At 46.1% G+C, this 144,179-nt stretch overlaps 3 protein-coding genes and 1 long non-coding RNA gene across 14 annotated transcripts in view; 2 read left to right on the top strand and 2 right to left on the bottom strand.

Annotated features, from left to right (window-relative positions):
* Window positions 1–1,012, bottom strand: part of LOC111845755 (uncharacterized) — a 1,440-nt gene extending 428 nt beyond the window's left edge. Inside the window, exons 1-2 of the mRNA XM_023815392.2 lie at window positions 977–1,012; window positions 1–571 (exon numbers count right to left, since the gene is read on the bottom strand). The exon at window positions 1–571 is cut by the window's left edge and continues 428 nt beyond it. Of these exons, the coding sequence (XP_023671160.2) occupies window positions 1–571; window positions 977–982 (577 nt within the window). The 5' untranslated portion in view covers window positions 983–1,012. The remainder of the gene's footprint in view (window positions 572–976) is intronic.
* A 4,593-nt stretch (window positions 1,013–5,605) lies between these two features.
* LOC111845742 (synaptic vesicle glycoprotein 2B-like) lies at window positions 5,606–47,823 on the bottom strand. 3 transcript variants are annotated; one of them, XM_023815373.2, is made up of 13 exons: window positions 47,744–47,823; window positions 18,519–19,264; window positions 13,099–13,279; window positions 11,546–11,697; window positions 11,310–11,443; window positions 10,532–10,621; window positions 10,314–10,424; window positions 10,140–10,228; window positions 9,438–9,602; window positions 8,388–8,521; window positions 7,920–8,120; window positions 7,537–7,696; window positions 5,606–7,140 (listed from the first exon to the last, which is right to left on the bottom strand). In XM_023815373.2, exons 2-13 carry the CDS (start codon window positions 18,982–18,984, stop codon window positions 6,957–6,959), a joined length of 2,067 nt encoding a protein of 688 aa, XP_023671141.2. In that variant the 5' UTR covers window positions 18,985–19,264; window positions 47,744–47,823; the 3' UTR covers window positions 5,606–6,956. The 3 variants fall into 3 exon arrangements, with proteins under 3 accessions (XP_023671141.2, XP_023671140.2, XP_072554504.1); XM_023815372.2 differs by lacking the exon at window positions 47,744–47,823 and adding an exon at window positions 35,247–35,488; XM_072698403.1 differs by lacking the exon at window positions 47,744–47,823 and adding an exon at window positions 21,548–21,567.
* LOC111845743 (uncharacterized) lies at window positions 43,139–49,324 on the top strand. 4 transcript variants are annotated; one of them, XR_002838709.2, is made up of 4 exons: window positions 44,508–44,542; window positions 46,903–46,971; window positions 47,235–47,409; window positions 48,861–49,324. It is a non-coding gene; the product is annotated as an uncharacterized lncRNA (long non-coding RNA). The 4 variants fall into 4 exon arrangements; XR_002838708.2 differs by lacking the exon at window positions 44,508–44,542 and adding an exon at window positions 44,568–45,667; XR_002838711.2 differs by lacking the exons at window positions 44,508–44,542; window positions 46,903–46,971 and adding an exon at window positions 43,139–43,222.
* Window positions 49,325–55,867: 6,543 nt separating this feature from the next.
* LOC111845719 (A-kinase anchor protein 13-like) lies at window positions 55,868–140,038 on the top strand. 6 transcript variants are annotated; one of them, XM_072698398.1, is made up of 41 exons: window positions 55,868–56,127; window positions 63,377–63,437; window positions 78,329–78,372; window positions 82,095–82,248; window positions 84,291–84,590; window positions 88,727–88,892; window positions 91,398–91,572; window positions 91,802–94,469; window positions 95,290–95,366; window positions 108,422–108,517; window positions 109,564–109,651; window positions 111,364–111,488; window positions 113,506–113,798; window positions 115,000–115,047; window positions 115,511–115,570; window positions 116,559–116,739; window positions 116,832–116,934; window positions 117,346–117,468; window positions 118,913–118,955; window positions 119,047–119,158; window positions 123,827–123,986; window positions 126,628–126,695; window positions 127,006–127,072; window positions 127,161–127,305; window positions 127,386–127,498; window positions 129,320–129,466; window positions 130,464–130,714; window positions 130,812–130,937; window positions 131,090–131,207; window positions 131,611–131,862; window positions 131,946–132,022; window positions 132,554–132,735; window positions 133,178–133,260; window positions 133,369–133,551; window positions 133,998–134,114; window positions 134,195–134,259; window positions 134,529–134,573; window positions 134,762–134,809; window positions 136,406–136,819; window positions 137,269–137,578; window positions 137,713–140,038. In XM_072698398.1, the coding sequence occupies exons 3-41, from the start codon at window positions 78,340–78,342 to the stop codon at window positions 137,763–137,765; spliced, it is 7,869 nt and encodes a 2,622-aa protein (XP_072554499.1). In that variant the 5' UTR covers window positions 55,868–56,127; window positions 63,377–63,437; window positions 78,329–78,339; the 3' UTR covers window positions 137,766–140,038. The 6 variants fall into 6 exon arrangements, with proteins under 6 accessions (XP_072554499.1, XP_072554501.1, XP_072554500.1 ...); XM_072698400.1 differs by lacking the exon at window positions 108,422–108,517; XM_072698399.1 differs by lacking the exon at window positions 115,000–115,047.
* The last annotated feature ends 4,141 nt before the right edge of the window (window positions 140,039–144,179 follow it).

Below are 144,179 nucleotides of genomic sequence, written 5' to 3'. Positions count from 1 at the left end.
GGTGGTTGATATAGCGGATGGCGAGACGCAGGGTCTCGATTTTGGTCAGGGTCTGTCCGGCGGGGGCCTCAGAGGGGGGCAGGTAGGTCCGGAGGTGGTGCAGCGCCTTGGTCAGGTCCCTCATCCTCAGCTTCTCCTTCTCACTGGCACTCTGCCGCTGCTTGCTGGGGTTCCGACATCGGGTTCTGCCCGCCTTCCTCCTGGCGGGGCCGCTCAGCCTGCTCGGGGCCGGGAACTTGGGTGTCGTGGGCTCTGGTGAGCAGGCAAGCTGATAACCCGTGGGAGAGCCGGTGAAACTGACCTCCAGGCAGCAGTCTGGGGATACAGCTTCTGGGGAGGTGGTGCTGTAGAACTCAGAGTCTGAGCTGGGCCAGAACCACTGGTCCTGGGTGCTGTAGCCGATCTGGGAAGGGGAGTCCATGCTGTCTCTCTGTGTCCGTCTGAGAAATGCAACAAGCTGTGAGAGCCACTCAAACAGGCCTGTTTTTATCCAGGACCGGGAGGTGTGAAGTGACACCTCAGCGGTGCCCCCTCCCCAGCTGTGGAGACCCTGAAGATTCTTTCTCCATGCCTGGGAAAATGGAAAAACCTCTGACCACAGGAACAAGTGTGAATTTTTACTCCTGGGCAAAACAGCAAGCATTTTCCCAGCCCGGTCTTGATGCGCCTGCTGTTTCCACCAGGCAGCAGATATGTCTGCTATCATTTCATTTATTCCGGAGATGCAATATTAAACACTCAGTAGAAATGGCTCCAAACCTATTGCTAACAGAAATTATTTTTTTGCTGCTAAAAAAAGGTAAATGTCCCAATTACCAAAGCTTCATGACAACACAGTGTATTTCATACTTTTTAAAGGTTTAAAAATTCATCTTTTTGTTTATTTATAGTGATCCTAATACCAAAGGTGTATGTTTGGTGCAATCTCTTTATAAGTAGCTTTCTTAGCAAATGCCTGCTGGTTGCAGGTTCTTACCCCCATCTCTCTCCTCTCATGTTCAGCCAGTGCTGGTCTGGGGTTTCCTTGGCTGATATGCTTAGGTGAAATGGCCTCTTTAAGTTGTCCTCTGTGTGTGAGTGATTGAGGGTGTTCCCTGTGCCTAGAGTGTCCCTGTGCCTAGAGTGTCCTCTTCCTCATGGCCTGTCCATGCTGTGATAGACTACAGGCTCACATCTATCTATCTATCTATCTATCTATCTATCTATCTATCTATCTATCTATCTATCTATCTATATCTATCTATCTATCTATCTATCTATCTATCTATCTACCTATCTATCTATCTATCTATATCTATCTATCTATCTATCTATCTATCTATCTATCTATCTATCTATCCAATCCTGTTCTGTGTGTACATATGTCTGCCTGCCCTGTGAGCTCCAGCTTGGTCATTGTTGTCATATGTCAGGTCTGGTTTGCCAAATAAAATCCCGATCTTTTCCCAAGCTGCTGCCTCAGAGTTTTGTCTGCTCGACAGGTGTCGTGACATTCAGTAGCGAAGTGCATGAACACGGTGTTGAGGTGTTTAGCCAGTGTTGAGGCATGCTGGCCAGGGAGTACAGTGAAGTCTTGCTTCATCTGGCTTTTCACCACTGTCTTCAACTTGCTCCTCCATTCACAAGACAGGGAAGCAATAATCCACCCAGCATGTTAACAGGAGATCATAAAACACACACACACACACACAGATGTAGGGTAAACATATCCTTATGGGGACCGCTCATTCATTTCAATGGGAAAAATGCTAACGCTAACTATGACAACCTTAACCCCTACCCTGCCCTAAATATAACCATAAGTAACCTAACAAAATACAAGAGTTTTTGCATTTTTAGTTTTTTCATAGCAGTCACCGATTTTTATAAAATAGAGTTTTCCCTTATGGGGACCGGTTTCCTGGTCCCCATAAGGGAAAACTCTATTTTATAAAAAAACAGATATTTATCACGTTATGGGGACATTATGTCCCCATAAGGATAAGTAAACCCGCTCACACACACACGCACACGCACACACACACACATACACACACACACACACTCAGATATGCACAAATACGTAATCCATCTATCTATCTATCTATCTATCTATCTATCTATCTATCTATCTATCTATCTATCTAGTCTTTTCCAAAGAAGTGAAAAAGAAACAAGGGGCCTTGCCCTGGTTAAACACCCGAACCTTGTCGTGAGGTCACAGTGCGGGCAGTGCTGCTGGCGTCCTGGGGGTGTCCTGGGGGTGTCGGTGCAGGTGCTGGCGAGGGACAGGACCGCCAGGCTCCGTTCTCAGAGCAGAGGTGTGAATCGTCACCTCTAATGAGCCAAATTAAGAACAGAAACATGATGTCACTGTGCAGGCCTCAGTGTGAGCCTATAATGGAATTTCACACTGCAAGTGTCACTCAGATAATAGATATTATTAGAGACACTTACAGCCTCCAAAACTACGTCTATATTTTCAGTATCAGCATTAATATATTTTAGTCAATAATTTTATTGCCGCAAATCATTTTCAGCGTGATTTTTATTTTAAAAACATGCAATTAAATGTAAGCATTGTGACTATACCCTGCATTTTATCACATCTTGTAGAGTTTATAAATACATCCTTAAAAAATCAAAATGTGATCAAATGCATTTTTCGTGGTTGTTTGTTTGTTTGAATGAATACGGAGTGCTGATACCCTGAATGATGATGGGAAATATCATGCCATACCTCCCCTTGTCTGTTTGTACAAGGATCCATTCGTGTTACATTGTGAACTCTTCCTTAAGAGGCCTCCCAAGGACACAGGATTGTAAACAAAGGATACCGTGACCCAACCAGACAGGTCGCGATCGTCATTCAAGTGTTACAATCGCATGAATTTCTACCTCAGATAACAATCACTAACTTTGCATACCAGGCCTGTAGCCATATAGCAAAACCGCCGGCTTGAACCCCCACCCCCCCCATGATATTTGCTCCCGTCCCCTGGTTGTCAAAATATACCACAGTGAACCTATTGGTAGAGCTGCTGGACACCCCCCCCCCCTCCAGCAGAGTGATTTTGCCAGTGGGGTCCTGAGCAAGGCCATCAGCCCCCAGTCGCCCCAGGCCTTCGACAAAAAAGCTTCTGCTAAATAAATAAAGGTAAATGTTTCTCCAGCATGATTCCTGGTTTTTGTTCAACTTCAGTTTGGTAGCTTTACAATATTCTTGATGAGGCTGTACCTGACCCTTTCGGACACACCCTGCCCCCCCTCCTAACCTTGTGTTAACCCTACAAAAGGTGAGACATTAGTACGTCCTAGCGAAGATGGATACTAGTCATAAAAGCTGATCTGGGTCCTGTTTCTCACTGTCACACACACACACACACACACACACACACACACACATCGAAAAGAATCTAAATCTGACCACAGTGTCACTGACGTCCACATTCTGGACAATGCTGACTGTTATTTCTGGTAAAACAACAACATCACTTTTCCATGAGACACCCTGACCGCTGGAATGCCAGAGGGGCACGGACCTGGCCTTAAGGGTGAGAATTCTGTCACCCATGGTGGGCAATAAGAATCAGCAAGGCACTGTTACAGAGCAGGGTCACACTGCCGCTACCCTGAGTACTAACCTTAACAATACTAACACAATACAGAGATGAATGTGAGGGGTGTGCACTGTACCGTGGGGAAGGAAAATGACATCCGATCCAGCAGGTCTATAATTATTAGGGTGGGGTGAAAAAAATCTAAATTTCCAATAGCAATTTCCAATAGTGTGGAAAAGTTGTCACTGGACCTCATTATTAAACGTGCAAAATATCTTTGAAATAGGTAAATATTTTCAGGTTCCGCAACGTGATCGAAGTTTTCACCTGTCACATCAATGGGCAATATACACTATCCATTATCTATACTCATCTGTGTTGTGTTTGTGATATGATAATCACAGCATATCGAGACACACACACACACACACACAGACACACACAGTGAAATTGGTGACTGGTATTGTTGACACGAACACTTCCAGAACATCTTGCAAGTTGTGGAAAACAACCGAAAGAAAATTCTGAACTAAAGAGTCAAAAGCAAACAAGCAAACATTTGACATTTAATTAGGCCGTAACATGAGAAGGAGTGCGTTTGTATTCTGGTTTATCACGGCTTTCATTATCTTAGGCTGAATCACAGCCCTGATATATTTGAGTACAACCGCACAACTTCGAGTATGTTATTGCTTTTATACAACATTTCATCAAGTAGCATTAGGTAACAACGTAAGATACAGCACGTATACACACACACACAAACACACACACACATGCATTCTGAAACACTACAGGCCATTAACCATTTTCATTATTCATTGTGAGGCAAAATGATTCAGCAACACATGACTGAAGTGTCGCTGTTTGTCTGCAAGACCTGGAACAGCACAACCATTCAGAGAAACACTTAAGCATTCAAACACTATTGTAAGCAAAATGTCTCAAGTAAGTGGAAATGTTCCTTTTCTGCCAGTACAGAATGAATCATTCCAGCGTTTCCAAATCTGATCTGTTAAAGTCAGTCCAAATTTAGCTTCTCTGCTATGAAACATTTTTAAAAAATTTATTTCAAGAAATACTTTTTGGGTATTCATGCAGCAAGACCTAGACACGCCCATACTAACGGGAGACCCGAGGCCCGTACTCAACAGCCCATTCCTCGGTACCACAGAACACCCCTGACAGATGCTGGGGAGGGGAGGCCATCAATGAACCGCAGCTGTCCCAGACAGAGCCCCACCTGTAATTTCACCCTTTCCTGCTGGGCATGTGCTTGGCATTTTACCACAAATAGTGTTTCAAACCTCTGCATGACACACTTCAGGACAGCAAAGAAATTGTAAATAAATAGCGAATGAAAAGTGGACTGTAAATAAATAATGAATAAAAAGCATGTTGTTTTGAAATTGTCACACTCCGGCGTGCAGGCGAGCGGGGAAGCAGGTAAGTGGAGCCATTCTCACGGGTAAACAGGGGTTTTAATCAGCAAGATACACACACGCAGGAACATCCACGGACATTACAATGACGGATCTGGGGAAACTAACTGAGACACGGACTAAATACAAAAGACTAGCCAGACATAACAGGACACAGGTGATCACAATCGGGGATGCACACGAGGTAATGAGGGGGGCGTGGCACACATCAGGATCGTATGGAGCGGGGCGTGACAGAAATTCACAGTTTTCCTATTCCCCAATTATACCGGCTGTAATATAATTAATGTCTGCTAGAGGGCGCTAAGACTCTTGTACTGTAGTAGGAAGTAAGAACTGTAGAAGAACTGGAACTTATGCACTGCAAACCATAACAGAGATCGGCGTGTGCATTTCTTTTAGTTGCTGAGTAAAATGCGCTTTTGTTCCCTACTTCTGCTGTGTTCATTTCGCGGTTTCACTTTTCAGGTGTACAGGGTCATACATTTATGGTAAGATTAGCAAGACTCATTGGGACAATGGATGTCAATGATAATCAACTAACAAACACAATAAATACTGAGGTCGCTATATGATAAACCCGGAATTCAGTTTAAACACCTTATTCAAAGCGAGACAAACAAATATCATTCAGAATATATTTATTTAATTACTGACGTTGAAAATGACAGGAACAGTGTCTGGAAATAACACACATGCATTGCAATCAGCAGTCACTGTACTGAACTCCATTTAAATGTTATCAACTCGGGCGCTGTGGGAATTGAAGGCAGTTACAGTTATTTTCCAAGCATGTTACATTACCCATTTCTTGTTTTTGTTACAAGACTTGCAGGTGTCGATTTCAATTCAATATGTCGATTCCTGCAATCTGGCAACAGAATTTACACGTAACACGCTTGTGCAACAGAATAACCCCATGAACCATGCCAGACATTCAAAATAAATTAATTTGTGCCTGTCGACACACAAAGGAGTCTGAGCTAAGCTCACAGAAGAGGTCCTAGGGCCAACAGACAAAGCCATTCTCTGCAGAGTGTTTTAGATGATTTCCTTCAGGAGACGAGTTTAATGAAAAGGAGCATGTTTTTTGGAATGATTATAGTGCCGTTAGTCTGTGGAAGGATCTGTATTAATTTGTTTTGCTATTTTTTTTGTTGTAGTCTGTTAACCACCGTGAGCAATGCAAACATACACACATTTACTAACAGCCAGTCCACATTCATACAATTCTAGTTAACTTTAAACACATCCAATTACTTCTACAAGTTAAATATCTATGTCAGTGCCTAGAGATCTACTCTTTTGCCCCATTAGAAAATGGCTGGTTGTTTCCATAAATATTCATTTTTCATGGTGCTGGATGTAAGTGAGGCTAAGAGCTAGAGTTCCAGCAGAAGGAGAGTCCAAAAACTGGGGTGCCTGTTTTTACTGTGCAATGTCTCTAGCCACCCAGTCGCCCTCTTCACTACTGCACAGTCCAGGGTTCGATGAGCTTCACGTACAAACTGCTGGGAACGTGGTGGGAGAGGAACAGACCAAACACAGACAAACATGAATAAATACAAACCTTCTCCCTCCAGACATGAGAGGTTTGTGCACCAAGCTTGACCAAAGCTATTACAGCTAACATTCTACATGAAGAACAAAATCACAAATAGCAAGGTCCACGTGGAGCAGCCTGTGAGCAGTGGGTCACTTTATCGCCATATATATATTAACAACACAAATGTAGAACGAAAAAGCAAAGGTAAAAGAAAAAAGGAAACATTTGTTCATGTGCATACCAGCAAAGCAGGGTCAAGTTTTTAAAGGAAAAGACAAAACTGCTTGATATTAGAACAGATGGCAGTCATATAAATTCTATCTATATGGCTATGGAAAGATTCAGCCAATGCTGATGGGTGTTGTTTGTTCCTGATTGGTCAGTCTTTCGCGCTTTCTGGAATGGTCCCGCCCCCTGCTCTTCACCGTGTCACAGTAGGACCTTCTCCCTGGTTTCGGGCAGCTTGAGGGCCAGCAGCCCCCCGCAGACCAGGGAGGAGAAGGCCAAAAGGATGGGGATGATTTTGGTGATGCCGACGAAGGCAGCGAAGATGGAGCTGCTCAAGATGGCCGCCAGCTTGCAGATGGCATTAAGGACTCCAAAGGCGGTGGCCCTGTCCCAAGCAGAGCGAGGCGTCAGACGCGACGAGGCAGGCCAGATTACTGCCTCTCTTTGAAACCAACTATCTTTATTAAAATCCAGCTATTTGTTTACTTCATAGAAACTAGGTAAAACTTCACAATTTGGTGCTACTCGAGGATGTGTTAAATATGTTCCTTTGATGTAACAGCCTGCAGGAAAATGCCACATATACAACTGGAAGGATTACTCACTCAAGAGTACAACATGGACTGTATGGGCTTGACCTTTGCAGAACCACTATAAAGGTTTCTGATTCATCCCCATCGTCTTGCAGGGGACAGCAGGACCTCTTTGAAATACATATCTACTTGGTTCAAAGGGTTAACTCCACTGAGAAGCACAGCAATTTGGTTTAATGTGAGTGTACCTTTTGGATGCTGGGTACAGTTCCACGGTAATGACCTGGATGCCGTTCCAGGCTGCTACACTGACACCACAGAACAGGCACTGCCAAGCGATGATGGCCGCCTGACTGAAGCTCATGAAGAGGAAGAAGGTGCAGCCGGCAGAAATGAGCATAGAGCCACCTAGTGGTGGGGAGGTGGTAGAGTTGGGTACATGCAATGCCTCTCAAACCACAGCCGTGATTTATCTTTTCATCTTAGTAAACTAGAAGAAGCTTTAATCCCACTAACATAGCACTTCCTCAGATATAAATAAAGGTAAATCATGGTGTAAATCTGCATGCTTTTAGTTACTGCCAGCTTGAGTCTCCCTAAGTGGAGGTGAGAATAGCAAAATTCTCCTTACCAATGATATTGATTCTCCCGATCTTGTCCATAAAGAGGGCTGATATGATGTTGCCAGGCAACACGGCCAGGCTGCCCAGAAAGCTGACCAGGTAGATCAGGATGTCATTCTCTTCTTGGAAGTTCAGGTGACAGCCCGTTTTGGAGTGCAGGAAAGAGGTGTTCTCCAGTCTACAATTGATAAATTTCTCCTCCCACAGGTCTGCAAGACATATTAAAGACAGATTTTTTTTCTCTTGAACTAGTGGAACAGATGATTGAAAAAATTATTTAGGCAGCGCTGTATCCTCCTCATTTTTGAGTATTCATGTGATTGTTTTGTAAATATTTGATGTGAGGAAATAAAATCTAATGCACTGTTAGAATGCTATAACCATTAAAGAATTTTATTACAACCAAAAGTGGGGTTCCAAATCAGGTTAGAAACAAATGGACACCTTAGTAGTGTGTAATGCTTTCTAATTCCTACCTGTGTTGTAGAAGATTGTGGACTTGATGGTGCAGTTCTCAAAGAAAGTCTCAGTGGACTTGATGTCCTCAAAATAACAGTCTTCGAACAGGGAGTCCTCGAACTTGACAGATTTTAGTTCCATGTTGGTGAACCTGAGGTTTGCACAAACATGCTTCAGTAAAGAAATACTCTGGCACCATCTGCTATTGCACAGGGCCTTTTCCTACCTGCACATTAGTGGGACACAGTAGCCCAAAACTTACCTCATATATATGTTTAAGACTATTTATCTGGGTAGTAAGTGTATGTTTGTTCAGAAAACTCCCAATATAACATTAGATGATATTCAATGAACTGTAACACAATTTTAAAAAACGTATTTTCTTCTGTTCTCCACTGGGGAGTCCTGGAATGATTTGTTCTGTACTTGCTGAATGGCCAGATGGACGCCACTTCGGTTCCAAAGCTTCTCTCCAGGGGCACCTCAGCCATCCCGTGTTTTTGTTAAATTTCACCACCAGTTCACTTAATTTATTATCTTCATTAGTGAATTAATTCGATAGGGCATCGATTAGGCCTACATGGTGTGCCAGCGGTCATGACAACAATTACATGGGTGTACTGGATGGATTTGAAATGGCTAAGCTGACGCACTTTTTTAAAAAGCATAAAATAATGACTGTAGTGGACACCAGGGACACCGTTAGGCCTATTTCAAAAGCTTTTAGCTCCCCCCAAATAAATGTGTATTTATTGGCTTAAGTCATGAATATTTTCCCATCAGCCCCCCCCCCCAACCATTTATCTCTACCCATGTCCCTGGTTTACACCAACATGAAGTTAATTTAAACATAATTTTCTTTGACTGACTTTGACTTTTGCAGTACAGTGCTACACATTTTGCACTACAATGTCGTACATCATGCGACTCTTAAAAGCAAAATGAAACACTTTTAACTGAGCATTTGAACGTTATGATGAAAGGACCCGCAGCCGTTGACTCCAGCAGCTGCAGATCTTGGAGAACCTGCAAGTGTCATGAGGGTCTCGCTCAGAGCAGCCACATACTTGTCATCGACGTATTCCCCTTCCTTGTGGATCTGATTGGCCAGGGTAAAGTTGAAGGTGAAGTGCTCAACTCGCTCATGATGGAACACTTTCACCTTGGATTCATACTCCTCATACTGCAGGTACTTTATCATGTCAGGGAACCAGACAGACAGTCCATAATAACTGGAACACAAACAGTGAACAGACATATTGTGCAAGTTACATTCTCAAACACTGTCTAGTGAAACACACATTTTAAACAGGATCTCTTACAGGATTCTACTTTATCCACTGTATGAGTTTCAGAACTGTGGATTTCCTCAACCACAAACATTTACACCTACTTTACCTACAAACTTTGCACCTAAATTATATATTCTACTGCATATGATATTTAACATTATCAAAAATTACACAACAGCAATTCTCCTTAGCCAGTGTTGGTATATAACCTCTAGCATTTTGAATGTTGCTTCTGGCATCTGGGATCTGTTACTAGTCATATATTGGAAGTTCAGCCTTCTATCTGCCTTGCTTGGAGGTCACCTTGGACAAAGCTAAAAAGCAACTAAAAAAGCAACTAAATTCAACTCCAGTTAAAGAGTAAAAACAATGAAATATGTCCCTTCTAAAACTGTGGAGGTAGTATTCAAAGAAGAACATGGTAATGATTGGTTGCTGAGGAGATCAGGTGCCCTTCAGCCCAGGTGCCCTGATTACCTGAAAGCCATTGTAAACCATACAATGGCCATGAACAAGCTAGTGAGCCTCAGGTCAGGAGACACAAGCATTAAGATGTTCTTCATCACCTGTGTGGGAGACAAACCGGTCACGTGGATATTACAGACGGGTTCACGTGACTGCCAGCCTAGGTTACAGAGACAACTGGTGCACCTGCTTGACTACAGTCATGTTCCTGACCATCCAGCGCTGAAAGGCAGTCCCAGTGGAGCTCTGGATCTCGATGAACTCGTCCTCCTGAACTGGGGTCTTAATCTGGGACACCTGCGTGCCAGTGACGGAAAACGTTAGCAGGAAAGACGCTTGCATGGCGGTTACTCGGCACATATTTATTCCGCCAGATCAGACGGACAAAGCCATGTGCCGCTTACAGTGAACACTCTCTCTGGTTCACCCTTCGCCCTCCAGTTCGTGTCGTGGACCTGCTTCAGGATCATCCAGGCTTCGTCGTGTTTTGCGTTCTAACGGAAGGTACAAAACCAGTCGTCAAACCATCAAATCAAAGCACAGTAACCATAATGTTGCCAGTACAATCAGCCCACGGATTAAGAATGTCTGACTTACGGACACCTCATACTTACAAAGAGATTGTCATAAAACCTATTATATTAAATATTTGGGTAAAATACAACAATAACAAATGCACGCACTACTTTGTGACGCTCATGAAAACATTGTGTGACTGGCTCTAGGTATAGTACAGTATCATAAGTAGTTACATTATTATTATTATTATTATTATTATTATTATTATTATTGTTGTTGTTGTTGTTGTTATAGCTGTTTGCATTGCTCTGACTTACTTACAAATTCATCTAAAAGACAGACTTATGGAATAGACCTCATTCATAACCTGGGGACTGGGGGCCTGCCTGTAACACTGACAGTATTATTACTCTAACTATTACTCTACATTTTTATTTTTCAGTTTGTAAAACAATATCCAAAGTTTGCAAATACTTATGTGCCATAGTAACGCCTAATCTGACTGCTCTAAACAGAGAAGTGAATAGAACAAAATTTCAATGGAGAATTTATTGTAATATAGAAACATTGAAATGACTTGAACAGAACATTTAACAGCTGAACTGAAACTGAATTCTGATTTGAACTGAACTGCATGGAAGTGTCACTGGACTGAGGCTTTACCTCCAGGAGAAAGCGGGGACTCTCAGGCATGAACATCAGGCCGGTGAGGGCGGCGATGGCGGGCAGCGCGCACACGAACACGAACACCCTCCAGCTGTGCAGTTGCATCTCCGAGCCCATGCTGAAGCCCCACCCTGGAAGGCAACGTGACAGCTTGATGTCGCCACGCGGGGACACCCCCCCCCCCCCACCAAAAAAAAAAGCCCGCCACCCTGCCAGGACGTGCTGCCGTGTACCGTAGTGAGGGACGATGCCCCAGGCTGTGAGGGAGGCGTACATGCCCCCCATCATCCAGAACATGCAGAGCCAGCTCAGGTGCTCGCCCCTCTTCTCCATGGAGAGGAATTCGGAAAAGTAGGAGTAGACGATGGGGACCGATCCGCCGATGCTGTGGGAAACAGAGGAATCTCGGTCAACGTGGCACTTTTCAGTGAGGACATCTCACTGCTTAAAATAACTACGGAATACCGTTTTCGGGAAGACACAATGAAGAGGTGGCCAAAGGAAATTGCTTTGGAACTTGTCCCCTAAATGATTATCACGGCTGATGCTACGGGTAGGGCTGGAGAGGGATACAGGCCGGCGGTTTCCGAAGAGGATATGAGGCTGTTTCATTCTTTCATTCTTATTGTTTAAGCACAGCCAGATGTGGTCACACTGCTCATCGGACACTCATTACACAGACACAATAGGCTTCCTGTTTCGTTCAGACACCTGGAGCTGCTTTGGATCATGAAGTTATTTGCTTAGCAGTTCTGACCCCAGTCCCATATAAGAGAGCACTGACCTGAGTAAGATTGTTATGGGACAGAAGCGTTATTGCAATGAATTCTGTTTATTACATTTCTCTGCACCTTCTTCACCTCCCTGCTCGTTCCTTGGCTAGTCAGAAGCCAGGTCTCCCCTCCCTGTGTCCATGTATAATTATTATTTTTGTCGCTGGTCAGCGGAGTCCCTCAAAACTTTCAAAAAAGCCGCAAGTCCCATCTTTCCCAGGAACACCTTAATTAACTCAGCCAACTACTGATCTCTACTGAGCATCTCTAACGACAGCTGATGGTCTCTTGGCTGCATGTGCTTGTATTTTGCCCTTGTATAGGAACCCAGTCCTCATGGTTTTTATTTCAATGGTTCTTCCATTAAATTCTAACAGTGCTTTGTGCAGCTCTTGTTCCATTGCTAACTCACACTTGTCATTGGAAGCTCAGCTTAGCCACACGTTGACAGCTGTACCAAATTTGACAAGAGCATGTAAATCAATTATACTGCAGTGCTACAGTGGTGGAGCAGTGATTAGCACTGTTGCCTCACACCACTGGGACCAGAGTTCGAGTCTCTGCCCCAGCTCCATGTGTGTGGAGTTCCACACGTGTATGTTCTCCCTGTGTCGTCGTGGGGTTTCCTCTAAGCGCTCCAGTTTCCCTTCCACAGTCACCAAATTGCCCAAAGGTATGAACAGTGTGTCTGCCCTGCAATGGGCTGGTGCTCCATCCTGGGCTGTTTACTGCCTTGTGCCCACAGTTTCTAGAATAAACTGCAGACCCCCCTTGACCCTGAACAGGACAGGCAGGTGCAGAAGATGCATGTACTACTGCTACTATAATAGTAAAAGATGTCTGTATAACACCAAGAGGGTGTGCTAGGGTATGCTCCAGGGCGCCCCCTACCTTTCACTTTGTGCAACCAGGGATCGGCTCTTTGTTAATGGCGGCCATTATAAAAGATGCTGTTAAAGAAGCACCTTGCTGTCTTGTCCTGTTCCAGGCCACTTTAGGCCCCTGTGACTCACCCGAAGCCCGACAGGAGCCTGAGGAAGAGGAAGGAGCCGTATCCCTGGGCGAAGGAGGACAGGAACGCGAAGATGCAGTTGATGGCCAAGGCGTTGATGAGGCTCCTCCGCCGGCCCACCTTGTCTGCCAGGCCGCCCCAGACGAGCGCGCCCAGCAGCATGCCCACGTACACTATCAGGCCTGCAGGGGGCGCCGTCAGCATACATCACATTACATACGTATCACAGGGTTTAAATGGGACAAAATTACATTGCGGAGGTTTACTTCATATCACACATCTCCATGTGATCGCCATTGTAATTCCAGGCAAAACATAAAGCAGAGCTATAAGAGCATTGCAGTGCACATATGAGACCTTAGAGTAAAAGAACATTATGAAATAAGGACTCTACCATGAGTTATAGGACTGAGATGACTGTCTAACAAAGAAATCAAGACATTGCATAAGATTTGTTGGCGGCTGTTTCCACATTTCACTGATTTATTTATTATTTATTTCATTATTTAGCAGGTATTTTTGTTCTAAGTGATGTACAAGTGAGCAGCAGACAGTCAGGTCACACAACGTATCCATGCAGTGTATCCATGCAGTGGTTCCATGCAGTGTACCTGGAGCCACAGCAGGTTTAAGGGCTCAACCTGCTGAGCTACACCCTGCCGTAGTGTATTAGATAGACTAAGTAGTTTTACTTTCATTACAAGCCTTTCTACGACTCCCATATACCGCACTGGGAAAGGCACCCAGTGTAACTGCCATCTCAGGTGCAGTTCAGATGCAGTGTCCTGGTAAGCTGACAAGGCTGTGCTGTGTTTAAGCTGGAGTGCCTACAGTACCTTTACATGCCCCTCTGCACTGACACCCCGCAGTGGGAAGACAAGCACAGAACATGCCTTTGTAGCTGTTTAACAGAAGCAGGGCTGCCAAGTAATTTACAGTTGTTCTCCTTTGACCATCAGGCATCAATTTCAATAGAAAAGATGTAGATATTTAGAAATGGCCAGGGGCACGACACTTCTACATATTATTTATTCATTAATGCTTCCAGTGTAGGGCTACAGGGAGCTTGGAGCCTGTACCAGGAAGCACAGAACAGGAAGCAGTGTACTTCCAGGATGTAGGGCGTATTATTTATAAAACCTTTTTAATGTGTCATACATTACATCTCATATTATGTTAAAACCGTATGTGCATATGCAATTTTTGCATCAGGGAACCTAGTTAAGATTTCTTCAAAAAGGGTACAATTCCAAATAGGCTCCACTAGGGGGCACCCAAAAACCCCTATTGCTCAGAAGAAGCAGTGGCTGTTAAAAGAAAATGTCATTATGCGGGAGGCAGATTGAGGAGTTGATAAGCTCAGTATTTCTAAAGACAGTTCCCTTCTGAAAGTGACAGACTGGCTCTCCACACCTCCCTGACTGCCAATGATATATTTGCCTCTGTCTCTCCTTGCCATTTAAGGGGCTGAATCTGATCTTTACCTTTGTGCATAAGACCAACCACAGATTTTAAAGTAGGAAAGAGGCATCATTAAAAGGAAAATAATCTTTTACGCCTCCTTGGTCTTCAAATGCATTCTGTTGTGAAGTCAGATGAAGAATCAAAGAGGAAAGACAAGCTCTCGGGGATATATTTCAGCCAACTGCTTCGTGGGGATTGTGCGCACAGGTCTGGAAGCACTTATACACGTTAGCAGCTATGCTGTTTGGCTGTCAGACTATTACCTTCAAGAACCAAAACGGTGAGAGGCAAACATTGGATGGACCCACTAGCACTGAATCTCACATCCCTCTCTGTCTGTGACCCTTTTGTTAGTGGAGCAGCAGGCGTATTTAAACTAACATAGTGCAGCTATTTCATTAGGTGATTCAACTGCTTGCAAATTTAGAGGCATTGAGTTTTTACATTTTCTATTTTCCCCTGGCATTTAGAAACTTTTGTCTCAAAATAACCATTTTAAAAAGCATAAAATATGTATACCTAAGTATTAGACTATATAAAGGTTGCATAAAGGTGCAGAAGAGAATCCCATGATGTTGCCCATCCTACGTCCTTTTGAACTGCCTCATAGCTTCCGTTAGCAGGGAATGTGTAGCTAAGATGGTCTGTAACCTTGCATGGTCTGAAGCTGCCTGTCGGGACTCCTGACCGGGCAGCTGGTCCTCGCCATAGTTACATTACCTTCACAAACCCAAGACCAGCATCTCCATTCATCGCACAATCCTCTGAAATTCTACCCCAGCAAGACAGGTCCACTGAAATACAACACCTCTGATTATGGTTCATGTAAATCCATATCGTCATTCTGATGTTATGTTACCAAAATTCTGGTCAGACAGACATTTACTCACATTACTAATATTAGTGAGTAGTGAGCAAAGCCCTCGTGCAATCCTGTTCTCAGAACTGGCTGTAGGTGCCAGAGCACCTTGCCTGCTGCAGATGGCGTGGCCCCCAGGGTGCATGGTGCGGGGTGGATGGGGGGAGAGAGAGCATCAGGCCCCCCTCCATGGGAATGGCATATGGGGGCGCAGAGCCCCCGCCCACACTTCAGCTCCATCCTCCAGCCTATCACACGCAGCTGATCACATTTTAGGTCTATTCCAGTCCATTATATCTCATTAAGTTTCAGGTGTTTTTCCCTTGTATTTTGTCACAGTTAATATGTACTTGTGACCTTAGTAGGTATGTTAGTTGACAGTAAGAGAGCGATCAGAGTTACATTGTGCTCCGAGTCCCATTTTGGGAAAAAAAAATCTAGCCAATGGAATCAATTTTGGAGAAAAACATTTTGAGTTTTGCGAATTGCAAACAAAACAAGACCAAACTCTACACTTCCTGTTTCTCAGATTTGGAAGAAAACTCACTAATGTGCTTACAGTGACATACTGTATAAAATAGATGGGTGAACAGTGTCTGCACTGAAATACTTCTGCTGTGGTCCCTGGCCTTGTTGAAATAGAGCTCCGTCATTACAGCACTTTCAGGCACTTCTTCAGTGCCGGTTGCTTTTTGCACCGTGCCTAGACTCTCACAAAAAATGCTGGCGTAAATGTTGTGCAGAGATGGAGAAAAGGTCCAGCAGCATCTCAAACACAAGGTCGGGATAGAGGCCATCAATTGCTGAGCCACCTGCTGACTCGGATGTCGATTTGTGCTGGGAAGAGGACCAAGGGGGAACCCAAACTGCCCTCTCATCTCCAGCGCCAGCTTCTCTCCTACGCAGCGACAGACTGATGACTTCAGAATACAGAACTTGAGATGAACGACACTTAGTCATTAGCAATTTGTCCTTTGTGTGTAATGGCTTTTCATTATGATAGCTTACAATAATTACACTAATATGTAATCATTTTTACAATAGGATAATTCTTTTTTTGAAGCTGCCAACCACTGCATGCAAACATTTCATAATTTATCCTCATAGTTTGTTTTCCTGAATATGGTTTATATTGTGAGGCATTGGTGTATGTTTATCCACTGTACATTGAATAGTGAGTTTTTTCTCAGTCTATACAATGTGTGAGATTAATATGGACATTGCATGTTGTGCCCCTGCAGTTGCCATATTGCAAGGACTATGATATTCAGCTTGTCTGAGGTCAGGCTTGGGCAGTATCCAAAACTATGTAATATCTAATTCATATTATCAAACCACAAGGTATTTTCAAAAGCAATGCTATTGCAGGATTTTGAAACCTTGGCAAAAGTATTCACCAAATGATGGGAGAGGGGATCCCCATGATAAGCGTCACCAAATGATGGGAGAGTGGATCCCCATGATAAGCTTCACCAAATGATGGGAGAGGGGATCCCCATGATAAGCTTCACCAAATGATGACAGAGGGGATCCCCATGATAAGCTTCACAAAATGATGGGAAAGGGGATCCCCATGATAAACTTCACCAAATGATGACAGAGGGGATCCCCATGATAAGCTTCACCAAATGATGGGAGAGGGGATCCCCATGATAAGCTTCACCAAATGGAGATCGTAATCAATTAGTGTCCCTGAAACATTTTAATCCCGTCATAGGAAACAAAACTTAGCAAACTTTGCCATTTTATTGATTATTCCTATTCAATATTATTTAGAATATGTTAAAAAATCAGTGTAATGTTTGCAAGAGTTCTGCCTGTGCTTTCCAAACCAGTCATAATAATACTTGTCCTTGCTGTCAGACTCACTCATAGACACTGTGGAACATTTGTGAGAAATTTATCAAAAATGACTGAGGAGGAGAAAAGTGAGCAAGAATTGGACATCAAAAACATAAGCCTTGTGCTGTATGGGAACATTATGGATTCCAAACAGATGATACTGAGCAAAAGCAAGTGATTGTCCAAAGGGTTTGGTGTCTGTTACAAATTGTAGAAACATCGCCAACTTATTAGATAGATTCCATTGGTACATAACATAAAGTTCAATAAGGATATAGTTTAGTTCAGGTAAATGTTTAACTAACTTGTTTGCTTTGTAAATATTGCACGATTGCAAAAAAATCACATCCTGATATTTGGAAAATTTCCAATATTGATTTTTCCAGTATCGTTTCTTTGATGTCAAACACCTTGACCAGAGACATTTGCCTGCATTGTAAAACACGTGAATGACTCGATCTGAAATCTGCTTGCAAACCACAGCGATAAATCACAAATAGCTAGACGTTGTCTTGGTTCGAGGCGTGGCTTCGGAGAGCCCTGCTAGTCCAAGCAGAGCCATGTGTGGCTCCACTCTCCTTAATTAGCTGGGTCGATCAGCCTTCCTTTGGCTGGGCCACAGCATTATTCACTAAGCATCAACGTATAGTTGGATCTGAAACTCAACTGTATTAACCTTGCCATTAGCTAATTTGCCTGCCCACATTTTTAATTTATGATTGACTTAAGTACCTCATGAGCATTCGCTGTTTACGGGAAGCAATTTGGTCTAATTCCAGTTTGAAGTCTAACTAATTTTCTTGACTTGGCGAAACCATGGGATGCCATAATTTGATGAGTTTAAAACACATACTGATTCCAGAAAGATCCTAATAATTATTTATTTCATTGTTTACAAACTCAGCACATTATGTATATAACTAAAACTAAAAGTCATGAGCGGTGAAATTAGTTATGAATTAGGATCTCTGAGACCAAGACTTATCCAGGAAAACCCCGGGCAGGTCTTGTTTCTGGAGGCTGCAAGGTCTGCTGGTTTTGGTTTAATCTCAGCAGTATTGATATCGCGACATTCGGGCCATAAGCCAACTTACCTGTTGTTTCACTAACTGGTAAGTAATAGAGACTAGTATTTAGTAACTAGGAACTACACAAGTTACTGAAGAGTGACTCAAAAACTTTCAAAATTGTGCTACCGTGGTTCTATCTCTGGAGTATTTTGTTCACCTTTGGAAACGGTACCGTCATTAGCTTACCCAGCATGCCCTTGTTCGCGTTGGACAGGCACATGTCCTTCTCAGCACTGGGCAGTGCGAAGCTCACCACGAAACACTCCACGCCGTCGGCCATGAGCGCCAAGCCTGTCACCACGAAGAGCGTCCACTGGAAGCGTCCGTGGCCACAGTCCTCTATGATGTTCTCGTATTGCTCTGCCAGTGACTCCTCCTCCGGGCCCTCGGGCTGCTTCTTGGCCTTGGCTCTGGCTGCCACACGTGCAGCCCGTTGAGCGGTCTTGATCTCGTCCGGGTGGGGGATGCCTTGGTACTCGCCCTCGTACATCTGATCATCTTCATCCTGACCCTCCGTGGCATCACTTGCAGCATCCTCTTCCTGTGGGGGATTATCCCCCTGGTAGCCACATCCATCTTGGTCACCACCATAGGTGGTGTACCTGTCTTCAGCCCCCTGATGGTAGACGTTGTTCCGATACGGGTCGTTCATTCTTCCAGATGAAAACAGGCCAAGAGAGTCTTAATTCCGGAGGCAGAGGAAAACTATATCAGCATAATCCTTTGTGCCCTTTGTGCCTTCTGACGGGGGTGAAATGGCTTTGTTCCAATCTTCCAGGTGTCAGAGTGGACGTCGCTCTGGGTGTAACTGTGCTCTGAAATGGCAGGGTTCTGTCCTTCCTCTCCTCGGGTCAGAGCTCTAATGAGGCTTCCCTTGTTTTGAAGAGAAAAAGCTTCCTTTGCTCTCTTCTGCTGAAGGCCGGATAATACACCTATTAGAGAGGATATGAGCTTCAGTGTCATATCAGCACAGAGACTTGCAGTGTGTTTCTTTAATAAGCACCTCACATGCATTTTGATGAAGGACTTGATGATTGTGATCAACAATGTGGTTTGATTACAAATATAACTTTTTTGATACAGGTTCTGAATGGGACAGGAACCAGCAATTTTTAGAATTATTCATCAGGCTAAACAGAATATCTGCTATGTTAAAAGGCATTCTTAGCAGTGCATTCTAAAATATTTATAAGCTCTACACTATGCCAGTAGTACTCTGGTGTTTTGTTGTGTGTGTCTGTGTGTGTGTCTGTGTGTGTGTGATCCATCTCTTTGTGTAAAGTCATATTTTCCATAACAGAGCCTCTGGAGTGTCTCACACTCTTTGAAATAATCCATATTGTGCCCCTTTATGTGGGAAACCACTGTCCATCTGTCTCTGACTATCAACAGAATTCAGGCAATACAAGGGATGAGTGCAAACAGAGAGATGCAGCCCTAGATGGCGGGAACCTGAGTAAACAGAACTGCTCTGTTTTTAATTACTGCAATAAATGAGCACTGAGGTCGGCCCGCTGACTCAGTGGGTGGTGCTGGTCCTGCACACCTCCAGTGTCGGCGGTCTGGATCCCAGCGCTGTTTGTGGAGTCTGCAAATTCTCAGTCCCATAACCCACAGACATGCGGCTGCAGTGTGTCTTATGCCGCCCCATGACCCCCTCACACCCTGACAAGGATAAATAGCTGGAAGATGGGTGGAAAAAGCACTTCATATGGGTGGCCCCATAAACTGATGGGAATCATTCAACATGACAGTAAACCTTCTGTTAATAATGCTGTGTTCATTCATCAGTTTGTATTACCTATTATGTTCATGTACCAGTGACCACGACCCAGGGCGCTGGAGTGGAAACATTCAAGGGACTTAGTACATTTCAGGGGCCACTGAATACATAAAATTGTATGTTATATCGGGTTGGGGGCCCAAGGTGACATTTTATCAGAAGGCCCAGAATTTCTAGGTACCCCTCCTGAATACACAGGGTTGCCAGCTTTGGTCAGTTGGCTGGGGTGAGATTTTCAATTTGAGACAAGTCAGCACACGCATTTACATGCATGTAACAGTAGTCTGTAGTATTTGCAAACTACCCCAACACATTTGATGTAGCAAATTTTAGGTTTACAATGGAATAATATAGATTTGCTGCATGATTTCATGCATGAGCATGATAGTCTGAAGGTGTGAGTGTCATGCCAGATAGGTTAGAGTTGGCAACCCTGAATACGACACCTAAAACGCTATCAAGTTTACAGAAAACAGGAGAAGGAAGTGAATGACTTTTTAAACATATTACAGAATGCAGCAAGATTCATATTAAAACTCAAGGCTAATAGTGGGCTGTAGGATTTACTTTGACTCTTTCAGAGCTCGTTTAAATATCAATGAGGGATAATGGCAGTAGCTCTGACCTGCTATGCGAAGTCATACATATGAAGATCGTCAAATAACTGTATCCGTTAGTTCCCTCGCTGTGTTTACAATCTCATATTACTATAGAAGCCTCTTATAGCTTTTTGAGAGCAGCATAAGAGGAAAAGTTAAACATTCTCTCTTAACAGGGATGGGTCTGTGATTGTGCAGTAACGATTTCCTTTTATATTCTCAGATTTAAAAAGTCACATCCTGACCCGGTTAGAGAGATTAGTAAGGGCAGAAGGAGGTTCGCCACTAGTCCTGAACACAATGGCGGGCTTAACATCTTTATTGCTCAGAGAGTCTGAATTGCTGTGAATCTGGGTTTAATTATAGCCTCTTCGTGTTAATGAGCTGGCGACGTGGATCGTAACGTGCGATTTCCCGCCATTCGTATCTAATTAACAGTGCTGTGATAAGACATCGCTCACTCAGACATTTTTCACTCAGACTCAGTGGTGTTTATGCGTCATAGGCATCGCTGGAACCCTTTTACTGGGGCACGTGTAAAACCTCATATTCAGCTTTCAACAACAAAATAATTTATTTGGCAGCGCATTTATTTATATTGATAATATCGGGACAAAAATTGGATGTTTTTCTACTCCATCTCCAACAAATCGAAACATCCCAATCATATATACAATGGACAAAGATTTTTTTTCTTGAGCTTATGTCTCAGGCAGATTACCATCTAATCGACAATCGTACATTTATTACATCAATATAAGTAATAAAACGGACAGCGTTGCTATGTACTTAATTTTGCTATAATACAGTAGGCTACTGTACATAAAATATACCTTATTGTCGTTTCGCTGCTGCTCGGTTTTGGAAGTTAATCATAAGCTTGAGTCATTTAGGAAAAATGACTTTCTTTTTGCCATCTTGTTTTCTGTGCACGCAGCATTAGCCTCAGGTTACTAGCCAGAAGCAGAAGATCAAAGTAAAGTAAAATAATAATAACAAAAATTTAGTTTTATTTTTTCCATATGTTGTCTTGTTTAAAAATAACAAAAATGAAAACTGTAAGCGGATTGCTTGATTAAAATAAGTGAATTATTTGAACAGTATTTTTACAGAAATTATTCTGTCTCAAGCTTTTTATCTATATAAACGATTGACCACTATAACCATGATCACTAAAAGCGGTTTCCACTGTATTTGTGTTTATGGGATGTTGCGCGTACATTTTCACCAGCACATACTGGCCTCTCATCAGCCAATCCCCAGCCAAGCTCGCGCATGAGAACTGACGTCAGCCTAAGCGACAGAGTCTTACTCTTAGCTTAGAAGTTGGCTCTTTTCCTAATTTAAAGTTGTTTCAGCCATTTTCTGAATCGGTTTTAGGAAAATAACTCTTAGTTTAAAACCTTTAGCGCGATTTAGGAGTACTCTTAGTGGTAAGATAAAATGCTTTATGAATACGGGCCCTGGACAAAAAACAAAAGGATCACGCGGGATCTGAAAGTAACACGGGGGGGGCAGGTCCGACCGTGGACCCAGCAGGGACCGACGTCAATTATAGAACTAGGGAAGACAAACCTGGCAGGCACTGGGTTAAAGAGGCGATAAACGGGAGGCAGCTGGAGTGAGTTAACAAGGGGGCAGCAACAAGAGGAGAGAAACACAGAACAGGCGCGGCTCGTTGGAGCCCTGCTAGGGGGAGACGGGAGGGGCAGGTAAATAGGGCGTGACATTCTGTGCATTTCTACAGCAGGTAAACTATAACGTGCATGCACGCAGCTATCCACGTGTCGCCGCGCGTAACCGAGTGCAGTTTTAGAATTGAGGTATGGTATTTTGATGCGACAAAGCGTTTTTGTAAAAAGAAATCGGTGATCTTATACTACCTAAGACATTGAATGACTTCACCACCATGTAGTTTGATATAAAGAAATTCTTCGGACGAAACAGAGACAGGGAAGCAAGACGAGATGAGGATCAGGGAGGTGAGATCTGGCTGTAGGTGATAAATCAGCTAGCTAGCTAGCGTAACGTTACTTGAAAGTTTTAAACGTAAATGACTAAATTATAAATACAGCGTGTTGAGAATGTTCATGTTTGTTGAAATAAATACCTTCATACTTCATAGGAGTTTGTCAGTGGCAATAATAATGAGCTAAGCCAGGGAAGCTGGTGTAGCACATAATATAGCTCATTGCACAAGCAGCAGGCTTAAAGTATATATAATATATATAATGTGTGTGTGTGTGTGTATATATACACTGCTGCAGTAGAGCATTATGTCTAGCAATGCCCCTGTTGTGCAGTATGCTGTATGTGACACACTATGTGTGTGTGTTTCCTACCTGAAGAGGGGCTGATGCAGTGCCATTCCTGCAGCGCCTGACTCTGATCATGTTTATTTCTGCAGCCGTGGGTTAAGGCCTATGAGCATCTGATTGTATGATGCGGCTTCAGTAATGAGGGACGGGCAGCTCATTCTGCTTCTGTGAGGGTAAATTCAGTCCGGGAGACTCCACAGCAGAGCTAATGATGCTGACTCACAGCCTCACTAAGGAGCTACTGCTTCTGGATTTTAACTTAAAATATACAGTGAAACAAAACAGGCAAAATAATACAAAAAGTAGTTGTAATATCATGACTCAGCTATGTGGTAAATAACTGTGTATCCAGTTCCGGGTCATGGCGAGTGTGGAGTCTGTCCCAGGAAGCGCAGGGCAGGAGACATCCTGGTTGGGATGGCAGCTGATTGCAAGACAGGCACTCATAAACTATGGGCAATTCAGGGATGCCAGTTCTCTGAATCACGTTTTTAGGAGGTGGGAGGAAATATGAGTACATGGTGAAAACCTGGATGAACATCAGGGGATCGTGCACACTCAGGACATGCATGGAGGGGCAGGATTCACACCCACAGCCCTGGAGACATGGTGGCCACAGTGCCACCCACCGGGCCACCTCTCTGCCTGTTTTAAACATCAGCTCTTACTGTGTTGGAAACCAATGGACAGGGGCATGCGCACAGCGAGACCAAACAGCAGCACCGCCATTAACAGCGTTTCTCAAACAACGCTGCTCAACTCTGCCAAAATATTTCCCAGCAAGCATCCGTTTCATTCACTAATCAAGCTCATTTTCAACAAAACCTCTCGGGGACTGACTTCCCAACTGACTGTAATTTCTGGCTGAATGACATGGAAGGTAGCAATGAGCTGATCGATAGCAGAAACCACTCCGGGATGTGAAAAAAGGACTGGTGAAGGTCGCCGGGTCCATATGGAGAGATCTCAGGGAATTATGCTCTGCAGTGTGAGAGGCGGGGCCTAATACCTGGAACTCCAAGGGTCCTGGCAGCCGTCTCCTTACTAGGGACAGTAAAGCATACAGGGTCTGACTGAAAAGTCAGACTCCCCTTTGGCAATTTACAGAACATGGTTTTCAGATCTGCTTCCAGCTTGTTTACCAGATGGCCTGAGGGAAACATACAACTTTATGCATCTCACAGACTCACCACTGTGGTTTTTATTTAGGAAACTCTTTCAAAGATGAACATTAATTAATCAAGAACTAATTAATGGGTATTTATTATTAAATCTTCAAAAGCAGAATCAGTAACACTTTACAATAGGGCTCCCTTTTGCCACTTATAAATGGTGTTAATTTGTTTATAATAGTCCATTAGTGATTTACAAAGTGTTACAACCTAATTATAAACCTAATTATAAACCATTCATAAACCTTTTATAAAGGTAGTCTTATTGTAAAGTGGTACCGAAGAATCTCTATTGATATTCATGTATTCTGGACATCTTTTCTGTGTGTGTCTTTGTACTGCCTACATGCCAGTTCCCCACATGTATAATGAGAATGCTGATATGATGGCTGGGGCGGATGCTGACAGCCTGAACTGCTACAGTGTGGCACGACACCCTAGTCCCCCAGCTAGAACAGGAATGACAGTCGCCCACTCAACCTGCATGTCGGGAGAGCTGGCCCTTTAATTCCGTGGCACGGCCATGACACACGTACATGTGCAAACACGTCATTAGCAAAAAGGTCTGCAGATTAAATAACAGCCACAGATCTGTACAATAGCCTGATGACATGTGATGGTGAAACAGACAGGATATACACATTAGTCGCTAAGATTCAGATGACCTTGTACTTCAGTGGTCAACCCCAAATATATATTCCAGTATATATTACAAACAAACTACAAAGGACAAGAAGCATCACACAGAGGTGACAGAGGCTTGCATTGAAAGCAAAGATCCTTAAATGACTTTCCTTGAAAGGTCTGATTGAGGCTGTACTAAAACCAGTCCCCCCCCCCAGTTTGGAAGCCTCTTGTTGCGTGGTATGACCCGAGGAAGACACACTTACCCGATCAGTGACCGCAGCAATTCAGTTTGTGCCTTGGCTTGATCCATACAGCTAAGGGGGTGGAACGCTGATTAAATAAGTTTTCCATTTCAGCTGCAGCTGCTCAGCCGAATTTGACTCCATTAAAGCCCCATAACTGCCCAGTTCTAATATTAGAACGATGATGGATACCTTCCTCAAATATTGTGGGAGAAGACAGCCTTATTGGAGGAGAATTGGTGAAGTGAAAAAGTGGGTTGGCTTTAGCTACAGGGCTGAGAAAAAAATCCCATATGGAGATTGAGGAGATCACAGCTGCCCATCATGACAGGGATGTGGACAGACATCAGTTATAGAGGCTGGACGGGAACTTTCATGTCATCCTAATGGTGCTCGTAGCCGTGGCTCTGTGGAGCCATCTGGGGTTACTACGGCAGACAGAGGGATGTGCCTCTCAGCCTGACCCTGCAAGTCCAGTCACTTACATCTCTGCCTTTATATCTTTTTGATTTCATGCATCCTTACAAAAGTCAGGTACCTGATAGAGAGCCAGGTTTGCATACAGTTTCCTGACCCTTTCCTCACAAAGAAGATAAGAGCTCCATAAAATACCATTGACGGTCTGAGGTTGGACAGAGTAGTGCAATTTAGACCAACCAAGGGCATAAATTTGGCCATGGACAGTAGGGACATGACCAATACTGCCGGAGTACTGTGTGTGTTTAGGAGGGATGGGGGTTCAGGATTTGGTCCCTACAAATGTTGAAACAAAACCTCTGTCCTTGCAACCAACCCACCAAACATCCATATTGCACTTACTTAACCAGGTCAGAAATTTGTAGCTAATTCCAGTCCATCACAGGGCACAAGGCTGGGATACGTCCCGGACGGGATGCCAGTCCATCACAGGGCACAAGGCTGGGATACGTCCCGGACGGGATGCCAGTCCATCACAGGGCACAAGACTGCGATACGTCCCGGACGGGATGCCAGTCCATCACAGGGCACAAGACTGCGATACGTCCCGGACGGGATGCCAGTCCATCACAGGGCACAAGGCTGGGATACGTCCCGGACGGGATGCCAGTCCATCACAGGGCACAAGGCTGGGATATGTCCCGGACGGGATGCCAGTCCATCACAGGGCACAAGGCTGGGATACGTCCCGGACGGGATGCCAGTCCATCACAGGGCACAAGGCTGGGATTCGTCCCGGACGGGATGCCAGTCCATCACAGGGCACAAGGCTGGGATACGTCCTGGATGGGTTACATCCAAAAGGCTATGCCGGGGGGGGGGGTGATGGGGGACTTTGATCTTCTCATTACTGTCCCTTGCGGGTGTCTGGTCAGCCGGGGGCAGTCAAGCATGACAAAGAAGACGCACGTCATTCCACAGTCTCTGTCTCCCACCAGGAACTAACAGCCTAATAATGAGATCTTTGCCATGGAAACCACCTCAAATTCTATCGTATTCTGTAGGCCTGTTTCAAAAATATCAGCCTTACGTTTTGATGGTTATTACACAAATAAAAGCTGTCACTAATTTGTCAGATAACAAGCAAATGGCTTCCACAGAGACAAGTAAAACATAGCAAGAATTTGTACATGAACTTACAAATAGGTCATAAGGTTCTGAAGGACTTCTCAAGACGCTTCTATAGGCTTAACCTGCAACGTGTAAATATTTCCCAAAACTAGGAGCACGAATGCAGGGGTGATTTGGCCATAACTGCAAGTGTAGAACTAGCATAGCTATCATGATGTAACTAATTTCTGCAGCCTACTACATTAATAGAGTAAGACATTGTAAAACATCATTGGAGTAGCTATAAAAGGAAATATGGGTGTAAACAGGGATACATGCCCCGCTGACCTGCATACACATCACTCACTGTTACTACATGCCCTGCTGACCTGCATACACACCGCTCACTGTTACTACATGCCCTGCTGACCAGCATACACACCGCTCACTGTTACTACATGCCCCGCTGACCAGCATACACACCGCTCACTGTTACTACATGCCCCGCTGACCTGCATACACACCGCTCACTGTTACTACATGCCCCGCTGACCTGCATACACACTGCTCACTGTTACTACATGCCCCGCTGACCCCCGCATACACACCACTCACTGTTACTACATGCCCCGCTGACCCCCACATACACACCACTCACTGTTACTACATGCCCCGCTGACCTGCATACACACCACTCACTGTTACTACATGCCCCGCTGACCTGCATACACATCACTCACTGTTACTACATGCCCCGCTGACCTGCATACACACCACTCACTGTTACTACATGCCCCGCTGACCTGCATACACATCACTCACTGTTACTACATGCCCCGCTGACCTGCATACACACCGCTCACTGTTACTACATGCCCCGCTGACCTGCATACACATCGCTCACTGTTACTACATGCCCCGCTGACCTGCATACACACCGCTCACTGTTACTACATGCCCCGCTGACCTGCATACACACCGCTCACTGTTACTACATGCCCCGCTGACCTGCATACACACCGCTCACTGTTACTACATGCCCCGCTGACCTGCATACACACCACTCACTGTTACTACATGCCCCGCTGACCTGCATACACACCGCTCACTGTTACTACATGCCCCGCTGACCTGCATACACACCGCTCACTGTTACTACATGCCCCGCTGACCCCCGCATACACACCGCTCACTGTTACTACATGCCCCGCTGACCAGCATACACACCGCTCACTGTTACTACATGCCCCTCTGACCTGCATACACACCGCTCACTGTTACTACATGCCCCGCTGACCTGCATACACACCGCTCACTGTTACTACATGCCCCGCTGACCTGCATACACACCGCTCACTGTTACTACATGCCCCGCTGACCCCCGCATACACACCGCTCACTGTTACTACATGCCCCGCTGACCAGCATACACACCGCTCACTGTTACTACATGCCCCTCTGACCTGCATACACACCGCTCACTGTTACTACATGCCCCTCTGACCTGCATACACACCGCTCACTGTTACTACATGCCCCGCTGACCTGCATACACACCGCTCACTGTTACTACATGCCCCGCTGACCTGCATACACACCGCTCACTGTTACTACATGCCCCGCTGACCTGCATACACACCGCTCACTGTTACTACATGCCCCGCTGACCTGCATACACACCGCTCACTGTTACTACATGCCCCGCTGACCTGCATACACACCGCTCACTGTTACTACATGCCCCGCTGACCTGCATACACACCGCTCACTGTTACTACATGCCCCGCTGACCCCCGCATACACACCACTCACTGTTACTACATGCCCCGCTGACCCCCGCATACACACCGCTCACTGTTACTACATGCCCCGCTGACCTGCATACACACCGCTCACTGTTACTACATGCCCCGCTGACCTGCATACACACCGCTCACTGTTACTACATGCCCCGCTGACCTGCATACACACCGCTCACTGTTACTACATGCCCCGCTGACCTGCATACACACCGCTCACTGTTACTACATGCCCCGCTGACCTGCATACACATCGCTCACTGTTACTACATGCCCCGCTGACCTGCATACACACCGCTCACTGTTACTACATGCCCCGCTGACCTGCATACACACCGCTCACTGTTACTACATGCCCCGCTGACCTGCATACACACCGCTCACTGTTACTACATGCCCCTCTGACCTGCATACACACCGCTCACTGTTACTACATGCCCTGCTGCCCCCTAGAGCTGACAGAGAGGGGTCAGCTGGCCAGCAGTCTTCCCGTCAGGCTTGACCCACAACCCTCCTGCTAACTTGACCCACCCACATGTCTAAGCAAAGAGAGAATGGGCACTGCATAGCCACTCTGAACAGAGGGAGGCTGACTTGTGTTTAGGCCGCAGTGTAGGTGTTTCGCAATGCGTAACATTCACCATTTAATAAACCGGCGTGAGCTCGCCTGTCAAAGCTCGTGAAGATCACAGCAAGTGATGGCTGCTAATAACTCATGCATTTCGTACCAAATGTATTCTGTTTAGAGACAGTGGCATTAATTCTGCTCTCCAAAACTGGCTTTAAAAAGAATATAAGTAAAAGAATAAAACACTTCTTGAGTGCATTCACAGATTTTTGTAAAATTGAGCTGTCCCTTCTGAGGAACAAAAATTGTTCCTACAATATTAAAACAACAGGTTTTTTTTTTATCACATTGTGGGAACATTTGGTTCCCCCCCCCCACACACACACACAGCATGCAAAGGGAAGGTGCCCACATTATATGGCCTGTAATCCTCCAAGACTGAGATTAAAGACTGTGAAACCCCCCCGCCCCGAGCTCCACCGATACCCCCCTGCATTGTTCATCATGGGCTTCTGGGCTTAAACAGTTCTCTTCACGGCCATCTTCAGGCCCCTCCTCAGCGACTCTGCCCCCCACACCACAGGATGTGCGCTCACCGGGGAATTGCTGCTTGTCGGGGAGGGAGGCCACGGTGCCAAATCGCCCATTCCGTGTAATCCTGCTTAAGGCTGCAGAAATTTCATTTTGACAACTGGCTGTGCTTTAGATTATTGTTTCAGGAGAACACATATACCCATCTCTGCATCACTTCCCAGCCGCTTATCCTGTTCAGGGCTGTGGAACGGGGCCTGGGGTCTATCTCAGAAGCCTGTCAGTCCCTCACAGGCTACACACACACACACACACTGGGCAATTCAGGTTTGCTGATTAGCTAAACTACAAGGCTTGATGCAATATGACAACGGAGCAAAACATCTTCTATGCTACTTAGGTATAGTGGACTATTCAGATTAATTTCCCAGAGCTGCATGACAAGTTTTATATTTTAAATGCATGCAAAGAAAAAAAGGGCTCTGGAGGAAAGGTCTCCGTAGCTCTTGCTCATGCCGTAAGATAAAAATACAGGTCACAGCAATTCACCTGTTCACAATGAGTGAATACCATATTTATGAATGTGTTTCAGTCTGTAATTAGTGATGGACTCTAAGCTGATTGCTCATAATGTCTATGGAATTTCCGAGGAAGGTGTTCACTGGGTACCCGTATAAGCGATTTTACACGCCGTAGGACAACTGAAGGGGCCGTGGAAGATTAGCCACCAGACATAGGATTGGCCCACTCTGAGTGCGTTTCCGCTGCCGCTAAAGGAGGAGCCCTTAACTGGCAGAGCATGGCACCTTTCTGAATTATCCAGCTGGCTGTGCTGTAAATTCTTTCACCAGGCATGTCAGAGTGGCATGGATACCCTGGCAGATTTAATCTATAGGGGGGGATTTATATTTCTTCAGATTGAAAGTGGCAACCCTGGTGGGTGGTCCTAAGTGACTGGGGGATGACCCAAATTTTCTAGCTATACCCCTGATTCCCACACCCTGTGTCAGCTGGGGTTGGACGCATCATGTCAACAAGTGTTAATCTAGCACTGCGCATTTTCCAGTGTGCTTTGGGCCGTCTGACGTACTCTGTTCTCATGCTCACATTAAAAGCATCCCCAGTATTTAATAATTAAGAATTCAGTGAATGCTGTAAAACAGCTGAGGTCACACATTATATCTGCTTGCTTGGGTTCATATCACACTCTCCTGTAACATCACATTTAACTCTTAATTAGTGCCAAAAACAAAGTCAGGACATTTCTCACTTTTCAATGATTCGCCAAAATAAATATGTGCAAGGTATTTCTTATTTTTGGACCTGACTGTGATAATAATATGCTATATATTATACAAGACATTGGCACCGATGAAGGACGAGATGCCCTCTTGCTTATAACTGTTAATTGAGCCGAAGACCTGCTTAAAAGATAACCGAATCTGACAGGAAATTTGTTATAGTTCATCAAATTTAAAAAGCAGTAGAGAAACGTCATGCCTTCATTCTGAACAAGCAGCCCGATGTTATTTTACTATAATAATCTTTGCTGATCTATCGCTGTTGTTCCTTTATCAAATACTCCTCATTGTTCTTTTCAGAAATGATCTCGGCAGCTATTAAGAATAAAGTGCAAAGAAAATCTAATATAAAAAATACATTATCAGTCTGATCTTGGCATTCAGTTACTATACAATAAATACCCTTCGACAGATGGAGGGTGTGGATGTATCAGGGCTTATTTCATACGCTCCAAATTTATGCATCACTGCAGTTTTCAAAGTAAACAAGGGATATAAGTATGCTTTTCCTTAGGAGAGGAGATGGTGTGCAGGCAGGGGTCCCTCACTAACGTACGCAGGCAAGGTGAATTTTTCACAAACGTAAAGCGATGCAAACGTTACAGTAATTGAAGGGCAGCTGAAAAGGCAATTATGACAACGCCAGCTATAACTATAATTAATGCACATTGGACTGACAGTCTTTTTATTATGTTGGATATTAACACCGAATATGGGAATTTGAACTACTGTAAACGGTTATGTATTAGCCAGAAGTTTCATGCAGTACACAGAAAGAATGTTTATATATTAAAGCAGCAGCCTTCTCCCGTTCTGAGTAGTAAAAGAGATTTATAGCTCGGAAAAAACACTAAGACAGTAAACTAATTAAACAGCGGTCCATTTCCCGTTAGTCAGTACCCATGGAAATTTAACTGGTTTAGTATTAGGAGTAAAATGCAGTCTGTTACAGAGCTGTACTGAACCGCGTTACCCGATCTGCGTGTGTCCTGCTTCCTGTGCGGTATGTGGTTAACGGGCACGTCAGTAAGACTAATGTGGGTCATTTATCCGAATTCACAGCATGAACATGGAATTTACATTCCGTAACGAGAAATTGCAGAACTCCCGATACCATAATGTCTTGCATGCCTCCACCTTCCCGCATCACCTGTTCGCGTGTGTGTGTGTGTGTGTGTGCGCGTGTTTGTGGAGTTCGCATGTTCTCTATGTGTGTAAGGCAGCTAACTGGACCTGTCCATGGTATGAGCTTGTATGTGTATGTGTTTGCCTGCCTTGTGCCCCCCCCCATCCAGGGTGTCACCCTGCCAGGTACCCTGTGCTACCTGGAATAAACTCCAGGTGCCCCTCTAATCCTGACTAGGATAAGCAGTTGAAAGACGGAAGAATGAACAGTTCACAAGAAGGTCTACTGGAGACACTATTCTAACCCATATTTATTAGCATTTATACTTGTGTTACTGCTCTTAGTCTGAAATTTTCATCTTGCTCTAAATAACAAATTTAAATTTTAAAGTATATTGAGGCCCTGTGATGGGTTTGTACCCCCTTCCTGGGTTATTCCCACCCATTGTTTATGTAGTAGACTCCGGAGTACCGTGACTCTGAATAGGATAAGTGGGTTTGGAAAATGAATGAATGAGTGAATGAGGGAGGGAGGAAGGAAGGAAGGAAGGATCTATGATCTTGTTTCAGGGTGCGGAAAATGGCTGAATGGACATTGACTGATACATTGAGAATTTAAGGTTCATCAATGACATATTAGCTGATGTTTGGCAGCGATGTGTGATGTAACACAGCTGAAGTTTCTGGCTGTGGAAATAGTTCTTTAGTAGGACACGATTTAGAGAATAAGACTGAATGTACACCTAGGTGACTGGTATTCAGGATTGTCAACAAGGCGTGGGACTGAATAAGCATCTACGGCTCTCAGGGCACCACATCAAATTGTAATGTCCTTTTAAGGCTGTACCTGCATCCCCCTCCACTGTTCCTCCACCCTCAACACCCACCAGCATGGACCACAGTTGCCGACCCTAAAAGTCACAACAAGGGAGGAGTGTGCCTACACAAATATACTGTAAACCACAAGCATCTATGACATAATCACTTTGCAGCATGTTCTGAGTTCGTGGCCCTGGTAGCTTTGTGGAGGCGCGTGGATGTTTAACGCCTTGAGATGCTCCGAGGGGTAGGAGCTCAAGCGGCTTTGACAGAATGATAAAAGAAGAGTGCAGGAATATTTTAAAAATATTTTACATTTACTATGCAAAAGCACAGAAAGACCAATTCCTATGAGCCTGATGCAACCAGAGGTCAATAGTTCAGGTCCAGAAACTACAAATCCAGACCAAGATTTTGTTTCAACCAACCAGTTGAACATAAAGAGTCACAGACACAGAGTACTCAACTGGTTGGTTGAAACAAAATCTTGGTCTGGATCATTATTTCCTGGACCTGAACTATCCACCTCTGGTCTGAGCTGACAGAAACATAATGATTGTTTATTACGGTACAAGTTTCATTGAAATGAAATTAAATAGCTTTGTACGGTAGAATTCAGGGTATATTCGCTGCTTCCTGGAACAGACTGCAGATTCAGCCTGACCTTGCGCTGGATTAGCGGTTATGACAATAGATGGGCAATTAGCATGAGCTGTGATGATGACCACAATGTGCTATGATGACACTTTAATAAGGAAATCATCTGATCGGAAGAGTTTCAGGTTCACAAGAGTCTGCAAACCTTGGTTGTTTAACTAAGGTATTGCTGTGAACTGTCACTGTCAGTTTCATACCCGTTTTATAAACACCATTCTGCCCTTGTCTGTTGGCTATCAGACACTTTGGAAGAATTGCGTAATAGCAAAAGAGTAAAAATAAATGCACAGATTGCTTGTAATATGGATCCTAATATGGATATGGAGTGAAGTAAATATCCAGCTGGCTGAATAATGAACGTTTCTCTAAATGCTTGACCTTCAGATGTAAACACAATAGTATCACTTGCAGTTTAGACTTAGGTACAGATAAATTACAAATCCATACTTATTATATAGCATATAGCCATTGTTTGTTCAATACTCATGCTATGGTGCCGTTTTTTGTTGTGCCACAAGATCAGGGCAAGAGCATTAGAACCCCTGTGATGTCAGCAGAGACAGACTGATTGCCTGAGGTTGTGCAAGAAGGGAACGTGTATCTTAGGAGAACGTAAAGTTTAAAGAGTCAGTTTTTCTTATAGTACGACACTTATATCGCACCTTTGAGATTTTCCAGTAGAACTCAGATAACCCATTAGAAACTGTAGGATTCTCTCTCAGTTTGACCTTGCATAGAGAATATCTCATTTTTGATAATTATTGCGTCGTCATTTTCTAAAATATGCCATTTATCAGAGGCACATAAAGGCCGTGGGTTTTAGTTCAGGGACACTCACGCTATGGTCAGTTTGGCCTTTCATGTGTGATCTGTGGGGAACTGAAAGTTTGTCCGCAGCTGGAGACCACGGCTGCCATGATACCACAGCCCCCCCGTCTTCTCTATGATCTTAAGAAGCTGGAGAGGAAGCGAGTCCCAGCCTTCCCAGCTGGCCCCGTAGCTTGGGACCCAGTGGGGTGGAAGCGGGGGCAGGACTTCAAGCGGTGTGCCATTTACACCTCGCTATCGTCGCTCGATGCGGCCCTTGTGGGGGTGAAGCTCACAGATAGCCAGCAGGCAGGCGCACCCCTCCCTTGTGCCCTGGGCGAGGCGTCGGCGATGTATAAATAATGCACGATGGGCTTTTTTTTTCACCGCAGGGATAGAGTGAAAGCCCACAAGAGCTGAGTGAGTCCAAGATGCAGGATGAAGACTCATTTCACCTGCAGCCATTGTGAGATCTGGGAATTTGCAGATTGACCCCAGAAGGGATTACGGAACCGTCCCATGATCTCAGTCCCTCTGCCCGTTATCAGCTATGAAACTCGTAACCTTCCCTCCTGAACTGTTCTCAAAAGTTTGTTCCAAATTTTGGATTGGTTCATACAAAAATCTGATTAATCGGCATGATTTTTGCTTATAGAGCAAATTATTTCTTTGTTGGTTTCCCTGGGTTACATATTCCTGTAATAATCTATTCATACTGTGACCATTATGCCGTGGTAGTTTTAAGAAACAAATCAATCTCCAGTAGGGTAATGATTCTGCTATATGATCCACAAACGCACCCAATCGCAGTGCTGCATTTCAGCCAGACATCACCGAGATACACGAAAAATACTTTTATGTCACGTTTCCTTTCTTATGTCTAAAGAAATTCAAATGCTATAGTGAAACATAATGGTTAGTTAAAATCACACATCCTGAATTAAAAATTCACTCAGCAGAACACAGCCTGTAATCCCATCCAAAATTAAACCAGTTGTGAATATTATAAAAGCAAACAAATCCAGTTAGAGACTCTTACCAGAACTGCATCCCCTTGGCACAAAAATATTTCTTCTCTTTGGAAATGGAATAAAGGGATGTAGGAACTCTAAAGAGAGAGAGCGAGAGAGAGAAAGAGAGAGAGGGAGGTGTGGAAAGGAAGTCCTACAAGTCAGCTAGCAGCCACTTGGAGTCGTGAGACAGGAGATGAGGAGGTGGCCTCGCGATCCTTCCTGCTCCTGCTCCTCCCCACCAGAGCTCCCCGCGCTCCCGACTGCCAGAGGAAATGGTAGCGTCCACCCTGGCTTAGGAGCACAACCCGGGGAGGAGGGTGTTGACAAGAGAGTGTGTGTGAGTGAAAATGAGAGGGGGAGGCTCACAGGGGATGAGTGCAGTAGATAAGTGGGGGGGGGGGGGGGGGGGCTTTGACTGACAGATGTGTTCATCTTTAAAGTGAAGAGTAAGCGATATGGTGGAGCTTCTGCACAAAGTGTCACCCAGTCCTCTGTCATCCCATATTCCACGGGATGGCTGGGAATTACAAGATCTAAATGCCTCACAAAACTCACACTTTGCGTCTCGTCTGATTCTTTTTTAGCAATAGTCTGTTGAGCTGGGGGCCGGGGATGGTGGAGGGGGTGTTTGTCAGCACCTGCTCTCTGACAGAGATGCTGTTGTCATTTTGCTGCGAATAAAAGGTGTCACTGCCCCCCCCCAGGGATGCCCAGGTTCAGAGCAAACAGCCCTTTCCAAAGCATCTATTGTGTCCCCCCCTTTGCTCTGATGCACCAGCTGCACTTCATGTGCCTTTATGTCTATGACAGTTGTGTTTAATAGTGCTTTTATAATGCTTTTTAGAATGATGATGCCGAATGGCGCTCGGATAAGGCTCATTGGCCGGAGACAGTCTGAAGCAAACAGGCCCGCGAACATGATGCCCTGTGTTCACGGGTCCTGTGACAGATGGCTGCTCTGTGCTAATCATTCAGAAAGACGCCAATGAGCAGGAGCACGCTCAGCATCCAGCCCTTAATCCCTTCTAAACACTACTCTGACTGTTTCCTGCAGGAACACCTTTGTTCCAACTTTACCTTTCCAGCATGTAAAACTTAACAATGGAGTTTACATAGTCAGTATAATTGTGAATTTTTTCTCTCTCTCTCTCTACATATATATATATATATATATATATATATATATACGTGTGTGTGTGTATATTATATACACACTGTATGTGTATGTATATATATATATATATATTTACATGTGTGTATGCGTATATATCCATAATTCCAAAAGAGTGTCGGATACGAAGACAGTCGTCCTCAGCCGGAATTGAAGGAATACCAGGAACCAGGAAGTAATTTGTGTTATTCAGGACTCCTGCACCAACGCCACCTGCAGGAGATACAGGTACTGCACAGAAAGAGGAAAGGCCTGGCATGGCCATGAGAAGTGCAACCGTCTTCCTAAGCAAGAAATCTTTCTTCTATTTTTGCTTATAATGACTTTAGTTGGTATTTAGAATTCATGGACCAGTATATTCAGAGATCAGCTTCTGAGTGCTGTTTGTTTTTCTTAAGGGACACCCTGTCATCTTTAAGACTGGCCTTTGTGAGGAGGTGCTGTTCCACCTTTGCTTTAACCCCTCTGCCAGCCCATGTTGGTCTGTGCCACTGCAGGACGTCATTATGGGAAGCAGATGATCTCCTGCACAGAGGTAAAACTCCCTAATCTCATGCTCAGATCATTCTAATGCAAAGAGGATTAGCTCCGCCCAATCAGGGCCCACGCCTAAATATAGAACAAATAACTGTCCCTCTTTCCTTTCTTCCTTCACCTCTGCTCTCTCCTACCCTTCATCCAGCCACAATGCAAAACCTCTGGTATCTTTCATCAACAGTTGTTCACCTCAGACCTCACTGAGGTACGTCTGTTTATTGCCCAACCTTTTTTTGTTTCCAGTACAGAGTCACATTGAATGAATGAATATATTACATGTATGCAACACTTTTCAAAACACCCAAAGCGCTTCACAGAAAATACAGGGAGCCACTTCAGCCACCCCCACTGAGTGGCCCCCACCTGGATGATGCGACGGCAGCCATTCTGTGCCAGTACGCTCACCACACTGTAGCTAAGGTGGTGAAGGGACAGGAGAGGATTCACCAGTTAGATATAGGGGATGATTAGGAAGCCAGATTTAAAAAGCCACGGTGGGCGATTTTAGCCAGAACATCAGGGTACCAGCCCTGAACCCTGAGCCTGAACCCCATCCCATAAAGCACACCAAAGAGGCACTAGTTCACATAACCGTCTGGCTGCAGGAGGAAACAGGTGGACCTCGAGGAAACCCCTGTGTCAGAATGCAGGAACATGCAAGCTTCAGATGCACAACAAAGCCGTAGACTTGTGTCTGATCCACCTGCTTGTACCTGGACACCCGTCCATCTCGATATCAAATGTCCGTGGTATTTCTAACGACCTTGGAGGGAATGTTCTTGGTCCCTCTATTCCCAGGTGTGCAGAGCCTCACCGGCCAGACTGTCCCCAGACTGTCACAGCTTGATCTCCTCCCTTCACCGGACATGCGATTTGATAGGTCATTGCCACCTGTCATTGCTGTGTGTCCAGCTCCACACTTCTGCCCCCCCCCCCCACCGTGACACCATTATGCAGATCTGAGTTGCCCTCCACTTTGGGGAGATCCTGCTCCCAGGATGACTGCTGGAGCCTTTAGCTAATGAGCTGGAAACCGCATGGTGATTAATCACATGGCTCTCAGAACCACGCAGTAGACTGACAGCAGACCGAGAAAGAATGTGTGGGGTGTGGCCCCCCCACTGCCGAGGTCACGTCCTCCTTACTACTCCTGTGAGTGAATCAGGTGAATTTTGTGTGTCGATTATGTCCGTCTATCCTTCACCTGCCTGTGCATAAATTGTGATGTCACAGCCCTTTCCTTCATGGTGAGGAGGTACTGGGATATTCCCACTGCCTATGAAAGCACAATGTTTCTTGTGGTTCCAATCAGACCAGAGGCTGCCTCACATCGTCAAAACCAACAGAGGAGAGGCCTTGATGCAGTATTATCTCTGGGTCTTACGGGTTCTCCAACAGAACCACTCTGTAGAGACTCGGATTACAGGGACAACAGGCTGCCTGATGAGGCTCACAGAAACCTTATCCCGTAAAGCCGCCCCCCTGCATGAAAAGCTGAAACCACTGATTGACCATCACATGTGCTTCTGTGCAGGATCCTGCCTGTGACTTTTAGCATAGAACAGATAACTCTGAAGCTGGTGCCATGAATGGTGATTGGATGGCAGGCGTGTCACATGCTTTACAGCAGTGTGTAATGTTGTGCTGTGGGGCATCACCTCCTGTTCCATTAGAAAATGTTCCTGGGGGGGTGATGGATTAACTTTACACCCATCTCCCAACTGTTAGAGAGAAAGGTACGTGCGACGGTAATCCTCACCGCGATTTGGGGAATGAAGATAACCCCCCGCAGTGAGTGTGAGGGGAGCTCACTGTCCTTAGCAAATCACTCATGAGAGATTGCGAGAGCTCCACCTCTAGTCCCATTATCCACCAATCAGCTCCCAGTACAAGACTACCTGTGCCCTGATGCAAGTGACTGATCCAAAATCCCACAGTCTGGGTAGAGCCCTCCCACTTTAGCAATCCCACCCAAATCTGTGCCATAAACCGCTTCATCCTTCGCAGAATCCTCTGCCCTCATTACGAGCCTCATCTCGCATCAGAAGAGCACCACTCACATAGACACCATTATGTTTCATGCCACTGCGCTCCAAAATAACTTCCCTGACAAGTGTTTGCTGTTTGTTCATATCTGAGCTGTTTTAGAGCTGTTTAATCCGCACGGTGTTGCCGCTCCCCATTGTGCAGCTTGGGGGGGCTTCATATTGGTACAGATGCTGATTCGCTCAGAACCAGTGAGAGGACAGGAGAGGATGATGCAGCTCTTTCCAGACATTTAATTTTACCCCAATTACGTAAACTGCATTGACGTGAGTCCCTTCTTGGACGTTGTGCATTTGGCACGCAACATATTCCTCTGACAGGGAGGATATTTCACCTCTTTCATTTTGTGCTGATCTGTTCAATTATTTTGTACTGATATTAGTTGGGTGCAGTAAATACAAATTGGATGTGTGCAGGTTATCTCCTACACTGATTATTGATTAATTGGCTTCTGAGCTGCACATGACTGGAGTTCCATAAAGCAAGGCATTGTGGGTATTATCATGATTGAAGTCAGGTTACCCTAGTCTTTGTACATATAGGGCAGCTGGACCACAGCTGGTATGATTTCAGCATTTAATTTTTTGATTATTATATGCTTTTATAAAAAACAAATTAACAAGCAAACGAAAACCTACCAGTTTCCTAAGACACTAGAAGACAGTAGAAAAGGCAAATAAACAAAATGTATTTTAACTTTTGTATTTGACATTTGCATTTAAGTATAACAATTCAACCAAATGTTCACAGCATGGTACTCAGACACGCATAACCCATTACCCACTGGCTGGCTCCCAGTTTGGTTCCTCCTTGCCTTTTTGGTTAAACCAACATCCACTACCATTGCTAATTAAAATCCCTATTCCTTAGCCCATCCCTGCTTTACATGTCCAGGCCTTCAATGCCATATTTGCAGGGCCTTGCTATCAGGGGCGGATCTAAGGTTGCCAAGAGGTGAACACCGCTGTTGCCACTAGTGGTGTAAATCACAGCTTTCCTCGCAATACGATACAATATCAATTCCTTAAGCCAACGGTTCGATTTTTTTTGATGCCTCAGAAATTCCCACGATGCGACACGATTCGATTCAGCTCGATTCTGGGGTTAGTAGTCGAAATGAAGAAATTTCACACAATCCTTTACATTTCAATGGATTAAAAAGGCAAATATTATTAGCATTTTAACATATTTTATTGGGAACTGAAATCAAAATCCAGTGTAGTCAAGTATGTCCCATAAAACAAAGCAAAATAAAGTACAATAAAGTAAAAATAAAAAAACATTGCATGGACCGACATGTAGAATGAGGAAGATTAACATGACTGACTTCTGCGGTGAAACAAGTAGGTCAGTAATCTTCTTTGAGAGGTTTTTTTTTTTTTTAAAGAAAAATTAAACGGTCAACATGTTCAGGAGATTGTGTGCTCTGAGCGTCCTGTACGTGTCACCTACCGTAGTAAACACGCTCTGAAGGTACAGTACGCTAGCTTTCGAGCTACTTATAAATGACCAATCAGAATGATCTACGTATAAAAATGCAAAACATATATTTATGTGTAAAAATATTGAGTATTCTTTAATATTGCTATTATTATTTAGCAATCCCTTTGGGATAAATAAAGTACTTTTGAATTGAACTGGAATTTTAGTTCCTTCACCTTTCTCTTTCTCAGCTCGCTTTTCGGAGGGAAGGTTAATGTCGTAGTTTTTATTAACAGTCCGAAAATGCCGCTCCTCATTTCCCTTCTTCGGAATAGCAATGGGAGACTGAGAGATGAGGCAAACGCACTTCGAATTTGACATTGTGAAAAACAGTCCTCCTCCCATTCCGTATGGAAGTGGTACTGTAGGTTTTTGGCTTCTTACTTGGTCCAGCTCCCCCTTTCATTTTTATACCCTTTCTTAGGTTTAATAGAAATAAATTGGAGGCTAACTAGGCGACTCGGTCGCTTGCAGAAGTTTTGCAGCAGCTGGCGCGGTTCAACGCGTCTCCCATCTATTTTTTTTAGGCCATACGACCAGTAGATCGCGATTGACGTATTGGGAACCCCTGGTGTAGACCATGTATACATCGGAGTGGATCATGAAACAATACCGGGACCAGCGAGAAGAAAAAAAAACGCTTGCATTTACGCGGTCACGTCGATGTATCGGATCGTTTGCAGTTGAATCGATAGAAATCGATGCATTGTTACACCCCTAGTTGCCACCCTATGTAAAAAAAATTATATATATATATATATATAATTTTTTAAGCAGAACCATAGAAGAGACAAATACATCTGTTCACTGATGGCCACAACAGAAATTTTCTGCAAGTGACACTGTTTGCTATGCAATATGTGCTGTTACTGTGTAAACCAATGATTTCTAACAACTAGTGGCACCACAGAAGAAGTGAGAGCAGAGTTTTTTTTCGAAGTAGAATGTTTACTATGTTACCGTGACAACTGTGATGTCAACATTCCGAAGGTATGCATTATTCAAATTCAGAAAAAAATTAACATCGACTGAGAAACACTGAAACATGAAGTGGTCCTCATTAAACTGCTTTTGGCCGTCAGTGGTGGCAGAGGAGGCTGGGGAGGCATCGGAAAGCCAAGAGGGCAAAGGAGAAAAGAAAAAAATGAAATTCTGGGCAAAGAAGTTTGCCTTTCTGAAAAAAAAGAAAGGAAGAAAATATGAAAAAGAAACATGTCAAACGAGAGAGAGAAATGAGACCCAAGCTGTGGTGGAGGAGGAGGTGGATGGACATTTGAGACTGGTGGAGAAGGAGACAGAGCCGAACAAAGCACCAGTAGAGGTGGAGGAGGACAGTTGTGAGGAGAAAAAGGCAAAGGTGATGCGGCTGGAAGCTGAGATCGAGGCAGTGCTGGATGACATTGAGGAGATGGAAAAGTCAATAAAAGAGACAGAGGCTCTGATCCAGGCAATTTTGGAGGACCTTGTAAGTGAAAGAGACAGTGGAGGAGATGATGCGTGACATCAAGGCAGTGGTGGCAGTGGTGGAATAAGGCAGTGGAGGAGGTGATGCGTGACATCAAGGCAGTGGAGGAAAAAGACAGCGGAGGAGATGATGTGTGACATCAAGGCAGTGGTGGCAGTGGTGGAAAAAGACAGTGGAGGAGATGATGCGTGACATCAAGGCAGTGGTGGCAGTGGTGGAATAAGGCAGTGGAGGAGGTGATGCGTGACATCAAGGCAGTGGTGGAAAAAGACAGCGGAGGAGATGATGCGTGACATCAAGGCAGTGGTGGCAGTGGTGGAATAAGGCAGTGGAGGAGGTGATGCGTGACATCAAGGCAGTGGAGGAAAAAGACAGCGGAGGAGATGATGTGTGACATCAAGGCAGTGGTGGCAGTGGTGGAAAAAGACAGTGGAGGAGATGATGCGTGACATCAAGGCAGTGGTGGCAGTGGTGGAATAAGGCAGTGGAGGAGATGATGCGTGACATCAAGGCAGTGGTGGCAGTGGTGGAGAAAGGCAGTGGAGGAGGTGATGCGTGACATCAAGGCAGTGGTGGAAAAAGAGAGTGGAGGAGATAATGTGTGACATCAAGGCAGTGGTGGCAGTGGTGGAAAAAGACAGTGGAGGAGATGATGCGTGACATCAAGGCAGTGGTGGCAGTGGTGGAATAAGGCAGTGGAGGAGATGATGCGTGACATCAAGGCAGTGGTGGCAGTGGTGGAGAAAGGCAGTGGAGGAGGTGATGCGTGACATCAAGGCAGTGGTGGAAAAAGAGAGTGGAGGAGATAATGTGTGACATCAAGGCAGTGGTGGCAGTGGTGGACAGTGGAGAAGAAGATCAAGGCCATGGTGGAGGTGATGGAAGATGAGATGAAAGCAGTGGTGGAGAAGGCTAAATAAAATGACATTAAATAATATGTAATAATAATAATAAAATGTAATAATATGTAATAATAAATATTACATTTAAAATCCTTTAACTTATGAATAAACCAACATAAAAATTGAGAGAATGGTGTTTTATTTGAATATATTCACAAGTTGATGTCATTAATTTCTCAAATGTCTAATAAAGGAGGTTCTGTCTCAGTAAGACAACGCCAAATCCAGAGTCTGAGGTAAGTGAAATCATGAGGTTTTTAAAGATCGAGGGCAGACAGGCTTCCTGCTTCTCATCTTAAGGGCTTGATTAGCTTTCTGGGACTTTTGCATACTACAATGACTTGTATTAAGTTACGTGCGTATTGCGTCACGATTTCTGCGTAGCGGCCATTTTACCAGGTAATGGCAGAGACGTCCGCCGCACAGATGCATAAAGTTCTGTATTTCTTTTCAATGTTAAAGAAAGTTTCATATAAACTAAATGTATAGCGAGTGCTCAGGACTATGAAAAGCTGTATTTTGTAAAGGCAAATGGGACTGAGGCATTTCTTCGTATCATTTGAAGGAAGTAATTGCCACGTTTACACAATTAACCATAAAGTGTAAATGCAGGCGCAATGACTCAATGAGGCGCCGTAACGCTTTCTTAAATGATCATAATGCGTGAATTCCCAGCTTTGTCTTACAGTAGGGTACCGAACGTAAACTCAAAGAAACTGTTATTTAGATATACACTCAAAAATACAGACGGGACCAGCGACTGCGACGCAGATGATGTGCAACGTCAAGTTCACCAGTGGGTTATCCCTTTTACTCAAGCTCAGTGGCTATAAAAACTCCCACGTTTAGATGATATAAATTAACTTTGTCCTTAGGAACAAAACTAGCTAGCCTGATTTATTGCTAATGAAGGTTTCCATATATGTACAAACCACAGGATGCCACTGCCTGAGCATGTCTGTTGAAATTAATTTAGAATACCACTATAGCCTTAGGAGGCTAACGAGTTAAGTTCTAGAGCACAGTATTGCTGTTTGCTAATCGTTCTATACTGACATTCAGTCAGCAATATATGCCTATTTTACTGCATATACTAATAGGCAATTTGCGCCGATCACCAGAGCAGCTTCTTTCCTTGGAATAATGCGAAGCATGGCGATAGGCTGTATTTAAGTCTGTAAGCCTAGCGATGCACGTTCTTAAAATGGCATTTTATTAAGTATTTTAAATACACATAATACAATCTCTATTTTGTTACAAATTAACCTACATCTGATTTTTTCCGTCCAGCGAAATACAAATTACAAAATGCTCAAAAGGAAATGAATACGCATTTTTAATGCATTTAACTGAAATACTGCCCATTCTCACAACACAGAACGTGCCACTTCTTGTCAGTATCGTCGTTCAAGTTCTTTCGATCGATGGATCTTAGGCAAGTTTTCTTTAACCTTTCCGGCAGCTCTTCGGTGTCTACCTTGATTTGTACGATCCGAAGGTATATAGAAGAAACTTAGATTCGGGGTTTTCTTCCTGCTATTATCACTCGCACCCCGGTAAAATGGCCGCCGCCTCGTTTTCAGTTATGCGTACTTTGGACAATGACGTCAACTTAATACGACCCATTCAAGTGACACAAAACATTAAACGCCCGACTACTAATTGTAAAAGAAGCAGGTTAACAGACGATCAGGTTCAGGACAGGGAACGGGCTTTCAGGTCAGGTCAAGGCAAAATACAGCTAAAACTAATAACGAACAGCCATCTACCTTCTAAAAAGTAATCCTTGTCAGGGTCACCAGCAGTCTAGTCCCAGCAGACACACGTGTGGTATAGATTATTATATTGTACATGTAGTAATCCAACTTTAGCTGACCAGATGCGTGACTATTAATAATCCCGACTACGTATCTGCGCTGGATATCACCGGCACGCCACACGCCTTGTAGGCGGAGCCTGCATGTCCGTTATAGCCAAACAAAACTACAGCTAAAAGCGGCCCTGGGGACCAAATTGTTTGTCTGTTATGAGCGAAATTCCGTTATATGAGAGTCCGCTATAACGGTACAAATTAAATTACTGAACTGTGTGTAATTCAAATATGTTATAACACAGTACAGTACTGCACATGAAAAATAGCTTATTGTAGTTTCGCTGCTGCATCTCCGTGGCTCGTTTATAGCAGTTTATCATAAGCTTCGATGAGTCGATCCATATTTGTCACTTTTTTCCGTCATGTTTAATGCACGCAGCATTATCCTCAGGTAGCTACACAGAAGCAGACGGACTACAGCAAGGCAAAGTAGGGCCATCAAAGTAAAGTTAAAAAACATAGTTTTAATTTTTCCATATGTTGTCATGCTTAAATAGACACTGTAAGCAGACTACTTGACTACTACTACGAATTATTTAAACAGTATTTCTGCAAAAATGATTCTGTCCCAAGTTTTTTGATACATATAGGTGGTTGATCATTATAACCGTGATCACTATAATGATCACTGTAACTTAACTTTACACCTGTAAATTATCGGCATTGGCTCCATTGAAAAGTTGCGGACGGTATGGAATGGGGTATACGCACTATTCCACTTCAGAACAAATCAGACATTGAATGAGACACATTCAAATGTAAAGTGATCAGTGGTGGCAAAAGAGACAGAGGAAGCAAAAGAAAGGCAGGAGAGCAAAGGAGAAAACATAAGAAAGAAATGAAAGAAAAAAAGTATGAAAACCAAAAAGAAAAGAGGGAGAGAGATGAGAACCACACTGCGGTGGAAGAAGAGAAGGATGGACACATGAGACTGATGGAGAAGGAAACAACTGAATAAAGCACCAGTGGAGGTAAAGGAGGATAGGAATTAAGATAACACGGCAAAGATGAAGGAGTTGGAGGCTGAGATCGAGGTAGTGCTGGAGGACATAGATGAGACAGAAAAGGCAATAACAGAGATGGACACTGGGATCCAGGCCATTTCGGAAGGATATTTTAGGTGGAAAAGACAGTGGAGGAGATGATGCTTGACAAAGGCAGTGGAGGTGTAAGTGGTGGAAAAGCAGTGGAGGACGAGATCAAGGCAATGGCGGAGGGGATGGAGGATGAGATGAAGGCAGTGATGGAGGAAGTTGTCTAATACAGGAGGTTCCAATCACATTCTATCTCAGTAAGATGCTGCCAAATCCAACTTCTGAGTTAACTGAACTTGTGAGGTTTTTACAGCTGAGGGGCAGATATGCTTCTTAGTTTTTGTTTTAAGGGCTTTATTAGTCTTCTGGGACTTTTGCATAGTACAATTCATGTGGCACAAAACATTAAAATCCTGACTGTACTAAATGCAAACGAAGCAAGTTAAAAGAGAATCGTGTTCACAACAAGAATCAGGACTTCAGGTCAGATCAAGGCAAAACACAGAAGAAAAAAAGGAAAGGAGATATTAACCAATAGCCATCCACCTTCCAAGTGCTACTCCTGTGGCCTGTAATACGAATTGGGGTTACTGGCTTATCGGGGTAACTTGTCAGATTTAAGGTACCACAGTTTAAATGGACTTCATATTCGTTCACTTACAATTTGCCCAGATGACCTTAAATCCAACAAGTTACCCCGATAAGCCAGTAACCCAGCTTTGTAGTACAGGCCCCTGGTCAGGGTCACCTGTAGCATAGTCCAAGTAGCTTAGGATACAAGTCAGGAATACTCTACTTGGATGTGTGGTGCACACTCACCCACACACACACACACACACACACACATTCATATGTTTGTGGTGACCATCCATTCATCTCTATGGGCATAACCCTAACCCCAGCAATGACTCCTACCCAGCCCTAACCGGAACCTTAAGTAACAAAACCGAATACAAGACTTTTTTTGATTGCACAGATTTTTATAAAATGTAGTTTGCCCTTGTGGGAACTAAAAAAAAATGGTCCCCACAACATTAAAATAACAGAATCTTATCACATTGTGGGGACATTTGGTAATATATACATGAGCCACAAAGACACACACACACACATACACTCTACCTGCAACTTAGAGATAATATTTCACCCAACGGCTTGTCATTGGACTGCAGGAGATAGGACCAGAGCAACAGAGGGAGGAGATGTAAACTGCACACACAGCATCAGGATGAAGGTGTGAGGTGATTGTGCCTGCTAAGTCAGTTCCGTTCATTCCTCATATCCATCCATCCATCCATTTAAACACTTTTTCTGGTCAGGGTTATGGGGGCCTACACAGGGCCTGGAAGAGATGCCAGTTGAGCTGAAATATCCATGATGAAATTATTCAGCAAGATACTAAGTTTAGGATTAATTCATTAAAAACTAATGGCGCCAAATGACAGCTTGAACGACTACATCAGAAGTCACATGATCTAATTATCCCTGCACTCTCTCTGTCTAGGCGCTCCAAGATGAAGAGATTGTACATCCTGCATCGATGGTGAATTTCGATCAAAGGCACAAATGCATGAATCCTGATGAGATGCCGCTTGAACCAGCTGTGTTCAGGCTACAGGTGCACTGCCCAGCCCTGTTGCTACCTTCCTAGACTAAGCACTGAAGAAAAAATATCTTCTGTAAGTAAAAAATTATGGTTAATGTTTTAGAACATATAGCAATAAATTATAGAAATAGGACATAAAAGTCTTGCGTGTAAATGCAGGTATGCTCGAGGCAGACACACAGTTCCTCTGCACTGCACTGTAGGTTTTCCTGGTACAGTAAATCACGGGCCCACGTCACATTTGTGTCGTTTGTGGGAATTTCATTGTTTCATTTTACACTCCAAAAGCCACACACAAAAAACCCTGTTGATTCTGCTAAACGGATCAACCACTGAGACTGTCCTGAAAGACCACCCCTCCCCAGTCCCGATCAACCTCGTCAGTATGAGAAAAGAGATCGTTTTACCTCCGTCAGCTGTGGTGGTTCCTCCGAGTCCCAGTGCTGGGGGATCCTCGGTGGTCAGGTTGGTGCAGGGAGAGGGGGGCAGTGGGGGGGTTTCTTGATGCAGTCTGGGCGAGTGCTGCATCCTAATAAGCATCAGAAGGCGTCCCTCACTCTGAAGTAGTGCTGAGTCTGTATGTGTTGGCTGGGCTGGGCTGGGCTGGGCTGGGTGGGGGGGGGGGCACCGGCTGGCTGGGGGTCAGCAGCTACTGCGTGTGTTTGGGCTGGCTCTGCCCAGGGCCTCCCCCATGGTTGCCCACAGCACTAGGGGCCCGGACGGAGCAACCGACAGGATGGACACATCCCAGGGGGAGGAGCTAACCCAATCACAGCGCTCGAGGCAGGGGGCCACTTGCCCGGATTCCCCCCAGGCCGCTTTTCCAGCCCTGCATCCAAACTGCTGTTGGGTGTCCTCCTTTTTCTTGTTCTCCTTTTCCCTCCCCGCTACGCGCCTTCCTGTCAGCAACGTGCATTATTGTCTCCCACAAAAAACACACAAATCACATGCACACACACACTACAGAAGCTGAGAACAGCCGTGCAATAGATATACCAGCTTCTATACCATATGTTTGAATTAACATACACCCCCCAAATCAACAACCTTTGTCGTGCGTTTTGCCTGTAGAGTCCTGCCAGTGGTCACGCTATCTGTAGGGGCCACAAACATTACCGACGACAATGTACCGTGTGTCTGTAGCATGTTGCTGAAATGCCATTTTGAGGAGCTCATGCAGTTATGCACCAATAGTAACAGTGCGTTAATCTGGCCTGGTCTGAGCTGTTTGTTCTGTATTGACTGAAATGCTCTCTCTGTAGCTGCCTTTCAGTCACGTGACCAAGCCTGGTCCTCACCTTAGGGTACCTTGGGTGTTAGTCTTCATCCAGTCATTTGTGGGGGGATGGTCAGCATTGATCTTTGCCAGGCACTGAAATGAGCATTTTAGTCATTGTTGGTACAGAGACTTTCCTTCTGTAATAATCTGTGGTCATATGTCTAAGTAACCACCGGTACAAGTGAAAATTCATTATAAATCATGATTTTTGGCTGCAGTTTATATTCTGTTGTTCTATGCTTCAGATGCCTGTCGTCATCTTGGAAGAGTGCAATGCAGATCTGTAGCAGTGCCTTTGGCAACACCTAAGCACTCTGTGAAGTACTGGGATGGAGTTTATTTTTGCACAGTGCAGGGAGAGCGCCATCTAGAGGACTTGAGCATATAACGCAGACTGGCTCTTGAAGAAGGCGGTCTGAGGCGGTGGGGGTTTGGTGAGAGAGAATAGGTCTCAGTCCTACTATAGTCCACAGTCATTGACTGGGAATGTTGCTTAAGGAGAGTTCTGAATAATTGCTGATGAAAATATTGCATGTTTTTACTTTATTTGTATTTGTATTATTGTATTATTAATGTGTTGCAATGTTTGTGTTTATGTCTTTGAGCCCTTGTCCTTAAAAGGTTTTTTTTTTAACTTAATAAGAATTTTGTTCTTAGTGACTTGCCTGGAAAAATCATGGTTAAATTAAAAAATATTAAATTGTTTAAATTGCTTAAAATTTATTTAGATCGTAAGATCATGTTATATCTGCGCTTTTTAAATTGAACCGGGAGACGATAAGTGGAACTGTTGATTTATTGTCTGTAGTGGTTACAGTAGGTTTTTTCAGTTATATATTATTGTTCTTATGAAAAGACCTCCACTTTAATCGTGTAGTACATCATAAAAAAGCTGCTGACAAAATCAGGAGCAGTAACATCCTTAACTGCCCTAATAATTGCATCTGTTGGGCAGAGACCTTCCTCTGTAGCAGTGCAATTTATCCATCAGTCAGTTTCCAGTAACCTTTAATTTCATTAGGATTGCTGTGACCGCGATATATTCAGCACTGTCCAATAGTCTTAGGACATCACAGAAAATGTTTAAAGCTATTTATCTGGGCAGTAAGTATATACTCACAATAATAAATAGCAAGAAGTTCATGTTGGACAGCTAGATACACACCGCTTCAGTTCCCAAACCAGAAGGGCACCCCAGCCATTCTGTGTATCAGTTAAATCTCATAACCAGCTTATTTCATTAATTAACTTAATTAGTTAAGTAATTTGATGAGGTATTGATTAGCCAAGCTAGGTCTGCTTGCGGTTGAGTCAGCAAATACACGGGTATATTAGATTTTTACTGCAACTACTGGGGTGACTTTAGGAGAAAACGCTAAGCTGACACTTTAACAGACATAATATCATAGTTTTACACCAACATTGTTGTCTTGGCAGCCTAAGACTTTTGCACAGTATTTCCCATTTGCTGACAAGCTGCTTTAGGATAAAGTGACATTATGCTTAAGAGCTCCGTGTCGCCCCATGGTGGTTAAATACTATTGCATTTTGTGGGTGACATAAAAATTTGACTATAAGAAGCCAAACCATTAAAATTAAATTTATATAATTTGCAGCATGAGATTAGAATATTATCTTAACTGAATGTGCAATTAAATCAGAGTAAATAAAACATGTATCCAGGTGCTTTATTTTTGCTGTATGTTTATACATTTATTTATCATTTCAAAGCTTATTTTAAATGCAATCTGATTATAAAGTCTATAATGTCTCTGCTTTGAGCTGCGCTTATTGTGACCTGCAGCTCTTGGCAAAGTCCTACGTCCATTTGCAAATGAATCTGAAACTCCCAGAATGCTTTTCTCATCAGTCATTTTGAATCCAGCATCCTCATACAAATACTACTACCCTTTATAGAATCAGTAGCCTAATCAGCCATTTTTTTTTTTTACAAAGTCATGTATTATTTTAACTTTTTTTGTCTTTGATATGCATTGCTCTCTTCAGTGTGTATTATGTTAAACAGGCAGCTAACCTTGGTGGTATATAAATAATGGAGAGTGGTGGTGGTGTTCAGGGTGAGGAATGGAAAGGGGATTGTTTTTATATATTATCTTAAATCATAAAAAAGAAAGCAAATATATATATATATATATATATATATATATATATATATATATATATATGTGTGTGTGTGTGTGTATATATACATGCACTCACACACACACAAAGGGGACCAAAAAATGTGTACACCATTCAACAAAAGAGAAACCTGTGTTAAAGTACTACTAAATTTATAGCAATATTAGGCGATGAATTTAAGTCACCAAAGTGGTTACCTTGAGCGTCCAGAGATTATATCCTAAACCTACAAAGAATTTAATAAATGTATGTATGTGTTTAATTTTTACCAGTCTGCTCATTCACATGTAAAGCTCTCTGAAAACCTTTTAATTAAACCGAAATTACATTTTTATGAAAGTAGTTTGGGTTTTCTGAGATATGTGTATTTTAAAATCAGAGGCGGACATTTCAGGTCCAGGAAGTAAAAATCCAAACCAGGATTTTGTTTCAACCAACCAGTTGAGCATAAAGAGCCACAGTCACAGAGTACTCAACTGGTTGGTTGAAACAAAATCCTGGTTTGGATTTTTACTTTCTGGATCTGAAATGTCCACCTCTGTTTAAAATACAGTAACTCCTTCATTTAACAGACCCCGATATAATAGGATTCAGGTTTAACAGTCAAAATTGTACACTGCTATGTATTTTGTCAGTTGTGCTGCGAATGTAACTTATACATAGATCATTTTGATGTCCATCCATCCATCCATTTTCTGCTGCTTATCTGGGGTCGGGTCGTGGGGGCAGCAGTCTAAACAGGGATGCCCAGACCTCCCTCTCACCAGCCACCTCCTCCAGCTCCACCAGGGGAATATTAAGGAATTTCCTGGCTAGCCAAGAGATATAATCTCTCCAGCATGTCCTGGGTCTGTCCCGGGGCCTCCTCCCAGTGGGACATGCCGGAAGCACCTCCCCAGGGTGGCTTCCAGGAGGCATCCTAGATAGATGCCCGAACCACCTCAACTGGCCCAAGGCATATTTGTTTGTATTTACCTACAGTACTTATGTGTGTAATGTAAGGGTGTGTGTGGCTTTTTTATCATATGGTATAATTAGAATATGTTTGACTCAATATAATTTTATCACAAATGCATATTATAAAAAGCAATAATATAAAAACAAAAAATATTACAAAGGACATGAAAAGTGGTGCTGAAATCTGGTATTAAAGGCCTAATTAATTTAATAAACGCTTTCATGATAATGCCATTTCTCAGAATACATTTTGACCACCTTCAGAAAGACTGCTGTGTCTTTTCCCTGTACAGTTTTGTTTGTTTGTGTTTTTTTGCTAAGCCTAAACTTTTGCAGCAAATCGTTGTGTTATTATGACATTTACTGCTTCTATTTCCATACATATGTTTGTAGTAAAAGGCAAACATACATGCAATCGTAAATGTGACCCTAACCCTAACCCAATTTTCTATTTAAATATTTTTAGTACCTTGTACCATTACAAGAAACAAATCTGCACTTTGAAGTTATTTTTTAAGTGTATTGCAGTACAGTATATTGAAAGTTCAGAACGTCATGTACATTAAAAATGTAATATCGGCGTGTTATGTCAAATTTTCAGTAAACACGATGCTTACACATGGCAAGATTATTGGAAACACATGTCTGTTGTGCTAAAAAGTCATGAACAGACATTTATCAGCTATTTAAAAACATTTTCCCAGGGAAGTTTGCCATTGGTCCACCCTAGTAAAGACTCAGCTCCCCTCTCCATTCATCTCTAACTACACCCCTGATGGAAACCTTTTCATTTTTGGGTTCTACAGTCTCGCCAGGACATGAAATGGGAGAGCAACACCATCTCCATCCCAAAAAAAGCTCATGATGACATACTTCATGCGACAGCTGAGGACGTTCAATGAGCCCTGGTAGCTAATGGCCTGTTCTCATGTCGCCGTCACAGTCTAGTTAAAATTGAGCACAAACGAATAGTCAAGTGTGCAGAAAAGACCAGTGGTGCTAATCTGCCCACCCTTCAGGACCCGAGTCAGGAAACGAGCAGGGAAAATAGTCACAAATCTCTCACTCCTAGTCCACAACCTCTTTGAACTTCTCCTATCCAGTAGCTGCTACAGATCACTGCGTGCCAAAACAGACAGGCACAGGAAAGGATTTTTTCTACAAGGCATCACTCTTGCGAACAGATGACCCAACTGCCTCAGCTCAGATGTACAGTTGCACACACCCCCCCCCACAGATAAGCAATACCTCATTGCTATAAATTACTCACTGTACTTGTTTTGTACATTGTACATTGCCCATTGTTTTGTGCACTAATACCAGCTGAGATGCAATCCTGCACATTTTACACATTTATCAGCAACACATCCACATTGTATATATCAGTCAGACTGTATGTAAGCATGGTCTAATCTGGACAGTGTATGTATCTGCTTTATGTATATGAGCCATTGATAGCCAAATACAAATTCTCTCTGTTTTTTTTTGCGAACGTACAAAATAAATTTTGATCAAAGATTTTGATTAAACCAGGGGTCTCCAACTCTGGTCCTGAGGAGCTACTGTCCAGCAGGTTTTCTGTCCTACTTGGCTTCTGATGAGCTACACCTGTTCTCAGGTAAATACCAGGAACAGGTGTGGCTCATCAGAAGCCAGGTAGAATAGGAAAACTACTGGACAGTATGTTTCCGGCAGGTCAAAGCTTTGCCGTTCATATACAGTAAATCGATCACCCTCAGTTGCTTTAGTGTGGTTTAATTGGCCTTTTATTAGACTGGTATAACCCTAACACCTAACCCTAACCCCTAACCCTAACCCTCACACCCTGCACTGCACAAAACACCCCCTGGTACATCATGGCCCTGACAGGACAAGAGATAAATGGTTTTATCTGCAGGATAATGTGCATAAACTAAAGACACTGACTGAAGCACTATGCACCAGTCTGAGCAGCACCACCCACGCAGCGCCCCTGAAGCACCAAGCATCAGTCTGACCAACACCAAATACGCAGCGCCCCTGAAGCACCAAGCATCGGTCTGACCAACGCCAACCACGCAGCGCCCCTGAAGCACCATGCATCAGTCTGAGTAGCACTGCCTACACCCGTGGCTACTTTCCAAAGCAAAATTATCCTATCAGATCTTAAAATTTCCCCACCTTCTTCTCATTTATTTTTTGGCTTCTTTGCCCCATCTGCAGTCCTCCTTCGAGAGGAACCCCGTTCTCTCCATGACAGACCCCACCAGGGAAAAACACCCCCATGCTTTCAATGTCCCAGGTGTTTCCCCACAGATGTCCTGCAGATTTTTCAAAATCTGTAGCACAATGGAAACATGCCTTATATGGAAGAGGGCGGGCCAAAGTTCCAAACATACATGAGTATGAGAAAAAATACTCAACCGGAGCCGGATTCTCCACCACCAGAGGGAGCCCTAACAAATCCTTGTTGATATGGATAGTGTTTTGTTCAGTCCAAACAAAGGTTAGGGCTTCAGTTAATCACCTAACAGAAAGAGACAAGTGTTTTTACAGAGAGGGCTGCTATCATAATTTCTGGCACTTCCCTAAGTCACCAAAACGACCCATTGTCAGCAGGCATCAAAACAGACATTTTCTAAGTCTTTGAAGTTTGAGGTGAAATGAGGTGTAACCTACTGTAGAATACAAACATTGTGAGTTTTCTGCTGCATCATGTAATATCAGCTTGAATGTTCTTGGTAAAAATAGTTCAAGGGTCTCACTAAAAATCTCCTCCATTTCACAGTAATAGCTTGAAATGACCGTTAAGTTACCCGACAGTTTCTCATGAATCGTAGAATGATATCAGGTGACCTTCAAAAGGAATGGGAACCATTAAGTGCAGGTATGAGGTGCACAGATAGGACAGTGTGTATCAGGCTCCTAGAAACACGATCCCATAAAGTCCCATAAAGCATGGAAGAAGCCCTTCATTAATGAGAAACAGGGAAGAGCCAAGCTGCAGTTTGCTATCTATCTATCTATCTATCTATATATATATATATATATATATATATATATATATATATATTCACAGGCATACACCCATAAATTGAAGGATTTTCTGCTGTATTTTTCTTGCTTTGCCTATAGATGATAAACTGCAAATAAATGTATGAATGCATGTAATGATGTTGGAAACATCAAGGACCCTTAACTGGTGTCTCTGATGCTGTTCAGAATGAAACATGATGGTGTAATCCTGCAGGTGGCCATCCTAGTTATACCCTAAACCATCAGACTGGGGTGGGTAGCAATATTCCCCCCACCTCCAAAGCTGGCCGCTCCAATCCTGCCCCTGCTGTGTGTGTCGAGTATTTCTCCGCCTACTCCGATTTACTTCCACAGTCCAAAAAACATGTGAAATTGTCTCTTTAGGTAGCTTATTGTGTATCTGTGTCCTGTGATTGACTGGCATCCCATCCAGGGTGTTCTTATGCTGGGCTTGCATTTATTTTTTCATATCTTTAATAATTCAATTAATAATATTATCTATAATATCCAACGGTTTCGCAATAACAAGAGAAGACGGGACGGCCAAATATCAAAAAACATGTATTATTTTAAACCACCACTAGAGGGATACAGCATCCACAACAAATGTAAATATCACAAGTTAGTAGAAACTCGATATACAGCACAAATTTCACATTCAGTGTCTTTTGGTTTGAAAATGTTGCATGTTGTTTCTTTAATTTAATTAATTTTAATATCTTGATAAATAATTTCACATTAAAAACTACCACTGACTTTGTAGTCATACATAACACCAAACCGTCGCCCGAGGCACTGATTTGCAGTTTTTTTCCCACAGGAATCTGTTGTGCATGATAAACATTTATATTGCAGAAAAGTAACAAGAAAAAATACTGTAACAGATCGGTCGGTCGTTATTGGCAGGTCAATGGCCATTTACATAAGATTATAAAGCAAACTGTTATCCATAATTCTTAACACACTTGACTGTAAATGCGCTTGCTGATGCGCAAATCCGCAAAACGCTCTTGAATTATGGGAATCGATAAAGAACGACGGCTGTTTGAGCCAATGATAAAAAGTCGTTCCTCGGACCTCTTCCAACCAGCGCTGGGTATCGCTACGTAAGTCCCGCCCACTTAGACGCGCTCCCTGAATTACCAGGGAGAGAAAGAAGTTTGCGTTCGGTGTTACATCAGGAACCAGTAAAGAAGGTCCCGGTGTACTTATATTTGCTGGTGAAGTGTAAGATTTGGGCGATATTAACAGTGGACAAGTCCTGGACATTTGAGGGGATGACTGGGAACAAACATTACTTTGAGGCAATGTTGGTTTCCACTTGTTGAACTGTCACCGGGCACGGAAGAGTATGAATTGTACTGGGGAGCGCACGCTTTGATCAACCCTCATTTAAAGGTAAGGCACGGAAGAGGACGAGCTGTACGGGGGCGCACACGCTTCGATCAGGCAGCCTTTAGAGGTTTCCTACGCGCAGCGCAAGAACGGGAGTACAGCGATGATCAGGGAACGTTTTTTTTAATGGTTACAAGTTCATAAAGTTGCATTGCAAACGGCGGGTTTCTTTCAATTGGGAGTGTGCCAGTAAAAATGCCAGTAAAATTGTGATCATTAGAGTTGTGTTGACATGTCAGTCGTTCTCTACTTTACTGGTAGTCTGTCCATGTTATGTCTTGTATCAGGTATTCTAGATACTCAGCGGTCCGTTATAACATGCATATAAATCAATGATGTTCTTCGTTAATAAATTTGTAATATGCTGCTTCAAATTACATGTCAGTTTCACGGTGTTGTAGTCGGGTTTGGGGTTCCGGGATGACAGTGTAGCACTGGGCATTACTGTGCCAAATCTCAGCCGATCTGGGTCCTGTCCAGTGACCTTTGACAAAATGAACTTGACTCAGATTTATATGACGATTATGATGATGGTGAATATGGGTGACTTTAAACAGTCAATAACAAGCGATTAAGCTTAATTATTGACAAAAATAAGATCTTTAGTCTGTTTTGTGAAAAATTATGTTTGTGTCACTTATTGCCACTAAACATACTTCCTTCTCAACCGTGTCTGTGGGTTGGTGGGTGGTTGGTTGTGTCTGAAATCAAGTCTACACACCATCACAACAAATCTCTTTTTGAGTGGTGAAACTGAAAATTTATTTTAGGAAGTTAACACTTCTTCCATTCTATAAAAACCACATCTTCTCTTCTGTGTGAAACTAATTTTGTTACCAGTATGACATCTTCGGTGGAGCCCATCCAATAAAATTGTGTCACTCTGGAAGTTTTGAGAATATGAAATTCACTGTATCAGCAATATACATGTTGTCAAGGACTGACACTCACTTTACAACTGGTTGTGCTGCTTATCTTTGATTTCCGGTGGCGTTCTGATATATGTGGTCTTGAGTTTGTGTCTCTAAAGGCTGTGGATCTGGTACGTCCCTATTTTTTGCCCCCCAATGAATATTCCTGTGCCATCTGTTGATGTGACATGAAGGAAGTTTTACGAAACTACAGTGGAGGTTGGCAGCAGTGGGGAAACAGCGAGGTGCTTTTGTAAGGTAGTCATGGCGACGAAATTTGTTTTGAAAGACGTTTTGATGCTTTCAGGTGGCCTTTCAGAATTGCTAGTTCTCAAAACCGTACTTACGGCACAACGTGATGGCAGTGTACGTTTCAAAAAGGCAAATGGTTTAAAAAAAAATGCTTTGGACTAAGGTTTCGCAAGAGGACAATGGATGGATTGTCAGTTTCATCCACAGGAGACAGGGAAACAGCATCATTCTTCTCAGCTCTTTTGTATGACTGAACTTCACATCACAAGTAATCACTCAGAGAGAGGTCATAGAGGAGAAACCTGCAGGATCTCAGGACAGACGCTGTTTGATTACAGATAGAACATTACGGATAGTATTTACTGGGAGAGGCTGAGTTTCTCCATGCAGAAGTTTTTGCTGCTTTGACATCGTGACCCTTTTGAGTGTCACCATGTTAGTAGTGAGGCACAGGCAGGGAGGATAAGTACTTCTGGCTTTGATGGGTTCAGTCCTGAATGGTGGTTAGTCATCAAGGCTGAGATGTTTGCCAGGTATGTGCTGATTCAGATAGATAGATCTGTTGGCAAAGCGAAAAACTCTAGCTCTAATTTCCATCATAGCAATGAGAGAAGGATCTGATGGTCAATTCTATTGAAGTCTGCAGACTGATCCTGGAGTTTGAGGATGGAGGAGACTTAGCTGCTGTAGTAGAATGATGAACCCCAGATATGGAGAGATGAGTTACCAGGTATGAATTCTGAGTGTTAATGAAGCGGAGATTCTGGGGTTTTGGTGAAGAATACTGGAGAGCTGATTACCAAGAGAACATTGAAGAGATTAGGGATTAGTGAGTAATTCTGAACAAATCAAGATCAACAAGTTGTTGGGCTTGAAATGTAAGCTTTGATGTAAGTGGTGTTTTAAAAGTATAATGTAATATCTGTCACAAATGATGATTTTTTTTTTTAGTTCCACACTTGTAATGAGTGATTTTTGGAGTCTTGAATAAGGTGGTCACTACTGCGATAGCTAGCTTGACCTTTGTTCCCATCTGCTGATTGAGGAGAGCAGCATAGTGTGTGGAACATTCCGGTGCTTCTCCCATTTCCCTCCCACCACAGCTGTGCTTCATCTCCCAGGGCGCCGTTTTTACACAACCACCTAACTGTCATGCTGTAGGTCTTGGTCCTAGATTTACTGCCCGCCTTAGTAACAATCCCAAGAATGACCACGATCGCACACGTTCAGCTTTGAAGATTTCTTGCAAATTCAGATCGCGGTGTTAGCTGACCGACCTTCTGCTCGAAGCATGCGAGGACAGCTGTGTTTTGCAATGAGTTCACGCTCCTGCCGGAACTGATCAGCCCACCGATGTCTACAAAAGTACAGCTGAAGTCTTGGTTAATTATTGCTCAATAGTTACTCGTCAGTCACTCCTGAGTGCAAAACTCAACCGTTACATGTAAAAATATGGTACTGTTGGTGGTAATGTAACACAAAGGACATGAATGCTTTGGGTTTCTGGAGTATAATTTATAAATAAAGACAAACTTAAGTTCTAGATAATTTATGTCTAAAAAGGATGAAATGAGTAAAACATTTTTTGTAAGAACAATGGCTCAAACCTCAGATCTGTCTTCGATTTCAATTTAGTCATGATCTGTTTTTAAAGACTACAACAGCATGTAGTATTAATGTTGGGGCTCTCGCAATGTGGTCATTTATAGCTATTCGTATCTACTCAGAGCTGCAGTAATTAGGTTGGAATCTGTGGACGTCTGCTCCCTGCTAAGAGTAGATTATGAGGTGGTTTTTGTTATTAGGATTCTCTCCACACTGGTTGAAGGTGTGTTTCCCAGTTCCCCGTCTCATTCCTAATGTCTGCCGCTGTTTATAATACACTCGTGGTCTTCTCGTTTTGAAAGCCCATTGTAACCACTTCGTACATTCCTGTTTTTCCGGTTTGACGCCGTTTTCCCTCTCGCGTGGCTCTCCCAATGCTTGCTGAGAATACTCCTCCTGCCCAGCAACTTCCTCTGCTGAAATTGTCCAGACGGCATTGTGGGAAAATCACACGTTTTCTTTTAAAACAAAGGCCTCGCACCGTGATTGTGCCTTCCTCGCAGATGTTTGGGATAGACTGGAAGTTAAGAAGGCTGCATGTTTTGGTCATGGTGACTCTGGTGAAGTAAAGGCTAAGCAGAGGCAGTGTTGTAATGATGGAACTCTTAGACACAACCTGTACGACTATGGTGCTAAATCAGGGCCAACAGTTCTGTTAATTTGAGAAAAAAAAATTCAGGTTTTAATGTCGATCTATAAAAACCACAACAATGCAATCAACCTAAAAATTCTTGAATTTGCTTTTGGTTGCACAATAACTTTGATTCAGTTCTGGATTTATTATTTTTTTTTCATTTTTCACTTTCACATATTTTGATATTTGATGTTTTATTTTTTTCATTTGCAATTTTTGTTTTCAATTAAATTTTTTTTAGTTTCAAATCTAATTTTTCGGTTTCAGACCTTTAGCACTGATTTTGCTGGGGGGCGTGGCCTCAGCTAAGAGGGGCGTGGCATCAGCTAAGAGGGGCGTGGTATCAGCTAAGAGGGGCGTGGTATCAGCTAAGAGGGGCGTGGTATCAGCTAAGAGGGGCTTGGAATAATGAGTAACAAAACAGGCTGAGGACCTTCGTCATTGCCTTCGGTATCAACTTGCACTAGATATGAACTACCAAGTCGACAACCATATATGGTATCTTTCGTTCATTAATATGTAGATCTAGAAAACGTAGTGGTGACAGGAAATACTGTTGGCAATTGCCCAGCATTTGGGGCATGCAGATGTCACAGTCGCCTGATGTTGGAACCAATGGGCACGTGAGGGCACCCACACACGTGGTGAAGGTTCCAGTTGACCAAGACACACCAAGGGAGGATCGTCGTATTATGTGCCAAGCATTACAGAACCCCATGATGTCTGCGCCTGCCATCCGGACACCGACATTGGACTCTCTACAATGTCCTGTGTAATCCCACACCGTGTCTCGTCACCTGGCATCAGCCAGACTCCAGATTCACCGTCCCACGTGTAGGCTGCCGTGAACACCAGCGTAGAGACGGCTGCATGGACTGATGATGAGTGGCATCGTACCATGTTCAGTCATGAATCTCAGTTCTTGATTACCATGGATGCTGGTCGTGTGCGTATGGTGGCGCCGAGGGGAGTGGACCAATCCTGCCAATGTTGTGGAGAGACACAATGCCATTACTCCTGGCATCATGGTGTGGAGTATGAGCATTGTGCCCAGCAGTGTGCCCATACTGCCAACTATGTTGTCCGTTTGATCTGTTATTATAATCATTGCAATACAGTCACATGACCTTTTACCGCATGCAGATTTCCAGTGATCTGTCTGGGTGCTTAACTTTTTTAGTCACTGAGTGTACATTAGCAACTGAATGGGTCCGGCATCTTCCTACCACAGATGAGTTTCGGTGCTGAAGTGAGTCTAACGCAGGGGTGCCTAACCCGTTGGCGTTTTTCCAGGTAGATCGCGAGATGATTAATGTGTACTACCTTATTTCATTGGTGGCCAACCGGTTAATCGAAGTTGGCAAAAGGGGAGCATCGGCAAAATATACTGTTGTTATTCGGTAGACGCACCCGATTCTGATCGCACTGAATGGCTATTCGACAGTTGAAAACTAAAAGAACTATTAAATGTGCAAATAGTGTTTAGATTTATGGATGTCACTATTACGGATTGTACGTGTTAATGAACGAAATACCATATATGGTTGTGGCTTTGATATTTCTGATCTAGCTCAAGTTGATACCGAAGGCAATGATGAAGGTTCTCAACCTCAACCTCATTATTCCACGCCCCTCTTAGCTGATGCCACGCCCCTTATCTGATACCACGCCCCTCTTAGCTGATGCCACGCCTCTCTTAGCTGATACCAAGCCCCTCTTAGCTGATGCCACGCCCCGTTATCTGATACCACGCCTCTCTTAGCTGATGCCACGCCCCGTTATCTGATACCACGCCCCTCTTAGCTGATGCCACGCCCTGTTATCTGATACCACGCCCCTCTTAGCTGATGCCACGCCTCTCTTAGCTGATACCAAGCCCCTCTTAGCTGATGCCACGCCCCGTTATCTGATACCACGCCTCTCTTAGCTGATGCCACGCCCCCTTATCTGATACCACGTCCTTCTTAGCTGATGCCACGCCCCTTGATCTGATACCATGCCCCTCTTATCTGATGCCACGCCCCATATTAGCTGATGCCACGCCCCATCTTAGCTGATGCCACGCCCCCTGATCTGATACCATGCCCCTCTTATCTGATACCATGCCCCTCTTATCTGATACCACGCTCCCTCTTAGCTGATGCCACGCTCCCTCTTAGCTGATGCCACGCCCCCTTATCTGATACCACGCCCCCTTATCTGATGTCACGCCTCCTTATCTGGTGTCACGCCCCCGTATCTGATACCACGCCCCTCAGCTAAATCAGTGCCAAAGGTCTGAGACTGAAAAAAATATGATCTGAAAGCACAAAGAGATCAGAATGTGAAAAAGATCTGAAATCAAAAAAAATATTTGATTTTGTAAAAAATAGGATCTGAATCTGAAAACAAAAAAATTGCAACTGAAAAAATAGGACCTGAAAAAATAACTTGTTTTTTAGTTTGAATACATTGTTGTGTTTTTTTTTTAAGTTGAGCATCAAAATCTTGAACTTTCAATTTCAGTTATTTTTTTCAAATTAACAAAACTATTGGCCCTGATTTAGCACCGTGTATGACCTGTATTGGAGAGAATGACTGCAGGGTGTGTGTTGGTTCAGATAAACTGAAACTAAACTGAACTGTAGAAGAAACTAATCAGCATACACATAAAAGATCAACATAAGGTCATCATGGGTTATGTGGGCCTTTGCTAAAGTATCTTTTATTTGCCCCTATGGATAAATATGGATAGGCATTTTATATTTTCAAACTTCTCAGGTTAGTCCAGTATAAAACATACAGCCTCTCCCCAGGTTACGATGAGGTTACGTTCCGACACACTTATTGTAAGGCGAAAATGCATTTTAATACAGTACACCTAACCTAACAAACATCACAGCCGAGCCTGTAGGTTCCTTGTTCATGTTTAGAACACTTACATTAGCCTACAGTTGGGCAAAATCATTAACACAAAACCTATTTTGTAATTAAGTGTTGAATATCTCGTGTAATTTATTGAATAATGTTCTGAAAGTGAAAAATATTTACCCATCGTAAAGTTGAAATATTGGCATTGTAACCTGGGGAGTGTCTGGATACTACTCTTAATCACTGCCTTGTAAGTATAGTACAACTGTACTGAGAAGGAAAGGATATTTCATGACAGTTTTAAAATTTGTTATCCACTGTGACATTTACTACTGTCCTTTGCCCTCAGAAATGCATTTTTACAGTGGAGTAGACACTGCTGTCTTTGCTGTGAATTGTACCCTGTATGTTAGCTGTTCTGAGTATTTGTAGCTTGAATGTCATTGTGTTCTGTGTGGAAGGAGCTCTTGTTTGGCCATTGACCTGTAGGCCCCTCACTGCTGTTCCTGTCACTAGAGGTCAACCGATCAATTGGCCAAAAAAAAAAATAAAAATCAGCTGATGTTTACGCATTTTATTTCATTCGTCATTGAGTGATTAGTCACACTACACTGGCGATATAGTGATAGCTGCATGTGGCTGCGCATGGCTGCATGACTGGTGCGCAGCCTTGCAGAGCGCTCACTTTGTCAGTGTTGCAGTGTGGTTTATCAGCACCTACAGTAGTGAACCTGTGCAACAAGGGCCCCACCCCCCCACCCCCTCCAAAAAAAAAAAAAAAAGAAATCGGCATCAACCACTGAAACACCCACATGGGTCGACCTCTGCGTGTCCCCCGTCGTGTCTCTACGGGTCAGCTGGGCTCCTTCAGCAGTGCCGTCGCGTCGCTCCCTGGCCCGTCCCGTGGCCCTGCTGGCTTTCCGTAGCCGGAGCGCCGGCCAGGCACTCAAGCCCCCTGGGACACGGCACACCTGAAATCCTCTGTTGTCTGTCTTTGTAGGTTGAATGTGGGAGTAGCTGGAAAATAAGAGCCTTTCAGAAGACGGTGGATTCTTCTGCTGGTAAGACACACTTCAGTTTGATCTTATGGGTTACACCTAGACTCCACATGATGGGACAGTGGTCTGGTTTTATTGTGAATTGGTAGTTTTGTTAAATGTGATGCATTGAAACCTTGTGTTTGAGTCTGCTGTGGTCAGTTGTTCACTTAAACTGAGTCTGGTGTGACCGGATTTTTGTTTTAGTAATAATAATAATAATAATAATAATAATAATAATAAACAAAGCCATTGGGAATCTGTCATTAATTTCACATATATTATTGATCATTTTGAAGACAAAATTCACGGAGTACTGTGTCCTCGAACTTCAGCTGATGGATGCCATCCGGCACTTTCTTCACATTGAGAGTTGGGAGGTTGCATGGAATTTTGATGAACAAGGAACTTTCTGTAACCAGCATGCGATGAGAACTTGCATCATCTCTCTGACCCTAATTTCATTATTACAAAGCCAGGCCCTCTTCGGCACATGCTGCAGACACGAAGGAATTGCAAGGAATGATGGAACCTATAGAGAAGCTTCCAAAAGACAATTAACTATTTAAAGTTGTACTGCTGTTGATCACGGAAATCATGTTTGCTAATAAATGTGAAATTGAGTTCAATGCAAATCTCTAAAGAAAATATTACACATATTTATTCAGCAGGCACGTTTGTCCAAAGTGAGTTGAAGCAGATGGTGCATCAGAAGGGCACAGCTGTCAAGGAGCTGATTTAGTTACGAGTGCAGCTAAGCTGGGCTTCCAGTCAGTAACAAGGGTGAGTCAGCAAGAGCTATGCGAGTCATTGTTAGAAGCTAACATCTGAACACCACAAGTGCTAGACAAGTGCAAGATACAGGAAGAGAGCATGCAGTGTTGCCAAGAAGCCGTGACTAAAGCAGAACAAGTCAAAACTAGAAGACAGAGCAGATCAGTGGTGGGATGAATTAGCCTGAATCTTTCCAGGGTAACTTTTATTATATTTTATTTTGGTTTTTATTTAATTGCATTTTGTCTGTATTAAACAATACAAACTGTGCTTCTCATCAAAGACAGTAAGCAGTGGTCGCTTGTGTCCTGGTAATCAGTCGCGGCCTTTGCACGTTTGTTTGGTGACGTTCATCGTCGTTTATATTGTCTTTTGCTGTTTGCCTTTGTATGCGGTTTCCTTCTCCATATCCGGACAGTGATTGGTGAAGCTGTGGTGGACAGGTTGGCATTTACAGAGTGCTTTATCCAACTCGTCCCGGGTCTGCATGGTGCCATGTGTGCTCTGCTACCAGGCTTGACTCAAGGAGGCCACTGCAGCCCCACACTGTGCACACTGCAACTCAAAAAGCAGTTTGATAATATAAAAGATATTTCACTTAAGTTCACTATCCGAATTTGGCAGTCCAGATACATTTTTGGTAGTACAGTGTAGCCTCTGGTCCAATCCCCCCACTGGTGCTTGCAGGGTAAAAAACAAAACAAAAACATCTGTAGCCCAAAAAAAATGCGCACAGAGGAGTTGAGCAGAAACATCAATTCTAATGAATGAATGCATTAATACTGTCACGAATTTCAGGTCCTTCACCCTCCCTGGACAGATGTCACAAATGCAAAGATTGGATTATGTAATCATGAGTTGCATGTTATATTTCACAACAGTTGAAAAATTTCTACAGAAACATACAAACAGACCGAGGCATCGCAGCAACAACGCCGAATGACGAGGATTTAGGAGAGAACAATACCCTTTTACTGCAGTCCTTGACAGGATTATAACAGACACCCAACGGGCACCGAACCCCAAAACAACAGCAGGAACACAAGGTTGTCAGACGCCGAGCTATAAGGTGCACAGACGGTGGGAGATTTATACACGCTAAGGACTCGCATGATTGGACAGGGTACACACAAGACACGGGCAACATACATGCCACATTGTAACATATATTTCAACTCCTGTATTAGCTTAGTCATTTCATCTTGTTTGTTTGACTCATCTGCCGGCCCCTGGAGGATGGGCTCCCCCTTTGGGTCTGGTTCCTCCCAAGGTTTCTTCCTCTTAGGGAGTTTTTCCTTGCCACCGTTGCCTTTGGCTTACTCAATGGGGGTCCTTATGAGGCAGAAATGTAAAGCGCATTGAGAGAATGTAATGTTGTGATAATGCGCTATATAAATAAAATTGAATTGAATTGAATCGGGAAAGTCTTAACCATAACTACTACAACAAGAAAAATGCAAGGGCTATTTACAATGATTTACACAGGGCTATATGGATGCACTCGCGAGGCATACAGGGATGCACAGATCTCACCGGCGCTACAATATGCTTGCCTGTTCTTACACATTATCCCATTTAAAAAAAAACCAGCACATATATATATTTTTTTTCCTGTCAGCATTTCTCCTACCACCTCACGGTACCTGCATATTCACTTAACCACAAAATTGCACAAATCTTGGGAAAGAAGTAGCATATATATGTTCAAGAGGTATATACTTTAAAAACATAGATTTTTGTTTGCCTGCAGGTTTGCAATAACAGACATTGATCTGTTAATCTGTATTGAAATGTAGGCTAAAATTAGCGGGAGAACATTTTAAACTGAAACTGAGTATGGAATAATCTTCCTGTTCAAATACTGCAGGCTAAAACCCTGGGTTCCTTTAAATCAGAGCTAGATAAGATTTTAACAACTTTGAGCTATGAGTTAAGTTCTGCCCAAACGAGCTTGATGGGCCGAATGGCCTCCTCTCATTTGTAAATTTCTTATGTTCTTATCTGAGTTCACCCTGACTGGTACACAAGAATTTAATAGGACAAACTATTTCAGAAAATGGATAGATGGTTGGATGGAATAATGTTCATCTTATTGAGATACTGTTTCTTTAAGAAGTCGAACCGCTGCATACAGTTCAGAATGTGGTTTGGTTTCACCTGCAAGGCTGAGTAGCCAATAAGCCAATTAAGGATTAACTGCTCATAGACAACTTGTAAAATACGAGTCACTGCTATTCACATAGTTTAGGTATAAGTTATTTGTGGTTTGTTCATGATAAAACACAATATACTGTGCAAATTCAAAGATTCTATTGCAAAATGCACGTTTAATATCAGCGTTCTCCACTGTGCACGCTCAGACCTGTCAGCCACACACGTGAGCCCCGTCTCTGGCTGTAACGTAGTGTTTTTCCTGCATTCCTCTGCGACATCTTTTGTGTAACATTTTCAGTCACCAGTATTATGCTGCATGCTTATTGGCTCGTTGATGCGGATGAGATTTACTCTAGGTATTGAAATTTGGTACCGAGAGACGAGGCATTTCTCAATACTCAATAGTATTATGGAATTCGATCGGTGCTATAAAAGTATCGAAGTTTGGTACGCAGCCCTAAAATAGGGTCGAGTTGAAGCACAATTAGCATCTAGACGCCAGGCCCTTTGTGACGGTTATGAAGTTAGATGCCTGGATAGATTAATAATTACAATCCACTTGTAAACTTGCATGAATTATTTATTGATAGTATCATATGAGGGTCTAAAGTAAAATGAAGAATTAATGATGAAAATATTACTGTATGTGTTCTCAATGTGTGTGTTACGGGTGTGTAGTCTAGTGTGGGGTCCAGCTCTAGTCCATTTTGAAGGATTCTTCAGCTACCAGTAGAAAATTATCTACCTCTGAAAATTACTCTGAGGTGAGGTCATGTCTATGGAATGGTGTAAGTTTACTGATTAGGCTATGCTGTGAAAATCGCCAGACCGTGTGAGGAGCTTCATGGTTGGGGGGGGGGGGGGGGGTGAGGAATGACTGTCCGTTTATGGATTGACGCAGTTGGACTTAGAACAGTGTTTCGGAGCTGCAAGCCCATGGGATAACAGAGCCTGCATCACAGCTGAGGAAGTGATGGTATTTGTCAGAAGCCCAATGTGGATGGGCGGCCTGGCAGTTTGCTCTGTGTGTGCAGGCATGCCCTCCTGTTCCTTCCTGTGAGTCTGTGAGAAGCCGCAATGGGCTGTAGTTGGGTCTCTTTGGGACTCTTGAGCTGGAATGACCAGGAGCATGCAAAGGTGTAACGTGCTCTAGGGCTGCACCATTCTGAAAAAAAAAGTGAATCGCAATTTTATTTTCGCTTGGAATTGAGATCACGATTCTCTGTAACGATTTAACTCCTTAAATTTAAAATTTATTTCACTCATTAAACTGCAAAAGGGAACACAACAAAACACGGCTGTGCCAAATATATGATTGATCCAGGACCGGCATATCAACTTCTGCCAGAAAGGAAATGCTCAATTGGCCATTCAGCTAAGGTAGCCAAAATAGCCAAACCAAAAGTGACAGTGGGGGTATTTCGGTACTTTGGGGTGGGACCTGAAGTGCTTTCTTTGTCGAACGGTTATGCAAATAGCCTGCCGCTGAACCGCTATACAACCGCTGTTTTGAAAAAAGTTGTGAACTCAGAAAACAACGATAAACAAGGTTAACATAAATAAATAAATAAAAATGATGATGGACAAATGCCCCGCGACCCAGTAGGATAAGCGGGTTGGACAATGGATGGATGGATGGATGGACAAATGAAGTGACCCAAGCTGTAACTGCGATCTGGTCGGAAGAACCAGAGATCAGGATGGCATGAAAAGAAATAAAGTATTTTGCATAATTTATTAGGACAGCACGGTATTGGAAAAGTTCGAAGTGGGTTTTTATATATATAAAAAAAAAGGAGTTCAACATAAATTTCTCAAAAACCATCTAGAGGTGATTTAAACAACAAGGATGAAAATGATTATGATTGTCTCGAAGAAGGCATGCAGTGCTCATGCGAAAGCAGCAGAGGTAAACATTACACTGATTTTTAAACTTATACTAAATAATCTTGAAAAGGAACAATAATTAAAATTGCAAAACTTGATGATTTTTTTTTTTCCTATAACAAAGTAAAAATGTAACTTCAACTTCCTGCACTATAATGTTCATATACAGAATTGAAAGTAAGAAAAAGCCTGATCTTAATCTAGCTGACTGGCGAAGTTAGAATCACAGATGCACATCATGTGATGTTGGTATTAACACTGCGCATCGGCCAGCCCCATAATATACAGTCATTTTATGAATTCAGTACAAAAAACGCTGCCTCACGCTGTGATGTCATTCAGTGCCAGTGCCAGTATTTACACCAGTGGAAAATCAACACCTTCCAGTGCTGTTACGTTTGGTGTTTTCCCGAGGAACCAAAAGTAAGGTACCTGGTGTGGTGGGAAGATTCCTCTTAAAGAGAATGCACGATTATGGGATGCTTCAAACTCGGGGGAAATGTAGTGTAAAAAAGTAGAGCTTGTTTTGATTCAGCTGATATAATACAATGCCGAAGAACAGTTGTAGTCTAGAAATTAGATGGCATAGATGTGTGAGTCGAGATCGCAGTATTTTCACGATTTCTTGTGCAGCCCTACTGTGCTCTACTGTCCACTAGCTCTACCATACTGCCAGGGGATGGCGCCGGTTTGGATTTTTTGAGTGAACTGTAATGGGGCGGTGGTGGTAAATCACATATACAAGGGAAACGAAGCAGGCAAAGGGAGCTTTGAGTCGATGCTCTTCCTGCTGTGCACCTCGGTCTCGTGTAAAGGCTGCAGATGTGGTCGCTTTCATGTTTTAACCAGGCACAAACGACCATCACCGCAGGCAGCACAGGGATGCGCAGGAAGTGGATGGCTACGGTTTAAGTTCCGGCTAAAGTACAGACTGTGGGTCGACGCTGCGCCACGCCACTCACCAATGCACAGGTTTCCATGGCTCCACTAGTTGCAAAACTAGTGTTTGTTGAAAGATTCTTGCCTCGCTCTGCCTGGCCTGGTGACCGCTGCGCCGAGCGAGCCAATCAGCACCGGACCGTACATGCGACAGGCCTCGGATTGGCCTGTATTTGTTCACATGCTGACTTTGAGGTGGCTGTCCCTGTGTGAATCCTGTCAGCACATACCCGGTACAGGCACGGTTTGTCTTCAGCGGAGTGGCGCCGAGCTGGAGGCCTCTACTTTCGGTTTGCTAAAGCTTTGCTAAAGGGTTTCAGTTTGAAATCTGAAGAACTGGGGTTGCTTCTTGCGCATGTTTATACTTCCGACTGCGCAGGGTTGTTTGGCTGTGCGGTGCACATGAAAGCTCATCAGACCAGAACAGTGCACAACAGAATTATTCAGCCTGTCTGTTTTTATACCAGACAGAAGTCAATTGTAGCCTAGAATGATGAACTATAGCTGTCATTTTAATGTAATGTATAGTGGAGATGAATGAATTGATTTTAACCAGGACTTCAAACCAGATTTTTATTCAGTCAGTTTGTTCTGAGCAGAATCGGTATTTTAACATTTGCAGTTTTGTGTTCCACCTTTAATTATCACTCCTGAACTGGTTAGAACCAAAGGAAATACCAGTGAATAACGTTCCATGTTGGGCTGTGTGACGTGACCATATGTTTCTTTCAGATGGTATAAAAATGTCTATTGATAGATATTTTACTCCATAGACTTTACCGCTAATTACAAAAATGCGTTGAATCACTAACTAGCAGCACTGTAGTCCAGACTGTCCTCAGGCTGAAATCCACCATCGCTGCACTTGGTTTACAGCTTTTGTCAATCACAGAACTGGGCGTGACCCGGCACCCGCAGTGTGCTCGAGTAACAACAACAAAGAACACAGAGGCACCCGTGAAGTGAAACTCAAATGAATTTTTATACATGTAGGCTTTTTCTGTATCCATGAATGAAGACACTGGTTATATATGGCAGGTTGTTTATTATCAAACAACGACAACAAAAAATGTTTTAGGCTACTCAATAGTCTACAACGATAGCTCAATAGCTTAAGCAAATAAGTATTAGAAATAGACAATTTAGCTGTAACCGTGATAAAAAGTTATTCTATATGGCCACTTCTGTGATGTACATGGCAACTTACCGCACAGTGAATACATCTGTAAAAAGAACAAACAGCCAGTTACAGAAACAGCCTGTGTAACGGCCTTTATGTGACCTAATCATCGTCAAAACAGATTACACTGTAAGTAAATTTGAAACACATCGTCAGCCGCATGTTTGCTCACTACAAATGAAAAATGTTGCCGCGTTGGGTTTTCTCGATGCCGTCCCATGTAAGCAGAAATGTTTAGATGGCAAAAATGAGAAATGAAAGCTTGCTAATAGGTTATGTAGGCTGCATTATTTTTGCGCAACTGGAGCTAGCTAGCTATTTCCAGGATTAGTTCTCTTTATATTGTAGAATATGTATCAAATAGTTACGTGGCATAATATTAACCTTCTGTGGTTACAAAGGCAGAGAACACGCCATGCACCGCTCACTTTCACTCCACATCACCGCCTGCCGCCGGTATATTTGCTATATGAAGACGTGAGTGACAGAGGAAGATGGTAGTCTGACAAAGTAAACCCTGTGCCAAAGTTATTGCAAGCAGAAAATATTAAAATTTGTTGTGATAACATTATTTTTTGGTTCTTTTATTTATTAACCATCCATCCATCCATCAGCATAACCTCCAATCCCAGCCGGGGTCACGGGGGGACTGGAGCCTATCCTGGGAACAACGGGTGCAGGCAGGAACCAACCCTGGGCAGCTGCCAACACACCGCAGGGCACACACACTCACACAGTCATACACACACTCACACAGTCATACACACACTCACACAGTCATACACACACTCACGCAGTCATACACACACTCACACAGTCATACACACACTCACGCAGTCATACACACACTCACGCAGTCATACACACACTCACACAGTCATACACACACTCACACAGAATGTTATTAACCAGTTACTATTATTTCAAATAAATGTTTAAGTTCCAGAACATTAAAAAATATAAAGTTTCTGGTTTTGTTTTTGTTCATTGCGAAATAATGATTGTTTCTGGTTTTCATTTTCGTTCCATGAACTGGTTCAAAATCTTGATTTTAATGGCCTCTGTAGTTCATTTACGCGGTTTAATTTGTGCCTTTCTGATTTAAAACCCTGTTGTGTCCCCCCCCCCCCCCCCCCCCCTCATGTACAGGTTGGATGGTGTTAACTTTTGGGACTCCTTCAGAATGATTTCAGGTTGTAAAAATCGCTGCGGGACAATTTATCTGTGCCTGTGGTATTTATTCTGGAAGTCAGAGCTGCTGTTGCGTAATCGCGAATCCGTTTGATAGAGGTCCAGAACCTTTCAGGCCCCCCCACCCCCCCAATTAACGCTCTGCAAGTGTGGGCAGAGATGGATGGACTTGGCCGTGAAGCAGGAAAGGCTTCACATTAACACAGGCTTTGTTTCCAAAATCTGTTTATCTTTTGAATTTAAATATCCGTAAGTTTTCCTTTGCGTAATTTAATTTTACTACCCTGTTACCAATATATATGCACCATCCATAACCGGCCTGTGTTCTGTGAAAATGAGATCTTGTTTTTTCTTACTTGGTCATAATTCTTCAGATTGTCACATCTGGTGTGTCCTCACTGGCTTTTCAACATTCAGGAGAGACAAACCTATATAGCAGGGTTCCCCAGTTATGGTGCTGGAGGGCTATACAGTTTTCAGATTTCTCTGGTCAAACACACACTATTCAGCTCACCAGCTAAGTACCTATATATAATCTGAACCTGAAATACCCATGCTGACCTGTAGGGGTCGCTCTCCTGCATATTTGCACGTTAACCCAGGCCTCCTGCTTTAGGATGAGGTGGCCTATGAAATTCACCTTCAAAGGACGTGTTTCTGGGACCCTAGTGCTGACTGCCTCGTTTCTTACGTAATCTGCTCCCCAGCATTTGTGGCAAATCACCAGGCACCTCGCTCTGTTTGACGTCTCCTGTGTATACAGAGGGATCGGCAGTCACTCAGCGTCACCCGTGCCTGTTCCAGAGCCATGTCTGCTGGCAGGGTCCTCGTCCTGGTCGACAGCATCGAAATGGAACAAGAGCGGAAGCCTCTAGAATCACCTGTCTGGCCCCCTGGATAGAGGTGTCTGACCTTTTGACCTCTGCTGAATGGTTTATTTTGTTCTCCTCCGCTTCACTGCCATGTTTGTGGTTTCCCCTCGAAATTATGAGGTTCCAACCTGTATGCGTATATCTGGTGAAAGCCTAGGAACCCGTTTTTCGGAAGCTAGCATGGCATGCTTGACTTAGCCCTGAATGGGGTTTGACACGGTAGGCTCTCCTCCTGGAACCCTGCTGGTGAGGAGCACAGGCCACTGATAATGTGGAAACTCCCTTCTGCTTCTCTCTGGCACGTGTCCAGGGTCCCAGTGAAGTTGGAGGGGCCGAGGGCTGACCCCTTCATCTGCCTCCTAAAACAAATCTCCGGTGAAACTTAAACCCCGCCTCCCCTTGCCCCCGGCATGACACAGTTACTCAACCAAGACAGTCCACACTGAGATCGCTAAGGCAGTTTTCAGTTAATGCGTAATCCACCTTGCTGGGGGGGGGGTCAGCTATGACCTCGGCGTGTTTTGGATGCACAGCTGAGTGCGTCAGTAATATGCTTTCGTAGAGAGGGGCCCGGTGAGCACTGGGAAGGCCACACGCTCCTGCTGGGAGTAGGCATGCTGCTGGTGGCTGCTGGTGGCTGCTGTCTCACCAGTGGACGATACGCAAGGCCCAGCACTGCTCATAGGCTTTCCCAGCTCTCTGCTGGGTTGCATGCACTCCTCCAAGTTCTGACTGGGTTTTCAGAGCCGGTCATGCGGGGTGGGGCGTGCTGGTATGGGGAGAATCACTGCTCGCTGCCTTATCTGGACAGTTCCCTCGATCATGTGATCATGAAAGTGCTGAGTCACAGTCCACGAGGCCCAGGGGTAAACACTGGCACTTCAATATCGTTCAAGGGGGCAATTTTTTTCCCCCCGCAAAACAATGCAAGCATTTAACCTCTGTCCCTTTGTGCTTAGATGTGACACAGGCAAATATGTGGCAAGTAAATATCACTGTGGTCACACCGGATGATCGACGTGGGCTGTCGCTGGCTAATTTTGCCTGGAACCTGCTTCTCAAACAAGCCCTCTGTGGGCATTTTGGTCGGCCGTCTCTCACGCTGTCACCACCTTTGCGTACTTGCTGGCTGGCGCGGCGTCACCTTTCAGGGCCTGAGCGTGACTCTCTGGGCTGGCCTCAGCTGAGATGGCTGCTCAGGCACGCAGAGAGCCGCCGCATGACGTAATATGGAAGCGATACAGAAACGGGGACAAAGACCAACGCTCATCGCTTTTCTTTTACGTTTCCGGGTGACCATGTAGGACCGTGTAGGCGCTCGGTGTGACGTATTTTCAGGGAGAGGAATTTCTGATTAATTTTGCACCTTTAGAATTTTCCTCCCCCCACCCAAGCCCGGGCTTCTGCGATTGCTGCCTCCACATGTAGACATAAATTCGACCCCCCCCCCCCCCCCCCCAGCTGAGGATGTCTCCCAGACTCTCAGCACGGGCCTTCCTGTTGTTGTCCTAAACGGGCCTTCCTGTTGTCTTTTACACCTTGTTTTTCTCCACTGCAGCCATCCTCTGAGCTCCAGGAACCTGTTGTGCATATTTTTGCCCCCATGGAGGCGCTAGCGGGACCCGTCAGGGACCGGGCCCTCTGTGAGGCCGATCGGCTGAGAGGGAAATCAGGACGGTGCTCAGTCGCTCCCAGCCTACTTCAGATACGCTAATCGTGTCATATAGGGCTGCCTAATGGACAATAAATGAGCAAATTACCCTCGACTGTGCCTGCATTTCCTGTTCAGGTTTAATTCCATGCTGAGAGGGAGGCCTGGCTGAACACAGGAAGCCCGTCCTCATTATTCCCGTTCCCAGTTGGTGCCCAGTCCTGCAGCAGCCTTGACCTGTGCCCCAGTCACTGGACCAAAGCCCTGGGTGGGGTGGGGGTGGCTCTGTTTAGCTTGAACAGGACAGGCTGATACTGAGGCTTGGTAGAAACGCCGGTGGGTGAGCTGTCCCTGCCAGCCCAGAGCTCGGGGGGGGGGGGGGGGGGGGTTGTATGAGGGAGGGGTGGGCTGGGCGTGGTGGGCGGTTGGCTGGCACTCCCCAAACAACATAATTGCCATCCTGGCCAGAGTAACTGCAACACAGCATGGCTCCTGGAAAGTGTATGCTGACTGGACACACCCCTGTCACGTGACCTAGAGACGGCCTCCAATCAAAAGCTGGGTTTGTTATTTCCTGGTTGTGCGTAATGTGCCCTGATTATTGCTGGCATGCGGGCAATGAAATTTAAACACTTTTTTTGGTCTTATCCAGCCCAGTCTGACTTAGTTCAGTGTTACTACATGTGTATTCAGTACATCCTTGGTACACAGGAAGTGTTACAGAGAATTTGTTGTTTTAAAAGTTGGTGCTAAATCTTTGTTGTGTAAGTTATTTTATAAATAGTTTATTTAGTGAAATAACTATTAATCTTATTATTGATATTGTCCTTGTTGGTGTGGTATTAATAATATGGTTAAGAATGATATAGTAAGAAAATAATAATACTTTTCTTCTTCTTCATACATAATCGGCTTTGCTGCTTTGTGTTGATGCCCTGCAGATCGAGGTGGTTTCCTGCATATTTTAAACAGCCGTAGATGGATAATTGAGTCACCGCATTGAATTTCCTGGCACGCAGCTCCATCTGATTGGAGAGCGTGTACCGTGTCACCCGAGAGCAATATTGCGGTGTGGCTCATATTTTGAAATCGCTTTCATCCCTGTGAGATGCTATCAGCGTGTTCTTTGCTTTGACACCTCCCCTTTCCTGCAGTGGCACATTTATGTATACAAACCTTTTTTTTTATTATTCTCTGAGCCACATCCCTCAGCCAGCAGTGTTTCTTGGTGCAGCCTATTAGCGGTGCCCCTGTCGGCTTCCCGGAGCTGAGAGCAGGGTATCGCCCCCACGCGGTCATTGCGGCCACCTGAGCCGGCCGGCTGCTACCTCAGTCCATTCCGGAGCGGTTCGCTCCAGGGCCCAGCCGCGTTACAGCTGCAGGGAGGCGGGCTGCAGTATCCCGGCAGGGTGATGATGCTCCATTGGAAATGAGACAGACGCTTCAGTGGCGCCTCTCTGGGATTCCAGCCAATCAGGGAAACTGGGGCAGGGGGTGTCCAGGCCGAGCCAGTGGCAGGGAGGTGAGCTCTGCCCATGTTCAGGGGCCCTGGGGGTATCATCAGAAGCAGCTGATTCTCCTGTATCTCTTGTCCAGCCTCATTGTAACGGAGGCTGTGCACATTAAGGAGGCCATTCCGTGCAGCCACACCCAGCTCTTCTCGTTTGCTAAAGGCACAGACTCTGCACCTTGGTTGCTTTTTAAATGCCAGGCTTTCGTAGGTTCACGGGCCAGCGAGTTGGCCAATCACATGCGTGGTGTAGGGTTTCAGCCTGGCTAAAGAATAGGCAGAGGCATCCCCCCCCCGCACAAAGCCGTGGGATCTGGCAGCCCTGACCACGCAGAGACCCTCTTGTATTTGCGGGTGCAGTGCCTGTGCTGACCCGGATCTTTCTGGCTTTCAGTCTTTGTAGCATGTGGTCTGTGCCGGACGACATGCAGCTTTATGCCCGAAGCGTAACAGGCCTCTTTCCTTCCATTTGCCGCAGTCAGGAAGCGCTCTGTGTAACATCAAACTGGGTCTGGACCGGGTAAAATTTGGTCATCGTTGCGTCGAGCCCTGGCGGTCAGTCACCCAGCTGCAGGCACTCAGTCTGGCTCACATAAGCGAGCGGCTTCACAGTCACAGTCACCCAGCACTCAGTCTGGGTCACATAAGCGAGCGGCTTCAGACCCAGCTGTCCTACTCGCCTGTCTGGCCCTCGTAGGGTTTTTTTTGACCACATAATAGCATGAAGTGACCAGAAGACAATGTCGCCTAACCCTTTTCCCTGCGAGCCATTTAGCCTGCTTCCTGCTCGCCACATCACAAACAGGAAGAGGCTCTGAGCTTCGCTGGAGATTTAGCTAAAAGGGATCCGTTGCTGGAGGCAGACTGAGCTGACTGATAGAGCTGCCCTTTGGCACCTGACTAAGAGCTTGGTTCCTGTATGTTTGTAATCATGTTGGAATGTCACTGTTATGAGGAGCACTGGGAAGGAGTAATTAAATCATAAAGTTATTGTGGCGATGCTGTGTAATTCTAACGGGGATTTCCTGATTACTGTTCTGTTGGGTCCAAATGGGCAACACAGATCCAGGACGACCCAAACAGGAAATTTAGATGATTTGGATCAGATGGAATCTTCTGCTCCTTGTCCTCCCAGCACCTGGGTCTTTTAGAGACGCCGTGTGCTCACGGTGGACTCTGACCGGACGGACGGCCTAATCGATGAGGGTGGCCGCGTGACGGCAGGACAGGTTCCGTTTGACTTCCTGGGGTTTGTTGACCTACACCAGCGTCCCCTCTGAGGCGGGCTGTGACTCACAAGCTGCTCACTCCTGCATGAAAATGTATGACCTGAGGGAGGCAGCGTGCACTCCAGAGGGGAGTTTGGGCAGGTGTAGTGTGAAGGAAGGGTGCCAGAAAGACAGGGGGTACCTGGCAGTTTCAGGGTTATGAGGGAGTGACCACAGGAATTGGAACACACTGCTGATACTGGGGTGAAATTGACAACAGTCAGCATATTATGCATGTGAACATCATTGCGCATGGATATTAAAGCTTCAAAAAATATTTATTTAATTAACAATAGTTTATGCCTTATTTCTCGATTGTAAAATCAGTTGTTTTTTCTTTAAGTCACTTGTATGTGGTTTAGCTTACATGAGGATCTAGTCACATCTGCTGTACTTTAAACTACAGCTTAAATGTTATTTCTACATGACTGGTAAATGAGCTTTCTGTTGTACTCTAGTTACTGTACAGGTGGTAACATAAACCCAGCGTTGAATGCAAAATGACTATTGTGACACCAGAGGGGCTGACAGGAGTGTTCAGAAAAGACCTCACTAGCAGTCATGGTGTCGCTGCCCTGCTGGCCGTGTGCCTAAAAGACAGCCATCACCGACACAGATGCACACAGTATTTCAAGCTACTTCCTTGTTTTTACCCATATGCATGGTTTGGGGGTTTAAAGTTCCAACACTGGTAACCAATATTTTTTTCTAATATTGCCAGTAGCAATAATACTACCTGGGGGGAGCGGGGGGGGGGGGGTCACCTGTGGTGAAACGTCTGAACTTGCCAGTGCAGATTAGTGTACTGACTTTGTCATTTTTTATTCTATGGAAAATTAAAGATTGATCTGCTGGACAGACTTAATAATGACTTATAAACTTGTCAAAGGTCAGTAATTTGGGGCGTCTTCTAAGAGGGGAATGAGCCAATGAAATTCCCCGACCTGATTGTCCAATGCAGTCATCTCCATTATTTTAGTAGTTATGTCTTTAGCTCTGGTACTGTTAACTTTGAATATTGATTAAGTTTAAATATCAATTGGCAATATCAGCCAAGATCTGCACATTAGACTAATGCTGGTATCATATATTAATTGTTACGAAATACTGATATGTTAATTTGATTCATTATGTATCTCTATGTTAATGTATGCCTCTTGACTGTTTTGCTCTGCAGTGTCTCTGTCTGGTAGGACGCTGACCTCGGGCGGTTGCATAGGGGGCAGTGAATAAATAATGACCCACAGGATCTGTTACTTTTCATCAGGCATGCGCCTGGACGCCCCTGATGCCTAGCTGACCACAGCCTTGCCTGTTTGGGTTACACTCTCTGAATGCTCCAGTTAAGCAATTTGGGGGAAAAAAAATTAAAATCCCATAAGGCGTAGAGTGACCCCCCTCGTAAAGTGCTGTCAGGTCTTAGTATTTATCTGTTTGCTTTTGCAATGTGACTAATCTCTTTCCCCCCTCCTTGTTTTTTCCCCTTTAGTGTCCAGTGTCATGAAACTTAATCCACAGCAAGCCCCGTTGTGTGTAAGTATTACGTTTCTTATTGGTTGGCCTGGGATATAGGGCATGCCACGTGAATGTAGCTGGACCCACTGTGTGAATTGGAACCTGTATGCTGCAGACTGTTTTCTGGGTGCATGCCCACATAAATATGAGGGACCTTTGAAATGTATTTTCTAATGGCTGCTGTCAAATATGATTTGATAGAAATCTTGTTTTTGCTGATGCTGTATATTTTTAGTCTGCCTTGTATCCCAGCAGGCCAGGGGTCTTGATGCTGTGCGTTGGTGTTTAACCTTGTCATGTATATTTATACAGACCATTATGCTGCACCCTGTCCAGTGATGACTTCTTATACTGCATCCCCCCTCCTCCCAAGGCCCTCACGCAGTATTGGCAGGGAGAGGGCAGTCCTGTAAAGTCATTGGCCTAACTGCAGGGTCCCTCATATCTGCATTTTTAATAGGTTGAGAGAGACCCCTTGGCAGTCATATTAGCACAGCAATGATGCTCGTGGTCCTGTGCCCTCTCTGTTGTTACCGGGCCTTACACAGCGATGATGCTCGCGGTTCTCTGCTGTTACCGGGCCTTACACATCGCTGTTACACACCTGTCACTAGGGCTGGGTGATATGACCTCAAATCAATATCGTGATTCATTGAACATTTTACCTCGATTACAATTAATGAACAATTATTTTGTTTTTGTTTTTTTTGTTTGTTATTTTGTCCTCATATTTCATTGACAAGGTTTGTACTGTAAATATGCTGGGATATTTTTTCTAATGAAAGACTATATATCTTTATCATTTTAAAATATTTGAAGGAAACACACACAGATGAAGCATTTTATGGTTATTTATTGATTATTTAAAAAAATTGAAATCAAAGCACAAATCACTTGAAATGAAAATGTCTCATGAAAAGGGTCACATTTTAGATATAATGTCAAAAGCAAATTCCCTTAAAAACTAGAAAATAAATAGTTTACATTTCATGCTAACCAAATAAATCATTTATATTGGTCACATCTCTGTGGGTGAACTTGATCACCAAAAGCGGATGATTATTATAACCGAGTTTTTTGTTTCTTCTTTATGTCTCAGGCAGAATACTATCTAATTGACATTTGTACATTTATTACATGAATATAAGGTAATAAAACGGACAGCATTACTATGTACTGAATCTTATTAACTATTTCAAAATACAGTACAGCTGTTTCAAATGCTTTTCAAATGATAGTACTGTGCAAATTAAATTACTGAACTGTGTATAATACAAATACGCTATAATACAGTACTGTATGTAAAATATAGCTTATTGTAGTTTTGCTGCTGCATCTCGTTGACTTGTTTTTGGCAGTTTATAAACTTTGATGAGTCTTTTTCCCGTCATGTTTTCTGTGCACGCAGCATTAGCCTACAGTAGCTAGCCAGAAGCAGATGGGTTACCGCAAAGTGAAGTCGGCAAGTAAAAAAAAAAAAACAAGAATTACTGTAATATTTTTTTTTCCATATGTTGTCATGTATAAAAAGACACTGACTACTTGATTACTATAAGCGAATTACGTAATCAGTATTTGTTTATTTTGATCCATATAAGCTGTTGATCACTATAACCCTGATCACTATACGTGGTTTCCACTATTTTAAATATTGCTAGTGTTGAAACTGATTGGTGGTGTTACCTTTGGTAGGTAAAACTTTTTCCCGCAGGGTTTACATTTGACCTCTTTTTGTTTCGGTTCATCTTCACTAATACCGCAATGTGTCCAAACGACAGACGCGGCATTTTTCTTTGGTACAAGCTGCTCGAGTGTTTGCGTTCACCTCCATGCTGCTTCCATGTCACAGATGGACGGGGCGGAGTCACGTGACAGCACACGTAGTAGTATGTTTTTAAAGGGACAGTACAGTACATGAACACACTGGGGAAAATATTAACAGATTTTTAATTTTTTTTTTTAAGTATTAACACGTTTAAAAAAATGAAATAACCAACATGATTACCTCAGTTAAAGGTTCTGAAAGTTGGTTTTGATTAATTTTCAATTGATTGCCCAGCCCTACCTGTCATGGGGCATGCCACATTTCCATGGCAACCTAGAAGCAGTCACCTGATCTGCTGTGAGAGCGGTTGCGGAACCATTCCTTCCCTCACGGGGTGGACTGCCCCTGTCTTGCTGTCAGTACTTTAACTGCTCAGCAGGTGTGCAAGCATGGCCTGCTGAAGCACAGAGAGCTTGGGATGGTGTTTCTCTGGAGAACCCGGAGCACTGGCTGTGGGCCATTGACTGCTCTGTTCCGGAAACTCATCGACCTCTGACCCCCGAGACGACGAATTTAGTTTCTTTGTTTTAATGTATCTGAAAGGACCAGCCAGCCGCTCCGAAATAACTTTCATGTTTCATTGATGAGTGTTATGAATAGTTTCTGGTCGTGTTCTCTCATGCTCGAGTTAGGGGATCCCCTGTGCCGTGTCATTCGTGGATTTGGATCTTCTGGGGTCTCCCTGCCGCAGGGTGTCCCCACGGTGCTAACTATGCTGGGTTTAAACTCTGTGACGCTTTTATGTTTTCTATTTGCAAATTTACCCCAAATAAATTACAGTCAAATAGAACTTGTTATCCCGTGCCAGTACAGTCTTTCAATAAGTTGGCGGTATTTCCGCAAGCTGTGCTGACAAATCATTTGCTTTTTCTCAATGTTGTCTCTGTGGAATACAAAATATTCCCACACTGCAAGGTGAATGTCTTATGGTGATCAGTTCTTGTTCACCTTTGTCCTTCTCACTCATTTTCGTTTATTTTCTCACAAACGCGCCACATGGTATATGAGTGAGTCACAGCAAGGACGAAAATGATTATGACTGTCTCTCGGAGAGCGCATGCAGAGCTCGTGCAAAAGCAGCGGCAGTAAACTTTTTTCCCCCACATATACGAGGTAATCTTGAAAAGAAACGGTCATTAAATTTGCAAAGCTTGCGAGATGTTTGGTCTGAGCCCAGCAGACTATCATGTTCCTCGGGATGTGAAAATGGCATGCGCGTAAGATGCGATGTTGATGTTAACGTCGCAGATTGTGCAGGTCTGCTGCAGACTATATATCTATGTATATCTTCTGTGTTTTAAGCTATAGACTTACTAGCATTCAGATATCAGATGTATGAATATAGGATGAGAAGGATATTATGGAAAGTGCCAAAACGTTAAGCTGCGCATTAGAAAGAACTGGGGGCTGCTGCTGGTTCCATAACAATTGGTATTAAGCAGCCTGTCCCCCTGATCCCACCCCCCAGCCCTGCTTATCTGTCCTCAGCCAGGCCCGCACCGCGTGACTGACGTTCCGCTGTTACGTCTGCAGCCTTTCACAGGAATCTCAGCCCCTTATCACCCCCCCCCCCCCCCCGGATAGCTTGTCCTCGGGTCTCACTAAAATAGTCTGCTGGATTCTCCTTGCAGCCAAGTGAAGCCTTCCAATCTGCTCCTTTACAGTCGTGTTGTGATGAAGGAGGCTTTTCCGCTTTCAGTTCCCTGTACTTACCATGTCTCCTTATTGGTTGATGTCAGAGCAGCGCCCTCCAAAGGATGGTCCTGCTTTGTTTACTTTGCTCGATTTTTTTGTTGTGGTTTGTTTGTTTCTGCCTCCTATGTGCAAATGAAAGTCAAATGTTATTCCGCAAACTGTGGGTGAGACTTGCATGGGCCTCATGGGGGTGCTGACAGCGCTGTGCTGCCCCCTGCAGGGCGATCGTGTCCTCACCATCCAGCTGTGTCATGAGGAGCTCCAGGGGGATCAGGCCCAAGCGGATTTCTACCTGCTCTTCAGTGGCTCCACCCAGAGGCACCTGACCAGCACCTGCAGGAGCGGCCCAGACACCCTGCAGGCCATCTGTCCCTGTAAGCCTCCTGTCTGCCAGCCTACCCCCTCCCCCCAGCCCTTTATTGACAGTACTGTCCCTTAGAAAGGTCACCTATCAGCAGTAAATCGTTAACCGGTGAAACGTTGTTGACCAGATCACCCCCCCCCCCCCCAAAGACTGTACTGCCCCTTGTAGCAGGGATTGCTCCTGCGATATAGGAGCTTCCCTTTGGGGGAAAGTGAGCATGGGGTGAGGGGTTGTTGTTTGTTCTGCGCCCTCTGTTATTTCAGCGTGCTTCCTATTGTTTACCCATCCGCCTCTTTACCCGAATGGAAATTTCCGGAGGCTGCCTGCCGAGATGCTGTGCAGATCAGCCAGCGGTCCCAGGGAGGCCGGCGGACGGACCGGCCCGTTCTGCACACGCTTGCCTTAGCGGTGCAGTGGCTGGACAGAGAAACAGATGACTCTTGTGGGGGACGTAGCCATCGCACTCTGTCCCCTGCCGAGGTCCCCGACGCAGGTTTCCATAAAACCCAGGGTTTGCCATAGAAAGCTCAGCCAACAGGAGTTAGCTAGCAAGCTAATCATTTACCAGCCTATAAATGATACTGAAAAGGTCACAGAGCCACACTGTGGCACTCGCCTCTGCAGTGGCCCTGAATGCCCGCATGCGCTGTGCAGGAATCATGCGTTTTATGATCATACCATCACTGGCTACGCCTCCCGCACTGGCCCTAGGCATCATCACTGCTTTCTGCAGTGCTCCGCCCTCGCTGGTCCATAAAACGCCCTCGCACTTCATCTCCTGGTGCTTTGTGACAGGAGCCAGTAGCCCAGATGGTTCTGTGCCCCGTCCCAGCCGCCCCTTTCCCAGAACCCTGCTCTCAGGACGCCCTTTTGCTGGAGGGTGCCTTCTCCTATGGCTGTCATCCCTGGAGAACCGCGCCCGAAAAGGGTGGGGCCTCATCCATTGTTTACTTGGGGGGGGGGGTTCAGCAGATGCCGCCTCCTCTTCACAAGCCCTCCCTCTGGCCCCTGAGGGCCCGCTTTGGCACTCCTTGTTCTAGCTTACTGCCCTGTAAGTAATCCACCATTGCAGTCTCACCCCTCTGAACTTTTCAGGCCCTGAGGTCCAGCTCAATCCAGCTTGTTCCTTCCCCCCCCCCACCCCACCTCCGCCCCACTGCAGTACAGATAAACCCCTCCCAATGTAAAAGCCGCCTTCTTAACAAGAGGAACTGACATCAGATTTTTTTTCCAAGTGTGTGCATTATGGAACAGCTATGTAGAGCTTGTAGCCTGCGAATGTAAAAAGAGCTGCGTGTGTGTGTGTGTGTGTGTGTGCGTGTGCATGCACACAACTCCTGCTCTGCTTCATGCTGATGCACTTGATGTTGACGTCTTATTTTGCTCGTGGTCCTTTGAGATCCATGCATGTAGGGATCCGACTCTCCCTAGGGTGACGCGCTCGGCCAGGAAAATTACTAGGCAGGAAGGCACATGCTTAGACAAGGCTAAACTCCAGCTTTGTTTACGGTGCCTGGGGTGTCATGTGACTGAGCACATGATGTAATCCAGTACAGGGCTCCTTACTTAAAATGCATCAGGAAAAAAAGTGCTACATAAAAGGGGTATTTAAAGCTCTAAGTTTATCAAATACAAAAAGAACAGAGATCCAGTAAATTTCTGGGTAACATTTTAGTAAAGATTTAGTAATAGTTAAGGAGCGAAATTTAAACTAATCATTTGATTCTATATTCGTAAATAAAAAGATTCACTTACAGTCACATTACAGAGATGCCTTTCTCCTGTCTCACACAGTATTTGCTAAAGTGCTTGTATAGGCTCAGTTATCACTAATGTCTGTGAATGCTTACGAATTCACTCTTTTATATTTCCAAGTGATTTACATGATTTACACGCCGTTTTGAAAATGCATTTCTGTTTGTTTGCGAATGAATCTCTCTATCTACTAATTAGGGGATTGTCTGCTTCTGTACAAACACCATGACGTTATCTGTTTGGACTCCTTACTGTAATTCAGTATTAACTGATTAATTCCCCCCCCCCCCCCCCCAGCTCACGATCGCTGCGAACCTGTCCAGGTGACCCTGTTCGCCTTGAGGTTGGGTCACCCTGCAGCCCTTGTGGCACAAGCCAGCTTCTCCTTCACACAGGACCTGGCTTTCAACAAGGAACAGTTCCCAGTGAACCCCGCTGGTCAGGCCGGCGGCCAGGTGGGGGCGCCGCTGCTGGCCAAGCCCCATGTTCCACTGCGGGAGCATGAATGGCTGGATGAGGGCCGGACTATAGCCTCGTGCCGCACGGACCTACCGGAAAGCTGCAGTGTGCCAGGCTGCCACCTGAACACGGGTTCTGGTAAGTAGGGGCCGCCTGTGTGGAACACCAGGGGGCGCTGCAGCTGCAAGATGGCCTGAAGTATCCACCTTAAAATGCTAAAGTCACTAAAAGATTCTGAAATCAAATAGCTTAGTTATGTTTTTGTCATCTTTATCTGCCTACAGTATAGCCTGCTGCACCAGCAGCTCTCATTTTAACAGCATGACAAATGTTGTTCACTTGTGAGTTTAATTAGTAATTAAATATTTAACAGTGGGACTCTTGCCAGAAAAGTATTTTAATGAAATGTCTGCTTCATATCACAGATAAAGTTTTGCCAGGATCTCATTTTTTTGGGCTGGGGCCTCCTCCTTTAGAGCAGGTTTCCTCACCAGGGGGGCCACTAATAATGTCGGATCCCCGGGATTAATGCACAAGCCCTTCCCCCTTGGGCGTGACAGTCAGCGGATCCGGCCAGTCGCAGGCCGCAGTCACCTTACATGTTATTTTTTGGTCCTGAATGTAACCTGTCTTGAATTCTTGAAGCTGGGGGAAGCAATTATGCTAACTGGCAAGTGGAGAGCGTTCCCACGAAAGGCTGGGCATGTGAGGGAGCAGCCTGGAGCGCATCCCAGTGGTCTCTGTCGGCGCTGCACGGCCTGCCGGCCCGAGGACACTTGTAGAACAGCACAGTCTCGCTGTTGTTTGTCTTGGCTCCACTTTAAATCCACCCCCCACCCCACCCCACCCCCTCCCAATGCACGCACTCATTTTACTCTCGCTCCCTTTGGGTCGGAACACTGTGTCCGGATGGCAGTGGCAGATATTCTTAAACAAATATTCCCACCCCACAATTTTTTTTCTTTGTTTATAGGGCATGTTATGTAAACCTTGCAGTTTTTAGACTCAAAAGTGTCTTTAGAATCTCAACGGTGCCCACTTTACGCTGTGAGCCTCTAGTAGCAGGTGTCCCAGTGGTCCGGGGGTGTTCAAAGGGCATCTTGGGGGGGGGGGGGCTTTGACCCCCACTAAAGTGCTTAACCTGCTTTCCTTTAGTTAATTTATTCCAGCTGTGCAACGTGATTTGGAACCTCCTGCTAAACGACTAAACTAACAAGACATTTGAGAGTGATATTTGGCAGGTACAGAATAAAAATATATAATAATGTCTGCTGGTTGGTAAAACTAAAGTATACATTTGTATGGTAAAGACTGTAGGTGGATGATGAAACTAGTGGACATTCTTTATTATTATTTTAGTGCTGTTGTGATGCGGTATTGGTGTAGTATCCTTGGAGATAAACCAATCACAATTGTTTATGTAATTAACAAATATGTAATAAATGAATGAGTTTTACTCACTGGAAGTAGTTTGTTCCCTGTCTGGTCCTGCATCCCCTTGTTCTTCATTCGCTACTCAGCCGCCCCTCGCTGGCCCTCCTCAGGTCTGCTCTGGTACTGACTCGGGGACGAGAGGAATCTCCTCAGAGGCTTCTGGTCTAGACTGGTAACCCAGCTCAACCTCATTAACCCCCAGTGACCAGGAGCAGCGCTAATCTGCCAGGCCCTGTTAGCAGAGCACTTGTCTGTTTAGATATAGGCACTAAAGTGATTTAAAAAGAGGGAAAAAAAGAAAGAAATCCCAGATTTCCTGTAAAGCAGTCCCACCAATGGGGTCATGAAATCACAGCAAAAATGTCAGTGGCCAGAAAGACTCATTCGCTGGAGTGATAATCACGCTTAAATCAGTCCAGTGCAGCTGAAAAGGCTGATTAAACGATATACTCTTGGAGCTAATGGTTGGCCAACACAAAGCCCTTGGGATGCTTCCGGTCCCTTGTGCTGATGCAGAAAGCAGTGTATGCACGCCCCCGTCTTCCTGCATTTCAATTCCCCCCCACAGCAGAGACAGCATGGTCCCCCGCGCTCTTTCTGGCGAGGGCTCTGAGCTGTTTTTGAGTTTCGCATCTGGGCTTAGAAACTCCCCACCTAGAGGTTTGCTTCAAATCCCCTGGTCAGTATAGTGATTTCGCCGTTGGGCTCTTGAGTAAGGGCCGTAACCTCAAATGCTCCAGGTACTGGCTGAGTCTGCTTTCAATGTCACTATAGATAAAAGTATCTACTAACTAACTGTAATCAACCCAGAGGTGAGAAGCGTAACATGGCGAGAACATGCAGCTCCACACACAAAGCAGGGGAGGGCCTCGATCCCCCACCCTGATGGTATCAGGAAGCAGAGCTGCCCCGATCTACTTCGTCAGGTTTGCAACCTCTGTCAGGTTCAATTTTGATGTCTAGACTGCTGGTGTCCAGAAAGATTCGGAGATGATGTTGTAATTAGCTGCTGATCTCTGAAATGCCAGATCGACAGACTTACCATCTAAGGAGTAACTTTAACTCAACTGAGCACTGAGCGAAAATGAGCGCGGCGTGAATCACATCGGGTGTGGGGGTGTTTTTTTTTTCGGAGGTGCCTTTCTCTGTATGTCAGTTTCAGAATCTGTACCTTCGCGTCCGTCTGCTCCCAGCGTCTGGCTGGTTGGTGCTGTTGACACAATACAGGTGGATCTGATTGCTGTATGAGGTCACTGCTTGGTGATAAGCTGGCTAAGAGCTCTTGAGGGCGTAATCTCTGGTGTTCCCTGTCGAGGCGGTGACCCTTGCCCCCACCCTGGGCCTTGCGAGCTCCTCTATACTGCGACGAAAAGGCCACCCAAATGCCCGACTCCAAGATGGGTCACTCTCCACGGTGATGATGCACTGGTGTGGGCATGGCAGCTAGCCTTGGAGTAGAGGGACCTGTGATACACAGATTGCGAAGCTGTGACTTAATCCTTTGTAGCTGTAGGCTGGTCAGAGACTAAATCAGCTCAAGGATGATGCCTTTAATCCTCCTGCCCGCGGTGTGTGTGACAGGTGCCTGGGTGAGAGACACTGGAGAGGGAGGGCCGGTCCATGCCTGGCACGCCCTGCCCCCACCATGCAGGAATGTGTGGGGATGCTTTCAGAACAGTTAGCATAATTAGCTTACTAAGGTACAAATCCTGGGGCAAAAACCTTACAGTCTGTGCTACTTTTGTTCTTTGATTTTCTGTTTCCAGGTTCTTTTTTCTTGTTTTTCCTTTTTAAAAATATGAATACGGGTATAGTGACACTTCGAAGGGTGTAGTGTGTGTCGCGGACTGAGAGATACGGAAGCTAGGTTGTCTAGTTACACCAGGTTGCATGAGGGTCCCTGTATTGGCATGGTATGCATCTGCTAGTGGCTGTTTTAAAGGACGTAGCTGTCACACGGAAGCCTGCTTCCAGTCGTACACATTTTTCTACAGATGCCATTTGACTCATTGCCCTGACGTCTTGAACAGAGGGTTTGACGAGGACATTTTGTCAAGTCAGGGTGCTAAAATGAACCTGTCCGTCAGCCTGCCTTTCTGTTTGATGTATGTTGGGATCTTGTAGTCTCTGGTCACAAAGGGTCATTTCAGAACTGCTCCATATAACAAATGAGGAACTGGGTAATAGGATTTTTGGTTGGATTTTCTCGCTTCCCCTTTAGCTGTTTAATGGTACGCTTCCCTCTGCTTGACAGAGCTACCTTTTAGCCTGTAAAATTTACCTCTGATGATTCAAATGTAATAGACTAACTCCTATTCAGCTTCAAGTCTCACTTTTTTGTAAGACTGCAACCGTAATAGCAGGAGGCCGGCGAAAGGCTGATAAATCATGGGTAATGCAGGGCATTGAAAGCGTGTGAAACCTTCTAGGGGTTTAATTACGTGCACGGTAATTACGCTGTGGCTTTGTGAAATCTAAAAACAGCCCAGCACTTTAGTGTACCTTCCCGTATCTCTATTAGCGGGGATTTGGTTGGGGGCAGGCAGAAGGAGCTCACAGAAAATTGGGTCTTAAGTCACCAGGGCAACACTTTTGTCAACAGCAGCCTTTGTACCAATCAGTTTTCCCCTTTTACTCCTGTCACCTGATTGGCTGGAACTTCTGTCTGTCACATGCCCAGTGGGATGGTTGGTCGGGTGGATTGTGAGAGGTGGGGCTTCTGTGCTTTCGGTCTGTACAGTAGTGCTTACCGTGCCTAACGTCACCACCCAACCGTTTCCCCCTGCTACTTAGCCAGCTTTGTCTCTGTTGCCCCCACCCCCCCCCACCCCCCACTCCAGATCCTATCCCCCAGGAGACGGTGCCACACACTGCCCCGCGGCCCAAATCCCCCCCGTGGCAGCCGGCTGACCACGAGGCCCCAGGACTGGCCAACGAGCAGGCGCCCCCCCCTCTCTCGCTGGTCGAGACGGGGGACCAAGGACAGCCCCAGCACCTCCTCATCCAGTAAGTGAGTCACTCTACAACCCCCTCCCCCCGCAGGCAGCCACTCTCCAGTGCTTGGGGGGGTATAGAGTGATCTGGTGATCTGTCCCCATGTATGCAGCTCAGGTGAATGTGTGAGTGCCGGTGTGCCGCCTTTCTGCTCCAGTGTTTTCAGGCTACACTGTTTCAGTGAGTCATACAGTAGGTGCTCACACCCACATGTTGGTGTTCATATCTTTATGGGGACTCTCCCCACAAAGGCATAACTCTAATCCCAGCGATGGTAACCTTAACCCCTTCCCAGCCCTAACCTTAACACCTTAACCCCTTCCCGGCCCTAACCTTAACCATAAGTAAACAAACAAAATACAAGACTTTCAGCTATTTTAGTTTTTTGATTGCAGCCACAGATTTGTATATGGTTGAGGTTTATATTGTGGGAACTTGATATATTCTCTCTCAAGCTAAAAAGTAACAGGGTGTAAATACAAAGGCAGACCCACATGCAGTTAGACATGCTGTTAAGAATGGGATTAAGACACACAGCTGTGGCTTTAACCACCAGTGGCAGGTTTGGGTTATGGTGGGGGGGGCAGCTTTAACCCTGGGAGATGACTTGGGCTGATTTGGGTTATGGGGGGGGGGGGCAGCTCTAACCCTGCGAGGTGACTTGGGCTGATTTGGGTTATGGGGGGGGGGGGGCAGCTTTAACCCTGGGAGATGACTTGGGCTGATTTGTGTTATGGGGGGGGGGGGCAGCTCTAACCCTGTGAGATGACTTGGGCTGATTTGGGTTATGGGGGGGGGGGGGGGTCAGCTTTAACCTTGCAAAACTGTTGCTGTAAAGTTCTATTTTTTGGAGGGATGAATGAATGCAAATTAAATATTGGTGGGGGCACATCCTTCCCTCCCCCCCACGGTTCCTTCACCTCTGTCCCTGAGGTTCCGTTTGACCTCACCCACAGTCACATGACGCAGGATCACTAGAAGGGAAAAAGATCTTCCTGTGGCTCTCATGTCCAGGCACTCGTAGCCCCCCCCCCCACCCATCTCAGGTGATTTGGGCTTAAGAATCCAGCTCAGGGTGATGGGGGCTTTGGTTTTGTGTTATTTTTCTCCAGAAAGCTCTTTGCTGGTAGCCGGTCGTCTCGGGTGCCTTTCCTGTGTGGAGTAACCAGTGTGTAAACAGGCAGGATTGCCTTTCATTCGAGTAAATCCTTAAAGCAGACTGCAAGCTTATTTCAGTGGCCTATTCCATGTAATAGGCTTTAAATCCAAGGTTTAATGTGAAGCCAGTTGCCCTCAATTATTAACACATTTAAGGAAAAGTACGCTGGGGGCTTTGTGTGGAAGGGATCGCTCCCGTTCCTCCTTTTTGTGAATGCTGCTGGACGATTGTCATGCTCTCCTCCTTTGAATAGGTGACCCTAGCAGCTGACGTTGAAGATGAAGGGGGCTTTTATCTGATGCTGCCAGATGCTGGTTCTCAGTCTTGATCGGCTTTTAGACACGTCAGTGTCATTCATGCAGAGTCGGATCTCTCTTTTATATACAAGATACAAGATATCTTTATTGCCACTGTACAAGTACAATGAGATTTGTATCCTCCTATAGAAGCTTCAGCAAAAACCTTGCAAGCAAAAGAAAATTTATGTAATAAAAGAAAAATATATAGAATAAAATAATATAGCTATTACAGTACATAGTATAAAAGTATAGGAGGAATACTGCTCATGAATTATTGCACATGAGAAAAGCCTCAGTTGAGAGTACAGGAATTACAAACGGCATTATTGCACAATATAATGGATTACATGGAATACAGTTGAGATACTGAGATAAGGGAGAGAGCAGCATTGTCATACAGTCAACATGGGTGGAGCCAAAAGAGTTAAAGTGGATATTTCTGCTTGTGTAGTGCCTGATGTGTGCCGTGTGGATAAGTCACAGTACAGTTCAGTCTGGTGCTGCTGTGAGGGGGGGGTGGGCCCAGTGTGTTTAGCAGTGTGCCAACGTGGGGGTAGACTCTGTTCTGCAGTTTTGCAGTGTGAATGTACAGGGCACTGTAGAGTGAAGCATTTGGTTCCAGGGTCGGTTAGATCACTGTGGATGTTTTGTGACTGACAAGTCGCTCCTGACAATTTATTTGTGTTTCTGTGTTTATGTGGTGTGTGTGTGTGAGTGTGTGTGAGAGTGTGTGTGAGTGTGTGTGCACCTCTTTGTTTCCTACGAACACTCACACAGATTGCATTCATGCATTCATTCGGTTCTTATTCCAAAGGGCTGAATTATTTGCTGCAGTGACGGAGTTAGAAACTGAGCCGGTGAGGAGAGACGGCTCTGTTCAGGGGCTTAAGCACACAGTCGGCCCGCATTGCGAGGTGGGGTGAGGCGCGCTAAATCGCTTAAAATTAGCTGACTGCTGCGTGGAGATTAAAGCCAAGGTGTGCCGCAGACGTGCTTCCTCTGCGAGCGAGCCACGTGTCAGCCGCAGATCCTCTCAGCTGAGCGTTTGTGGCAATACAGGGCTGAGGCTGCAGGAGCACATCCAGAGGCTTCCTCGCTGCCCGGTCCTGGAGGCTGGGCCGTGCGGCACCACCCTGGCCTGAACACCTACACGTTGACGGGGGCCGCTGTCCCGGGAGACACGCCCCTAGGCCTGCAGGAGGATGTGGACCAGCTGACGCAAATAATCAATCGGGTGAGTTGGGTTCATGCCCACGCTTCCTGGTTCCATCAGTGGAAGTGTTACCCCCCTCCCACCCCCGGGTGTGTGAATCTTTTCCGTCATCCCCTGTTATAAAGGTGTACTGTGCATAGAGATGAAAAAAGCAGAGTTGCGTAAAAGAATTAGTTGTTTTTACATTTCGCCTGTTCGCTCAGAGATCCGTTTGCTGAGGTGCTGTGTCTCTGCCCGCTTTTCTCGTCAGGGGGGATCCTCATTTCGGCCGCAGTCAGAGCTCCCGGGCGCCACCCATGAATGTGTTACAAGTGCAGGAGTGGCTGCACATGACTGTGGCTCTGGCGTGACAGAGCAGGAGTCCTTTTCTGAAGATTTGTGTGGAGAACACAGGCAGGGGGGCCAGTTACTGAGGCAGGTTGAGGGGTCAGAACAATCCGAACCCCCCTCGTGCAACGGAGGCTCTGATGTTGAGGCGTGCCCCTGTCTGCACGGCGGTGTAGATTGTGGTGCTCAGGAGGAAAAGGAGGTTGGGGCGGCCCCTGTTTGCTGCACAGAGTCCAGGAACGAGTCAGCAGATAGCAGAGACGCCGCCCTGGCTTTGGAGGTGGGGCCTGGCCCAGCTTTCAGTGAGCTGTCTTGGGGAAGCCGGCAAGAGGAAACTGATACTAACCTCGGCACAATCAGAGTGCCGCAGGGCGGCCTGGGGGGGGCTGATATTTCGAGCCAGGAAGCAGCGAGAACAGCAGAAAGGGCGGGTGCAAAGTCGCCACACGATAACGAAAAATCAGTCCTTGGCGAGAGCACCATCGCAACAGATATGGGCCACTCACACTCTCAGGAGAACCCAGGAACATCCCATGATGATTTCGAGAAGGTCTCTCGGGACGCAGAGCAGATAGAAGAGATAAAGAAAGAAACCACAACCACTGCGGACTTACAGGAAGAAGAGGAAGGTGAAATGGAGGGTACCAATGTGGCAGAGGTGGATCGCACCACACGGGACCCCTCAGATTTATCTGCAAGTCAGTTGGGTGGCCGAGACTCCGAAGGGGCTGCGGTCAGAGCCGAACAATCGTGCCCCTCGACTGTTACTGAGGCAGACTTGGAACTGGGGACGAGCTATTGCGAACAAAGCCAGGAAACAGCTGCAGTGGATTACGCTGAAGCAGACGGGAGCGACGACCGCACACTGAATAACAAGCAGTCTACGGAGCAGTCTACGGAGGCAGAGTCTGTGCGGAGTGACTGTGGGGAGCTGGGCTTAGAGACGCAGGAGCCATGCAAGCTGGACTGTGCCGCAGAATTGACCCCCGAAACTATGGCTGAAAGTGCAGAGGTCAAGAAGGAGAACTGTGACCGAGATGAGAACACGACGTCCTGTGGGTCAGATTTGGAAGCACGGTACCGTGACCAATTAGTGGCATCTAACCGGATGGAGTTGCCCCTACCAGCAGAAGACATGGCTTGCTTGGATCAAAATGGCTGTGAAATTTCTACTCCAGATCCTGCATCAGAAAATGGGGACATGTTATCCAAGGTAAATGAACCTACAGAAAATGATTTCTCTAGTCCAGTAGAGGCTGAGTCTGTTGTAGTAAACAGTGATGACATGGGAAGCATCATTGCGGGGGATTTAAGTCAAGACAGCGCTCAGCATCCTCACATTAGTGAGGATCACACTCTCGAGATTGGCATAGAGGGGAAGAACCCTGAAGTAACAGCTACACAGGAAGGGGGTCCCACAGAGGCGGGAGAAACCAATGGAATTGTGCCTCTGCTTTCTGTTCCCTTTTCCAATGAGGAGGAAGCCCTGAATTCAGTGATCGGCTCCACAGCTGTAGAAGAGGATAGATCAGAAATCTGTGGTGAAGTAACATCCTCTCAGGAATACAGTCCTGAGGAGGAGATGGAAGACAAAGGAAGCTGCACTGCTGCAAACAACATTGATGTAAAATCTGAATCCTCACTCTCCAGTGATGTAGAGGACATAGGTGGAAATATCAGTGATGTGGCTCTTGGAAAGGACATCTCAAATGAAGTAATGTCCACAGAGGAAATGGTGCACCCGGAGGTCATTGACGTGAGCCAACCATTAGAAAAAAGCAAAACTACTGTGCATCTAGAACCTGAGGTTCCCCCCAAACAGGATCTCGAAGTCCAGTCATCGCTCGTGAAGAAGTCTGACTCTGAGGTATTGTGCAATGAGAAACCACCGGAATCTTCGGTAGAAGACGCGCAACCAGCCCCCTCACATGACCATCCTGGGAAGGATATTGGCAGCCAAAAGGAGCAGAAGGACACTGACAGATGTGAGGTGATACGGGAAACACTGGAGCCTGAGCCAGAGTCGAGTGTCACTCACAAAACGCTCACATCTGCTGACCAACAGGTTGTGGGAGGAGGTCTCCTTCCGGAGAACGACCAGACTGATGCTCATAAACACAGTGTCTCCGAATCTTGCGTTGATACTCCTTCTGTGCCAGACGGCAGCCCAGTTGTGTCCGAGGCGAGTATCCCACATGGAGACATCTGTGTAAATGGTGAGGAGTCAGACACAGCGGGTCGCAGTGTGGCAACGGGGAGCACCAGTGAGGACACCGCTGAGGTGGAACCTCTTACCTCCATTTCAGTTTTAGAGAAGGTCTCTGAGCAAAAAGACCCCGAGTCTCCTATAGGGGAGGTTGTGACTCCACCTGTGAATGAGCTGCCAGTTCCTGCAGGGTCCATAGAGCAAGTGAGTAAGCTGACTGCCTCGGATTCCCTGGGGCTCCGTTCTCCTCTGGACCGAGGCAGCAGCCCATCTGCTGAGGCCGAACATGTGCAAGTGGCAGAGATGATGGGGAAGGTGTCCGAGGAAGAGCCCAGGAACACATCAGGCCAGGAGACCGTCGACAGCGGAGATGCCCCCACAGCAGGTGAGAGGCCGGCTCCACGGTGTACTGGGTGGGATCTAGATACATGCTGTCCTATTGCTATGTCGCTACCTCCAAGATAAAACTACTCCAGTAACCCACTAAGAAGCCAATTGTTTATCCTCCTGAAATATAAACACAACACTTAAAACCTACCATCATTTCAGCTCAGTGTGGCACATGCTGTAATAGGAGAATATGTGCTCATCTACACCCCATCCGTCGCATTGTAATTAAATGGCACCTTCAGCTGGCTTCAAGTCTCATCCTATGTCTCAGTGAGACCTTGTCTGTTCAGCCTCAGCCGGTTTCTGTGAGCTAAGAAACAGTTCCCGTTTTTTTTAAAAGACTACATTTATTATTTCTGTTTCAAGAACATGTGAAAGCAAATTTCATTTGGATATTTATATATCTGCCACAGACCATCGCATCTAAATTTATGTTAATTAACAAGAAAGTGACCAAATTAACATGAGCAGCAGTTAGTTTATTGTAACATAATTGAAGTCTAGTTAAAAATAACTAGAGCCACATTTTTATAAGCTTTTAACAGTGTCTAATGTCTATTTTTCTCAGTTTTCTGGTAATCGAGTTTTAAATTCCATCTCTATCAGAAATCTAAAGTAAAGCTTTTGAAAGATTTAATTTTCTCCACTGTTCCACTTTCACAAATGGATTGGTGGGTGTTCCGAGTGAACTGGGGGACCGGTGTGAGGTTCAAGGCTTTGTGACGAGATTGCTGCCTCTGGGGAGTGCAGTGCAGGTGGGGGGGGGGGGGGGGGGGCTGCTTCTCCAATGGCTGAGTCCCCATCTCTTCCTACAGCTGCAGCTGGAGAGGCAGCGACCTGTGAGAAGGACTCGTCCTCCGGCGTGAGGATGGATGACGTAGGTACTGTAGGGGTGAGTGTCAAGCGCTTTTTAATGGCCGCTGTGCTGATTTTTATGACGTTAAGGCTGTTTTGTTAAGGACTCTCCTTCCGGAAGGGCCTGCTGGAGTGCAGACGGTGCTGTAACGGAGGGCCGCTTGCACACAGTGGGGAAGCCCCTTAGGTGTGGGCCCTGGGCGTTCAGTTTTACAGGAGGACATGAAGGGATGATGTCATGGGCTAAATGTGTGTGCAGGGCATGATGGCATTCTCCACCCATAGTGTACAAGTCCCTGTGGCTGCCTCCATAAGCGCTAAGAAGGGGATTGTGTCATCTTCCTGTGGAGGTCGGCATTGTTTCCAGAATTTCCATTGTTTATGGAACATATACCCAGTAGTATAGGACTGTTTTTTATGGAAAATGTAAGCATTTCATTGGTCATTTACGATACTATCATCGAGTATTACGATACAGAAAATCCTCCACATACGAACCTTCAAGATAAGAACCTTCAAAAATGTGAACATGTATGTCCAAAAAATTAAAAATTGTTGCAATAATTGCACAATAAAAATCTGTGCCGGAAATTCAAATTTCCTGGCAGCGCGTAAGTTACTTCCTGTCTTTGGCGCCTGCAGATGTGCTTACATATTCCAGGTATAGAAACGAATGCTCGCTCATTAGCGGAAAGCGAGATCGGCTGACTGAAAACGAGGGGAAAATAAAGAACTCAATTGTTGGTTGTTAAAATGCACCCAAAATCAGTAACAAACATGCAAATGTTAACTTTTAAAGGCATAAATGTCTTCGATGAGAGTTGAGAAGAGGGAGGTTGGTTACGTGCGCATATACAAGGGCTAGTCCGATAATGGTGATGCGATCAGCTGATGGAACATAGTGGGAGTAAATAATTCTCTGTTGTTTCTTGTTAAAATACACTATATATGCAATATATGAAAAATACAAATATTAACTTTTAAAAGCATTTTCTTATGTATAAATAGCTGTACTATATGTACATGTTTTCTATTGGGGTTGAGGGTTAGGAATTGGAGCAAAATCAGCTGGATGCCTAGACTCACTTTGCTGGACTTGTGAACCCACTATAGGAATGGGACTTGTTGGTATCTTGGGGTCTTACTGTATATACAGTAAAACTGGTCTAAGTCGCCAGCTTGTAACTCGTCAGTGTGCACAAGTCGACGCTCAAACAAAAGTCCCGATTTTTCCTAATGATGTTTCCTTTAAAATTCCTTGTGTAACTCGCCGCTTGTAAGTCGTCAAATTCCCTTAGTCGTCACCTAAATCCCGAACAACACAAATGAATGGATTTTCCTCCCTGTAAGTCGACACCCCAATCGCTGCATTCCCGCCGCCTGCTTGTCACCACGGCAATGTAGAAACGGGGAATCCCCACCTATCGCACTAGTCGCTCCCCGGTCTTAAGTCTCGCGTGTATAGTGCGGTGTAGTAGAGGTATGGTGTTATATTTACTAGTCGGCAAAACGGCGAGATAGACATAAGTCGCCAAAGTGTCGACTTTATAAGTCGGCAAAACGGCGAGTTAGATTTACTAGTCGACAAAACGGCGAGATAGACATAAGTCGCCAAAGTGTCGACTTAGGTGTATCTCGTCAATTCTCTAAGTCGTCACTTTTAAGCTGGTCCCGTGAGTGTCGACTTAGACCGGTTAAACTGTACATATTTGACCTTATCCCAATATATCTAGCTTGCTGTATATCTACCATGGATCATGAGTTTGCTAAATAAGCATGTTCTGCTGAGGGAACTTTTTCGTAAGGTAGAACTACTTTGTTTGTTATGATTCCAGAGACGTGAACTGATAACCTTCTGGTATCGGAGCTGAGGATGAGCTGTGGATTAGGAAGGGATGGTGCTGTTGCCAGGCTTGAATTATGGGTTATAAACAAGCTTGGGCGTGTCCACCTGCCTTAATGGGTGTTTTGGTGTCTTCTGGCGACCACAGCTGGCTTTGTAGGTTCATGTCTACTCAGCATTTGATGGACGGCGGTTTTATCATTGCGTTTGGCCAAGATCCCACAAGTGGCCAAGATCTTCACCCGCCTTCAAAGGGAATGATATCAGCAGCTAGGCTGAGTCTGGAGCCTCAGAAGGGGAGTATTCCTCTGGCTGTTTCATGCGGGAATATTTCTGATTCTGCGAGGAGGGAAAATTAGAACGAAAAACCCAAGATTCAGGATCTGTGTTTGGTGCAAGGTGGTAATATGTCTGGGTAGCATGTTGCTGACCTGTGAACAACACAATGCACCTATCTCACCTTCAACAGGTCATCAAGGTCAGAAAATAAATTATTCTTCTGTAGGTGTTAAGAAAAGCTGTATTTTACATATATTGTTTCCAACTCATTTAAATGACTGTTGTGGACAGTTTCAAAAAACAAACATTGTTAATATCAAGCTTTAAAATGGTGTGCTTTAATGTTCTGAGGTCATTAACACATTTTATAAACATACAGATAAAAAATACTCAAAAGTTTGTTCTGCAGAATGGGAAAGGGTCTTTATAAGCTTGGATACATTTAGAAACAAAATTACTTAAAGTGTTTGGTTTCAGTCACAGAATGTTCTTAGACTCCCCCTGGTGTTCACTTTTGGTATAACGGTTTCCAGATGTGCCACCATATCTGGCCCCTTTCGTTGTTGATACTGAGGAAGGTATAATTGCTATGGTTAATGAGCTATTATACACTTATATAGCTGCACAGCTAAATATTCGAGCAATTAATCAGTGGAGGAAATGAGCCTCTTAGAGCAGAGGAGCATTTTACAAACATTTTCAAAAAAATCTTGGGACTTAAGGCTTAAATAATTTCTGAAGATCAGTTAATGGTGGTGAATTGCAGACAGTTGTATGGAATGTATTGGTGTACTCTCTGATCGTTAGGATGTGTCAGGGAACCTACTCTGAGATGTGGTCTGGAGTTGCCCGTGGCTTGTCTTGAATCACTATTCCGGTAACATCACCTGATGCCTCTTACTCATTACAGGTGATTGTCGTAGGTGAATGGCCATGTTTACAATCCAATCCAGCTACTGAGCAGCCGGGAGTTGTGGAACAGTCTGAATGGCATGCACAGCTATCAGTAGAGACTGGGGGTAATATCCTCAATTCAGCCCTGTGGAAAGGACTTAGTGGGAAGTTGAATGCTGCATCCAGTGAGGCAGGTGTGCCTGAAGCACATGGTTTCAGAGGCCTGCTATTCCACTGCTGGAGAAGCGCGGCCTCGCTGAATAGCACTCAGTGCCGTGTCCAGCCAGACACACTGAGCCCATTCATCGCTCCCCGACTGGGGTGGAGTTTAGGCTCTGTTTATCGGGGGGGGGGGGGGGGGGGGATCGGCTCCATCTGCATCGCACTCTTGCAGCGGGGGTGTCCCGACGGATGCCGCTCGACAGGTGAACATTCTGGAACATTCCGGAGGCGCACTGGCTAATGTGCTTCTCCATCTCCGCCACCTTCCCACACTGCCATCTCTGTCTCTCGGCCTGCAGGGGCCTTCTGCTGTGAGAAAGGGCTTGATGTGGGGGTCTGTTTGTATGTGTAGTGGAAGTGAATGTAGAAGCCTGGAAATGTTAACCCCCCCCCCAAGTTAAATTTTTCCTATTATTCATCCAACTTTTTTTTTAAGTGTCTGAGGCAAAAAATTATCTGATAGACTGAAGGATGAGTAAACTGATAAATGATAGTACTATAATTATTATTACTATTATTTTATGTTTATTACAGTTAAATGTAATATTGTTGTTAGTTAGGCCTAGTTTTCTGTGTTAAATAAAATACTTTTTGGGGGAGTGTGATTGACCATACGTTTTCTCTGGTGTGTGAAAATGGTCTGCTGTAGGACTGTGAGACTTGTGAAATGTGGAAGGGTTTACTCTGGGGGGGGGGGGGGGGCTTGGGGGTGCACAGTGGGCCCAGCCTCAATAAAAACAGGAAGCCATGTGGCGATGTTTGTGTTTGTGTGTGTGTCTGTGTGTGTGGTATGTGTGTGGTGTCTGTCTGTGTGTGTCTGTGTGTGTGGTATATGTCTGTGTGCACTGTGTGTTTGTCTGTTTGTGTGTGGTGTGTGTCTGTGTGTGTGGTCTATGTGTTGTGTGCGTGGTGTGTGTGTCTGTGTGTGTAGTGTGTGTGTCTGTGTGTGTAGTGTGTATGTGGTGCGTGTGTGTATGGTGTCTGTGTGTGTGGTCTGTGTGGTGTGTGTCTGTGTGTCTGTATATGTAGTGAGCGTCTGTGTGTGTGGTGTCTGTGTGTGTGGTGTGTGCGTGTGTGGTGTGTGCGTGTGTGGTCTGTGTGTGGTGTGTGTGGTGTGTGTCTGTGTATATGGTGTCTGCGTGTGGTCTTTGTGTGGTGTGTGTCTGTGTATATGGTGTCTGTGTGTGTGGTCTGTGTGTGGTGTGTGTGGTGTGTGTCTGTGTATATGGTGTCTGTGTGTGGTCTTTGTGTGGTGTGTGTCTGTGTATATGGTGTCTGTGTGTGTGGTCTGTGTGTGGTGTGTGTCTGTGTATATGGTGTCTGTGTGTGTGGTCTGTGTGTGGTGTGTGTGGTGTGTGTCTGTGTATATGGTGTCTGTGTGTGTGGTGTCTATGTGTGTGGTCTGTGTGTGGTGTGTGTCTGTGTATATGGTGTCTGTGTGTGTGCTGTGTGTGTGGTGTGTATCTGTGTATATGGTGTCTGTGTGTGTGGTCTGTGTGTGGTGTGTGTCTGTGTGTCTGTGTATATGGTGTCTGTGTGTGTGGTCTGTGTGTGATGTGTGTCTGTGTATATGATGTCTGTGTGTGTGGTCTGTGTGTGGTGTGTGTCTGTGTATATGGTGTCTGTGTATATGGTATCTGTGTGTGTGGTCTGTGTGTGGTGTGTGTCTGTGTATATGGTGTCTGTGTGTGTAGTCTGTGTATATGGTGTCTGTGTGTGTGGTCTGTGTGTGGTGTGTGTCTGTGTATATGGTGTCTGTGTGTGTGTGGTCTGTGTGTGGTGTGTGTCTGTGTATATGGTGTATGGTGTGTGTGTGGTGTGTGACTGTGTATATGGTGTATGGTGTGTGTGTGGTCTGTGTGTGGTGTGTGTCTGTGTATATGGTGTATAGTGTGTGTGTGGTCTGTGTGTGGTGTGTGTCTGTGTGATGAACAGCATTGATGAAAGCTCATGGGCCCTTAGAATTCCCGGATCCCACAAGATAAAATCTCTGAAGTATTAGAAAAGAAAAAACACCACGTACATCATCTTGGAAAATGTCATCATGAAGGAGCTTCAGTGCTTAAGCCAGAGGTGGCACACAGAATACACCATAATCAGTTTCCCCATATTGCTTTTATGCTTTACACTGTATTTTAATTTCTTTTTCATTTCTTTTATTCTAAACACTTTTGAATTTTTGGGCAAAGTTCAAAAGTGGGAAAAATTCTATTTGCTAAATATTTTCAGAGTGATGTTTTCCCCACCAAAATGTCAGAGTATCGGTCCTTCCCCCCCTTGGAAAAAAGCAGCTTTGGCTCTGTGGTCTGCCATTTTTCCTGAACCAGCCAAAGGAATTTGACTCACACTCCACTTTTCCAAACGTTTAAGCTGCGTTCCATTGGGCTGCTTAACTGCATTAATTTCAGGGCGGCTGAGCTGCATAAGAGCTGCCCGTGTTGCTGTTCTCTGGCTGAGCTTCCTGTACAGCTCCAGTGCTGCAGCTTTTGTTTATTGACATTGTCACTGTGTCACATACTATAGTATTAGTCTGTCTTCTGTAATGAAATCACAGCTGCACTGTTTTTAATCCTTTTTATTTGTTAGTCTACAAATTTGCTCTGACAAATTGTTTTCATGTAGCAGTGTCATTTTTGTAAGTATTTGGTGACTTGATGTTTGGTCGCCATGATGATTCAGAGAAAAACACTCAGAAAGAAGGATTTCTGTGAGACAGTGTCCCGGCCCTCTGTTATCTTACTTCCTGCATCGGATGCTCCGTGTGGTGGGTTGGCCGGTGGCACAGAAGGCCCTGTGACACACACGGGAGTGCCCCAGGCCAATCTCGGCTTTTCCTCAAGCGCTCAGTGGTGATTCATTGCGTCTCCGGAGCACAGTCGGGAGAGAAGTGATGGCGTGTAGAGAGAGACCAAGAGGCAGACTCACACACACGAAAGCGAGTGCGCGCACACACACAGACGGGAAGCGAGAGGGAGGGAATGGGATTAAACTGGAGAGCGAGGGGGAGAGAGAGGAAGCCAGAGGGCTGGTTCTCTGCACAGATGTGAAAGATCGGCAGCTCCTCATTCTTCCTGAAGCTGCAGCCAGAGCAGCTTTTCGGCACTGCAGTCTGCCCATTGCCGTTTTCAGTGTCGGGGGAAGATGTACGAGCGACACAAGCGCAGATACAGCCTGTGTGCCAGGGGCGAGCCGGCCGTGGATGTGCTTTTAATCAAGGTATGGATCTGTTGCGCCTGCGGAGACCATCCGCTTCTGTCTGCCTCATTTGGTTTCATTTCCTTGCTTGGCAAACCTCTCATCTGTCCTCTGTCTGAGCACCAGCCTTACAAATAACTTTAAAAAGTCCAGGTTTCTTCATCTTGTCCAGGCTCATACATTTGGTTTTTAACCATAAAAAGATAACATCTGCAGTTTCTTTTAAAGTAGTTTAATGGCAGCACAAAGCTTTGTTGGCTAACTTAAGCACATTCGTATTTTTCGTGGGGACACACTGTACCCTACCCTCGGATGGGCTGCGCTTGGCCATCCCAGACAGTCAAACTGTCAAATGGGGGCGTGTCCTGCAAGGGTGGGGATTGTCCTGCCCTGTATGGGTACACACCGTCTTTTGCCGGCTCCTCAACCAGTTTGACACCGAATCTTTGAAGTACGATTTGTGTGCTCTGTTGGGAATGTTTCAGTCGGTGTGTTCTGTTGGGAATGTTTCAATCAGTGTACTCTGTTGGCAGCGCTCCGGTCGGTGTGCTCTGCTGGGAGCGCTCCGGTCGGTGTGCTCTGCTGGGAGCGCTCCGGTCGGTGTGCTCTGCTGGGAGCGCTCCGGTCCTTGTGCTCTGTTGGGAGCGCTCCGGTCGGTGTACTCTGTTGGGAGCGCTCCGGTCCTTGTGCTCTGTTGGGATCGCTCCGGTCCTTGTGCTCTGTTGGGATCGCTCCGGTCCTTGTGCTCTGTTGGGATCGCTCCGGTCCTTGTGCTCTGTTGGGAGCGTTCCGGTCGGTGTGCTCTGTTGGGAGCGCTCCGGTCGGTGTGCTCTGTTGGGAGCGCTCCGGTCTTTGTGCTCTTTTGGGAGCGCTCCGGTCGGTGTGCTCTGCTGGGAGCGCTCCGGTCCTTGTGCTCTGTTGGCAGTGCTCCGGTCGGTGTGCTCTGCTGGGAGCGCTCCGGTCCTTGTGCTCTGTTGGGAGCGCTCCGGTCGGTGTACTCTGTTGGGAGCGCTCCGGTCCTTGTGCTCTGTTGGGATCGCTCCGGTCCTTGTGCTCTGTTGGGAGCGCTCCGGGCGGTGTGCTCTGTTGGGAGCGCTCCGGTCGGTGTGCTCTGCTGGGAGCGCTCCGGTCCTTGTGCTCTGTTGGGAGCGCTCCGGTCCTTGTGCTCTGTTGGGAGCGCTCCGGTCGGTGTACTCTGTTGGGAGCGCTCCGGTCCTTGTGCTCTTTTGGGAGCGCTCCGGTCGGTGTGCTCTGCTGGGAGCGCTCCGGTCCTTGTGCTCTGTTGGCAGCGCTCCGGTCGGTGTGCTCTGCTGGGAGCGCTCCGGTCCTTGTGCTCTGTTGGGAGCGCTCCGGTCCTTGTGCTCTGTTGGGAGCGCTCCGGTCCTTGTGCTCTGTTGGGAGCGCTCCGGTCCTTGTGCTCTGTTGGGAGCGCTCCGGTGGGTGTGCTCTGTTGGGAGCGCTCCGGTCCTTGTGCTCTGTTGGGAGCGCTCCGGTCGGAGTGCTCTGTTGGGAGCGCTCCGGTCGGAGTGCTCTGTTGGGAGCGCTCCGGTCCTTGTGCTCTGTTGGGAGCGCTCCGGTCCTTGTGCTCTGTTGGGAGCGCTCCGGTCCTTGTGCTCTGTTGGGAGCGCTCCGGTCGGTGCGCGGCCATCAGTCTTCTGTGGGGCTGCGCCTGTTTAATCAGTGCAGCCAGTAGTAAGAGAGCTTGCAGAAGACTCGTTTTAGGGGGTTGGCCTCGTTTGCCGTCACAGCATGTGAAAACACATCCTGCGAATAACTGTGAAGAACCTCTGTTATGTGGTGGGACTGCTGCGGATGTAGGTTGTATGGGACCCAAAGGGCTCAGTTTGCATGGCTGTGGGGAACCAGAAGAGTGTCTGATCGACCAGAGGCAGGGGGGTGCGGAGTCGGGGTTCAGAGTGCGGTCTACAGAAAGAGCCGGAAGGAGCTGTTAGGTACAGCTGTACCGTTCCTGATGGATGACTCCGCTGTCAGATTCCCGGTCGTCCCTGCCGGCCTTTCACACCTCTCTGTCATGTACGTCTCCGTCCTGGTGACGTCATGCTTTGCAGAGTCGGGTTTCAAACTTTGCCCCTAAATTCTGGTAATTTAAGCAGCTGATGGTTAGTTAGAACTCAGTGTAAGCCGCCCCCCACGCTTCCCATGGTCTTCCTCCTGCCCTGACGCTGAGCCGGGTTTTCCCTTGCGAGCCAGTTTGCCATTCAGGGACCCTCCTTGGTGGAGGTCCAGGAGGTGAGTTAGGTTGCAGGATGGGACGAGATCCTAACAGTTCCTGCTGGATGGCGGCCTTGGTCCAGCCCGGTGGAAACTGGCACTGAGCCCAGTGACTTCATGCTACTGCGTCTGAACATGCTGGTTCTCACACTCAGCTCTGCCGTCTCCCTGGCCAAGAAAACAAACATGTCTTAAAGGGGAAGCCTTAGTAATGACCCTCCGCTCTGCCCGCTGATGGTGTTTCAGCCCAGACACTTGGACGGCGTCTCAAAGCCTCAGTCACTGATGATTATGTTCTAGCTGTTTATATTCTGGTGCTGAATGGATCCTAACGCCTTGGTTGCTGGGCACATGTGAAGGGCAGCAAGTGGTCAAGAAACTCAACACTACTCTGCTGTAGTAGACAGATGTGTGTGTCTGTTAATGCTGTGTGTCTATCTGTGTGTGTATGTAACCATTGCCTGCATGCATTGTGCCACCCCTGCCATTCACAGAGTCTAGAGTACAGGGTGTGAAATATGTGGTTGTTTACAGTGAGGGGTGATGGTTGGGCTCTGGTGGATCTCATCACTATGGCAGTGGCCTGTCATCACTGTGTGTGTGTGCGCGTGTATATCTGTGTTAATTTTCCCTTTGCACTGGCCTGTAAGGTGTGTAGTGCTCTGTATGTGCCCATGAAGCTACACAGTCTCCAGGATTGTGTGTGTGCCCCCCCCCCCCTAACATATGGGCCTGGGGTTCTTACCCCATAGTGCAGCAGGAGAGACCTTCAAAAGGGCTTTGTGTCGTAACAGCCTTCACCGGTGGCCCGTGCTCTGCTGACATCCGCCAGGCTGAGATAAGCCGCAGTGGCGTGCTACGCTCATTTCATATGTGGAGACCCCCCTCCCCCCCGTGGGGCTCTCCCCCGTACACATGCAGACACACACACACACAAACACACACACACAGGTTTGTAATTACTCTTGTGATTTAGTGTTTCCCCTAGGTTTACAGCTCTGGGGGGGGGGGGGCGTGCAGACGGACACCGACAGGATTCATGGTGTTCATGTGCTTCTTCTAATGACTGCAGTCAATGTAACAGCTGAACTAAACATCAGAACATTTCTTTTTATGACAATTATCCACAAAGTGTGCAGACAATGTATAGACCTGTTCTATAGGAAAGGTAACCTTAAATGACTATATAGAACATAAAATTTAAAGAAAATTAACTTGACCTTGAAGGGGGGGCGGGAGGTGCCATTGGTGGGGCAGGACGCCCCCCTAATATAATGGTAGGGGAAACACTGAAATTACTAATCTTTATGGGGACTCTCCATTCATTTCCATGGGGAAAAGTCTAATCACAACAAAACGACCTTAAGCCCTACCCAGCCCTAACCTTAAGTAACCAAACTAATTTTTATTTTTTTGATTGCATTTACAGATCTTTGTGGGAACCTGAAAAATGGTCCCCACAATGTCAAAATAACAGGTTTTTATCACATTGTGGGGACCATAAACGTAAATGTATAAACGTAATATACACGCACATGCACACACAAATACACACACAGACGTTTGTATTCATATCTTTCTATGGGAAAAGCACTAATCCAAACGGTAACAACCTTAACCCCTACCCAGGCCTAACCTTACCATAAGTAACCAAACTACATACAAGAAAAGGTGGTCCCCACATTAAAATAACATATTTTTATCATATTGTTGGGCCATTTGGTCCCTACAATGTAATATATACATCACAGACACACACACACACACACAGGTGTTAGATAGCAGCGATACTGTGAAAGAAAAGGTGTGAAATTAGCTCTGCTCATTCCATAGGTGAGAACTACTGAGAAACTCAATATCCCTTGTCAGGATTTGCGATTTCTTCCCTTAGCCGCTCTGATTTCTTGTTCATCGATTGGTTCCTTTAGCTCACACACTTAAAAACGTCTATAGCCTTGGGGACCCAGTCAGTTGAGGATGACATGCATTGCACCCCATCCCTGGTGTCCCGGTAGGGAGCTGGGAGGGTGCAAAGACATGGACCGTCTGCTGGGCCCCAAGCGCCAGCTTCAGAAACACTGCTTTAGCGGTTAATGAAGATTGCTTTACCCAAGTGATAAACACATGTGTGCATCCATTTTCTATATATGCACAAACTACATGGATTCTGAGTGGTTTTTGACGTAAATGCATGGGTCAATTCCTTCACAAGCTGCAAAGGATTCTGGGACCTCTTCTGTTCTATCTTGGATCCATTTCTAAGGGTTTCGGGCTGACCGCTGCCTGTTTTCAGGCACAAATGTTTTTAAACTAATTTATCATATCAGCCATCGGTGAAGACCACAGTCTGTTTTCTGAACTAATAACATTGAACTATGGAAGTTTCTGGTTTGGCCGTAAAGTTGCATAGCAGGCTGAAAAGTTAACTGAAGGTCAAGTCAGCAACCAGCCTTTAGCATGGTGTGCATTAGAGGTATTGAAATCCATTTATGTTGAATGTTTGCCTTCGAGTCTTAGTTGAAAAGCTTGAAGGCCGTAATAATAGTCCCTGGAGAAAGGCCTGGAGTAGGCCTGGAGTAGGCCTGGAGTAAGCCTGGAGTAAGCCTGTGCCCTTCTCGTTGTATTTTCAAGGGTCTTAGCACGTTGCCGGCCATTGCTGCAGCCCGGCTCTCGCAGCCGCCACGTGTTGACCCAAGGCCCGCAATAACTGCAATGTCACGCATGCGATCTTACTGAGAAAGGCTTGTTTCGGTAACCTTTGTGGTGTGCTCGTAGTAAAGTCTGTTTTTTTTGTGTCACCTCAGCTGTCTGTAAACGAGTCTGAATTCCAGAACCCCCCCCCTCCCTACCCAGAGCAGGCCGCTGTTTGTGACGTGGGTGAAGGGAACGCGAGTGGCAGGGCGGGCTTGTCCTTGGCGTCATGTGGCAGCTATGTCAGGGTCAGCCTGGCGTGGGAGGGGGGTCAGCGAGCTGGTCCCCGCCGGGCCGTGTGATCGCTCTGTGAACAGCAGAGAGTCAAGCTGGGTCTCCAGGCAGGACGGCAGATTGGTTGAACCTTAAAGGTCAGTTCGATAAGGTCATTCCTTACAAATCCATTACGTTTTATTACGTGAACTCTGAATGGAGAAATAGGCCACAAATTTTGAAGAAAAAAAGTATCATGGATCATGAGAAGATGCTTTTTCATGATTTTGTATGGGGGGGGGGGGGGTCACAGTATGCTTTCCAAAAATCGTGTTTACCTGCCTTCAGCATCAAGCGCCTGTTGAGTGTTGATTTTAACATTGTTTAAACAAGATTTTATTTACTGCTTAGCGTTCAACCAGCCTCTGCGCTGTGAAGGCAAGAAGTCTAGATGTGGTGATGTTGTCAGGCATGGCCTAAAGGTTGCCGAAGGTTACTGAAATGAGCCTTTCTCGGTGACGATGCGCACGTGACGTCACTGTCATCACGGGCTTAGTGTTAAAATGGGACGGCTCAGAATGGCAGTGTGCGACCCTGGCCAGCAGCATGCTAACATCCGCGAAAACCCACCACGACCGCTGCCTGTGCAGGATAGCCTCTATTCCAGGTCTCGCTCAGATTATGGAACACTTTAACTTCTCTTACCGTAATTATGCAGATCGCACACAAATCTACATTAGTGTCACTACGTGACTTTAGTCCCTTGAATTTACTGAATATGTGCATTTAACAAATAAATGAGTGGATATTATTTTCTATAACTGAACACAGAAAAAAGCCAGAAATCTTGGTGTAGTCCTGGTCTTGCACCTTAATTTCAATGATTTCTCTCTAAACCAGATACAGTAAACCTCGTTCATACATTTATTTTATTGCACATATTTGTCTATTTTAAATTTAGCAGGCTAGACTATTGTATGTGACAGTATCTTCACAGGTTTTAGCAAAAAGTCAGTCAGACAGCTGCAGCTCACCCAGAAGTCCTCACTAAATACCAAGAATGTAGAGCATATCACACCGGCCCTTAAAGCACGGTAACGGCTTACTGCTCTTGACAAGGTTGATTTTAAAATAACATGATTCTGATTTACTTGTACATCATGAAGCATCCAGACCTCTGAGGTCACCTGGGAAAGGTTTACTCAGTGTTCCCAGAGTCAGGACCAAGGAAGATGAAGCAACGTTTGGTTTCTATGCTCCTCTTATTGCCTAGTCCATACTATATTGTGTATTAGTCCTTAAAAAAACGTCATATTCCCCAGTCAGTAAATGTGTATGCTTTTGGGACAAGTCTAACGCCACAGACACTCTTTCCTGAAGATAATAACTCAAAAACTATTTGACAGATCTTTGTCAACCTCATAGAGGCATTGTGTGGGTGAGGAAGATCACCCAAAATTGAATTCAGACACTTGATCCTGTTGAGAGAATTACTCAAAAAGTATTTGATGGATCGTTGTCAGACTTTGCAGATACATTATATGGGTGAAGATTTGGACCTGTTCAAAACTGAAGCAACGACACTTGGTGAATGCAGTGGGAAGGATGACATGTCTAAGGTGCTTGACCTTGTGAACAGGATAACCCTATTTGATAGTATTGTTCTCTTTACTTAATTTCATGTTTGGATCTTATTACCACTTCGTAAAAACATTATATGTATGAACATCTACTCCTGATAGACCTAAGACAAATAGCCCCAAAATTGAAACAATAGGTGGTAGCAGAGGACAGACACATCAGCAGCCAGTAGCAGCCATATTGTGAACACATCTATCATGTAATCGTGTTCTATGGAACGTTTTGCAAATTTACCTGTAAAATTTGTACAGGTCAGTGATTTTCAAATTTTATAAGTTATACGATGATGGTCAACAGAAGGACTCAGCTAATTTTATTGGTAGCAGTCTGGTAGCTGGTTGGCAAAATGTATTATGGGTAACTCAGCAAAATATATTGCAGGGGAATATATTTTGTGGGTTAGTATTTTAAGACTTTCTCTAGTGAATAAACTAAATCCTTCATCCTCTACTACAGAAAGTGGCTGCGTCCTTAGCTCTGCTGCTGCTAACTTTGAATAAGGGTAAAGCTTCAATACCTTCAATAGAAGGGCCAGTTAATCTGTATTAGGTACAGAGGTGGGTAATTCAGGTCCAGAGAGTAAAGGTCCAGACCAAGATTTTGTTTCAACCAACCAGTTTAGTATAAAGAATCATAGTCACAGAATACTCAACTGGTTGGTTGAAATGAAATCTTAGTCTGGACTTTTACTCTCTGGACCTGAGCTTTCCACCTCTGATCAGATGTTTAAAATCAAGCCTGCAGCTAAGCTCTGGAGGGTGGTAGATCTTCAGGAGCAGGGTTTGTGACCAGTAGCCTGGACCAGTAGCCTGGACCATATTTGAAATCTGTCTTTGAAATCTGTTGCTGTCCCCATAATCTTCATGACAATGCAGTCTTTCGGTGTCAGGTTTTGAAATGATACCGAATACTATGAATGTTAATGGAGAGGAGATATTTAAATAGTTTACGTGGTATATGATTATAAATCACATTTTTTCCCAGTGTTGTTGACATGTGTTTATCTTGTACTTTTTTTATTCAGATCCACAGAGAAAGGGACACCTATCCTTCTGTCAATTGCTGTTCAGAGCCCAGTGTCCTGGAAAGGAAGCAGAGCTCGGCAAGTCCTGGTAAGAACAGCATTCTTCGGAATCCGGAATGTCAAGTATCCTAGGTAATTGATAACTGGATGAGTTTATTTGAGGCCAAGTGGTATAGATATCCCAAGAAGATCCAGATGGAGCGTGGGTGTGGCATCAACCACTTTTAACACTTAAAAAGAAAAACCATAGATACTATAGATTAGCTTGTGATTTGACTGCTGGCAGTACAATCCTTCCAAGTTCATGGAGATGCACTTGTCTTGCGTCCAGGGCAGAAAAGTTGCAGGCACGTAATGCCAAGTTCCTTTATGGAGCAAACCGATCTGCTTTGTGTCCTGAGGTATGAGCAGTCAGGCCTGTATCCTCACAGCTACTGGCAAAGTGTTAACTTTGCATCTACTGCTAAAGTATGCTAAACATCTGCCTTTAATGAACGGTGTCTGAGGTGAGGAATGATGGCCCTCAGGCCAATATGTGTATTTCTGATGCATTTGACAAACACAAAGTTATGGGGAAATGTCAACCCATAGTTAGTGCAGTAGTAAGTCGTGTGGCATGTGGCCAGTTATGTTTGGAGACAAGTTCATGACTGAGGACCAATGAAAATTCACTTTAGCTTTCGTCCAATTGCTTTGCCATTACAGTCTGCTGTGGACAAGTTTCCAGACCCATAGAGCCATAGTTGCCAGTCTCTAAAGTTTTGAACCTCTTGATCAGGTAGTCTAGCTCTCTGAGTTTGGACATCTCAGTCTGGTAGCCAAGCTCAGTTTATTGGGACCCCTCGGTCTCATAACCCAGGTCTGTGTCTTGGCTATCGTAGTCAGGTGACCCAGTTCTTAGGGTTCAGAGCTCTTCAGTCTGGTAGCCAAGCCCTGTGTATTTGGGTCTGTCAGTCTGGTAGCCAAGCCCTGTGTATTTGGGTCTGTCAGTCCAGTAGCCAAGCCCTGTGTATTTGGATCTGTCAGTCTGGTAGCCAAGCCCTGTGTATTTGGACCTGTCAGTCTGGTAGCCAAGCCCTGTGGGTCTGGACCTCTTGTTCAGTGGTTTGGTTTGTCATGCAATCTGATCCTTGAAGTACCATATTCTGCCATAGTCCAGTGAAGAATGTTAAGTGCGAAACAATCACAGTTAATTTTGCTGAAGTATTTGGCTGAGGTGGGCTTTTTTTTGTTTTGTTTTGACTTTGGTTGTAATGCCACACCTTGTGAAATATTTGAAGAATGCTGGGAGATCAGAAGCTCGCCATTGTGTTGGGATTACCTCATGAGGGTCGTCTTTGAAACACGCTCAGGATACTGGTTTTCAGATGTTGTCTGCCCTTCCCCTGGGATCGATCGCCGCAGGGTCTAGCCGGTGTCTGTGCGATGCTGACTCATGCTCCCATTGTGTTAACGTGAGATGGAACGGGAATATGTAGCGGAAGGAAATAAATGCCTTCCTTTGTAGAACAAGAAGACAATGATAAAAGAAAATTACAAGAGATCATCTGTTTTGCTAACTGAATTCAACATCCTGCTTGGGGTGGAGCAACAGAGCAATAACCGATTGCTCTGTCGTTGCGAGTTTTGGGCCACAGACCACGTCTAATTTTGTCATCGGCCCAGTTTGGCTGGGCTTCTCCCATCTAGTCATCATCTCATTTGTGAGCTGGACTCTCAGGGCTTTCGGTGACTGTTTTTCAGGGCTTGTGAAACGCGACAAGCATTTTGGGTTTCAGCCGTCTGTCCCCCTTTTCCCAGAATCCCCTGAGTCGCTCACCCCTCGCAGCACGGGGAGCTCGTTGTCCACGCCGCTGCGGGACTCGGGCAGCGACGCAGACGGCCTCTCCTGCACCGATCCCGGGGATGACGCCTTGTTCCAGAAGGTGAGCTCACTGGGTGGGTCGGGCGGTGAGTTGGCCTGACCTTGGCATTGAGGGATGGGAATAACTCATTCATTTACTTGCACTTTAATCTGTGTTTTATCCTTTTATTGTTCACTTAAAATTACAATGATCAGTGTTGTCAAGTATTTATACTGCTATTGATTTTAATAATTAATTTGGTTTTATAATTGTGACTCCATTTCAGTCCTGTCCCGTTATTAGATTATCATTTTAGATAAGCACCTTCCAAGTGTGGTTTCTGTTTCATTTCCTATTGAGTGGCTGTTAATGTGAGGTCAGGGATATCTCTGTTCGTCTGCTGACTCTTTAAGGCTCCCTGCCTTTATATTTTGGGCATACCCACCGCCATATCACTTGTGAACATCATTCCTCTGCACTTTGCTAATGCCGATGGCATTGTCTGTCCCGGGGGATTCTTATGACCTCATCGGCATTTCTCGGTCATGGAGCATATGAACGTAAGGCTCTGACGCCGACTGTTTCTCAGGTCCCTGGGCCAGTGCCTCTCACCCCACAAACTCTTCCAGCTGCGTTTGGCTTGCTGCTGAGGTCTAGTACGTACAAGCCGATGGAAGTCCCCTGTGTTTATACTGCGTTATAAAGGGCAAATTTATATGTCTTTATTAAAGTGGCCTGTCCTTACTGAGCAGCTATTATGGAAATCGGCATCCAGTCTTTTTCTTACATCTGTACTGTAGAGTCTCTGATCTCATATGCTGTTGTCATATGCATTGGTTTTGGACAGATTTAGCAGCTCAAACTATGTGTAAGTACTAATAACAAAGGGTTTAACTTTAGCTGTTTGACCCAACATTCTCTGTTGACTCTGAGACGCTGTGCTACATGCTTGGAAGATGTTGGGAAACGTGCATATATTTGGAGTCATGTATTCTGGATAAGCTCCGCCCCCCACCCCCGTTCACCGCCCAGTATTCCTAAAATCGAGTATGACTGTTACGTTGACTCACTGCACCCCACCGTTGACCTCCTGACACCAGAATGCAAACACTAATAAGTTTGCTGGAGAAGGTCAAGCTTCCAGTACCGTGTTTCTCGTAGGTTGCCTGTCTTCTCCCTATGTGGTGTTTTGGGATGAAATGCTCCTTATAGTGTTTCGGTGATCCCTCCAGTATAGGGTACTCCCTCTAGCCAATGAGGAAGTTAATACAAATTCACAGGAACACCACTGGAAAAGCTTTTTCTGGTAGCCCATTGGTAGACATGCTCAGTCCAGCTCTGAGGACCTTAACACTCCACTGGTGCTTCTATGTTCAGAGCAACCTTACGGTACGTATCTCTGTGCTCAGAGGTATTGTGCTTATAGAGATTGAGCAGCCGTGTTCCACCTTCTGGTTTTGTAGATCTAGGTTCCAGATTTTTTTGGAGGACGTCAAATTGCATCACTAGCACAGTTGATTTAAAAAAAATAAATTAGAAAAATAAATTCACATCAGTTTATGCTCGACTTTTTTTCAACGTCGTTTCACAAAGTAAGGAATTTAAATGACGTTTAGTAATCAACTATCAGTTTAAAACCTACAATGGCCATATCTCCTTCTTTCATTATGTTTACATGGGCGGGAAGACAACACACAGTAGAGTAGTATACAGTTAGACAACAGAATCACGAAAGGAGTGCAGTGACAGGTAGCCTATAATGTTTAGTGAAACGAAAGTTCGGAAAAGTTTATTCATTATAGCTAATGTACTGTATTCATATGCAAAACTATGATTTATACTATAATACATGTGAACGGGCTCACACATGGAATTCACACATGTAGCCTAGCCTAATATACAGCTAGCTTAGCATGGTTAGCAAACACAAGCATGTGCTAATGCCTTACCTGTACTGCATGATAACGATGACGATAATGATCTCTCTGCACTGAACAGCCTGCCAATGTTTTATTACTGAATTATTGAATGACTTAATGGTTTCTGAGCTGAAAAGCTAAAGGTCTGTCTGAAGTCGTCTCTCCGTGTCGGTCCACAGGGGGACGGAACACCAACTGGAGACAGCAGCAGTGAGGTGTGGGCCTCCTGTTCCTCTACGGACGACACGGCCAGTACAGGAGCACCGGGCTCTGCCCCCCCTGGGGAGGGGGGAGGCAAGGCTGGGGGTGCAGGAGGGGCCGAGGCCGAAGAGGAGGCCAAGGACAGGCTGACGGAGGTGCCGGCCCGCGCCATCATCCTGCGTTCCTCGGTGCGCTCCCTGTCGCCCCCCCGCCGCCACAGCTGGGGGCCAGGAAAGAATGCGGCAGGGGAGGCAGAGTTGAGTCCACGCAGGTGAGTCTCTTACCCATACCCCCCCAAACTGTGGGGAGACACTATCAGACTCTGGGCATCTTTGTCCTGAGCTGTCGGATCTGGCTGAATTGCCTGCTAGGTTATTGATTGGCAAAATCGTTTGCTTAGCTAAACTGTAAATTGTCAATGTGTTGGTTAAGAGAACTCTGTTTGGGCGCCTTGCCCTGGGACGTGCTCTAAAAGTCGTAGGGTTTTCTGGGTATAGTTACCCCTGATCGCAAATTCACCATGCTTCTGCAGTTTGTCAGCCGACGTGAGCTACCGAATGTAAGATCTGTATCTGAATATGAGAAACTGCCCCCCCTCCCCCAACACTGAGGATTATGGAGGGCGCTAATTATGTAGCTGCCAGTTTTTGTCTGAATAAATACATATGATGTATGAGGCACAGGGGTTTCCTGGAGTCATCGTAGGGGCTGCAGCAGCAAACTGAGGCAGGTCGTGACTCGCGAGTCAAGAGCACGGTGGCTTGCTGCACAGGAAGTGGGGGGATTACTCAGCTCCTGCTTTAATTAAATATTTAATCAAACAAACAATGGATGAGGATGTTTGTGTGTCTACATGTTATAGTGCCTTTGGGGCCATGCATGTTAAGTCCGATATTGAATAAACACATGCAGACGTGTGTGTGTGTGTGTGCGTGCGCGCTCATGAATGATCCATCCTCTGGCCGTGGTTCTCTACAATTTAAGCTGTCACTCCTGCTGTACCTCTTTGGTGCACACCCCTTACTGGGGCACAGGGTTTCAGCATCATTACAGTTGCATTCTGGGATAGCAGTTGCCCTCTTTGGTAACCGTGATGGGAGCGTAGTGGCGTAGTCCTTCCTAGTGGGAAAGCACCTTGTGCCCTTTAGTAAACAGCTGCATGATCTCCTGGGGACTGGGGTGGGAGAGAGAGATATTGTATTTTTAGAGGAACTGTTGGGGCCCCCCACCCCCCTGTGGGGCTTTTGACATTCAAAGAGAGTGACAGTTGTTGGTCTGGCTCGACAACCACTTCCTCTTTCTTCCTCATCCCATCCTCATCCACTCTCTGGAGATACTCCGTCTAACTTCCATAGTTTGTCGCTTTGAAAAACCACATTAATCAGTTTCTTCTCAAATGTGATACCCTCTAGGGCTGAACAAATGAGCTTTACCACTTTGTCATTCCATCCTTTGTCATCCGTCATTTTCAGTACATTGAGAAGGCCGGACGACAGGAAGCCGTCATTTCATAGGAGGAGGTATAGCAAAGACGATTCTTCTTTTGATCGCCACCGGTCTACAAAACACTTTCTGAAAAAACTGCTACCAGTTGCACAATCATCTAGAACAGCAGCTCTCAGGCTGGGGAACTATGCATATCACATAATAGGCTTTAATGCGTGTGATTCACACCTGGGTCAGCAGGGGAGGTAACTTGCTCTCCAAGTAATGCTAGCACACCCTGTAAGTGTCTAGGCATCTATTGATGAGTGCAGCCCTCAAAGAGACATAACAACATGATGCTAGACATATATCTGCACTGTGACTTGTGGAGAAGCTGCTGTAGGGCAGTTCAGGCTACTGTAGAGGGACGTGTGAGCAGCGTTTAGAAATTGTGGCAGCCTGTGCATTCCACTGAGCTCACCCACCCAGTAACTCCGTCCTCTCTATCCCCGTTTCCATGGCCCACCCTTGGCCGCTCCGGTCATTTTTCCGCTCCAGTATGAGCTGGTGTCCCTCGGATGGCCCCGGTCCCAACACGGACGAGATCAGTACCAGAAGGTACGCTGTGCCTGGAAAGGGGGCGGAGTCAAGTTAGGAAGAGTTTGGGGGGAGGTGGGTGTGAGGTTGAGGTTGAGGTGGACGAACAGTATTTGTCAGTGTCTGTAAATCTCTCTTCTCTGTCTCCACCCTCTGCTCATCTTTGCTAACCCTCAAGCCAACAGTAACTTCCTTCTCATAATTTGAGGAAGTCTAAGCATATCAAGATTCTCCACGAACAAACAACAAACATCAAATTCTTCTTGGTTTTCGCCTGATTTTCACACTTGGTGTTTGACTTTTGGTGGTCCTCACCTTGTACTTAACAATGACTAACATAATAATCTGCATCACAGAGCCAGAGGTCAGGTAAGCAGCGCTTCTCAGTCATTTACGTCATCTGATGCTTCTTAGTTGTGAGTCCTGTTGCTCTATGAATGTAAGGGTGTGCTTTCAGCTCCGTCCAGCTTAACAGTTCTGCGGCAAGCGTACTGCATGGCTTCACTGAAGCGTTTTAGTGTGCATGGGATGCATTGTGACCCGTTTGCAGAAAGCCGTCTCTCTCTAGCCTGACTTGAGAGCTCAACATCTTCCTGCTTAATTGGCCCTTCTTTAGTCTCCCTGCCCTCCTTCATGGAGACTTGCGCAGTATAATGGAGGGAGTGCTGTGCTTTCATGTTCCCCCATTTCATCGTGTACATTGGCGTGCCCTTGCCAACCCGTCCCCCGCCCCTTGTTCACACCCCTGAGGGCACATGTCGCTTGTTGTCCTTGGGGGGGGGGTTATTTTCCCACCAAAAGCAGCATTATTATCGCGCAGATCATTGCACGCGCTCGCTTCGCTAATCGGCGTTTCAACAACAGCATCCCACGGTACGTGTGAATGATGCGAGAAAGTGGTCTTCTTTCGAACAGGAAGTAACTTCAGCTAGCTGCTCGAGGGTGGTGGGCGAGCTGCCTGCTGTGCCTGGGTGCCGCTAACCTCTCCAGTGTACCTGTTTCACTTCAGCTACAGCCTGGAGGGCCTGACCGCAGATGGGGATGCCAAGGAGCCCCTCCCGCAAGTCAGCCCTCCGCGGGATCCCGGGACGTCGTCCCAGCTGGACAGTGAAGACAGGGGGTCACTGATCTCCTTGACTGAGGAGGAACAGGAGTGCTACCTGGGGGACTGCAGCAGCCTGGACAGTCAGGTGAAGACACTGTTTGTGTGCAGCCGGTGCGATTAGCCATCTCTCTGGTGCTGTTCCTGTGCAGCTTATGGATGAGGTGTTTCCTGTCGCAGAACTCGATGGGCATCCGACCTGCGATGCAGAGCGGCACCTCCATGACTCTGCCCCTGACCAAATCCGTGTCCATGCTGGCCATCAGTCAGAAGGACCTGGACGGTAGGTACCAGTGCAAACTGCTGCTATGGGAACCAGCTCAGACTGCTACCTGCTTGGTGCTGCTGCTACTCTCATTATTATTATTATTATTTAGTAAGTATGTGGTAAATTTAACCTGTCTTGTGCCTTCATCTCTAAAAGAGGTTGATTCTAAGGATTCGTTGCCCGTGTAATGTTGTTCTTTAACCACAATGAGAAATTCCGATCATGCTGGAACCATAGGTTTTCCCAGAGTTTTCCCAGTGCAGAAATTGGATCTGGAAGAGACAATTGCTACACCCCCCTCCCCCCCAGCCATCCAGGCCCCTTGATTCCCGCACGTGCAGGTGCACGCAGGATGGTCCTATGCCCTGGTGTGGTGTTTAACGGGTTGTTGCTCTGATCTCTTTGTGATATCCTCGGAAAACCAAGAGATGGGACAGATTCGGAAAAGGAGGCATGTCATCTTCTCCTTCAGCATCTCTCCTGTCCTCCCCAAATCCAAAACTCTCTTTTCTATTGGCTCTTCATCCAGTGATGAGGAGGAGTCTAAGAGTGAGTACATGTGGTTTGTGCTGTAGGCTTCCTGCCTCTATAGACGCTCTCTAACCCCATTACCAAAGGCGTGCGGCAGCGTTCTGCAATAAACCACCATCCTAATCTCCCCAGCCAGGCACAGGTGATGCCGTTTGCTTCTCACAATAGTTCTGCATCTCTCTGTGCTTCCACCAGGCCAAAAACATGCCCTACTTCTGTGTCTTAGACCACACAGTCCAGTTGCATTTTAAGTTGTCCGTGTTTCCCACGTCTTTACATCCACGATGTCTGTGCTCATTTTCAGTTGAATTTATCGGCCCCCGAGACCAGATATTTTGAAATTCTACTAAACGATGAATGTTTGTTTTTTGTTTGTTTGTCTTTTTTTGATGCATCTAGGCTTTTCTTGACATGTCAAACAAAACATGTTTCTCAAAGCTTGATGTAAACTAAAGGCTAGAGTAGTGACTCATGTTCTTTTTCTAAGAAGTATTTTTTTTTATGATCTTGCTTAAGGTGCGAAACAGTGGGTAGTTTTCTGATTTCTCAGAACAAAAGTCATATCCTGTTTAATTTAAACAAAGTTGTGACTGGCTTTTCTCCCAGAGAAAACATAGACAGACCTGTACCCAGGTACAGAACCCCATCAGTGACGAGCTACTTTTGATAAGTAGCAGATGTAGATCTTGTCTTTGTCAATATTTCAGTCATGTCAAGGACAACCTTCAGGTGCTCGTCGTTTGTTTGCTCTGCGTGTGAACAATTACGGGTTGAATGATATGTTTTGCTTTTTATTTTTAAAGAAAATTCCAGGATGCTTTAAGATTTGCCGACGCCTTTGTCATCCTGCAGCATTTGAATAATATCTGTGAAACTGCTAGATTTGTAAGAGGAAATGAAGGTTCAAGGATTTTTTTTTCATTGATTTTTCTAGACAAGGTCCTAACTGTCTCGTGTTCCCTAATGCTGTTCCCAATTCCCTCCCTCCTGTAAACATTAATATGTTGATATAAAAAAATAAAGCCTGCCTGTGTTTCCCCTGTGTGTGGCAGCTAAATCTGTGGTCTTACCCAGGGAGTGTACTAATAGACAGCTGAAGTCTAGTTCTGGGTAATTACGGTTAGATTTCATAAGGTGTTTACTTTACCTTATACAGGTAAAATGTAATATGAAGGTGTGGTTAGCTGTGTTAGTAGATGTCAGCGGGCCAGCTCAGTCGTTAGCTGTGTTAGTGGATGTCAGCAGGCTGGCTCAATCCGTGGCTGTGTTGGCGGATGTTGGTGGGCCAGCTCAGTCGTTAGCTGTGTTAGTGGATGTCAGTAGGTCGTCATGGTCATTTCCTGTGTTAGCAAGTGTCTGCAGGCCGCCTCGGTTGTTAGTTTGTGGTGTTGTGATCCCTACCATCGTAGGGATTGTTTTGCTAGATAACAGCGAGATAACAGCTTCTATGTTCTCTCTGCAGGCATGAGGTCCTCATCCCGGACTCTGGGCTCTTTCTCAAACAGGTCAGCTATGTGATTCCTCATTCCCTCCGTCTGTGTGCCGTGTCCTCTCCTCCCACATTTAGTGACCCCCCCCCTTCACTTCTCCTGGCAGTATATCCGAGGAGGACCCTGGCCCACTGAGGAGTTACACTGAAGGCAAGAGTGGGACCAAAGTGAGCCGCACCTTCAGCTACCTCAAGAGCAAGATGTACAGAAAGAGTAAGGTGCGTACGACTTCGGCACGGGCCGTCTGACACGCGTGGATACAGTGACTGCACATGTGGGTACGGTGAGTACGGCTTTGACACGGGCCGTCTGACACGCGTGGATACAGTGAGTGCGGCTTCGGCACGGGCCGTCTGACACGCGTGGATACAGTGAGTGCGGCTTGGGCACGGGCCGTCTGACACGCGTGGATACAGTGAGTGCGGCTTGGGCACGGGCCGTCTGACACGCGTGGATACAGTGAGTGCGGCTTCGGCACGGGCCGTCTGACACGCGTGGATACAGTGAGTGCGGCTTCGACACGGGCCGTCTGACACGCGTGGATACAGTGAGTGCGGCTTCGGCACGGGCCGTCTGACACGCGTGGATACAGTGAGTGCGGCTTGGGCACGGGCCGTCTGACACGCGTGGATACAGTGAGTGCGGCTTTGACACGGGCCGTCTGACACGCGTGGATACAGTGAGTGCGGCTTCGGCACGGGCCGTCTGACACGCGTGGACACAGTGAGTGCGGCTTCGGCACGGGCCGTCTGACACGCATGGATACAGTGACTGCACATGTGGGTACGGTGAGTACGGCTTTGACACGGGCCGTCTGACACGCGTGGATACAGTGAGTGCGGCTTCGGCACGGGCCGTCTGACACGCGTGGATACAGTGAGTACGGCTTCGGCACGGGCCGTCTGACACGCGTGGATACAGTGACTGCACATGTGGGTACGGTGAGTACGGCTTTGACACGGGCCATCTGACACGCGTGGATACAGTGAGTGCGGCTTCGGCACGGGCCGTCTGACACGCGTGGATACAGTGAGTACGGCTTTGACACGGGCCGTCTGACACGCGTGGATACAGTGAGTGCGGCTTTGACACGGGCCGTCAGACACGCGTGGATACAGTGAGTACGGCTTTGACACGGGCCGTCTGACACGCGTGGATACAGTGAGTGCGGCTTGGGCACGGGCCGTCTGACACGCGTGGATACAGTGAGTGCGGCTTTGACACGGGCCGTCAGACACGCGTGGATACAGTGAGTACGGCTTTGACACGGGCCGTCTGACACGCGTGGATACAGTGAGTACGGCTTTGACACGGGCCGTCTGACACGCGTGGATACAGTGAGTATGGCTTCGACACGGGCCGTCTGACACGCGTGGATACAGTGAGTGCGGCTTGGGCACGGGCCGTCTGACACGCGTGGATACAGTGAGTGCGGCTTCGGCACGGGCCGTCTGACACGCGTGGATACAGTGACTGCACATGTGGGTACGGTGAGTACGGCTTTGACACGGGCCGTCTGACACGCGTGGATACAGTGACTGCACATGTGGGTACGGTGAGTACGGCTTTGACACGGGCCGTCAGACACGCGTGGATACAGTGAGTGCGGCTTCGACACGGGCCGTCTGACACGCGTGGATACAGTGAGTGCGGCTTCGGCACGGGCCGTCTGACACGCGTGGACACAGTGAGTGCGGCTTGGGCACGGGCCGTCTGACACGCGTGGATACAGTGACTGCACATGTGGGTACGGTGAGTACGGCTTTGACACGGGCCGTCTGACACGCGTGGATACAGTGAGTGCGGCTTCGGCACGGGCCGTCTGACACGCGTGGATACAGTGAGTGCGGCTTCGGCACGGGCCGTCTGACACGCGTGGATACAGTGAGTGCGGCTTGGGCACGGGCCGTCTGACACGCGTGGATACAGTGAGTGCGGCTTGGGCACGGGCCGTCTGACACGCGTGGATACAGTGACTGCACATGTGGGTACGGTGAGTACGGCTTTGACACGGGCCGTCTGACACGCGTGGATACAGTGAGTGCGGCTTGGGCACGGGCCGTCTGACACGCGTGGATACAGTGAGTGCGGCTTCGGCACGGGCCGTCTGACACGCGTGGATACAGTGACTGCACATGTGGGTACGGTGAGTACGGCTTTGACACGGGCCGTCTGACACGCGTGGATACAGTGAGTGCGGCTTCGGCACGGGCCGTCTGACACGCGTGGATACAGTGACTGCACATGTGGGTACGGTGAGTACGGCTTTGACACGGGCCGTCTGACACGCGTGGATACAGTGAGTGCGGCTTCGGCACGGGCCGTCTGACACGCGTGGATACAGTGAGTGCGGCTTCGGCACGGGCCGTCTGACACGCGTGGATACAGTGAGTGCGGCTTCGGCACGGGCCGTCTGACACGCGTGGATACAGTGAGTGCGGCTTCGGCACGGGCCGTCTGACACGCGTGGATACAGTGAGTGCGGCTTCGGCACGGGCCGTCTGACACGCGTGGATACAGTGAGTGCGGCTTCGGCACGGGCCGTCTGACACGCGTGGATACAGTGAGTGCGGCTTCGACACGGGCCGTCTGACACGCGTGGATACAGTGAGTGCGGCTTCGGCACGGGCCGTCTGACACGCGTGGATACAGTGAGTGCGGCTTCGGCACGGGCCGTCTGACACGCGTGGATACAGTGAGTACGGCTTCGACACGGCCCGTCTGACACGCGTGGATACAGTGAGTACGGCTTTGACACAGGCCGTCTGACACGCGTGGATACAGTGAGTGCGGCTTCGGCACGGGCCGTCTGACACGCGTGGATACAGTGAGTGTGGCTTCGGCACGGCCCGTCTGACACGCGTGGATACAGTGAGTACGGCTTTGACACGGCCCGTCTGACACGCGTGGATACAGTGACGGCGCCCTTGGGGCCTCTCGAGAGGAAGCTTTCAAAATGGCCAGTTTCATTTTTCAGTGTTTTTCTTCTGTTTTCCGCCAAGTTTCCTTTGTGTTACTACTAAAAAAAGCCTCAATAAAAGTGTAATAACATCTTACCTATGGCTGACAAGAGGGGTGACAGAATCAACATGAACCGTTCCTGCCTGCAGTGAGACACACTAATTGTAACACCGGTAGAGCAGTAGTAGCCCCATCCGACCCCCCACCCGGGCCGAGTAATGGGGGGAAATGAACCATATGACAGCATAGTAATCACCTCATCTCCTTGGGTTGGGGGAAGTTCAGCAAGAAAGCCAGGCCCCCGTAATTTGTGTCCCTCCATTCCCCCAGGTAAAAAAAAACCACCACGGCCCTCCTGCAAGATGGCCTTTAATTTCGAGTCCCAGTTTTTCCCCACCGATGTGGGCTTCTGCTAGCAGTCAGGGTGTAACTGTATCTAAGGGTGGTTGTGTCATGGAGTCACACAGCAGTCAGCGGTTACAAAGCAGATGCTGTCTCGGATAGACCTGGTTAGAACTTCGATAATTTTGCTGACGCCTGATGCTTTGCGTATAATATTCTCCTGTCAAGAATTTTTATTATTGTTTACTTGTATAACCTGTTGAGTGCATTGTGATTTCCAGTTTGAATGGGTGTAGCTTAGTTCCAAAGAACACATGCATTTGTATAGAACTTTTACAATTTTTTGAATAAGTAGTTTAGGTAGTAGCTAATGTCGAAGTAAGCAGAGCCTGCGTCTTTAAGACTTCCTCGAGTCGTCACACGGACCCAGAGACAGCGTTGTTCCCGTACCTCACTTCCTCCCCGCGACACTGGGGCTCCTGAGAGACAGTGCATATCCAGAGCGGGTGGCTGGCGGCTGCCTGTCCTGCCGTCATGCTCAACAGGCGCCTCTTTGAGTGGCAGGGCGGCTCCTTGAAGCTGAGGGCAGTCAGGGAGTCAGAGGTAGGGGGTCACCGCCAGGCCGGGGGGGTAAGGGTCGTTGCCTGCATTTCCCCCGCGTTCATCGAGAATATGCACTCTTCGTCTCGCTTTTTCTGCTCCTCCTCCTTCTCTGCTCCTTCTCATTTTTAAACTGCCTCTCCTAATGGCAGCCTGTAAACTTCCTGTTTCATGCATGAAGCAGAGCTGTCTCCTGTGAGTCGTCTTCGCCTTTATGTGCTCCGCTTTGCGTGCGGTTCCCGTCTTTGGAGTTCAGCGTTGATTCGGCTCGCCCTCATTAACCTAAAACGTGCTACAGGCATAATGAGCTTTTATCGGTTGCTGTCAACTGATCTTGATGTTAATGAGCTGTGTCCTGTACTGAGGAAAGTGGGATAGCCCAGTGCACCATGGGAACGAAACCAGTGTCAGTTTTAATGTAAACCACCTAAGAAGTTGGGAAAACCATTGAGGGGAAAATATATAGATATATAAATAATACAGAGCTTAATATGAATGCCGATATTTGTAGATTTGTTTGTAATTCAGACCTCAAAGAGCAATTTTAATGAGAAACAGGTGATTAAACCGATGCCAGCCTTATGTAATCCCTTTATTCTAATTTGACTCCAGACTCTAGGTTTCACACGCAATGAGGGGAAAAATTCAAAACCGGCCGTTTCTTTTTGGGATGGCATGCCGCTGACCACTGTCACTGTGACTTTCGGTGATCTAATCATGAGATGTGATTTCAGTGACACAAGCCGCAAGCTCTTCGGGTCTGTGGGCTTGTCACCAGTGTAGGCCAGCGGCCCGTTAGTGATCGTTCAGCGTTACGTCAGGTGCAGCTTCCCCAGAGCATTGCAGTCCGTACTTCGTATGGTGATTCCTCATGGAGTTCCCTCTACCACTAAAAACTAGTGTTTTGAGATGGAGATACAGGTTAAGGCTGACAGGCCGCTTTCAGAGCTAAATCTGACCTCCCCCCCCCCCCTTCCTTGCAGGAGAAGGACAAGGATAAAAACAAGGAGAAAGACAAAGAGGTCAAGGAAAAGGAGAAAAAGACACTCAACGGACACGTCTTCAGCACAGTCAACTCGCCCTTCGCCCAGTGCCACCAGTGCAGCAAGCCCATTGGCATGAAGGATGCATTCTCCTGCTCCAGTAAGACTAGTGCACTCTGCACCCTTTTCTACTAGACGGGTTTCTGTGGTGAGGGCTGTGCGTTGCAGTTCTCTGTAAAGATTACCGAATGTTCGCTTCCAGTAAATGCTTCTCTTTTTCTTCAGCCATTTTTTTTTCTTCACTTTCTTGCTGCAACGAGCATAGATCACAATGTGGTCTGCTCTCGTCGTCCTATTCAGAGGAGGAAAAAAAAAAATTTCCTCCTCAACTGGGATGGATCTTTTCATTAACCTCGAATGCTAATGCACTTTTGCATATCAGACCATATCTCTAAAATCTACTTTTTGCTGTAATTTATGAAGATTGTTTTTAGGGTTTCGGGGTTGAGCGAGGGGGGAAGAAAAGAACAGGAAATAGATCGTAAACTGTGAGATGAAGTAGGCGTCTGCAGCCTGAGGAAGGCTGTGAGCATTTCACAAGACTCCGGCAGCGCCTAGCAACGGGGAAAGAGGAAGAGTGACATCACCCCTGTGTGGTAATGTTAGCATCCCACCTAGCATAGAAGTGCTGCAGACCGGCTCATGGAATGGCTGCTGTTTCTCCAGCGTTACGGGTGTCCCGTTAGCTGAATGGAGTTAGGGGGTGGGGGCTGAGTCTGTCTCAATACTGAACAAGCAATGGCAGATGATGAGTAATGATGGACAAATTATATAATTAGTTTTATATTGCTCAATTGAAATTCACACCAAGAATGGGAGATTTTTTCAAGGTTGAAAGTAAAGGTAAATTGACACCATTCGGTCTTCTGTATCCAGTCAGTGTGAAATGCTTTGGTGCAAACTGCTGCGCACTGCACATGGGTAGGACTGGCCCGTTCGCAGTGTGTGGCACAGTGTCGCCAGCCTGAGGGTGCTGGGAGAATGTGCCGGAAAGGAGTAATTATAGCATGTGTCTGCATGGAGCCCTGCCTTGGGGTGAGTGGGTTGGCCTCTCCCTGGGTCTGAGTCATGGCTTCCTCAGGACAGGCCTGCCGTCCATCTCAACCTCGAGTGACCAACAATCACAGGAAAGAGGAGTCAGTCTATCGCCATGCTAGGTAGTCACCTTAATGCCCTCCAAGGTGCACCCCAGCCTGGTCCTCTCTGCCCCCGACCGGGATAAGATGGCTGGATGGTCAGCGTGATGTCTGCATCTGGCTAATACATATTAATTAAATAAGGCTGAGATGGTGTGATAGCTCAAGGCAGCAGCAAATGAACCTCATGAGCAGGTTCCTCAGAAGATTCTCATCCAGTGCTATACAAATGGCAGGAGCTGTAAGTTAAAGAGCTGACATTAGGAGGACATGATTGTGACATGATTCTGCTGAATGCTGCTGTTAAGTCCCGCTGGCGGCGTGAAGGGGAGACCCCTGCTTCCCCTGAAGCGTCACGTTCCTCCTCTGTGATTGACTTCCATCTTGCCTGTACGCTTAAGGCCCAGATCTGCCATTTGTGCGCTCGGTACACGTCTCGAATCCCTCCTACAGCTGCGGAAAGGCTCCGCCTGCCCTGGGCGTCTCGTAAAATGTGAGACCTCCCCACCCCCTCCCCGACCGGCGCAGGCGGCTTGGGGGCCGTGGCTGGGATGGGTCCCTCGGAGCAGTGGACCGCTGCCCGGCTCCTCCGTGTTGCTCTGGGTTGCATCACCTCCTCCCCCCGCCCCCCCGCCCCCCCCCCCCCCATCTGGAATAGATCAGTCCTCTTACACCCTCTGTTCGCCGCCTACGTACAGCGTGCGGTTCCCTGTCCGTCAGCAGCCTGCCCCGCTCCTCAGGATCCGCCGCCTCTCCGCCCACCAGCCCGTCCTGGAAAATGCTGACCGGCCCAGCCCGTCGACTCGCTATTCTGCGCCGCTCTTTCCGTGGAGGTGTCTGCCCACGCCCACGTTTGCCCGCCTGCAGCTCGTCTGAATATGTCTATAGGCTCCGTTTTTTCCTCTCAGGATGACAAAGTGCTTAATGTTTCTCTATTTTTAGCCGCTTCTCACTCACCCCAGTATGTGAGCGGCATGCAGCCCCTTAGAAGCCCAGCCGCGTTGTATGTTTGTGCTTCTTCACAAAGGAGTATTTTCAGTGATGTTTCACTAAGACACTTGTACATATCTTAATAAGCATTAAATTAAAATGGAAATGGGCAATAATGTTGTATCTCTTGGACAGAATGACACCCCAGATCCAGGCACTTAATTTCCTGTTTATGTTCTTGTGGCTTTTGCTGATGTTTGCGGAACTAGAAAGAGTGAAGTTCTATGAGGTCAGAGTGTCATTTGTTTCCCATACTGCTGCCCTGGTAGATGGTAGATTGCTGGAAAGCAGGACTAAAATATGTATTGTCTCATAAGTGTAAAGGTGAAACATAAATTTAGCACAATGTTATACATAGTCTTCTCTCTGTCTGTTTATGTTTTTGTTTTTTTTTTTTGAGTGTTTGAATGTTTGAGCAGTTGGGTTACCAGGAAGCAGATCTGTCTTTCTCGAAACTGACAGGTTCTAATTTCCCAGTTGTATTTTTAGCCAATTATAAATGTATTGTCTGTGAACACACACTTTGGCGCTCGCCACCGCCGGTCGTGGGCCGGAGGCCTCGTGTTTGTGTTCCCCGCTTTCTCTGATTCGGGTCGCTGTGTGTCTCTGTTTCAGACTGCACTGCTCATGTACACAAAGGCTGCAGGGAGAGCCTCCCCACCTGCACCAAGGTCAAGATGAAGGTGAGTGAGGCCCCTAGCAGCTTGTGTGTGTGTGTGTGTGTGTGTGTGTGTGTGTGTGTGTACATGCTGTACCCTGGACTGACGTCCCAGCCTGGCTGTACCCCTGCCTTGTGCCCTATGCTTTCTGGGACAGACTTCAGGCCCCTTCTCATGCCTTCCCATGCATGCTGAGGTGTATGGAGGCATGTCAGATGTTTGTCCGTGGGAATTCTCTGTGTAAATCTCGTTCATTGTGTACATTAGGAATGATCTGTGAAGGGACATAATGTGTAGAAGAAAACGTATGTTGTTTTTTTCTTCTTTTTTTTAGCTGCAGAAACAGCAATGCACAGTACCAGATGCAGCCCCGGTCCAAACAGTCACTATGAGGCAGAAAAGTAGGTTGTTTCTTAATTAGATTTTCTACTTTATGGCTGCTTTTCCATGGCTGACCGGCCTGGGCTTCCCCCACGTGTAACTGTGTAGCCACGCCGGTGCGGGAGCGACCTCGCTCGGCCATCTTGATCCCCGAAGATGCCAGTATAGGGGTGGCCCCCCGCCGGCCGGTCTCCATTATGCCCTTTCACACCAGCAACCTGTCCAAGAGCATCTCCATTAGCAACATCCCAAGGTGAGCCCCCTCCCCCCCCATTGCACACGCCCTCTCCATGACCTCACATTGACCCCCTGACCGCGTCCTTGCTGCTGTAGCCCCGTGCTGGACGACATGCCCCTAAAAGGACAGCGCTACCTGTCCCAGTCCACCGACTCGCTGCACAAGACCAGCAAGGTCAACGAGTCCATGGAGTCACTGGCAGATGAGGGTGAGTAGCGGGAGAGTCACCCCAGAGTCACCCCAGAGTCACCCTTTTCCATAAGGCAAGGACTAGACAAGTATGAATAAAGCAAAATAAAGAAGCTAATTAGCTGTAGCTTCGCTAAAAATATTTTAATACAGCTCTTTAAGATAATTACAGTGTATGTTTGAGGGGAATCAAAGGGGCATTTTGTTTCTCAGAAATGCTCATTATTAAGATGGTCAACAAGTGGGCCATTAGTGTTATCACTTTACTCGAGTGGCCAGAAACACTTAGCAACAACTCGTTTACTTCTGAAGTACAAATTATCAACAAATCATGAACAACTATAGTAACTGCTTGAGATAAAAGATTCATTAATGATGAACAAACATGAGATCAGGATTTCAGTTCTGTTATTCGTTACTTGTTCCTTCAGTACTTCACAAAGGTTTACAGAATTAACAGATATAGCAACAAATATAGTAACTGCTTGGGATGAAAGATGCATCATGACTCATGAACAAATATGAGATCAGTATTTGACTAAGTCTAAGTTTGTGGTTGATTATTACACAGTGATAGTACACTGCCTGGCCAAAAAAAAGTAGTCACACACACTAATATCTCATTGGACCACCTTTAGCTCTGATTACAGCGCACATTTCTGTCTGTCCAGAGTTGCATTAATATTTCACCAAAATGTTGTAGTGATGGTGGGAGAGTCGGACTGCTGTGTAAAGTCTTTTCCAGCATATCCCACAGATTCTTGATGGGGTTAAGGTCTGGGCTCTGTGGCGGTCAGTCCATGTGTGAAAATGATGTCTCATGCTCCCTGAACACGTGTCATCAGGGAAGGAAAAAACATCATTGATGGCAGAACCTGGTCATTCAGTATATTCAGGTAGTCAGCTGACCTCATTCTTTGGGCACATAATGATGCTGAACCTAGACCTGACCAACTGAAGCAACCTCAGATCGTAGCACTGCCCCCACAGGCTTGTACGGTAGGCATTAGGCAGGACGAGTGCATCACTTCATCCGCCTCTCTTCTAACCTGATGCACCCATCACTCTGGAACAGGGTAAATCTGGACTCATCAGACCACATGATCTTCTTCCATTGCTCCAAAATCCAATATTTATGCTCTCTAGCAAAATGAAGCCTTTTTTTCCCCAATTAGCCTCACTGATAAGTGGTTTTCTTTAGGCTACACACCTATTTAGTGTCAATACCTCAAGTTCTCTTTACATAGTGCTTGTGGAAATGCTCTTACTTTCAATACTAGACATTTCTACTGTTGATTGTTTTACAGTTTGATTTCACCAAACATTTTAATGACAATCATTCAGGATTTTTTTCCAACCACATTTCTTCCTCAAAGGTGATGGTTCACCACTATCCTTCCAGGTTTTAATAATGCGTGTGACAGTTCTTAACCCAATTTTAGTAGTTCAGCAATCTCCTTAGTTGTTTTCTTTGCTTGATGCAGGGCAATACTTTGACCCTCTTGATACAGCTCAACATCTTTACAACTACAGGATATGTCTTCCAACATGGTTGTTTAAGAAATAAGAAGCTACTCACTGCACAAGTTAGGCTTAATTAATTTGTTGCCAGCTGAAATATATTAACCACTGCAGTACTTTTCGAATTAAAGGCTCTTACTTGTTTGCTTAGTTAGATCTAGGTGGTGACGTTTTTTTGCCAGGCAGTGTATAATACTATATTATTTGTGCCCTGTCAGTTAAAGTGTTACTTCATTATTACCAGGGATCTCCTTTCTGAGTAGCAGTGGGAGTGACGTGGAAGATGTTTCCTTGGTAACCATCTCATTGTTTGTGTCAGGCACGGAGATGATGGACAGCCAGCTTCTGGGCGAGTTCGAGGCTGACGCCAAGGAGCTGGAGGCCGATTCTTGGAGCTTCACTGTAGATAAGAAGTATCTAAAGCACCTGAAGAAGGACGTCATCAAGAGACAGGATGTCATCTACGGTAAGTAATTTGAGATGTTTTTATACCTTTTTCAGAGTTTCCATACGATTAATTTAATTGATCAAGCCTGATTTGGAAAGGCACACAATTTTCCAATTTTACAACAGTCCCCCATTTGACGGCGTACAATATATCACAGCAAAAGCTAAGGCATGTGGTCAAAGGAATTTCCCACAGAGCTCAGAGACAGGATTGTGCTGAGGCACAGACCCGACCTGATGGTCACCCCGGGTGAGCTACAAAGAGCCTGTGTGTAGATGGGAGAAACTTCCAGAAGGACAAGCATCACTGACACTTCACTGATCTGGGCTCAATAAAAGCCTTGGTAAAAGACACATGAAAGGCCACTTGGTGTTTGCAGAATGCTACCTAAACGACTCTCAGACTGTGACAAACAAGATTCTCTGATGAAAACCAAGATTGAACTGTTAGGCCTCAATTCTAAGTGTCATGTCCAACGGTAATCAGGTACCTGCGTGATACCATCCCAGTTGGGCTCCTCAGACCGGGCCAGAGGTTTATCTTTAAACAGGACAATAACCCGAAGCACATTACAAAGACAATGCAGGAGTGGATGTCATAGTGTGGCCCGGCCAACGGACAGACTTGAACCCAATGGAACATCTGCAGCGAGTCCTGAGAGTAGCTGTGCATTGACAGTCACCCAACCTGATAGAGCGTGAGAGGGTCTGCAGAGCTGAATGGGAGAAAGTCCCCAAATCCGGGCGTGCAAAGCTTGGCATCTCATTCTTAAGAAGACTGGGTGCCGTCATGGCTGCCAAAGATGCAGCAATGAAGTACTGAGTGAAGGGTCTGGGTACATATATCAGTGCGGTGTTTTAGTTTTTTATATTTTGCAATTAAGATCTTAAGTCTTTTTTTTGTATTGTCATCATGGAGTATTGAGTTTAGGTTGATGGGTGAAATAAATTAAACATGATGGGGTGTGAGTATTTCCTGAATGCACCCGTGTTCAACGTCCACCCCGGTCTCACAGAGCTGGTCCAGACTGAGATGCACCACTTGCGCACGCTGAAGATCATGGCTGAAGTGTATGGGAAGGGGCTACAGAAGGAGGTGTTGCTGGAGACTCAGATGGTGGAGAAGATCTTCCCAGCGATGGAGGACCTACTGGAGCTCCACACGCAGCTCCTGGGGCGGCTGCTGGAGAGGAAGCGGCAGTCGCAGAGGGAGGGCAGGGAAGGCGGCTTCCTCATCCACAAGGTCGGGGACATCCTGCTGGATCAGGTGAGGTACCCTTAAGGTGTCTGCTGGACCCAGATGCATGGTAGCAGTTTGGTCTGCTAACAAACTGCTCATATTAACCTCTGTACACCCCCCCCAGTTTGCTGGGGAAAACGCAGAGCACATGAAGAAAGTTTACGGCAAGTTCTGCAGCCGGCACAGCGAGGGGGTGAACTTTTACAAGGAGCTTCTGGCCAAAGATAAACGCTTCCAGGCGTTCATTAAGGTGATCGCATTCGCCATCTCATTCAGCTCCCCAACAATAGCCTTCTGCTAAACGTGATGTGATGTATTAACTTCATTTTTAGTTGAACCTCATAAGTACCATCCCCCCTCCCCCATGTCTCCTCCTTAACCGGATGTGGCTGTTTCTTTCAGAAAAAGATGAGCAGCACCATCGTTCGACGGCTTAGCATCCCAGAATGCATTTTACTGGTGACGCAACGGATAACCAAGTACCCAGTGCTGCTGCAAAGAATTCTGCAGCACACCAAAGGTGAGGCTCTCCTTGATGAGCCGAGGGACATGAACTCTTTTTGTCCATAAAATCCCCCAGTGGCATATTCTCCATACACACAAGTAGGCTTTACGGCTGTAGAGTCAGTTTTTAGCATTCTTGCGGCAGACTTCAGTGAGCAGGCTCTGATTTTGTCCAGCGTGGTGTTAGATTCAGTCTTTGCGTTACTTTGAGTTTCATTCCAACCTATTCCTATGACTTAATTGGTGGATTTAGTCGTTAATTGTTGAATATGTCAAATTATCTAAGCTAACTATCTAATTAGCTCTGCAAGTCGCTTTAATTATCTATAAATATGATTTATTGGTTAAAGATCCTGCGTGTGTGTCCGCCTAAGGCCTGTACACTGATAACACCCCCCCCCCGATTTATTGCCCCCCAGAGAGTGAAGAAGACCACAAGGAGGTGGAGGAGTCGCTGCGGCTGGTGAAGGAGGTGATTGCTGCCGTCGACAGCAAGGTGCACAAGCACGAGCGTAAGCGGCGGCTGCAGGAGGTGCACGGGCGCGTGGACGGGCGCTCCATCACGCGCATGAAGAGCGGCCAGATGTTCGCACGCGAGGACCTGGTGCGAGGCCGCAGCCTGCTCCGCGACGGGCCGCTGCAGCTCAAGACTTCTGCCGGCCGCCTCAAGGGTGAGCGCCGGCCCTCGGCACCTCCTCCCCCATCTCCTGGGCCCTGGAGCGTCTCCTTAACCTCCCCTAACCTCTCCCTTCAGACGTCCAAGCCCTGCTCCTCTCTGATGTCTTGGTGTTCCTGCAAGAAAAGGACCAGAAATACATATTCGCTCTATTGGTGAGATTGTTTTGTTCGCACTTTCCGGACTCCCTCATCTGGAGTAACACTTAGTTTTGGTTCTCTGACCCACATAGGAATTTGCACCCGTGTTTGCTGCGGGCCGTGGTTTTTATTGGGCCATAGCGTTAGCAGGCAGAGCTGCTTCCTCCTTCTTTTTTTGCTCCCCAACCCCCCCGCCTCCCATTTTATTTTTGCCCGAACTTTTCTCCAAAATAAGGAACCCGGCCATGAGTTTGCTCAAATGAGCCCCCTCCAAGGGGCCTGCAGAGACCTGGGCAGAACGAGGGCAGTGTTATGTAACAGGCACACCTGCTGGAGAGCGGCTGCCCCCAGGGGGTGTGAGATCATGCATCTGCACGTAGCTGCGTAGACAGAGTAAAAGCCTTATGTTCAGTAAGCACGCTTTAAGGAGGCCCTGGTAGGACTCGTGTAAATATCCATATCTGAGACCTTTTTAATGATTTGGGGGAGTTGTTGGTGTCTGAAATGTTTAGGTTCTGAGCCTGAGCTTGTTGTCACCCCCCTCAGGACCAGCGCTCCACGGTGATCTCGCTGCAGAAGCTCATTGTCCGTGAGGTGGCCAATGAGGAGCGAGCCTTCTTCGTCATCACAGCCGGCATTGAGCAGCCGGAGATGGTGGAGGTGCACGCCAACTCCAGAGAGGAGAGGAACACCTGGATGCACTTCATACAGGAAGCCATGCACTCCGTGTACGTGAGGGGGGGGCACTTTTCTCCCAGCCGTGTAAACAAGCGCCTCTTCAGCCTCTCTGATTATCAAAATGACTGTAGTGTTGAACCCTGACAGAACATTTTACTAAGGGAAGTGTGGATGTCATTAACATATATCTCTGTAGTGGTTTAGTTCAGTAACTAAGGGATTAAATACTATTGCTTGTTAGAAGTGCTTTACAGGGTTCAAGAGTGCACTTAGTTATACATTCGCTGTAGAAATTACTATTTATTTGAGTGCTTACTCTCAAAGAGGATTTATTGCATTGATGTTTGGATATTTTCAAGTTCCTCCATTTTATGAATGTGCATTCTTTATGTAGAGGATCCCTGTCTCCCCTAATGGGTTAAGGGGTTGAATTTGGTTGCGACTGGTGGTGATGCAACATGATAACTTTAGGTTTTTGGTGATGTGATGCAGGGGGAAGGATGAGGATGAAGGGATTCCGAGCGAGAATGAGGAGGACAGAAGGCAACTGGAAACCAAGGCCAAGGAAATGAGAGGTTCGGATATGGCCCCATCGCCCCCCCCCTCCCCCGCCCCCAAAATAACGGCCTTTTACAGTATCACTACCTGGAGTCCTTGAGTAATGTCTCCGCTGCTCCCTTCAGACCTGCTGAAAAAGACGGACGAGCAGATCATAGCGTTGCTGGAGGAGAAGGTGAAGGTGTTCAGGGACATGTGCAACTGCAGCAAGAACGAGGAGAACCCCGCCAGGGCCTCAGCCATGTTCCACACCGGTGCTGATGATTCACTCAAAGGGGATCACATCATGCAGGACACCCTGAAGGAAGGTGGGTGTGGCCAGAAGCATAGCCAATCACGGAGGAGTGTCAGAGTTCTGAATTATAGACCACTCGAAATAATTAAGCCTATTACATTACATCAAGTGTTCCCCACAATGTAATAAAAACCTGATATTTTGACGTTGTGGGGACCATTTTTCAGGTCCCCACAAAGATCTGTGAATGCAATCAAATAGCTAAAAATCTCAAAAGTCTTGTGTTTCGTTTGGTCACTTATGGTTAAGGTTATGGCTGGGTAGGGGTTAAGGTCATCATGTTGTGATTAGAGTTTTCCCCATAGAAATAAATGGAGTCCCCACAGAGATACAATTACAAACCTGTGTCTGTGTCTGTGTGTGTGTGTGTGTGTGTGTGTGTGAATCTCTGTGGCACAGGCACTATGGGCTGCACAGCTAGCTGTTAGCATGCTAACACGGTGCGTGTCTGTTTTTCAGTGGAGAGGCTGCAGTCTCTGCTGAATGTTGACCTCAGCGGCGGCGGGGGGCTTTCGTGTCTGCCTCGCAGGGCCGAGACCTTCAGCGGCTTTGACAGCCATCAGATGGCTTCCAAACGTGAGCGCCGACCCCCCCCCGTCACCCTCTAGCACATTGGCGTGACATTAGCGTGCCAGTAACCTTCTGTTTTACTCCAGACGGGGAACCGGGTGAGGACTCTGCAGAGCTACGCAGGACAGAGTCTGACAGTGTCCTCAAAAAGGTAGGAGGCCGCATTGGCACTGACTATGGTCGTGTGTTTTAATACGCTTTCCGGGGACAATGTGGAGCGACGAAGGAGCCAGCATGTTCATAAAGGATGGGAAAGAAGGTGCATAGTTAGAGCAACAAGGGGTTAATTAATAATTGCCTAACATTGTGTAATCACTGCGCATTACATTACTACCGTGAACCATACAGACAGACACACGCGCACACAAGGTCCGACCCTCCCAGCAGACAGAACTTTGGAATTGTGCTTGTTTTCTGCAGGGGGGGGATATCAGCCTGGCGCTCATACTGAAGAAGAACAGCGAGGTAGGGTGTACACCCGCCCACACTACAACGGCATTATTAGTCTGGTCAAGTTTCTATTATGTATGGTGGGACAGGCACATAAAAAGACAGCCCTACGTCACGGGCCCGGCCCTGAGAGTCACATGACCATACCTAGTCTATTTCAACCCAGAGTAACCAGTTGGCCAACCTGTATCATCCCACTCCAGGTCCTTCACAGCGTGACCAAAATTCATGAGCTGCTGAACACATTACAGGTATGTGACAGTGTAACGATCCCTGGGGTCTTCATCTGTACATCCGCACTGTATTAGCATTCTGTATTAGCATTCCGTATTAGCATTCCGTATTAGCATTCTGTATTAGCATTCTGTATTAGCATTCTGCTTTACATAATGCAGGTATGTTCACGATTTCCCTTCTCTGGTACATGGATCACGGTTGGTAGCTAATAATTTTCACCATCATCATTTTAATAACACCAAGGATTCATGGAAAGAGAGATTTGGTGCAGGTAGAGGGGCCAGATGACAGGAACGATGTTTATGGTGAATGTGTCATTCTGTGGGGAACCGTAAGGCATTAACATGGAATGTGTGAGGTCAGAGAAAGGCAGGTACACAGACTGCATGCAGGCCAAGCCGAAAAAGGCTCCGTCTCTGGGAAACCTGCATGTGATGCATGTGCCTTTGGCTGCTCTGGATAAGGAACCTGGAAGCCTTACAGGACAGAATTCGGGCCCCATAAGGGGCTTCTGAGTTCCGGTCTGGGTTACGGTCTGATGGTACGGTCTAGTTTACGGTCTGATGGTACGGCCTAGGTTCCGGTCTGATGGTGCGGTCTAGGTTACGGTCTGATGGTACGGTCTGGATTCCGGTCTGATGGCACGGTCTGGGTTACGGTCTGATGGTACGGTCTGGGCACAACGTTGATCATTGCACATGGGCCCCAGCACGTTCCTGAGGGGGAGCTCGGCATGCTCTGCCCTGGCCCCCCATGTCTGAATGCCCTGTATTTAGGGATACAGCACTGGGCACAAAGCAGGGGGAGGATTTGAACCCTGACCCTAGAGGTGTGCAGCAGCAGTGCTAACCACCATGGCACCCTAAAAAGTGAATCAAAGTCCAAAACACAAGCTCACTATTAAGTACATTTCAGCAGATAAAACAGCATAGAACAAGCAGTAAAAAGCCTGTGACATTTATTTTAATCTTTAAGATGAAATGAGTCTTAATACATTTGTGTTTTGGGAGCATGAAAATTTTAAGTGTATAAAGCTCTGATTGCCTGCAGAGTGTCACACCGTCCATGTGTCTGTGTCTGTCTGTCTGTCTGCGCATGTCTGTCTGTCTGTGCGTGTCTGTCTGTCTGTCTGCGCATGTCTCAGTCTGTCTGTGTGTGTCTCTCTGTCTGTCTGTGCGTGTCTGTCTGTCTGTCTGCGCATGTCTCAGTCTGTCTGTGTGTGTCTCTCTGTCTGTCTGTGCGTGTCTGTCTGTCTGTCTGTGCGTGTCTCAGTCTGTCTGTGTGTGTCTCTCTGTCTGTCTGTGCGTGTCTGTCTGTCTGCGCATGTCTCAGTCTGTCTGTGTGCGTCTCTCTGTCTGTCTGTGCGTGTCTGTCTGTCTGTCTGCGCATGTGTCAGTCTGTCTGTCTGTGTTTGTCTGTCTGTCTGCGCATGTCTCAGTCTGTCTGTGTGTGTCTCTCTGTCTGTGCGTGTCTGTCTGTCTGTCTGCGCATGTGTCAGTCTGTCTGTCTGTGCGTGTCTGTCTGTCTGTGTGTCTCTCTGTCTGCCTGTGCGTGTCTGTCTGTATGTGCGTGTCTCTGTCTGTCTGACTTTATTCCTGTGTGTCGACCAGGCCGTGGTGGTCCAGCAGGACACCCTCATTGAGGACCAGCGGCAGGCCCTGAGCGAGCGCCCCCCTGCTGTGAGAGTCCCTTCCCGGCCCAGCTCGCTCCTGGAGCAGGAGAAGCAGCGTAGCCTGGAGAAGCAGAGGCAGGAGGCAGCTGAGCTGCAGAAGCAGCAGGCCGCGCATGCCGAGGAGCGCCGCCGGCGCGAGCGCCTGTGGAGGATGCGGGAGCAGGAGCTGGCCGAGCGTGAAGCCAGCCTGCAGGTGCAGGAGGAGGAGGCCTGCCGGCAGGAGCGCGAGCTGCAGGAGTCTCGCCGGGAGCTGCTGGAGCGTAAGGAGGAATACCAGAGGGACCTGGAGAGGCTCCGGGACGCTCAGAGAAAGATGGATAGGGACCGCATGGAGATGGAGAAGATAGAGCAGGTGAGGGAGACACACAGTTTTGATAGACACTTCTGACATCCAATGGCGATACTAGGCAAATAGATGACTTCATAAAACTTCTTTTCATTGGTCAATTACATGTCAAATGCTGTCAGTAGACAGAGGAAAATGGCCCTATTCCATTTATAGTAGAAAGTTGAAATTATCAAAAGTGGAATGTTGCCTTATTTATGGAGAACTGCATTATTACATATATGCAGAAGTGGACATTTCAGGTCCAGAAAGTAAATATCCAGGCCAAGATTTTATGTCATCCAACCAGTTGAGCATAAAAAGTTATTAACTGGCTGGTTACTTTCTGGACCTGAAGTGTCCACCTCTGCATCTTGCATCACAGGTAATTAACTTCTAATGAGACCAGTAAAGCCAGGCCGAGGTCCCGAACGGGCTGGACTGCCCCCCTCTAACGGCTGCCCATATCTCTGCAGGAGCAGAGGAAGGAGCGCACCCCATCCAGCACCTCCGAGGACTCCCTGAAGCTCCAGGGCTCCAGCCTGGACAAGGAGCCCGGGGACTGTGAGCTGTCCTCATCCCCCGGCAAGGACTCCATGATGATGCGGATGGGCTCCAAGCGGAAGGGGAGGAGCCTGAACCCCTTCGCCCTGAACTCCAGTCACAAGGCTCAGGCCCCTGAGGCACAGCCTCAGCTTACGGGCCGCCTGCTGCAGCTGGCGAAGACCAAGGAGAAGAAGGAGAAGAAGAAGAAGAAGGTCAAAGAGCAGCTCTCGCAGCCAGGAGGTACGGCGAGACTCTGGCCATCCGTGAGCCTGACGTCCGACTGAGTGAAGCGGCAACGATGATGGTTGGTGATGATTAACAACAGCATGTTAACGTCCACTGTGATAACGGGTGTCCGCTGCTGTCCCCCGCAGAGCCTGCGCTCCCCCAGGAGCCCCACGTGGATGGGGAAATCTACTTCTGCTGAGCGTCCCCTGCCGCTCACCGATATCCCACGATGACCTGCTGTCGGGGAGTAAGAGCAAACCGATCTCATGGACAGCTCCCCCTACAGGACAGAGTGGATGCCACGGTCCGTCTGCCCAGGGGGCTGACCTCCGACTTCTCTCTGAACTCGACAAGTGCGATCGACTGCAGAAGCACAATCAGGAGGCACATGTACCTTCCGAAACACAGCCGTCAAGCAACACTGGGCCTGTTCAGGTTGAAAACGGGTTTAACAGTAAAAACGGGCGATGTTTCAGCAGGCCGTTTCGGCTCCCCTCCGCGCTTCTAGAGCGTGTTTCCCAGCATCTAGTACAGAATATTACAAGTTCTTTGAAAAGATAAACCTTTTGCAAGATGTTGCCTTTAGTTGTATATTCCACAACCCCACGTTTCCATACCCCAAAACTCGTACTCATTGGTTTAGTTTTTCCATCTTAGTCCAGCAGAGTTGTGGAAATAAGAGGCAGCATAAGCAGGATTAATCACCAGGTGTGCATTACTGGTGTTAAAAGGGGGGGTTGAGGGGTGGAGTTAATGGGGAATGTCAGCCAATGGCAGGGCCTGCAGAAGGGCTGGGTTTTTGTCAGCAGCATGGTGTCTGAGAGATGGAGAGGCAGGAGGACCGACAAGGAGCTGGATGGGTAGGACAGGCGAAGCTGCCCTCTCCCCGATACAGTGGACAGATGTGTGGGAATTGGCCTTCGGGGGGAGCCACACTCAAGCTGTCAGAGGAAGTGCAGTGTGCTGGCAATAATTTAGAGCTCACTGCACAACCCCTACTATCCCCTTCATAATGTTTCTTTTGTAATTTAAATATGCTCACAAAAAGATTCACTGAAGAACAAAGACAATAATGAATCTGGCTGGAGCAGAAGCACTATCATATCATAGTGTTTTTTAAACAATCATGTTTAAATGGACCTCTTTTTAAAAAATGCCTTTTTGCTTCCTGACACTGAAATCACATGTGCAATCTGTCTCGCAATGTCAAAACTCGCCATTAGGAGGAACCAAGGTGCACATGTGGTTGAAATTTTTAAAACATTCCACCTCGGAAGACAGCCGTTTTTGAAAAACAAGTCAAGCTACTGTAAAGTGTGATTTGTGTCTGGCACATAGAGCAGCCTGGATGTGTGTCTCCGTATGGATACCGTGCTTTTAGTCTCGTTTAGGAAACGTTTCAGCCCGATAGAAACACCTGCAGTCTCAAGGCATATCAGCTAACTGAAACACTTTAGCATTAGCTTTTAATGCTAAGTAGCCTGCGTTTTCTTTTTAATTAAAAACTAATTTTCCTTTAAGCCTACAACTTTTTCAAATCCTCTTTTAAACTATGGTGGCTACTAGGCCTGGAATTAATTAATAAAATGAATTTCCTCAGTACACTTAGCATTTTGGTATTTGTCCAGTCTGTGGCTGGAAAATGGCTTTCCCCCCCCCACACTGTTAACAAACTGAAATGTGGTGTTACGTATGACTTAAGCTGTTGTTTGCCAACATTTCAGCTTGTTATGTCACACAGCTACCACTAGAAGGCACTGCTGCAATACTCAAATGGACATATGTTGTCTTGCTTTAAGGAAAAATCCTTTTTAATAAGAATCGTTAGTAAGGACTGGATTTTAAGGGTCTGTGGTCTATGCATATATCAACACATATGCATGTTTTCCTCATTAATGTTACAGTAGCCTGTGGCCTTTTATCTTCTCTATAAAACTTTAAACATAGGGATTACATTTCAAATGAATACTTGTCTTTTTTTAATACTAAATAAGTCTGCCTTAATTCTGTTCAGCTATTTTGATTGATCTTTCCAGGCTGGTCATCTATTTGTACAACCTCTGTTGAAGCTTTCCTGGGAAAAAAGGAAATTAAATTCTGCAAGTGAATTTAGGACTACTGGATTACATATTTATGTTTCTTTATCATAATACAGAATCTATGTAGCCTTATGCTAAAAAAAAAAACAAGATGCACTAGAATATCGCCCTGCTTCTCTGGAAAGTCCAGAATAGGTGTTTATACTGAAAGTTGTTAGTATTAAAGGTACATTATTCATGCTGAATTTTGTAAAGAAAATTGGTAAAACATGTAAATATGTTTATGTAAAAATGTAACTGTAAAATATATATTATATATATTGTGGTTTATGTGACCTTTTTCTAATGAGACTTTATTTATCTCTGTTCTCCCTGTTGTGGGAATTTGAGAAGTACAGGGTTTATTTCTCATAATAAATAACAGTTATGATAAGTTTGCTCCTTCTAAGGCCTGTTGCATCTTTTGTGACCCCCAATCAGTGTCATGGCCATCGTGCTCATCTGTCCCTGGGCCACTGGCTTCTGGGGTGTTTGATTGTAACTGTCTGTCTCCTGCCTTCCACCTGCTTGGAAGCACCATGAAGGCCCGAAGGCATCATGAAGGCTCGGATGCACAGTGAAGGCTTGGAGGCACTGTGAAGACCCGAAGTCATCATGAAGGCCGGGAGGCACCGTGAAGGCCCGAAGGTATCATGAAGGCCGGGAGGCACCATGAAGGCCCAGAGGCATCATGAAGGCTCGGAGGCACGGAGAAGGCTCGGAGGTACTGTGAAGACCCGAAGGCACCGTGAAGGCCCGAAGGCACCGTGAAGGCCCGAAGGCACCGTGAAGGCCCGAAGGCATCATGAAGGCTCGAAGGCATCATGAAGGTTTGGAGGCACCGTGACTCCTTTGAGCTTGAAATGTGATGGGTGCCTCATTGCCCCCGAGCGCCAGTGAGCCGCAAACCCCACGTTTTGAGCCTGTCGCTGAAAAGCCCAGCTGTGTGCCTTTGTTTCACTTAGGTCCAGACTTCACCTCCGACTAGACTGTTCTTTATGAAGACAACTCCTGCTCCGACTCTCTCCCGCTGGTCACGTAACTAGAGCCAGCTCATTATCTGCAAAAAGCCGGGGTCCTCTGGGAACCTTTTCTGCGGCTGACATATGTGGCAGCTTCTGTTTTCCTACGTCGGCGACACGATCAGTCTGCTGATGGGCCTGTTTTATGGCCACAGCCCTATAAGTGCCCAGTGAAGGTTCATAAAAGCCCCCGAGGTTGTAAATCAAGCAGCATCACATTTTGTTTTCTGTGCCTGCATCACCGAGGGAGAAGAGATGGCTGTCCCCATTCTGCCCCACCCCCGACAACAATTATAATTGCTACAGGAATCTTCTACAAGGCCTGAGTGACGTGAAAGAGCTTCCCATCACCTTCAGTCCTCGATCGGGTGGCTCAGGGCTTATCCATCAGGCTTTATTTCATCTCGATCTGCTCTCCTTCCTTTTCCTTCCTGTTTTCATCACCCTCTCCCTGCCTTTTAAGTTTCAATTAGTATTTTCCCTTAATTGATCACCATTCCCGGACTTGCTGATCCAGCATGTTTCTTTTTCTGTTGCCGGCAAACCTCTCGCCCGCTGCATTGATCTTCTGGGCAGGCTTCTGGAGTATAAAAGTCAACAGAGAACCGTCGGGACAGAACTTTCCTCTCTGGCACCCTTTTCAGAAGTTCATTCTTTACAACCATTTTGGATAGATAATTCTACCTCCTGTCTTCAAATATAGGCATATTATTTATGGAAGACCTCTTGTTTACCTCTGGTAGAGCAGCATTTGTGCTGAAATTTATGTCCTGCTCTGCAGATGCATGAATACACCCTTCTGGTAGGTATTAAAGAAGGGCTGCTTTCATATAAAGGGCTCCGCTTTCAGAGGCTTTCTCCCCTCTAACCCTCCCTCTGGCTCTGATGTTGATGCAGAGCCTTTCCAGAGCTCCACTGCAGCTCGGGGAGGGTGGGGGCGGGGAGAGGATGCTTTTCAGCTTGATAACGGGAAGGAGGCGGCCAGCGGGGCCGTCACAAAGGCCACAATCAGGACCTGCAGCTGCTGGAATGAAATTGTTTTGCTCCATTATTGCTGTCAACGAGGGCTATTCAGTGTGCCTGTTAACCGGGGGATTAGGCCTGCAGTTGGCCTCGTGAGTGTGTGTGTGTGTGTGTGTGAGAGAGAGAGAGACAGAGAGTGAGGGTGCACTGTGATTACCGTTAGCATGCCTGGCTTCTCTTTGGGGCCCCATTCAGTGGAAAAACTGGCGTCCAAGCAGGAAATTTCAATCAGGGCCACACAATGGCGCGGGGATCAAAGGTGCGAGCAGCGGATAGCGGGCAGCTTGCGACAGGCAGCCAGCTTGGGAGCTCAGCCTGAGAATGGCTTCATTGATCTGCTCCTGTAGCCTGCAGCTGAAACAATGGTGCCGTTCAGCTCGCCACACCAGACGGCCAATGCTGGTGCGGCCCCCGCTATGCATTTAGTCCTAGGAACAAATTATAGCTCCGGAAGTTCTAGAGAGGAATATCCTGATTCTCCTGAATCAGGCATTAACAGACACCATGCGTTCGTCTGCTGCCTGAGAGCTCTGCTGTCTGGCCAGATGGCGCCTCCTAAATCCAGCATGTCTCGCTGGGGTTTGATAGATTTAAAATCGAAAGGATGGATATTGAAAGGCCACAGAGGGTTATGGGTGGAAGCAGGGAGGCAACCAGCAGAGTGAGTACAGACACATGAAGTGAGCGAGGAAGGGTATGGGTTCAAGTCCTGGTGCGAGGCCCGGGTGACGTAGCTTTGAGAAACACATTTCGGTAAGCCATGCAGTCACGCAAGCTGCTAATGTTTGAGAGTACAGCGTGCTGGATTATTAATTTTTAAACAGTTTTTTAAGAAAGCAAATATGCCCTAACCTCCCTTGTGTGTGTGTGCATTTATACCACGCCGACATGCCCGTGGCAAACTCCACTCCGCTCATTACCTGGCCTGCTGAGTGTCCGGGGCACAGTGAGCAGGCAGTGTGGCGGACACCCCGTGTGGGGGCCTTTTAGCTGTGCTGTAGAGGACACGGCCCTGAAATGCAGACAGGCATGACGGGGCCACCCGGCACCTCCTCCGTATGAAGGGTCCTCAGGGGCAGTGTGAAGCTTCATACACCTTCCCTATGTCCTCTGCTTCTCCCCCTTCTTTTCTGGGCATTTGTATTCACACACGGTGTTTGCTCTCTGCACTGAGTACAACTCAGGGTTTATGCTGGTGATGAACCGGAAGCTCAGCCGTTGCCCCACACTCCCAGTGCCTCCATCCCCATCGCTAGCTGGTTGAGGATCTAGTTTCCTTCAGGTATCCCCACAGTACAAAAGCATGTCGTCAGAATAATAAATAGCCCGAAATTGCCGGTTGTGTGTCTGTGTGTGTGTCTGTGTTTGTTGCGTTTTTGTAATTACTAAGTTGTGGACACCAGATGTCCCCACAATGTAATAAAAGCCTGCAACATTCGACTTTGTGGGGACTTTTTTTTTGGTCCCCATAAAGATAACCTCAATTTTATAAAAAAAAAAGATGTAACTGTAACAAAAAATACTAAAAAATGCCAGAAGTCTTGTATTTTGTTTGGTTACTTATGGTTAATGTTAGGGCTGGGTAGGGGTTAAGGTTGTCTTTGTTGGGATTAGAGTTGTGTCCAAACATAAGATTAGAGAGTCCCCACAAAAATATACATACCTAATCTGTGTGTGTGTGTGTGTGCGTGTGTGTGTGTGTGTGAGAGAGAGAGAGAGAGAGAGAAAGAGACTGTGTTCGCTGCAATGACCTGCCGTTGCATGCAGGCTGTACACTGGGACAGATTCTGGGCTCACCATGGTTCTGCACTGAATATGAAGTATGGAAGATGGATTAGTGGATTATTTTGGGAAGTTCAACACGGTGCTCTGTGAGGACTGCTATCGCACTCGGGGTTTGTGCCACATTACGCGGGGGGCCTACAGGGACCAGCCCTGGATCACCATGACCCCCCCCAATCCTAAGCAGGTGGATGGAGGTGCACTGAGGCGCCTGTTTGCAGTTCCCCTAAATCACAGGAACCCCACGTGTGTGGGCTGTATGTCATCACCGCAGAGGGGAAGGGCTTCCCTTACCTGTGCGGGTCCTTTTCTTTCAGTAGAGTTGCTCCGGTTCTGCCTGGGCCTTTTCCCGCTGTGCTCTTACGCATCCATTTGCACACGTAGGTTACATCTGTGGTCGCGAGATGCCACATCATTTGAGTTCATGTGGTCACCCTGAGTGCTGTGGCTTACTTAGAGACCACAATATGGAGAGGCTGCAGCTGGTCAGCTACTCCCCCGATAGACCATTAACCGACCCCCCTTTACACGGTAGGATAACTCTTCATTCCAGACCCTAGGGTTTGAAAAGGGCCATCCTAGTTTGTAAAGCATGTTATTTGTTCCATTTACTGATGTTTCATTCTTCCATGAGGTTCTCTGTGTGTGTGTGTGTGTGTGTGTGTGTGTGTGAGCCCAGGCATGAGCATCTGTACACATACAGACCTA

The sequence above is a fragment of the Paramormyrops kingsleyae genome, chromosome 13 (genome assembly GCF_048594095.1).
Source record: "Paramormyrops kingsleyae isolate MSU_618 chromosome 13, PKINGS_0.4, whole genome shotgun sequence".
NCBI lineage: Eukaryota > Metazoa > Chordata > Actinopteri > Osteoglossiformes > Mormyridae > Paramormyrops > Paramormyrops kingsleyae.
This window is presented reverse-complemented; position numbering and strand designations above follow the sequence as displayed.

Coding starts and splice junctions, on each gene's coding strand:
- LOC111845742 (XM_023815373.2), bottom strand. CDS start 18,984: ATGAACGACCCGTATCGGAACAACGTCTACCATCAGGGGGCTGAAGAC. Junction 10,425..10,531: donor AACCAGAGAGAGTGTTCACT/GTAAGCGGCACA, acceptor ACTGGCACGCAG/GTGTCCCAGATTAAGACCCC. Junction 8,522..9,437: donor GGGGAATACGTCGATGACAA/GTATGTGGCTGC, acceptor TGCAAACCTCAG/GTTCACCAACATGGAACTAA.
- LOC111845719 (XM_072698398.1), top strand. CDS start 78,340: ATGAAACTTAATCCACAGCAAGCCCCGTTGTGT. Junction 88,893..91,397: donor CCCCAGCACCTCCTCATCCA/GTAAGTGAGTCA, acceptor GTGGCAATACAG/GGCTGAGGCTGCAGGAGCAC. Junction 130,715..130,811: donor GGGACATCCTGCTGGATCAG/GTGAGGTACCCT, acceptor CACCCCCCCCAG/TTTGCTGGGGAAAACGCAGA.